Source organism: Rhinatrema bivittatum, unplaced genomic scaffold (assembly GCF_901001135.1).
Source record: "Rhinatrema bivittatum unplaced genomic scaffold, aRhiBiv1.1, whole genome shotgun sequence".
NCBI lineage: Eukaryota > Metazoa > Chordata > Amphibia > Gymnophiona > Rhinatrematidae > Rhinatrema > Rhinatrema bivittatum.
Genome location: NW_021820754.1, coordinates 10,095 through 148,595, shown reverse-complemented (window position 1 = coordinate 148,595; position 138,501 = coordinate 10,095). Strand labels below are relative to the sequence as shown.

General features: G+C 44.3%; 1 protein-coding gene across 1 annotated transcript; it reads right to left on the bottom strand.

Annotated features, from left to right (window-relative positions):
• Positions 1-18,755: 18,755 nt before the first annotated feature.
• LOC115082082 (WASH complex subunit 1-like) lies at positions 18,756-126,101 on the bottom strand. Its single transcript, XM_029586348.1, has 10 exons — positions 125,960-126,101; positions 81,751-81,862; positions 80,988-81,134; positions 65,578-65,711; positions 63,391-63,526; positions 37,264-37,468; positions 22,813-22,965; positions 20,350-20,502; positions 19,585-19,650; positions 18,756-19,265 (listed from the first exon to the last, which is right to left on the bottom strand). Exons 1-10 carry the CDS (start codon positions 126,097-126,099, stop codon positions 19,111-19,113), a joined length of 1,401 nt encoding a protein of 466 aa, XP_029442208.1. The 5' UTR covers positions 126,100-126,101; the 3' UTR covers positions 18,756-19,110.
• Between the last annotated feature and the right edge of the window lie 12,400 nt (positions 126,102-138,501).

Below are 138,501 nucleotides of genomic sequence, written 5' to 3'. Positions count from 1 at the left end.
CTTAGACTGCTGACAGGACACACAATGTGAACAACAGTTTTCTTGCTGCTAGTAGAGTACACTCGGGATACATTCTGTCCTCTAACAACAACCGAGCTGAATTATTACAGTGATGTGACATGCTTGTTACACAGCAATTACATTATCCATGCTCTTTTTTGAACTTTAACAAAATTCTTGAGGCACTAGATGGTGTTATACCGAATGGAAAGCAACCATTTATCCCCATTCACCTCCAGCATTAGGTGTAATCAGACCTGTCTTTAGAAGTCCCAGACCTTCTCTTTTTACTATTTAAACATTCTTAACTTTGTGTTTTTATTTTTATTTATTTATTTATTTAAAGTTTTTCTATACCGGCATTCATGATTAGAAACCACATCATGCCGGTTTACATGTAACAAGGGGTGTGAACAAAAAACGGAACATACAAGTGCAAAGAGATCAAAAATACATTACAACAAGGGTCTTAAACTGGGAAGAGAATTAGAATAAGAAAGTTACATTACAACAAGATAAAGCTTTATCCCAGGACAAGCAGGATGCTAGTCCTCACATATGGGTGACGTCAGTAACGGAGCCCTAGTGTGGGAAAACTTCTGTCAAAGTTTCTAGAAACTTTTGACTGGCCCTGTGAGGCCACTGAGCATGCCCAGCATGCCATGATATTCTCTGCCACAGGGGTCTCACTCTAGTCTTCGTTTTTCCGCGCTGCTATCAGCATCACGGTCACCGGAGCCCTCTGAGATTCCTCTCAGTGTTTTGACTAAAAATTCAGTTTTCTCATAAAAATCTCCCTCACGGGTCTCACTCATTCTCATACTTCATCGGCTGGTGAAGTAATCTAGCGTGAAATTTTTTCTAAAAACGCTTTTGAATTCTCTTCAGCCATCGACGCCGTCGGTGACACTATGGTGTCGGGATTCAAAAAATGCCCGACTTGTAATCGTACAATGTCGATTACTGATCCGCATTTAGAATGTGTACGCTGCTTGGGTGAACAGCATGATATCTCCTCTTGTGAAAAATGCCAGGAGATGGCACCCAAGGGAAGAAAACTGCGTCAAGAAAAAATACAACAACTTTTCAGTCTGCAGTTGATTCCTTCACCATCGACTTCATCGAAGTCATCACCGGTAGGAGCTCCTAAGAAATATTTACTCAAAAACCGCCGACCGGACGGCTCGGGCGACAGACCTCACCTACACCATAGACGGCATCGATATGTTCCGCTATCCAGGTAAGGCCTAAACACAAACACCATCACCGACATGCCTCGGCCTCTCCGTTCACATCTACCCACGGGGAACCGAGCGAAAAACTGCCTAAACACAAAGACACTCCGATGCCCACAAGGCCTATTGCGGCAGAGCCACTTACACCGCAAACTCTCGTCTCCGTATCCACCGGAGCCGATTACTTCCCCGATACCGCAGGACATCGCATCGCTTATAAAGGAAGCGGTATTGCAGGCTATGAAAGATCACCTACCGGTGCCTCCACCGATGCCGGAGATATCGCCGATGCCGGTGACGTCTTCTTTGTCTATGACATCACCGATGCAGGCAGAACTAGTGCCGATATCTGATGTACAGCCGATGGTGGCAACAATGCCGGGCACCGGCCCGATGACGACAACCTTCCTGAAACCAGGATCCTTCACGATGTTGCAAGAAACATCAACTATTTCTCAGATACCAACATCAATGCCTCCCCCTTCCTCGCAGATAACATCGATGCTAACTACAGCTTCAGATCATTTTTCAATGCCTATCACTACCACTGCTCCATCATTTGGAAAGACTACAATATCGACGCTACCATCGATGCCAATACTAAAATCCTCGATGCCATCGATATCTCACACAATACCAACGATGCCACTTCCTTCTGGTCACCCAGTGTCATCAGAAGCAGCATTGTATTCAGTGATCCAAAAGAAATACCAAGACTTAATAGATTCCTTACCTTCGAATCCACAGCAAGAGGACTCTTCTTCTCAGGAACCCATACCAGGACCATCTGGGTTGGCTCCTCCACTAACAACAGGGAAGACAGTACTAGACACTCCAGACTATGACACATGGAGTGATACTCAGTCAGACACTTCTGAAACCTTCATGTCTGACCCTTCCCCACCACACCCTAGGAAGCAATCTCCACCAGAGGATCTTACTTTCTCTACTTTTACTCAAGACATGGCTGACTCTATACCTTTTAAATTAGAGTCAGAACAAGATCTCCGTCACCAGACACTTGAGGTGCTACAATTTGTCAACCCTCCTAAACAAATTATAGCAATTCCCATACATGATGTACTCCTCCAACTGCAGCAACAATTGTGGGAACATCCCTGTTCTGTTCCCCCAATCAACAAAAGGATGGACTCTGCATACTTGGTTCAAGCTGCACCTGGTTTTCAGAAATCACAGCTACCACATAATTCAGTAGTTGTGGATTCTGCCCAGAAAAAACTAAGAGGACAAGAGTTCACTCTTCCAATCCTCCTGGGAAGGACAACAGGTTTCTGGATTCTCTAGGCCGCAAGGTATTCCAGGGTGCAATGCTAAATTCAAGGATAGCCTCCTATCAATTATACATCACCCAATACCAGAGAAACCTCTGAAACCAAATGGAGGGCTTCATCCCATCTCTTCCACAGGAATGTAGAGAATCTGCTCAAAACCTCATAAACAAAGCTTTTGAAGCTGGGAAAACATGAGAAGAGCTGCATATGATTCATTTGAAACATCATCAAGAGTTGCAGCTTCGGGTATTAGTGCCAGAAGGTGGGCCTGGCTTAAGGCCTCCGACCTACGAACTGAAGTCCAAGACAAATTGGTGGACCCTCCCCTGCATAGGAGAAAATTTATTTGGTACAAAAGTACAAGAAGCAGTGTCTCAATTAAAAGAATACAATGAGACATTACGACAGCTCTCCTCACTTCCTCAGGACCCCACTGCACATACTACCTGGAGAACTCAAAGGAGGGACGTGAGAAGACCATATTATCGTCAGAAACGATTTTATCCTCCTTCAAGTAGACCTAGACAATCCAGAACTCAGCACAGAACACAAACTCGTCAGCAGAGAGCACCTAGGCCTCAGCCTATTACACAACCAGGTCCTGCTGCGGGCTTTTGAAAAGATCTCCAGAGAGCTAAGCCTTTCCATGAACCCTCGACCAGAACTCCCAGTAGGAGGCAGATTATCCAAATTTTACAACAATTGGATAACAATAACCACAGACCAATGGGTTCTCGAGGATACCAACTCAATTTCCTCTCAATTCCCCCAGAGTTTCCACCATCTCAGATTCATCTCAACTCGCATCACATGCCTTAACTCCAACTAGAATTATCCACCCTTCTGAAATCCAGGGCTGTAGAACCGGTGCCCTGGTCTCAGCAGGGCAGAGGATTCTACTCCCGTTATTTCCTCATCCCAAAGAAAACCGGAGGCCTACGTCCCATCCTAGACCTCAGAAATCTCAACAAATTTCTAAAAAAAAGAAAAGTTCAGGATGGTTTCTCTAGGGCACCATGCTTCCACTTCTTCAGAAAGGGGATTGGCTTTGTTCTCTGGATCTCCAGGATGCTTATGCTCACATTCCAATATTCCTTCCTCATCGCAAGTACCTACGCTTCATGGTAGGCCACCAACACTTCCAATACAGAGTTCTGCCATTCAGACTAGCCTCTGCTCCAAGAGTATTCACTAAATGCATGGCAGTAATAGCAGGACACTTACACAAACAAGGTGTTCATGTCTTCTCATTTCTCGACGACTGGCTCATCAGAAGTCAATCTCATCAAGGAGCAATAGCTTCCCTCAACCAGACAATTGCTCTACTTTACTCCATGGGTTTTCTCATCAATTATCAAAAGTCCCATCTCACACCGTCACATCTGCTTCAATTCATAGGAGCAGAATTGAACACCATCCTCTCAAAAGCCTTTCTACCCGAAGATCGAGCAGAAACGCTTTCCTTCCTGGCAAACTCAATTCACTCACAAACACAAGCAACGGCTCATCAATTTCTAACCTTACTAGGCCATATGGCTTCCACAGTTCATGTCACTCCTATGGCAAGGCTTGCCATGAGGGTAACTCAATGGACTTTAAGATCACAATGGATCCAAGTCATTCAACCACTGCATTCTACAATTCAAGTAACCCACCAGCTGCGTTCCTCTCTACTTTGGTGGGCGAACACGGGCATTTTGTGCAAGGGCCTACCCTTCCAACAACCAGTCCCACAAATAACTTTAACTACAGATGCATCCACCTTGGGTTGGGGAGCTCACATAGACAATCTCCAAACTCAAGGGACTTGGACAAAGCTAGAAGCAACATTTCAAATCAATTTCCTAGAGTTTCGAGCTATATGTTATGCGCTACATGCATTCAAGGATTGTCTTTCACACAAGACTGTTCTAATACAAACGGACAACACAGTTGCCATGTGGTACATCAACAAACAAGGAGGTACAGGCTCGTATCTCCTTTGTTAAGAAGCTGCACAGATTTGGGGCTGGGCACTGAACCACTCAATGTTTCTCCGGGCCACTTATCTGGCAGGCATTCACAGTGTAGTGGCGGATCGACTCAATTGTCAATTCCAACCACATGAGTGGTCCCTGAATCCTTCAGTAGCAACCAGGATTTTTCAACGTTGGGGACAACCAACGATAGACCTCTTTGCGTCACATCTGAATCACAAATTGGACAATTTCTGTTCTCTACACAAACAGAAGAACCAGCCAGCCAAGGACGCCTTTGCTCGCCCTTGGAACTCAGGCCTACTATACGCGTATCCTCCGATACTGCTCATAACCATGTCCTGTTGTAGCTTCTAGTGAAGCTACAACAAGGCAAGGGGTCCATGATACTCATAGCCCCATATTGGCCTCGACAAGTATGGTTTCCCACACTTCTAGACCTCTCAGTCTAGGAGCTGCTTCCAGGCGAATTGGATCCCTATCTCATAACTCAGGATCAGGGTCGGTTGCGCCATCCCAACCTCCAATCCCTAGCCCTAACAGCTTGGATGTTGAAAGCTTAATCTTACAACCCATATCTCTCAAGTGCTTATAGCTTCATGTAAACCTTCCACACAAAAGAACTACTCTTCCAAATGGAAAAGATTCACTTTGTGGTGCAGGCAAAAGAATATCGATCCATTCACCTGCTTCACCATATCTCTGCTAAATTACTTATACCATCTTTCAGAATCTGGTCTCCAGACTTCATCTGTAAGGGTACACATAAGTGCAATTTCTGCCTACCGTAACAAGATAACAGATGCACCGATCTCCACACAACCTCTTGTCAGCAGGTTTATGAGAGGCTTAACTCATCTCAAACCGCCAATTCAGCCCCCTGTCACTCAATGGGATCTCAATTTGGTATTGACAAGGCTCATGCGTTCTCCCTTTGAACCCATTGATACCTGTGATCTTAAATTTCTCACAAGGAAGACTATCTTCTTCATAGCCATTACATCAGCTAGAAGGGTTAGTGAGTTACAAGCACTTGTCATGTACTCACCCTATACAAAATTCCTACATGACAGAGTGGTTCTCCGTACACATCCAAAATTCCTTCCTAAGGTAGTTACGGAATTCCACTTGAACCAATCCATAGTTTTACCCACGTTCTTCCCAAGGCCTCATTCTCACCAAGGAGAAACAGCCTTACACACCTTGGACCTTAAACCGAACTGCATCCCACAGGAAATCCAATCAACTTTTTGTTTCCTATGATCCAAATAAACCGGGTAAAGCAGTGGGTAAACATACTCTCTCCAATTGGCTAGCAGATTGCATACAGTTTTGCTATGAAAAAGCAGGCCTTCCTCTCCAAGGGCGAGTAAAGGCACATTCAGTAAGAGCTATGTCAACATCAGGAGCACACATCGCTCAGTGCCAATTCTTGACATTTGTAAAGCAGCAACATGGAGTTCTCTTCACACCTTTGCAGCTCATTACTGTTTGGACAAAGAAGGACGACAAGATTCAGCCTATGGACAATCTATCTTAAAGAACTTGTTTCCAGTTTAATCCCAACTCCTTCCACATCCATCCTGCTGTGATCTTCGGCTGATTCATTTTCAACAACAATGCTTCAGTGTTACTTCACTACAAAATGACTCAGCCTCTAGCTTGCTAATCACCCATATGTGAGGACTAGCATCCTGCTTGTCCTGGGATAAAGCAAAATTGCTTACCTTGTAATAGGTGTTATCCCAGGACAGCAGGATGTAGTCCTCACAGAACCCACCCGCCTCCCCGCAGAGTTAGGTATGTTACCTTTTATTATTTTATTTTGCTAAAGCTTATTGCTACATACGAGACTAAAGTGAGACCCCTGTGTTAGAGAATATCATGGCATGCTGGGCATGCTCAGTGGCCTCACAGGGCCAGTCAAAAGTTTCTAGAAACAGACGTTTTCCCGCACTAGGGCTCTGTTACTGATGTCACCCATATGTGAGGACTACATCCTGCTGTCCTGGGATAACACCTATTACAAGGTAAGCAATTTTGCTTTATATCTAGCACTCCTGCATGCACCTGCTAATGAGAACCACCCTTGATATAGTGGGGAAAAAGCAAATATGATGAGCACTGATTGCAAAAGTTTGTCACACTGCCCATCTATAGAATAATGTACTAATTTGTAACAATTGTAAAGGGGATTTTAGTAAGATCGAAATCTAATAAATGGAAACGGAACCAGGACCATTTCATTTTAAGTTACCTGAATAACTTTCAAACAGTTAACAAAAATCACTACAAGCACGAGCCACACCTTAAGAAAGCATACAAACAAGTGAAGGCGTCCAATGTGCCCTTGCCTAAGGACCCACCAAAGGGCCTGCCCCTTAGTGGGCCCTTGGATCTTGGCTTGGGCAAGTTAATGGGTATGATAAAGTTTTATGTGGTTATAGTAGTTTGTCTATTATCACCATGTTTGAAAGTTGGATATTTTCCTTCTTTTTATTTGTATGTGTGTTTTTAATGGAGAAAATGTGGGGGAAGGCAGATTGGATACCTTCATTCTAACAATAAGAGGGTCTTGATATAACCTAACAGAGACGTTTTAGGTTATTGTAGTAGAGTTAAGGGTAAAGAATTTAGTATTAGGGTGGGTTATATTAATGCCAGGTGGGTACGTCAGGAGGAGGATATTGTTCAAAATGAATTAATGCAGAATGGTGTTGATTTTTTATTTCTGAATCCTGGCAATATGTCTTTTATATTGTTCTCTTAAAGGCATATGCCTGGATGGTTTTGCTTAGTTTCATCAATCACATATACATAAGAGGGGGAAGTTGTTCTCATTTACAGATTATCATTAGAGATACAGAAAGTGGAATTTCCCATCTTACATAGAAGTCCTATTAGGATGGATAACCAGTATATTAGTAATATTTACTGTCCTCGTGACCTGCTTATGCTGGATTTTCAGGAAGTTATTGAGATTTTAACAACTTTTTCAGTTAGTTATGATAAATGTATTTTTTTTAGGTGATTAATGCATATGCTGCCAGATCAGCTGATGGCGGGATTAGAACAATTGAGGAAATGTTAATTGCCATAGGTTATGTTCAATTGATTTCCACTTAGACACAAAGTGGATCATATTTTTGATTTGGTAATGTGCCCACAGGGGGATTTTCAGACTATTAATGGGCTGAAGATAAGTGAACAATTGTGGGCTGACCATTTTTTTAATCACTTTTATGTTTAAAGATATTTTAAAATCAAAAAAAGTTATGTTATAAAACTGTTGAGTCCAACGGTAAATGTCCCTGATTTTATGGAGAAATGGGGTGAGAAGATTCAGGATTTTGATTGGAATGTGGCTGTGTTGATGACTCAGTTTTGTTATGGAACGATAGTCTTAGACAAGTTTATGATAGTGTAGCACCAGCAGAAAAAGAAGTGGAAAAAAATCAGCACCTTGGTTTACTAGTGTTTTGATTGAGCAAAGAAGAGAACTGTGTGTAGGGTTAAAACACTGGAGGCAATGTAGGGATGAGTTAACTAGGCAGGAATATAGTGTGGTGCTTAGGGAATAACGCAAAGCTTGTCAGACTGCCAAATGAAGTTTTTATTCTAATTCAGTACTGAAGGCTTTGAATCACCCAATGGAATTGTTTTCCACAATTAGGAAATTGATTGTACATTAATCTTGGAACTTAAATCTGCCAGATTGTGATCTCTTAACAACCAACAACCATTCAAGGGAACCTCTTGTTGCGTGGTTTTTTTTGTGCGGTGGCTAGCGTAGCGTCAGCCTCTGTCTTGGCTCGACCCTGTGGGCTAGCTTCCGCGTTTTTATTCTTTAATATTTGCTTGAAAACCACTTTTTTCTATTTTTCTTTTTTCTATAATTATTTAAGAATAGTGCTTTATGGTGCTCCCGTTCTGCAGGCAGACCCGATTTCTATGATAAATTCTTATTTTAAAGTGGCACTTAACTTAATATGTGCTTGTTTATTGCCGCTGTTGATCGGGGTCCGCTTCTGCTTGCCCGACATGGGCCATGTTTCTGCAGATTTGCTGCCTGCTTCAGGGGCCACGGGAAACCCTTTTGCTGTCTCGGTTCACAGGTTTGACATTCAGAAAAGCACTTAACTCCTACCAAAACATTTAAATAATCGATCAGTTCCATCTTACATTACATGTAACTAGTCCTAAAACCACTATTCAAGTATACGGTACTTACTAATGCTGCGTCCGGAACCTTTACGTGAGCGGCGCCTTCACTTTGAAATCCGGCGTCTCTCTCTATTCCCGCTTAAATGTGGCTTCTCTGAGCCAACCCCTTGGCCAATCATTATATCCTCCTCGGATCCTAGGTGCTAGCACCCTAGGGTGCTTTGCTGATTACCATAACTGATGACGTCACCTATAAGTTTGTGTGTTTAAACTTTTCTTTTGTACTAATTTCGGCTGCCTAAATTGGCTGCCTGAATGTGTGTTTTTTAATGTATTTTATGTATTTGTGTGATCTATGTTTTATTCTGAATATTCTTTATCTTGTGAGCGGATGCGTTCACTTTTTACGGACTTTGAAGAGACCCGATTGGTTCTTGCCCTCTATTTAGACGGGTTTTTTTCTTTTCTATTGCGGACTTGACAGAGAACCCCCTATGTTTCTATTCTGCTATAAAAAAAAATTTCGATATCCTATTGTCACTTTAATATTCATTCTTTGCTTCTGCGATTGTTAGCTTTGGTCGTGATCTCCCTATATAATTTGTGTAAGACTCTTCCTTTAGCGAATAGCTGTCCTATTAACTGCTTGTATTTAATGAGAGCTGCAATCTCCCTATATAGCTTATGTAAAACACTTAGCGAAACGCTTAGCGAATCTCTCTGTATAGCTTGGCGAATTTCCTTGTATAGCTTATGTAAAACACCTAGCAAAACACTGTCCTGTGTACATAATGAAATATGATCCTGCTCACATACCAATACTACCCTTATTGATCAAACATGAAACAAGACTGGGGGACTGAACCCTTTAGCCATTTGCTTGTTTATAACGATGCTATTGTGTACTGTAACCAATTACTGCCTCTCTTCGTTATTGCTTCTCAATACCTTTGAACTACCCCCAGTCTTCTCAATGCCTTTGAACTACCCCCAGTCTTTTATAGGTGAGTCTTGATGTTTACCCTACATTTGTTGTGTAATCTAATAATCAAGCATTATATTACTGTAATTCCTCTGCATTTAATTGGCTTCATTATTGAACCTTATGGAGCCCATCAGACGAGATGTTTCTCAGTGTACACTGTTACTATCTGAGTTTAACCAAAAATTGACCAATCTATCTCTCGATTTAAACCCCTTGGGGCTACTGTCCCCCATGTGTAAATGAACCGTTGTTCCATTTGCATCAGCTTGAGGTTAAGATCTCCTCCCCTCGAATGCTGCTTCATCTGGAAAATAACAGCTACCTTGAATTCTTGAATTTGATGTCCCATCTCTTGCCAGTGATCCACCAACGGCGCCCCTTCTGTGTGATTACGTAACCGGCTCAGATGTTCCTGAATCCTTGTCTTGATCTTTCGTGTGGTTTATCCAATGTATATCAGATTGCATGGGCACCACAAGGCGTATACCACATTGTTGGAATCGCTTCTCAAGCGTATCTTCAAAGTGTCAGCTTTGGGGGTTCGAGCAGCCGTTTGCAGTAGTTTAATGCAGCGTGCAAGTCTCCGGTGGGTACAACAATTCCTGAGTGCCAGATATTTTGCCCCGGAGGAGTCTGAGCAGGCTGATTATTTGGAGGCAGTGGTAGGGTGTGGGGCGGATGCCTTGTACTATCTCCTTTGTATGTCTTCATGTACTATGGCTTCTGCGGTATCAGCCCACAGGCTTTTATGGCTCTGTAATTGGTCGGCTGATGTTTCCTCCAAGTTGCAGCTGGGTGCTTTTCCATTTCGGGGGAAATTACTTTTTGGAGATGATTTGGAGCAGCTCATTAAGTCCTTGGGGACAATAAAGGGTACAAGCTCCCGGAGGATATTCCAGAAGCTTCCAGAGGTTTTGGCCCTTCCCGGTCGCGTTTTCGGGGGCAGCGCTGTTTTCGCCAGTCTAAGCCGGCTCCATTTTGTCAAAGATAGTCGTCTGGCAGGTCGCAGACCTGGTCTCATTCCTTTCGTGGCTGTAGACCCGCCTGAGATGGCAGTGCCACAGCAGCGACGGGAGTCAAGTCCTCCCAATGAAATAGCACCGGCCCACTCCCCTGTTCCGGTTGTTGGGGGCGGCTGTCCCTGTTTTACGAGGAGTGGGTCAAAATAACGGACCATTGGGTTCTAAACATTATAGAACACAGCTACACCTTAGATTTTGCTTGTCCCCTCTGCAATCTATTTCTGGTATCACCCTGCGGGTCTCGAGAAAAGGCGCCAGGTGTCTGTTGTTGGACCTTGGGGAGGTCATTCCGGTTCCTCTGAATGAACTTTGAACCGGCAGGTATTCGATTTATTTTCTGGTTCCAAAGAAGGAAGGGGCCTTCCGTCTAATTTTAGATCTGAAGAAGGTCAACAGAGCTCTCAGAGTGCCCTGTTTTTGTATGGAGGCGCTACGTTCCGTAATTGCCTCTGTCAGAGCAGGGGAGTTTTTAGCGTCCCTCGATTTGACAGAAGCGTACCTACACATTGCAATTTGGAAGGGCCATCAGCGATATCTCCGGTTTATGGTCCTCGGCAAACATTACCAGTTTCAGGCACTTCCTCTTCAGGCTGGCGACCGCTCCGCGCACATTTACCAAGGTGATGGTGGTCGTAGCGGTGGCTCTCCATCACCAGGGGATCCTGGTCCATCCCTACTTGGAAGACTGGCTCATTCGAGCGAAGTCAAAGGAACTATGCGAGGTGGCGGTCACCAGGGTCGTGCAGACACTTCACACTCTGGGTTGGATCATCAATGCGGACAAGAGCCAGTTGCCCCCTGCACAGGTCCTGGATTTTTGGGGGGCGAGGTTCGATACTCGGACCGGGAAACTCTTCCTGATGCAGGATCGGATAGACAAACTCATGTTGCAAGTTCAGCATCTCTTGTCCCTGCCAGTTCCCAGGGCGTTGGACTATTTACGGTTCTTGGTTCTATGGTGTCTACTCTGGAGTTTGTCCCATGGGCTTTCACTCATATGAGGCCGTTGCAAAGGGCTTTGCTCATGTTGGGACCCCAAGGCAGAAGCTTTTCAAGTTCCTTTACCCCTCCAGGAACCGGCCAGGTCCAGCCTAGCTTGGTGGTTGACCCACAAACCCTTGTCCCAGGGGATGGATCTGGAGGTCCCTCAGTGGACTATTGTGACAACGGATGCCAGTCTTTCTGGCTGGGGGGCAGTTTGCCAATCTCAGGCAGCCCAAGGCCAATGGACGCAGCAGGAAGCGGAATGGTCCATCAATCATCTCCAGACCAGGGCAGTCCACTTGGCCCTGCAGAAGTTCTTGCCTCTGGGTCATCATTGGTCGGTGAGTGCTCTCCAACCACGCAACGACTGTAGCATATATCAACCGGCAAGGAGGCACAAAGTGCTGCCCCGTAGCGGCAGAGGGAGACAAGCTCATGGCCTGGGCAGAAACTCATCTGCTCAGGATAGCGGCTTCACACGTTGCTGGGGTAGACAACATAAGGGCGGATTTTCTGAGGCATCAGAGATTGGATTCTGGAGAATGGGAGCTGTCCGACAAGGTGTTCACGTTGATATTGCTGGGGGATTCCCCGTTTGGATCTACTAGCGACTGGAGGGAATGCCAAGGCGCCGCGCTTCTTCAGTCGCAGAAGAGAGCACGAAGCGGAAGGGATGGGCGCTCTTGTCCTCCAATGGCCTTGCGACATTCCCTCCTTGGCCTCTGGTAGGCAAGGTCTTGAGAAGGATAGAAGCTCATTCGGGAGCGGTGGTGCTGGTGGCTCTGGAATGGCCATGAAGGCTGTGGTTTGCGGATCTCCTCAACCTTGCAGTGGACGGGCCACTCCGTCTGGGTCATCTTCAGAATCTCCTGCAGCAGGGTCCAGTATTTTTCGACCAGGTGGATCGCTTTTGTCTAGTGGCTTGGCTTATGAGAAGCGGCAGTTGAGAAAGAAGGGGTATCCAGTTTCGGTGATTTCCACTCTTTTACGGGCTAGCAAAACTTCCACCTCTCTTATGTATGTCCGAGTCTGGAAGGTTTTTGACTCTTGGTGGAGTAGGTCGAATGTTTACCCTAGGCGGGCCTCGTTAGTCCACATTCTAGCCTTCTTGCAAGAGGGTTTGCCAAAAGGGCTAGTTTTCAGTTCGCTCCGGGTTCAAGTGGCAGCGTTAGGATGTTTATGTGGAAAGGTGGACGGTGCATCCATAGCAGCTCAACCGGATGTGGATCGTTTCCTTCGGGGTGCTAAGTATTTGCATCCATCACGTCGAGCTGTTTGTCCATCCTAGAGTTTGAATTTGGTCCATAGGATGTTGTGTGAACCTCCTTTTGAACCGCTCAGGTGCGTCACTCTGAAGGACCTTGCGCTCAAAACGGTGTTTTTAGTAGCTATCTGCTCAGCTCGGAGAATTTCGGAAATTCAGACCCTATCTAGTTACGAACCTTTTTTTAGGTTTTCCGATTTTGGCGTTTCTCTTAGAACTATGCCATCCTTTCTGCTAAGGTTGTATCGGCTTTTCACGTGAACCAGTCCATTGAGTTGCCTGCGTTCCCAAATCTGGATCAGAATTCTCCACATGCTCATGAATTGAAGTGTTTGGATGTCAGGCGGACACTGATGCGTTACTTGGAGGTCACTAAAGATTTTCACCTGTCTGATCACCTTTTTGTATTGTGGAGCGGTCCCAGGAAAGGGCATAAAGCTTCCAAGGCTACTATTGCCCACTGGTTGAAGGATGCTATTGCTTCAGCATACATATGTCACGGGCGAGCAGTTCCAGAGGGTCTTAAGGCTCATTCGCTCCGTTCTCAGGCGGCGTCCTGGGCAGAAAGTCAAATTGATTTCCCCTCAGGAGATCTGTAGGGCGGCAACCTGGAAATCTTTGCATATATTTGCATGGCATTATCGTTTGGATGTTTGGGCTCCCGATTGAGAGAGTTCTGGCAGCGGTGTGCTTCGAGCGAGGATTACTATGTCCCACCCCATGTAAGGCAGCTTGGGTACATCTCAGCAGTCTGGGCTGATCCGGATACGTACAGGGAAAGGAAAATTTGTTCTTATCTGCTAATTTTCGTTCCTGTAGTACCACAGATCAACCCAGACGCCCGCCCAGTTTTTTGATTCCGCTCGACAGATTATCAGGTTTTTTCCTCTCATACTATAACAGGATGAAAATTTCCCATTTTGTACATAGTTGAGTCTCCTAAATTTGGTTTAACCATTTAAATTTTTGGATTCCTGTTACCACTTTAATTCTGCTTTGATATTGTTTATACTGAAGGGGCTGCAGGTGGCATATCCTACTTACAGGGGTGTCCTGCAAGTTTTTCTCATCTCCATCTGCAGGAAGGGAGGCATAACCTAACAGCTGGGCTGATCCATAGTACTACAGGAACAAAAATTAGCAGGTAAGAACCACTTTTCATTTATCTTTGCTGATGATATACATGGAAAAGAAAAGCATGAATGTGTTGGGGGAAACAAATTCAATGGCATATCCAAGACATATTAGTCTCTGGTAATGTGGCTCCACTTTTTGTAAAAACATTTGTTCTAGGTTTTCCGGCACCCTCTGTAAATTCTAATATTTAACCTATCCTCAGGAAGTCTCTGTGGTTTTGATTCATCTTAACTCAAGACTAGTCTTTCACGTATCTTACCAAATTATCTCTTTGGGGTCGATGCAATACAGTACCTGCTCAGGCGAGCGCACTGTTTAACTCACAGTTGGACGCGGATCATGTAGGCGCAACCAAATCCCCTTATGCAATAAGAGGATTAGTGCCTCCACAATGCGTGTCTAATGCAGTAGGAAATTAATAGCGCTCGTCGCATGTGAATGAGGCTATTAGTTATTCACTCCCAATGCAAAAAAAAAAAAAAAAATGGGCGTCCAATATGCACACTTTTGCGCTCAGTGCCCCAAAAAAATTGTACAGAAAATACTGCTTTTCTGTACTTCCTCCGACTTAAGATCATTTTCCTATCTTCTCCCTGCTTGACAGCGTGAGCAGTGTCTGACCTGCCCTAAGCTCCCTCCCCCTGAGGGAGCTTAAGGCAGATCAGGAGTGAATAAATCAATATTAGAGCGTCTGGTCCTTAATATTAATTTATTCACTCCTTTTCACTGACATTTGTCAGTGAACGGACCAATCGGCAATAAGTGAAGGAGTGAAAAAAATTAATATTAAGTGCCTGACCCTTTAATATTGATTTATTGACTCCTTCTGACCTGCCCTAAGCTCCCTCAGGGGGAGGGAACTTAGGGCAGGTCAGACCCTGTTCATGCTGTCAAGCAAGGAGAAAATGTTTTTCCTAACTCTCGGGCCGATACAGTAAGGAGCGGTAGGAAGAGCTGCGTTAGTGCCGGGCGCACCCACGTTTGCCATACGCACAGTCCGGCTCACCTACCGCTCGATACTGTATTTAAATAGCTTGCAAATGCAAGCCGTGTCCAAGAAGCGTCCGTGAAACGTTAGGCCCGCGCAACCCATTTTACTGTATAGGCGCTTTATACAGTGCCTATACAGTATCCTGGGTGCGCTGGTATCTGTCATTTCAAATGACAGGTACCAGGAAGTGGATGGTCCTCTCTCCCTCCCTCCCTCCAGAAGCAAGGCGCAGGGCAAAAGTTAAAACAAAAGTGAATAAAGAGTAATAAAAGTAAACTTACTGGCGGGAGCCGGCGGGCGCGCGTTCGAGCCGGAGGGAGCCGGCGGCGAAAGCGGCCTCCAACAGCCCCTGCCGGCGGCGAATGAATGCACGCCTGTATACGCCTGTGCATTTTGGGCGCTCAAGGCGTGAAGTCACATGTGATGCCAAACGTCGCCCAAATTGCACAGGCGTATACAGGCGTGCATTCATTCGCCGCCGGCAGGGGCTGTTGGAGGCTGCTTTTGCCTCCGGCTCCCGCCTCCCTCGATGAACGCGCGCCCGCCGGCTCCCACCAGTAAGTTTACTTTTATTACTCTTTATTCAATTTTGTTTTAACTTTTGCCCTGTGCGTTGCCTCCTTTTTCGCTTTCGTTAATTCGGAAGGAGGGTAGAGAGGACTGGGGCTGCCCCGGAGACCGGCACCCATGGACGCGGCCAGGGCTGGGGGAAAGTTTGCTGCCTACCCTTACCCCTGCCTCTAACGCAGGGGTAAGGGTAGGCGGTTAAACGCAAGGCTAAACTGCAGGTTAAAAAGGCGATAGTCGGGCGTGCGTTACTGAATGGGGGGGGAATAGCTAATCCGATCGTTTACATCTCATATACATGCCGCGGGCGGAAAGGGTTACTTGTTGATTTAAAGAGGCGGTAAGAATGGGTTAAAGGGGATAGTGGATCGCGGGTTGGGCTAACGCAGCCAAATTGTGAGTAAAAGGCGGGTTAGAAACAGGGTAACCGCGGCCGCACTTTACTGTATTGACCTGTTTGTTATGTTCCCCTGACTTAATATCGCCACGATAGAAGCTTAGGATAGGTCAGGCACAGGTGCCGGCAATCAGCGTTGGTTTTCCTAACCTGTGGATGTGTGCCCGTTAGGAAAATGGACGCTGATAAATTCAGTGTCCGTTTTCTTAACCGGCGGACAACTGCTGACAGCAGAGCTTTCTCGAGTACATGCTATCAAGGAGGCGCTAGGAGCACACAATCGCTCCTAGCTCCTCCTTGACAGTGTGAGCCCTAATTTAAATATTACATTGCTCTCCCAGGAGAGGTGCCTGGGGGCACGTTAGGAAAGCGGGCGCTGAATACTCAGCGCCTGCTTTCAGCGCACTTTTTTTTTGCATCGGCCCCTTTACAAGGCATTTGCAGAGATGCAATTTGAAGCAAGAACCAGCAGTCTAATGCCCGAGTCATAGAAGTCTTCTAGCTGCTAATGCGCTAGTGATCTTTAAGAACTTACAAATTCATTAACCTTGATAAAATGCTAGGCAGTTGCGGATTCAAGCTGTGCAGTCTGTCCTCCATTAAAAAGCTGCAGATTTCTGCTTAATAGAGCTCTTTCCACCCTACTCATGCAAATGCTATCCACACAGATAGTAGATGGGGAAAAAGGTGAAGCATAATTCCTTACATGCAGTGCCTCCATCGTCAAGGATAGATGATTTCCTGCTTAGTGGTGAGAATCTGTCAGTAGCCTGTGTCTTAAACCAGATGTTACTTTACCTGTGGGGAAGGACCATTCTGAAAGTAGTTTAATCTCCAGTTCTGCATAGAGTGGAATGGCTATGGATGCCTTCTGTGTCCCTCTCAGACCTGAAGGTCATGTGGGAGAATTTTTCATACTTAAATTTCAACTTAGTGAAACAGACGGATTATTGAGACTTCCTATTGGTCAGAATTTTTTTTTTTCTTTAAAGGCCGAAAGGCTTTGTTTAACTAGCCTAAGGATCGGGAGGGAGAAAACCCTCCAGAGGCAAGACTGCTGACAATCACTTTGTCCCAGCAATTGGAGAGTTAAACAGCAGAGAGTCCTTGTTTTTACACATATGCAGCTGTGCAGAACCTGTAACTGCTTAAGAGCACTCAAGATGGCAGCATTCCAGACAATGGGAGAAACCGCTGTTAGCTGCTCTCTGGAAATATCTCAGAGCTTGGAGAGTTAATTCTATGCGACTGTGCAGAGCCTGTAACTGCTCGAGAGCTCTCACGATGGCAGCATTCCAACCACTACGGAAGAAACAGCTGTTAGCTGCTCTCTCTGCAAGTTTAAAATATACTTATGCACTAGGTTCAGGCTAGTAAGACCCCCAGATTGTAAGCTTGTTCTGTTTCATGCACTTTGACATTTTGCAGACTGGTGCTGAGAGAAGCCTGACACTCTGATAGAGGTATTCTATTTAGGAATAAAAATATTTGGAGTACCTGAGTGTTTGCTTCTCCAAGATAAGACTTCCATTCTTCATAGAAAGGGTGGTGGATGCCTGGAATGCCCTTCTGGCGGAGGTGGTGAGAATGAAAATAGTAATTGTATTAAAAAATGCATAGGATAAACACTGTGCATGCCTAAAGACTAGGAGTTAGAAATGAAGAAAAGGGTGCATGGGGGTAACCTGCATCGAGTAGCAATTACTACCTTTAATCAATTAGCCTTGATGCTTGTGATGCAATGTCACGCTCTCCTTTGATGGTGGGGGGAAAAAAGGGAATTGGATTCAGAAGACTGCCAATGCTGGGCCCCAGCTTTTACGGTCTGAGGTACTGTTACACAGATATTAGGTATAAAGCACAGGACTGCTTCTCGGCCAAATCACATTCAAGCAGCATTGTCTGAATTATCAAGAAGGCTGCTAACCCCATAAAAATGTTGCTAGCGGTATGTTTGTTACAGGTTTGACAGTTGCTTGGTTTGATTGTAAATATTGCTACACTTAAAATAAGGCTTGGGGATAATCTGCATGGAAGGGCAGTTGCTACCATAAGAAATTTGCTGGGCGGACTGAATGGACCATTTGTTCTTTTTTTCTGCCATCACTGCTGTTACTAACTATTCTGCTGGAAGAAATATTGTATGCTAAAAGATTAGAAATCAGACCTGTATACTCTAGGAATGTGTGTAATTAACTAGGATGATCTGCATAATTATGCATTAGATAATTGTGTGCAATGTAAAAGCTGGTGCTCTGGTTGCACGCCATCTTTTATCTGTTTCTCTATTAGATTTGGGGTTCTCCATCTACAGTTCTCAACCTGTAAATAAAGTCAGCTCCAATCTCTTAATAGCAAGGTGCTTGTCTTTTGTTCTTACTAGTAGACACACAATTCCACAGTGAAGTGAACCTGACGAGAATAGACTGTATGTATCATGTTGAGTTAAGAGAATTTTGGGGGCCTATAAACTAGGCTATACAAACAGCAATGAGAAGGGAAGACACACATCAAGCACTCTAGATGCCATGAGAATAAAGATTAGTAATTCAACCTCAAAAGAACTTGGCATGAGAGAGACCAATCTAAGGGTCCGTTACAGTGGGCAGTAATACCCTAGCTCAGTAGTTAGAAATTTGTCAGTTTCTGTCTTAGAAATGCACTACCTCTGTTAACAAGCAGAGACAGTACTATGTAAAAACATTATTTCACTATTTCAGCCATTAAAAACCACGACTACCTTTCCAGCCATGGCGAGATTTATTAACAGACTGTTAACATTACATAACATAACATGAAGTCTTAGGAAGCAAACAGTAGCAAAGAGACAAGACAGAGCAGAAGTGTGACTGCAAGACATTTATTTAGCTGTGGTGTTTCAGATAAAGTGTGACTGAAAGATGGAGGGGGGGGGGAGAGAGATATCTGCCAATCTGAAAGCATGACCTTGAGATCTACTTCAGCAATTGGTACCTCTGTTTCCTTTTGATGTTTGTATGCTTACAATATGACAAAGGGCTGACATCAGAGATTGGCAGTCTGGTTAAATAATTGAGCTCTGAAAAGATTAGTTCAGTTTTGCAGAGCTTTAGACCTTTATGATTCCCAGTCCTCTTCATCCTCATCCCCAGCTGGCTGCTGTGGAGGTGGTAACGGTGGTATTGTGTCTGACATACGGGCAAAAGCTCCACCAGGTGTGCTGGGCGCATCACCACTTCCGTCTCCCACAGCAGGTCCTTTCCCAGAGATTCCTACAAAGGGGATAAAAGACTGAGAACAAGGGCCTACAAAGAAAGCGACCCTAAAGCAGGCATTATCTAGGATGGAAGTTGTTGAGTTTGATGCAGTTTTCAGGCCAGGAAAGGCCTAGCTGATCAGGAACTGCATGCCTCAAATACACCCTATCCCACATGCCAGCAGCTCTTCTAGAAAACATTCATTCTTCTGAGATGGGTGCTGCTGCCAAACTCGCTGCACTTGCCCTAAATGGCTAGTAAAATGCTACTTGGTGGACAAAGCATGGGATGTCTACTTGATAAATGATAAAAATAATTTTCCTGCATATTATACCTTTTCTTCTCATGGCCAGCTTATTAAAAAGATCTGACATTAGGTCTCCTCCTCCTGTGGCTCTCACTGAAACAAAAACAAGGATCAGGCTAGAGAAACAGCATAGTAATACAGCTATAGAAACTCACATTCATGTTACTATTTTGAAGTTTTGTTTTACAGAATCACTGCCTTCAAAGAAAGTTACCTTATCTACCAAGGCACAAATAAGCATCTTTTATTCCTAATTTTTTCAGGGCCAGACCATATGCCTGAATGACACAAGTACATTTTGCAGGTTCAGCAGTCTCCTATGAGACTTCCCTTTAACATCACTTTATGGCCAGCCAGGGTCAATGTAGGAGCAGCTGCCATCTTCCCTCCCTCGGCTTCAGCATATCACATCTGTAACATGCCCAAGCATTGCTGACCCCAGAGGACAGGAGACTCAAACATGATGGGATACTGTTATTCAACAGGTGATGATGGTACATTTGTACTAATTATCCAGCAGGCAGGAGCCACACAACTTTTGACCAAAGGACTTTGATGCTTCAAAGCATAAAACTAACTGGAAATGCTGCCCTTTGTATTTGCAAGTATATCAATGTACTAAATATAATAGAAGGAATTAAATTAGGGGAGCCATGAAAACATTTTTACTTATTTTGCTTCAGTCTTGGGACTCAAGACTTCAGGGCCAGGACTTTGATTCGGAGTTAAGAGGGAAAGAAGATAAGTGAACAAAAAAAAACTTCATTATAGAAATGTGAAAGTATCGACAACCTTGTTCCTGTTCCTTCAGCTTCTTCTTTTCCAGCTTCTTTTCCTTCACGCTGCGGAGCTTGGCTTTCCCGATTCCACCAGCTTGACGGATGGACTCCAGGAGGGAGGCCCGGCTGTTAGAGGGGTTTACCACTTCTGTTGGAGCCCCTTGCACTGCAGTTGGACATAAAGAATTCTAAGCTCAAACATCAAAATCCAGGGACAGAACTTTAAATGACTGAATGCATCATATCAGAGCACATAAAACTGCCAAGACCATGTCAACAAGTCATTGAGGGGACATTACTCAGTCTTCCTGTGCAGCTTGCTTGTTTGCAGGTAGACCTACCAAGCTCATTTGCAAAGGGAAACGCTCCATGGATTCACCTTTTGAAAATCCACCAATGCGCACACAGAGTACTTGTGGATTTTCCCTTCCCTGACCTAAACCCACTGGGCCCTGGGCCCTGTGCCCTGTGCAACAGCACCCATACTTTTATCTGCACTTAAAGGAGGGGGAGGGGCAATTTTCCCCACACCAAATCCTTGGAAAGTTTCTTCTAAAAGCCACAAGCTGTGGAAAATGGAGACTCTTAAATGCAATAGAAATGCCTGCACCTTTTTTTCTATATTATTAAAATGGTAAATGTGATGGAAAGAAATGCCAGTGTTCACCGAAAGCAGGGACCTTTTTGTAAAGACTTCGGGAAGCTAAATGCATCTACATACTGTGCAACTGAGCTCTACAAAAGAAAAAAAAAATCTTCCCAGCAAGTGACTGAAGCAAATGGAATTATTTGCTGTGTCCTGTTAAAGGAATTATTTGTGCATTTTAAATTAAAATAAATTTTAAAAATACACCTTCACACTGTGCTAGAAAGCATGTCTTTGTGTATGTATTTTGTCATTGGGTGTGGACAAAACTCAGCACTGTGTCATACCTTGTGAAGCATTATAAAAAGCATTTATAAAATATTTTTTGTAAGGGAACAAAAGAAGCACAATAAGTACATTACAAGTTAACTATATTTCACTACTGTTCCGTGGGCAAAGTTTAAACTTTGGGTTAGGAAGAATAATTTTTGAACGTTCTTCTGCAGGTAAAAAAGCGCTTTACTCACAAAAATGGCCCTTTAGAAAACTGCCTGACTAAACCGGTTGTAAAATGACACACATCCTTGCTATATGCCCATACTTATGTGCAAAGGGAAGAGGCATTCCAGGTGGAGTCGGAGGGGTTAAAACTTTTGGGCATGCATTTTTATTTTATAATGGATGCATGTAAATTCTCTTAGCAAAATTATGTGCACCAAATAGGTGTAATTCTATGTGTGCAGTTTGACCAGGATAATTTTCAAAGCCGACTTTGGCCCGCAGGACCACTTTTAAAATTGGTGTAACTTCTGCACTTGTTTGCCAACTTGTGCACAATGTTACAAAAATTACTCCCAAAGTGCACAAGAAAATATACAGCAGGGGGAGGCAATTCCAGTCCTGCAAGCCGGTCAGGTTTTCAGGATATTCATACTGAATATTTATGAGGTGCACTTGCCTGCACAGCATGCATATTCATTTTGTATATCCTGAAAACCTATCTGGCTTCTGGCACTCAAGGACCAGAGTTGCCTAATCCTGATAGAGAGCATGGATAATTACTCAGATTCTGCCCTTTGGGCATGGCAAAGTCCAAAGCTGATAGTGACCTCAAGGTCTACAGGTAAAGAGTCTGGGAGTATGAGTCTGCTCTACATTACAAGGAAAACTCAGATAGTGGGCTTGGCTTGCCCAGTAACACACAGGCCGATACAGTACAGTGCGCTCCGTTGGACGCGTGTTTTCCCTTACCCCTTATTCAGTAAGGGGCGGAAAACACGCGTCCAACCCGCAGCACCTAATAGCGCCCTCAACATGCAAATGCATGTTGAGGGCGCTATTATGTATGCCCGCGCGATACAGAAAGTAAAATGTGCAGCCAGGCCGCACATTTTACTTTAAGAAATTAGCACCTACCCAAAGGTAGGCGCTAGTTTCTGCCGGCACCGGGAAAGTGCACAGAAAAGCAGTAAAAACTGCTTTTCTGTGCACCCTCCGACTTAATATCATGGCGACGCCGGCAAAATTGAGCGTCGGCTGTCAAACCCGCTGACAGCCGCTGCTCCGGGTCAAAAGGAGGCGCTAGGGATGCGCTAGTGTCCCTAGCGCCTTCTTTTGCCCGTTTCTACCGCACCACCTAATTTAAATACAGAATCGCGCACGCCGGGAGAGTGGGCGTTCGCCTGCTCTCCCGCGGACTTTACTGTATCGGCCTGTTAATGAGCAATTATTAACATGAAAGCAATGAATGGCACTACATGCCAATTATCAAGACCCTGAACTCATGAAATAATGCAAATGCTGCACTTTGAGAACATCCATTGCTGTTGAATAGATAAAAAGAAAGGAAAAGACAGCTCAGAGTTTAGTCATTTGCAGAAATTTGCCTACCTGCAACTGAATCTTCCCCACTGCTCCTTTGTAACGGTGTAGAAGCAGGCAGGGGTGGAGGTGGTGGAGGAGCATGTGAGGTAACAATTACTGGAGGAGGAGGGGGAGGTGGTGGTGGTGGAGGTGGCAATGCCATTCCTTCATCTTGAAGATCTTAAAATAAAAATAGAAATTTTGAGAAATCTCTAGAGTCCCATTATCTCTTCCATAGCCATTAAAATGCACATTTTCTACTGCATCCCACAGCAAATGTGGTGGTACTACATACCCCTTTGTACACCGACTATACCTCCTATTATACAATCATGTAGCAGTTGCTTACCTGTAACAGGTGTTCTCAGGATAGTAAGATAACCAGTCACATGACATCATCCAACTGTGCCAATGAGCATCTCCCAGAGCACTCTGGCAAAACCTTTCTGGGCTTGTGTGTGAATTCCTGTGCAGCAGTCAACTTGTAGCCCCTCCCCCGCCTTCTCTGTTGACAAGCAGGCATGAATTAGTCATAATGTATGAGTGATGTCATTTGATAGTACCAACATACAGTGCTTCAGCCCAGAAACCCATGAGTCCTGCTGTGGCATGGAAGGAAATGCTGCTGACGCTGTCCATAAACCAACATGGTGTTCATAAGAACATAAGAAATTGCCATGCTGGGTCAGACCAAGGGTCCATCAAGCCGAGCATCCTGTTTCCAACAGAGGCCAAAACCAGGCCACAAGAACCTGTCAAGTACCCAAACACCAAGAAGATCCCATGCTACTGATGCCAGTAATATCAGAGGCCATTCCCTAAGTAAACTTGATTAATAGCAGTTAATGGACTTCTCCTCCAAGAACTTATCCAAACCATTTTTAAACCCAGCTACACTAACTGCATCCTCTGGCAACAAACAGAGTTGTCAATGCATCTGCTGCAGAGTACCTCAGAACTGGCCACTGCCACCCTATATGCAGCTGCTGCGGCACAGAGTTCCTCCTCAACTCTGCAGGCAGCCCTTAGTGAAGATGAGCCAGTCTGAGTTTCTGAAGAGGATGCAGTCCTCCAACTCCAGTGCAGAGAGTTCCCCAGCCAGTGGGAGCCTAGCTATCAGAGCTAGTGAGGAACTTCTTTCCCTACCAGAGAGGGAGGTTAGAGCCTCTACTGTCAAAGATGAAAGGAATTTTCCTGCTTAGTAGCGCTGCCCAAAGCTCTGCACTGTGGTACCTCTTCTCAAAAGCATACAGCATTGGAAATAAGTTCTCATGATGAGGTGGTGGATTCTTCTCTAGGACAGTCCCTTCAGAAAACAGGAAGGAGAAGAAGTGGGATCAGTTCACTCTAGTGCCTACTGGATATGTCCCCCTCAGACCAGTAGAAATCTGTTGCCCTCATCATTGTTGGGGTCATAGCTCAGTGTTCCACTGTGATCGGGAGAGGAAGGAGGAAGATTCCACAGGGATTTCTTCAGATCTCCTGTTGGACTTGCTTCCACATACCTTTCCTCCAGAGAATTTCTGCTACTTTAAGAAGCCAGTGAAGCTTTTTCACAGTGTTCAATAAAAGTTGACTCTATAGCTTCAAAATTGGAATCTTTATTGGCTGGCCATGATAAATTCCATCAGGATACTGCTGGGAAAATAATTGCTCCATAGGATGAAGTTAAATCAGTTAAAACAGTTCAAGCTTCAGGATCAGAGCAATATGTCCGGAAGAGTGGAATTGATTGAAAATAGACGTAGACATTTGAGTCTCCATTTAATTAACTTTCCTCAGGTAATAAGTGAAATGCCTCGTCTCACCCTTCGAAGATATTTCCAGGAGATTTTGAATGTGTCCTCAGATTTGGTTTCATCTATAACAAAAGTCTATTTTCTATCTAGTAAAGCCAATATTCAGATTGGGGCGGATTTTCAAAGGGTTACACGTGTAACCCCGAAAACCCGCTCCTGTGCGCGCCGAGCCTATTTTGCATAGGCTCAGCGACACGTGCAAGCCCCGGGGCGCGCGTATGTCCTGGGGCTTGAAAAGGGGTGGGGCCGGAGCCTCCAGGCACAGCGGCGCGCACAACCTACGCCTGCCCAGAGGCAGGTGTAACTTAGAAGTTAAAGGTAAGGGGGGGTTTACGTAGGGCTGGGGGGCGGGTTAGGTAGGGGAAGGTGGTGCTATTTCCCGCACTACTGCTGGCGATAATGTCCAAAAGATTATCGCCAGCAGCGGTGCTGCCACCCAATTTCTCTAAACCCCTCCCTAACTCCACCTCTTCCCCCAGTTTTAATTTTACCGCCACGATAAGCCCATTATCGCATGCAACAATGGGCTATCGCACCTTGGAAAATGAGCCTATAAATCTGTACCTGAGGCAATGAAGGGTGAAAGTGATTTGCCCAAGATCACAAGCAGCATGAGTAGAATTTGAACCCTGGATTCCCTAATTTTCAGCTTGCTACTAGGTTCACGATAAACCCCCTTCCTGTCATTCAGTATGTAGTATTTATGTTGAGACTGCTAATGATATGAATGTTTAAATGAATAAGTTAAAATTTGATTTTAAATTGTAATATTTGTTTAATTTTAAGAAAGTAAGTTACGTTTTTTGATCATACTGTTTGTTATTTGTTTGATAATGTCAAATATTGTAAACCATTATGATGGTTATAGCCAAATAGTATTTAAAAGCTTTTTAAATCAATAAATAAATTCAGCTGAGGGATTGGTTTTGTGCTCTGGCTCTGAAAGATGCTTATGCACACATTCCCATTCACCCGCCCACTGAAACTGGTGAGGGATACATACTACCAACACAAGGTGTTCCCTCAGCAGCCCCAAAGGTGTTCACAAAATGCCGTGTGGAAGGGGTGGTACAGCTGCTTTGGCACAGAGTTCGTGTGCTCGCTTTTATTTATTTATTTATTTATTTATTAACTTTTATTTACCGACATTCGTGCAGCACATCATGCCGGTTTACAATGAACTCATAACTGGATGATTGTTTGGTGATGGGCCCATCTCCATCAGGAGTTCCTTGAGAAGACTGTACGGCTCCTCCAGTCCCTGGGTTTTCTAGTTAACTTATCAAGTCAAAGCTGGTTCGGTCTCAAATAATTCAGTTTATAGGAGCTTGGATAGACTCACTTCAGGAAAAAGCATTTCTTCCTGTTGAAACAGCACATGGATTTTGCTGAAGGATCTAAAAAGGTCTCTCCTTCAAAAATAGAGTGCATCAGCAAGATCGGTCCTAGTACTTCTCCGGACACATGGTTGTTGTGGTGCATGCACATGTGGGGCCTTCAATGGAGGGGGTTCAGCCCTATCAGTCATTATCCCATTTAATCTCCAAAATCCCAGGGATGAAAGTATCCTTTCAATGGTGGATGAAACCAGAAGTTCTAAAAGATGGGTCTCTTGCTGAGCAGTCCATCAAGTGATAGTCTACCACTGCCTCCACCAAGGGGTGGGGGGCAAATACTTGTATGATGTGGACCCAAGGATTATAATTCATAATAGGGAGCCATTTACAAATCAACCACCTGGAGCTGCGAACCATCTGCTATGCTCTAAGGCCTTTCTATCACATTCTTTCAGGAAAGAAAACCAAGTTGCCATGTTCTACATAAGCAAACAGGGAGGCATGGATGTTTATGTCCTCACCTCCAAATGAAGCCACTTGGGAGAGTATACAGCAAGCATCATAATTTGCCTGCTTTCGGACTTGAGTGCTGAAGGAGAACGGTATTGAAGTTTCGGTGCCTTTCCCTGATGTAGGATGCTCTCTCTGAATCCAAGCTTGACCCTGAGGAATCCTCGTTTGCTGAGCAGGAGGGTGGCCTGCTAATGGGCTTATGTTTCAATTTTAGCTCTAAGGATGAGTGGCACACACTGAACATTAGCGGACAGTGCCACTTCTGGGTCCTTTGGAACCATTGCCTTTGGTGTGGAGTACCAGTCTTTTTGTTTGCAGAGAAAATATTAAGCTCCATAGATGCAAGTTGCTTTAACAGCCTTGAATGACATATTTGATGCCAAAACTAGGGATGATCTGCTCTAGTCCCAAGCAGTGCGAATAAACCTCATGCTGGTCTGTGATGGCCATTTTTCAACTGCAGTATGGAACATATTTGAAGTCATTAAATTTCTTCACCACTGTCAGAAAAATAGACAAAGCAAAATCAAAAGATGTAATTTTTACATGAAGAGGGCATCCAAGGTTGCTGAACGTGGCCAGAGGAAAGGGAAAAAAAATAACTTGGGATTAAGTAGCCATATATAAAAAAATAGAGAAAATATAAAAGTGCTAGAAAAACTAAGGGATAGGAGTTGAAAAAGATTTACTGAGGTGGCTTGATCAGATAAAAATAGAAATTTGTGGTGAGAGATCTGTAATGCGATATGTCTGAACAATACTACGGGGAAAAAAAAATAGACAGATGGGGCTCTATGAGGAAATAGCTGCATATGAATTCCCATGCATGCTGAGAAACACTTTTTCGAGCTTTTCCATAAGGCTATGGGAGATGTTCCACATTGGGGCCAGATGACATCCTCCATATGTGTTGCTGGTCATCCTACTTATCCTTGGAAAATCTCAAGTTCCTTAAGCATGTTAGTATAAATATAATTTTTAAACTATGTCAATTATCAACTAGAGTTGTAGTTTAAAACAATGTTCTCATTCACTTGTCTGTATATAATACACTTCTACAACTACGACTTGCACATGCCTACACACTCACAGGTAGATTTTAAAAGCGTTGCTTGCACAAAAATGGCCTCGTGTGAGCAATGCAAATTTAAGAAGCTGGGCAGTATGCACGTAGATACCTGTGCGCACGTCAAGAATAAGGCGGCAGAAAAGGGGCGTGGCATGGACGTTTAGGGGTGGGGTCATGTTACTTGCGTAACTTTACTACTGATCTTGATGAGGCGCATGGAGAGCGTTAGAGAGTCAATATGAGATTATACATCTCCCACTGAAAGAGGGGCACTTTCAACTCAGGGTGGGGTTGGTTTTTTTTGGGGGGGGGGGGTGTTAACATTGGTCTGCCTAGGACACAAGTGTCTGTAGACCCTTGTAACACTACCCTCTCCAAAACCCACCCTGAGTTGAAAGTACCCCTCTTACAGTGAGAGAGATATAGAGTATCAGATTGTCTCTCTCTCCCCCGCCCCCAATTATGTTCTCTTGTGCGAGTACGCACATAAAGGTTGCACACATATGCCCGGCAGGGATATTTTAAATGATACGTGTGTACTTGCATGTACAATAAAAAATTAAGTGTATCTCTGCTCGTATGCCCAATATGCGCGTTTATGGGCACACACATGCTCCTTTTAAAATTAGCCAATCAGTGCCTCTGAAATGAATATATTCATTTTTTCAGAATTTTTATAGGGATCTTTTCAATTTATTTTCAGTGTCCAAAAGACAAATAGCTATAATTGTTAAAATTCTTTTGCATGAAGTTTTTTTTTTTTAATTTTAACTTGGTAATGTTGCAGTGAGAAACTGCTGTAATTTTTGCAACATGACACTTACATGATGCTATGATATCCCTGACAGAGGGAGCTTCCTCTTCTACTATGCCAATCTGGTTGCACCAGCAAGGATAATTCTCCCAGGACAAGCAGGATGGTAGTCCTCACATATGGGTGACCATCAGATGGAGCCCTGTCACAGAATACTTTTGTCATTTTCTAGAACTTTGACTGGAACCCCTGGCACCCATGTCCAGCATGCCACTAACCTTGCAGCCACCAGGGGTCCACCTTCAGTCTCTTTTATTCCACGCAGCAGTTGCCTCACGGTTAGGAGCTCTGTGAGACATTCTCACAACTTTCCTCATGGAAATATTTGAAGTTTATCTTCTTAAAATCACCCTCACCGGGGTCCCCATTCGCTCTCCGTTCCCTCCGCCCGCACCCACCCTCTTTTTCGATGGTGACCGGGTTTAGAAAATGCCCCGAGTGTCCGAGGACCATATCCATCACGGACCAGCACAGTGTTTGTGTTTTGTGCTTAGGTCCCTCGTAGGACGTCAGTCGATGCCCTAGTTGTGCATAAAGGATCCCCAAAGGCTGGCGTGCTCGTCTGGACAAGATGGCAAATTTGTTTAAGTCTAAACATTCTGCTCCATCGACTCCAGTTCAAATGCCACCGACTGGAGAGGGTCCATTGACCTCGGAGATGCCCCGCCAGGAACATCGTGGAGCAGGTGAACGTCCATCACTGACAGCATCGAAGGCATCAATGTCATTGTCCTCAGTGGCGGAGGACTGGAGTGAGGGAAACATAGTCACCGGCACCAACGTGTGTCCCCGCCCAGTGCAAGCACCAATACTGCAGCGGCAGACTTCCATCGAGCCACCTGCAAAGAGGGCCCGGGACCCCAAGGCGTTCCCCCCCCAATATTGGTGCCAGGCACAGAGCCTCCACGAACTCCCATGGAAGCTCCGGTGATGCCTAGCCTGCCTCCTACCCCAGCTGCCGTGCCATCCATGCTGGATTTTCGGGAGGAACTGGACCGCATGGTCCAAGAGGCAGTGCTGAATGCCCTTCGGGGCTTCCATTCTCCACCGGTGCTGGCCCCCATACCGGAACCGGCGTCCTCGATGTTCGCACCGCTCCTCGAGAGCCTGGATACCCTCATCGGTGCCCTACCGACTCAGCCCGTGCCATCGGATGCACCGGCACTGAGTCGACCATCGAGGCCTCCGCAGGTCCCGATTTCCATACCAGGTTCCTCGGAGAAAGAAGGACGTCCAGCCCGATCCCACCATGGAATCCACAGATGCCGGAGCCTGTTCCAGGGCCATCTGGACTGTCTGTGCCTAAGCGCACTGCATCTGCCTCGGTGCCGACACTGCCTCTGTCGATGCTGATGCCGCATACATTGATGCCACTTCGACATCCACTGATGCCTTTTCGCCCTCCAGGTTCTGGCATCCTTCCTCCCTCAGGAATCCGGTGGGAGAGGAAGACACTCTCTATGATCCATGGGAGGAGGCATCCTCAGATCATTCCTCACAAGATTCCGAGGAATTGCTTTCAGAGCCTTCACCTCCTGAAGAGAGGCGTCTTTCTCCCCCGGAGTACCTCTCTTTTGCCAGCTTTGTCAAGGAAATGTCTGAGACTATACCATTTCCATTGATAACGGAGGAGGACGCTCAACACAAACTGTTGGAGGTCTTACAATTTGAAGATGATCCAAAAGAGGTGATGGCGATACCAGTACATGAAGTTCTCCTTGATCTCTTGCACCATCCAGGTACTGTTCCTCCAGTAAACCGGAAGACAAATGCTACTTACCTGGTCCAGCAAGCCCCAGGTTTTCAGAAAAGCCAATTGCCCCACCACTCTGTGGTTGTAGAATCAGCCCAGAAGGTGGCTAAAAAATCCCGTCCAAACTCCTCTGCTCCTCCAGGAAAGGATCAAAAATCATTGGATGCAATGGGATGTAGGCTCTTTCAAGGGTCCATGTTGCTAGCATGAATAGCAGCATATCAAGTATACATGACCCAATATAACAGAAATCTCTGGAAACAAATCCAAGAATTTGCAGAGACTTTACCACATCAACAACAAGAGACCTTGTCCTCCATCCTACACAAAGGATTGGAAGCAGGTAAACACAAGGTCAGAGCTGCTTACGACTCTTTTGAAACAGCATCCAGAGTCTCGGCAGCGGGCATCAGTGCTAGACACTGGGCCTAGCTCAAGGCCTCAGACTTATGCCCAGAGGTGCAGAATAAGCTTGCTGATCTCCCCTGTACAGGAGAAAACCTGTTCGGGGACAAGATCCAAGACACAGTGGCCTAGGTAAAAAGACCATCATGAGACCCTGCATCAACTATCAACTGCCACCTCAGATGCCATCCTCTGTAGTCCGCAGAGGCATATGCAGGGATGTCAGGGAGCAATTCTATAGACCATGCAGGTATTATCCTCCCACATCCCATGCTCAACCAGCTCGGCTCCTCAGAGAGGACATGCACGCCCGATGAGGACACCTAGAGAGCAGCCAGCTCACAAGCTGGTCCTGCGACTGAATTTTGACTCCTTTCCAGAGAGCAACAACCAACCATCCTTGATCCCAAGTCCACCAGTGGGAGGTCGTCTTTATCACTTTGTAACCAATTGGCAACCAATTACCACGGACCAGTGGGTACTGTCCATCATAACCCATGGCTACCGTCTAAATTTTTCAGCTGTACCCCCGGACTCCTCACCCAGTCTAGAGTGGAGCCGGGACGATCACACAACACTTCTCGAGTCAGAACTCTCAAGCCTTCTGTATGCCAGGGCCATAGAACCAGATCCCCTAACCCAGCAGGGGAGAGGATTCTATTCCAGTTATTTCCTAATTCCAAAAAAGACCGTCGGCCTCTGGCCAAATCTGGACCTCAGTGCCTTAAACACATTTCTTTACAAGGAACGGTTCAGGATGGTGTCCCTGGGCACCATCCTACCTCTCCTACATCAAGGGGATTGGCTCTGTTCTCTGGACCTTCAAGACTCATATGCCCATATTGCAAACTTCGCTACTCATGGCAAGTACTTAATATTCGTGGTGGGTCACAGGCATTATCATTGTCTCGACTGGCTCATAAAAAGCCAGTCGAGACAAGGGGCCCTCGACTCTCGGTCTCACTATAAGGCTCCTGCTCTCACTGGGTTTTCTAGTCAACTACCTGAAATCCCACTTGACACAGTCTCTTCTTTATAGGAGCAGACCTAAACACCACAGTAGCCAAAGCGTTCTTACCCGACGACCGAGCAACCACGCTGTCCAACCTCGCCAGCTCTATCCGCAGTTGAAAAACATCCTTGGCTCGCCAACTACTCAAGTTGGTTGGCCACATGGCATCAACAGTCAACGTCACCCCAATGGCACGCTTGGCCATGAGACTGACACAATGGATTTTAAAGTCTCAGTGGCATCAAGCCACTCAGCCGTTTGTGTCCCTTGACCACATAACCAGTCAACTTCATTTGTCTCTTACTTGGTGGACACACAAGGCCAACTTACAAACAGGTCTAACCTTCCAGCAACCAGCTCCTCAGGTAACCTTAACCATGGACACCTCCAACCTAGGTTGGGGAGCCCATGTCGAAGGCCTTCAAACCCAAGGGACTTGGACAAAAACCAAAGCAATCTGTCAGATCAACTTCCTGGAGCTTCGGGTGATGGTAGTCTTGATTCAAACAGACAACCAGGTAGCAATGTGGTACCTGAACAAGCAGAGAGGCACAGGCTCTTATCTGCTCAGGAGGCAGCACAGATTTGGGCCTGGGACCTGTCGCATTCCATACTACTGCGAGCCACTTACCTGGCAGGCACAGAGAATGCACTAGTGGACTGCCTCAGCCGAAGCTTCCAGCCCCACGAGTGGCCTCTGGATCCCTCTGTTGCAGGCAGAATCTTCCACCGGTGGGGTCAGCCGGATATCGACCTCTTTGCGTCCAGCCAGAACTGCAAAGTGGATAGATTCTGCTCTCTACACAGGGACCGAAGAGCACCAACCATGGATGCCTTTGCCCGTCCCTGGAACACAGGCCTGCTATATGCTTACCCTCTGATTCCGCTAATAAGCAAGACTCTCATGAAGCTACAACAGGACCAAAGCTTAATGATACTCATATCCTGTATTGGCCACACCAAGTCTAGTTTCCCATACTTCTCGACCTCTCTGTCCAGGAACCCATTCGCCTGGGCACAGCGCCCAATCTCAAAACAGAATCACGGCAAGTTACGCCACCCGAACCTCCAGACCCTATCCCAGACAGCCTGGATGTTGAAAGGTTGATACTACAACCCCTCAACTTTTCTACTAGTGTATCTCAAGTCCTTATAGCTTCACGTAAGCCTTCCATGCAGAAGTCTTACTGCTCTAAATGGAAAAGGTTTACAGGGTGGTGCACACAAAAATACCTTAACCCCTTTTGGTGTCCCATACCAGCACTCTTGGATTATCTCTGGCACCTCTCGGAATCTGGCCTACAGACTTCCTCCATACGAGTACATCTCAGTGCCATCTCTGCTTACCATCAAGGAGTAGGGGGATGCACCGATAACGGCTCAACCCTGGTCAGTCGATTTATGAGAGGCTTAATACAGCTTATGCCACCTCTATGACTACCGGTTGTGGCAGGGGACCTCAACGTGGTACTTGCACGGCTAATGCGTTCTCCCTTTTGAGCCACTGTGAACTCCGATTGCTACTAGGAAAATTACTTTCCATGTAAGATATCACATCTGCTCGCAGGGTAAGTGAGTTACAGGCCCTTGTGACCTACTCACCTTACACAAGGTTCCTCCATGACTGGGTGGTTCTCCGGACTCACCCTAAATTCCTTCCTAAGGTGGTAACAGATTTTCACTTAAATCAGTCCACTTTCTTTCCAAGGCCCCACGCTCATCCAGGTGAGCGAGCTCTATACACCTTGGACTGTAAGCGTGCACTAGCATTTTATTTAAACCACACTACTGCCCACAAAAAAAAAATCCACCCAACTCTTTGTTTCTTTTGACAAAAACAAGCTTGGAGTTGCAGTGGGCAAGCAAACTCTCTCCAACTGTTTGGCAGACTGCATTGAATTCTGCTACCAACAAGCAGGCCTTCCACTTCAGGGACGAGTGAAAGCGCACTCAGTCAGGGCCATGGCAACTTCAGTAGCACACTACAGTTTCAGTATCGATGGCTGACATCTGCAGGGCTGCGACATTGAGCTCTCTCCACACCTTGGCAGCTCACTACTGTCTAGACAAGGCTGGACAAGACTCTGTCTTTGGCCAGTCTGTCCTAAGGAATTTATTTCCAGTGTAGAAACCCAACTCGTCCTACCTCAACCTGCTGTGATTTTCAGGCTGCCTCATCACTGCCAACAGCACCCCAGTTGTTGTGCCTGCTGCACATGTGTGCTGGTTGGCCTGATTCGTTCGACTCAGCCTGTAGCTTGCTAGTCACCCATATGTGAGGACTCCCATCCTGCTTGTCCTGTGAGAAAGCAGAGTTGCTTACCTGTAACAGGTGTTCTCCCAGAACAGCAGGATGTTAGTCCTCACGAAACCCACCCGCAACCCCGCGGATTGGGTTTGATAACATTTTCTTATTTCATTTTTTGCTCATACGTTTGCTACAAACAAGATTGAAGGGGGACCCTGGTGGCCGCAGGGTTAATGGCATGCCGGGCATGCTCAGTGTGCTAGTCAAAGTTCTAGAAACTTTGGCAAAAGTATTCCATGACAGGGCTCCATCTGATGATGTCACCCATATGTCACCCATATGTCACCGAAACTATAGCTAACAAGCTATGCCCTTCAATTACAAAAAAACCACACCAGAATTCCTCCAAAAGACAGCCCTGGTTCTCCTCAGAACTAAGAAAGCTCAAACTCCAACTAAGACAAAATGAGGCTAAATGGCGCAAAAACCCAGGAACCAACACCCTTTCAATCTACAAATCATCTCTGCACCAATACAAATCAAGCACCCTAAGATCCAAGAGGGACTATTACGCCTCGAAGATACACGACCTGGTATTCGATGCCAAAGCCCTCTTCAGCTATGTAGCCAACCTCACACAATTAAACCAACCAGAGATTCCACATGACCAAGCTCAATCGAAAGCGGAAGAATTAGCTCTATTCTTCAGCAACAAAATCAACACTCTTCTATCTCAGCTCCCCACTAACCATACTGTTCCACTAACCACTCGTCAACCCTCAATCAACTACACTCAGTTAGAAGAACTTGACACAACTTCATCCATGGAGATCCAAGGAATTCTAAGGAAAATGAAACCTTCCTCCCACCCTTCAGATCACATCCCAGCTAAACTACTACTATCAATTCCAGATTCTATCGCCAAAACACTGGCAGATATCATAAACTGCTCCCTCACTCAAGGACTCTACCCGGACAACCTCAAACTAGCCTCACTCAAACCCCTTCTCAAAAAACCAAATCTGGACCCAAACGATCCTAACAACTTTAGACCTATAGCCAACCTCCCCTTCATAGCCAAGATAATGGAAAAATTGGTAAACTCCCGACTCTCAAACTACCTTGAAGACAATAACCTACTTTTCCCATCACAATACGGATTCCGTAAAACCTTAAGCACGGAAGCCCTTCTCATCTCTATTACCGACCACATCATCCTAGGCTTAGACAAAGGACAATCCTTCCTTCTGATCCTACTCGACCTTTCGTCTGCATTTGACACGGTCAATCACTCTCTTCTCATCAACCAACTAACAGCCATAGGTATCTCGGGCACCGCCCTATCTTGGTTTAGAACCTTCCTCAGCAACAGAGGATATAAGGTTAAGATTCATAATAAAGAATCCTCTCTTCACCCTGCGTCAGTAGGAGTCCCTCAGGGCTCATCCCTGTCTCCTACCTTGTTTAACATTTATCTGTTACCTTTATGTAAACTTCTCACTGACCTCAATCTCAAACACTTCCTCTACGCTGACGATATTCAGGTCCTGATCCCCATCAAGGAGTCACTCGCAAAAACACTGTCTCACTGGGAAACCTGCCTCCAAAATATCAAACAGCTTCTCACAAGTCTCAACCTTATACTAAATTCTTCAAAAACGGAACTTCTACTCATCACACCAGAAAACAGCTCCCTCACACCCACTCATCCAGCCTTACCAAATACTACACAAGTGAGAGACCTAGGAGTTCTAATTGACAATCACCTAAACCTGAAAGCGAACATCAACAAAACCACCAGAGACTGCTTTTATAAGCTCCAAGTGCTGAAAAGAATACGGCCTCTCTTCCACACACATGACTTCAGAACGATTCTACAATCAATCATTTTCGCAAAGCTGGACTATTGTAACTCCATCATGCTTGGTCTCCCTTCTTCACACACCAAACCATTGCAAATGGTCCAAAATGCCTCCGCCCGTATACTCACTAACACCAGGAGAAGAGAACACATAACCCCTATCCTGATGGGCCTCCACTGGCTGCCTATCCACTTCAGAATAATCTACAAGACCATTCTCACCATTTTCAAAAACATCCATCAATTAGCCCCAATCGATCTCCATATCCCCCTCCGATTACACTACTCAACAAGACCGACAAGAGATGCTTACAAAGGATCTCTTCAAGTACCTCCAGCCAAAACTACCAGACACATCACGCTTAGAGATCGGGCCTTCTCCACAGCTGGTCCAACTTTATGGAACGCCATTCCCCTGGATCTTAGAATGGAACCCAGCATCTCAACATTCAAGAAAAGACTCAAGACGTGGCTGTTCACGCAGGCCTTTCCTAACTCCAACATTACTTAACCTCCTCCAATCAACATTCTTCGCTAGTAATAGCATTAATAGCCAATCAACATTCTTCGCTAGTAATAGCATTAATTACTTAACCTCCTCCAATCAACATTCTTCGCTAGTAATAGCATTAATAGCCAATCAACATTCTTCGCTAGTAATAGCATTAATAGCCACCTCTTATAATGTTATTATATATATATATATATATATATATAATTATTTGATCTTCATTTTCCTTCTTACTCCTAGTTATTGATTCCCTGTTACATGTAACTGCTTTTCTGCACCATTGTTCAAATTGTAAAGTTTATTGCACCCCTGTTTCTTGTGAACCAGCATGATGGGACTACTGTCTTGAATGTTGGTATATAAAAAAACTTAAATAAATAAATAAATAAATATGTGAGGACTAACATCCTGCTGTCCTGGGAGAACACCTGTTACAGGTAAGTAACTCTGCTTTCTCCATGCTTTTAGTGTTTTTCATATGTTTGAGTGGTGTGCTGACAGAGAGGCATCCCTTTCAGCACAATGTGCAAAACCAGAAGGATAATGCAATTTCATAGAATATTTTTTTATATTAAAGAATTAAATCATCAAATACCCATTACAGCAAGTGCATTTTTATTTTGCACAAGTTCACATATGCAGTTTATTGCTGAATAAACCTAATTAGACATGGATACTAAGATGTCCGTATTAAAAGGGGTTTGATCAAGTAACTTTTCAGTTACCCAGACAAAAACCTGTAATTAAACATTTCCCCTCTCTAAACAACTCTCTTCCTCATAGGTAAAATTTAGTTTGGTAAAAAGGAGGATGGAGGGCTTAATTTAGCCAGGTAGCACCGACATTGAATACTACCTGGATAATCTTACCCAGGTGAGCCTGGTCATAAAAAAGTCCTAGTTAACTGGGTAACTTTAGGCAAGGAGCTGCAATGGTACACTTACCTGGGTAAGTCCCACCGAATTTCTTACTTAAACTTACTCAGATAAATTCCCACTCCCCACAGCATATTATCATCAATTTTGGCATGGAAATATTTGGTAATCCAAAGAAAATTAAATTACTTTTTATCTATACACTGTTCTTCTGTCACTCTTCAAACTATTGATTCTTGCTCGCCCTCTGATCTACCAAGCTCACGCATAGACTAGCTTACCTGGCTTGAACGTCTCCAAGGACTCTGTGTTGAACATGGGCAGCTCTGGAATTGTGCTGCCTGGTGCAGAGGGTGCAATACCAGGGCCTAGGTCTGCACTGTACATGAGGTCATCAGCAATGCCAGGCAAATCAGGGAGATAGGTTGGAACATCAATCTCTGGAACCTGACCAAGATCTGGCACATAGAAGTAATTTTCTGCAGTCTAAAGGAGAAAACCAACAGGACAATGCTCTAGAAGTTGGATTTCAAAAGAACGCTGGAATGGAAAAAGGCTATAATGAAGGATACAATATCTTTATAGCAACTCCCTTCTAGTTAGACTTCCTAATAAATTGGCATTTTTTGTTGAGGACTGGATTCTATTTTTCTGTAAAGAATGCCAAAGATACATGAAAGGGAACGAGAGTAGAAAAGAATTTCTGCCTTTAACATATATAGCAAAGTTGTTGGAACTCATCTGGGCAAAAAATTAAGTTTTCGCAGTGAAAAAACGTCACTATGCAGTTATGTGTCAGTGAATGATCCTTTTAAATCTGAGTAGTAGATGAAAAAAGAAAAAAAAAGATCACCATCTTTATGCCTGCAGGATATAAAACAAAGGTGATCCTTTTATAATGAAGGAATGAATGAGCAGAGCTAAGCCTCGGAAGAATGGGGGGAGAGAATATGAATGAAAAGTACAAATTTTAAGTCCTAGGGGAGCTAAAAGATGAAGCATGACCCATTGATATTGTATATATATGGTTGCAGTACAAGCATTCAGATGCCTGAATGTATCTATATGGGATCATAATTTAACTGTATTGTTTCTGGTATGCATATACTGTATACAGTTGTGCTCATAAGTTTACATACCCCTGGCAGAATTTGTAAAATGGAGTATTTTTAAGAAAACATGAGTGATCAGACAAAACACGACTCATTGGTAATGTGTTTCAAATTAAACTATTAAACATCACAGAATTGCACAATCATTAAACAAACCATAGTAGTAAGAGAAATAATAAAATGGTCCTGTTCAAAAGTTTACATACCCAACTTTGATCCAAGATGGCCGCACTGGCAGCGCACGATTGAGCTTGCTTTCATCTGGCTTTGGTTTCATTTTGTATAATAGCTCATTCCGGCCGTAAGCGATGGGCTAGAGAGCAAAATACTCCAGCTGCGTCTTTTTCAAGTCCTGTCGTAGGGCCGATGGACACTCATCTTGTGCGGGAGAAATTCAATCCGGGTGAAGGCTTGATGGAGTCATGCCAGGAAGAAGAAGGACTCAGCCCTCTCCCTCAGCCATTTACATTTTTCTCTCTGGAAAAGTGGCTCCCTCCTAATCCTGCAAGGTCGCATGAAACGCAACAAGATGCCGACTGATGATGACGGGTGTGGTGGCTCCTGTCCTGAGGCAGCTGCACACGCGGGGATCACCTCAGTACCAGCTGACATTCTCGGTACAACAGAGAGAAACGATGTAACAGGCTTAACGGCAGATTGGAGAAACTGTTAAGCCACTAGAAGAAATGTCCTTTTCTGAGCTGGTAAGACCAGTTCATATTTGTTTTGAATCTATTTGGGAAGCTATCCAGACTTTAAATAATATCATCTCAGGGAAATTTAATCCAGAGGTCAATTGGGTTAATGCTTTAGAGACTCGTGTGCAGACACTAAAAAAGTGAAATTACTGACCATAAAAAAATCTTTGGAGAATGCAACTGTGGAATTCCAAAGTGGTACTGTATTGTAACAGGCTCTTATTAAAAGGAATCAAGCGCGTATCTCCAGATTGGAACAAATGGAGAATCAATTTCGAGGAAGAAATTTACGTTCCATTAATTTTCCCAAGGATCCACTTATTTATCCTAAAGACATGTGGAAAAAATATTTGCTGGAAGTTTTAAAAATTCCTGAGCAAGCGCTACCATTGGCTACTAGGGTCTATCTTCCACCCTTTAAAAAAAAGATACTTCAAATAATGGGAATATGCAAGTTCTTTCCCCGACTGAGACAGCTGGAATCTCACCGCAATTATTGAATCCTCAGACACTGACATGGTTACTCCTGCCACCCTTATAGTAACTTTTCTTAAGGCGTCAGATTTGAGACTGGATTCTAAGAATGTTCTTTCGACAGGGTCAGGAAACTTTCCTAAATTTAAAAGTTCATGTATATCCTGATAGTGCTAGATCTACTCAAAAGAAGAGGAGGCAACTTTTGTTATTAAGGCCCAAGGTGTTAGACTTGGGTGCTTTTTTCTTGTTAAAATTTCCCTGCAAATATCTTATTAAATATCAAAATGATACATACATTTTCTTTTCCCCCTGTGCAATTAACAGCTTTTTGGAGTGATAAATTGCCTTTTATATTAACATCTTCTCCTATTGTAGGCAGTTAAGCCTTTACTTGTTCGGTGATTAGACCGCTCTATATAATATTAGGTCTCCCTTATATGCCGGCATTTACCTTTTGAAATTTGATTCTGATTTTCTTTTTCCTGAGGTTGTGATCCTTGGATTTCTTTAGCTTGAGGACTAGGATTAAATCAGACTAATATATTCTCTCTCTTTGGTTAAATTTTATTTCCTTTTTTCTGTAACAAGGAATTGTTTAAGTTCCTTTTTGTCTCAAAGTTTTCTAATTCAAGTATATTCTTGGAATATATACTGAAATTCAATAAATAAATAATAAAACAGTGTACATACCCTTAGTTCTTAATATGTATTGTCCTTTTTTGCATCAGTGATGGTTTGCAATCTTTTGTGAGAGTTGGGAATGAGGCCCTTTATTTTCTCATGTGGTAAAGCTGCCCATTCCTCTTGGCAAAAAGCCTCCAGATCCTGTAAATTCTTTGGTTGTCTAGCATGATCTGCATGTTTGAATTCTCCCCAAAGCGGCTCAATGATGTCGAGGTCAGGAGACTGTGATTGCCACACCAGAACCTTCACTTTCTTCTGCTGCAGCCACTGAAGGGTCGACTTGGCCTTATGCTTTGGATCATTGTCATGCTGGAAAGTCCAAGTGCGCCCCATGCTCAGCTTCCTGGCTGATGAATGCAAACTGTCCTCCAATATTTTCTGATAAGATGCTGCATTCATCCTGCCATTATTTTTGACTAAATGTTCTGTGTTGCTGTATTTCACATGCCCCCAAAACAGCAGAGATCCACCTCCATGCTTCACATTACGAATAGTGTACTCTTCTTCATAGCGTTTATGGGTGTGACCATAAAGCTCAGTTTTGGTCTCATCACTGAAAATTATTTTGTTCCTGAGGTTTTGAGGCTTCTCTAGGTGCTGTTTGGCATATTTTAAGTGGGCTGTTTTGTGATGTTGGTGCAGTAATGGCTTTTTTCTGGCAACTCTACCATGTAGCCCATTTTTGCTCAACCATCCCCTCATCATGCACACTGAAACACCCACACCACTTTATTTCAGAGGAGCCTGTATTTCAGTAGAAGTTGCTTGTGGGTTTTTCTTTGCATCCTGACAAATTTTCCTTGCAGTTGTCTGAAATCTTTCTTGGTCTACCTTGGTATTAACATAACCCATAATTTTCCATTTCTTGATCAGAGTTTGAACAGTACTGATTGGCATTTTCAGATCTTTGGGTATGTTTTTATATCCTTTTCCTGATTTATAACGTTGAACTAGTTTTGCTCGCAGATCCTTTGACAGTTCATTTGCTTTCCCCATGCTTCAGTAACCACCAAAGTCAGTTCAGCCCTGGATGAAATGCACAAGGGTTTCTCAAGAATTAAGAAACTCAGACTATTTATACACACATTAATTACAATCAAACAAGACACATGTGTGGATACCTACCCTTCATTGTCATCTCAACCTGAGTGTTTTACTTCATTGTATATTATCAGCCCAAACATTCAAGGGTATATAAACTTTTGAACAGGACCATTTTATTATTTCCCTTATTGCTATGGTTTGTTTAATGATTGTGCTATTCTGTGATGCATAATAGTTTTAATTTGAAACACATTACAAACAACAGACATGTTTTGTCTGATCACTCATGCTTTCTTAAAATGCTACACAAAATTATGAGACCCAATATCATATAACATGTAACTAAATACATTGAACAAAGACCTGTTATATTTGGATGAAAATTGAGTGTACCTTCATACGATGCGAACGGCTGGTTCTGCTATCGTGTCTGTGAGCCTATCTTAGGCTTCTAAATCATTAGGTACCTCAATACTTAGTTGTTAAATTATGTTAGTGTCCACTGGATAGTGCTCTTCAAAGTAAATTTGTAACACTGAATGTTATAACGCTGGCCTTAGCCACCACTTATCTTGTGCTTGCTTTAGTAGTCAGTCTTGTATAGCCTGACTACTAAAGCAAGCACAAGATAAGTGGTGGCTAAGGCCAGCGTTATAACATTCAGTGTTACAAATTTACTTTGAAGAGCACTATCCAGTGGACACTAACATAATTTAACAACTAAGTATTGAGGTACCTAATGATTTAGAAGCCTAAGATAGGCTCACAGACACGATAGCAGAACCAGCCGTTCGTATTGTATGAAGGTACACTCAATTTTCATCCAAATATAACAGATCTTTGTTCAATGTTCTTAAAATGCTAGGCATTTTACAAATTCTGCCAGGGTATGTAAACTTATGAGCACAACTGTATAAGAACATAAGACTTGCCATACTGGGATAGACCAAAGGTCCATCAATTCCAACAATGGTTAATTCAGGTCATAAGTACTTGGCAGGATCCCAAGGGATAGATAGATTCTATGCTCCTTATCCTAGGGACAAGGGAGAAATGACTACTTACCTGATAATTTCCTTTTCTTTAATGAAGATAGGTGGATCCACAACCAGTGGGTTATGCACTTCTACTAGCAGATGGAGACGGAGCAAAGCTGACATCACGGTATATATAGCCCTGCACTGACAACAGCCCACCAGTATTCTCTGCAGAAGCCAACTGTGGACAAACAAAAACGTGATTATTAACAGATAACTACGCCAGCACTCAGCTATCAGGAAACCACTGAGCTCAGACAAGGAGTATAGGGACTGGACTGACACTTACCACTAACCCCTGGAACACACAGCCACACAGGACAATAGCATAAGCATCCTGCAGCCAAGGGCAGGAAGGTGGATCCACTTATCTTTATTAAAGAAAAGGAAATTATCAAGTAAGTAGTAATTTCTCCTCTCTTTATTATTCAGATAGGTGGATCCACGACCAGGGGGATGGCATTAGAGCTACTCCCGAATAGGGCTGGAGGCTGCCCACAGTCCAATCAATACCACACGTGCAAAGGCAGCTTCCTTCCAGGCCTGCACATCCAGGCAGTAATGCCTAGAAAAGGTATGTAAGGAGGACCACATTGCAGCTTGGCAAATCTCGATGGGAGACAGCAATCTAATCTCTGCCCATGACACTGCCTGATCCCTAGTGGAATGACCCCGAACCTGACTAGGCAACGGCAGCTCAGCATTCACATACATGGCCGTGACTACCTCCTTAATCCAGCAGGCTATTTAGTCCGCGACGCCGGCTCACCTGGTTTACTCCTACCATGGCGTATAAACAGCTGGTCTGTCTTCCTGAGAGGTTCAGAAACCTCTAAATACCTCAAGATATGCCTCTTGACATCCAAGGACAGTAACAGGAGATATTTATCCAGAGTCAGCAGGGAAATTGATTGACCATCTTTGGCAAAAAGGACGGAACAATACGCAACTGTATCGCCCCCATAGTCACTTGCAGAAACAGTTCTTGGCAAGACAAGGCTTGCAGTTCAGAGACTCTAGGCACAGTACAAATTTCCACAAGAAACACCGTTTTCAAGGTAACTAACCTCAAGGATAGGCTACACAGCAGTCAAAAGGTAGGACCTGCCAGAAAATCCAAAACCACATTAAGACTCTACAAGGGAACGACGAAGTTGCTTCACCCCTTTTCAAAATTTCAAAATGAGAGGGATCTTTACCAAACAAGGATGAACTCTTCGATCCCTACACCAAGCTTCAAACACTCACCAAACCTGCACATAGGATAAGGAATTAGAGAACTTTCTCGCTTGTAGCAAGGTGGCAATCATCACAATGGAATATCCATGGTTCAGCATCTGAGCCCTCTCAAAGACCATCCCGTAAGACAAAATTGAGTCGGACCTTTGTGAAGAACAGGCCCCTGCCATAGCAGATCCCTGTGAACCTGTAAAGGGACAGGAGGGTCCACCAGGAGCCTTCATAAATCTGCATATCAAGGCCTTCTTGGCCAATCTGGTGCCACCAGAAGCACTATTCCCCATGTGACTCTTGATCCTCTGAATCATTCTACCCAACATATGCCTCAGGAGGGGGAAGGCATATATGAGCTTGTCCTCCAGCCACTCTTGCATAGATACCCAAGAACATTTGATCTCTCCTGCAACTGAAGAAGCTAGGAACCTTCGCATTGCAAGATATTGCCAGCAAGTCTGGAAACGGGAGGCCCCAGCGATCCATTATGAGCTGGAATGCCTCATTTGACAATTCCCATTCTCCTGGGTCCAGACTCTGTCTGCTGAGAAAGTTGGCTCTTACATTGTCTTTTCCTGCAATGTGGGAGATTGAGACCTCCTGAAGATGCACTTCCACCTATTCCATGAGTTGGGCTATTTCCTGCGACCCTTGCTGGCTCTTGGTTCCTCCCTGGCAACTGATATAAGCCACTGTTGTTGCATTTACTGACACCATCAGGACCGCTCGACAAATCATACGATTGCTAACCAGATGGCCCAAACTTCCAGCCGATTGATGCTCCAGAGAGACTGTTCTGTACTCCAGTGCCCTTGCACTGTCAATTCCTGACAGTGGGCCCCTCAAGCCCTGGAGGCTCGCATCCATCGTTTTAATACTAGCCAGTTTGGTGATCATAGGGAAACCCCCTTCCTTAGATGATCCACTTGCAACCATCACTGCAGCTATATGCTGATCTCCACGGGCAGGTGACGCTGTATTGAATAGTCTTGAGACTGTGCACTCCAATGAGCCTGCTGAGTGAGCTGAAGACCTCGCCCACAGAACCATCTCTAGGGTGGCTGCCATCAACCCGAGCACTTGTAGATAAGACCGCACTGTCGGGCATATTGTTTGTCAATAGTCACACCTGTGCCATCAGCTTCTGAATGCGGCCCTCCAGCAGGAAGACCCTGCCTTGCTTCATGTCGAACCAAACACCGAGATACTCCAGTGTCTGGGATGGCTGCAGATTGCTCTTGGCCAAGTTCACCACCCAACCTGGTTTCTGTAGCAAGGAGATCACCTTGTGAGAGACCCAAAGGCTCTCTTCCACACTCTTGACCCGAATCAGCCAAACATCTAAGTACAGGTGAACCAGAATGCCATATTATTCTCAACACTGCCACAACCACCACCATAACCTTGGAAACAGGCGTCTGAGAACTGTGTATCCAGCTGTGCTTGCAATAGGTGCTTGTAAAAAAAAAAAAAAAAAACCAAACACACATTCAAAACATAGGCACTTAAAAATTAGGTGGCTAATACACTATTGAGGTAGGTGCAACTTGAGCACCCACCTAGGCACCCTTAAACGACCCACTTTGCTTCCATCTAGGTGCCCTTATGCGCACAAGTAGATGCACAGCCAGGATTGTAAGCATGAATCGATATACCCGAAGAGGGCAGTGTTTTGCACAGAAAAAAAGCATGCAAACGCCACCGTGGCCTACCACACAGCAAACGATCTAAGCCTGACAGCAGGGCCTAGCCCAGAAGGCTGCTCAAGCTGCCCAAGTCCCCAAGCTCCCCTGGAATTGGGAACGGATGTCGGATCGGTGCGCCAAGCATGGAGACCAGAGGGGAGAGGAATCCCTAAATCAACTCCCCCTTACCTTTTTTTTTTTTAAATTACTCTTTACCTGAGCTTAGCCCATCCTGGCCGAGTACAGAGTCGGTCTCTGGCTATGGAGGAAGAGGGCACAGATCTTTACTGCCATGATTGGCTTCCTCCACCCGCTTGCCTTTCAGCTTTTTTTTTTTAAACAGCTAAGTCCACACCAGCAGAAACCAGCTACTGGACCAAGGCACTCATCTGAGGGAGGGATCCGAAGAAATCACCTTAGGAAACTCAACTGAGGGAGGGAAATTAAGGTATCACACAGGAGAGCGGGGCAATAAACTTTTCTTCTTTGCACCTTCCTCAAAAAACTTTTAACACAGCCTCCAGTAGGGAAATGCACGTCCCCATCTATGGAGACAAAGAATACTGGTGGGCTGATGTCATTGCAAGAGTATATATACCGTGATGTCAGCTTTGCTCTGTCTCCATCTGCTGGTAGAGATGCATAACCCACTGGTCGTGGATCCACCTATCTGAATGCTAAAAAACTGAATTTCTGCAACTCCACCTTAATAATGGTTTATGGACTTTCCGCCAGGAATTTGTCCAAACCTTTTTTAAACACAGCTACACTAACAGTTTTCATGACATTCTCTAGCAATTAATTCCAGAGTTTAATTATACGTTGAGTAAAAAATATTTTCTCTTATTAGTTTTAGTAACTTCATTGTGTGTCCCCTAGTCTTTGTATTTTTTGAAAGAGTAAATAACCAATTAATGTTTGTTCGTTCCACTCATTATTTTATAGACCTCTATCATATCTCCCCTCAGCCATCTCTTCTCCAGGATGAAGAGTCCTAATCTCTTTAGCCTTTCCTCATAGGGGAATCGTTCCATTCCCTTTATCATTTTGGTTGCCCTTCTCTGTACCTTTTCTAATTCTGCTATATATGTTTTTTGAAATGTGGTGTCTAGAATTGCACATAATGCTCAAGATGCGAGTGAAATAATTTTTCTCACCATAAGACTGTTTCACCACAAAGTCAGGACCACAATTTTCAAACTATCCACACTGAGATAACGTCCATGGGTATTTTTTATTTTTTTTTTTAACTGTGGACTTTGCACTATTTCAAAGGAAAAAAAAATGTGCATGTACTTTTGTTTTGAGGCTTGCTGCTAGTCAAAAGTGCCTGCTTTTTTGTGCATGTACTTTTTTCTATGGCAAGTAACCATGTGCAGATTTGAAAATGTAATCTATGTATGTCATTTCCCTCCCCCAACCTAAACACAACCTTGGAAACGCCTCCTCTAAATGCAGCTAAAATATAACACGCATGCTTTTAGCCATAGTGAGGGAATGAACTTTCAGATGGTCCATTTATGTACAGAAATGGCGCTGCGAACGGTTCTTGAGAATTAGATGCAGGCTGGACTTTATTCAGCTCATGGATTTCTGGTCTTAGTTTTTATATTGTTCTTCAAAGTATGCTAAAATGAGGTACTGATGTAAGAAATAAAAGATAGGCACCTAATTTGGTTCATGTAGAGATTCTTCTGAAAAGTTAATTTTTTTATGTGTCTTTTTTTTTTTTTTTTTTTTTGCATTTTGTGTTTTAGGGTTTCTCACAGGACAAGCAGGATGTTAGTCCTCACATATGGGTGACATCACAGGATGGAGCCCAATCACAGAACACTTTTGTCAAAGTTTCCAGAACTTTGACTGGCCCCTACTGGGCATGCCCAGCATGGCACTAACCCTGCAGCCAGCAGGGGTCCCCCTTCAGTCTTCTTTTTTCCGTGCAGCAGTAGCCTCGCGGTTAAGGAGCTCTGCAGAGATTCCTGACAGGAATTTTCCTCACGGAATTACTAAAAGTTAATTTGCCCCACAGGGGTCCCTCCTTTAACTTTTTCAAGCCGCAGTACTCCGGTAAGTTTTTACCCGTTTTTCGTCGATTACCGTCGAGTTTGGCCCTCATGGCCTACTGGCCATCGACCGTACCGCGGCTCAATTTTTTTCCATGGCGTCGGGGTTCCGTCGGTGCCCGGGCTGTAATCGCACCATGTCCATCACAGACCCCTATAAAGTCTGTGTAATGTGTCTTGGATGAGAGCACAATGTCTTGACCTGCACCAAATATGCCCTCATGACATCAAAAGGTCGCAAGGCCAGAATGGAGAAGATGGAACTTCTCTTTCGTGCTCAAACCCAGACTCCGTCCATTGCGTCGACGTCGTCAGAACTGGCTCCGTCAACTTCACACCAGCATCGACCACTGCCCGGTGACCATCCGGCATAGACATCTTGGCCTTCGACACCCTCTATTCCCCCCCAGGGCCGAGGGGATCGTAGAGACAAACATTGCCATTGAAAGTCTCAAACCATTGAGGGAGCGAAATCATTGACCTCGCCATCGTCTGAGCCGCCGAAGAAGCCCTGTCCAGAAAAGGCACCGTCCTTTTCAGCGACCAGGTCACCGAGGCAATCCTCACCTGACAGGGTATGGGGAGCCGCGACTCCGCCTTTAACGGTGGTCCCTCCAGCTATGCCTCTGCCTCCTTCTTCTGTTCCGGAGCCGGGGCTGCTTGCTCCAGGTCTCAGAGAAGAACTGGACCGGATAGTTCAGGAGGCCATCAACAAGGCGATGCAACGACTCCAGGTTCCTCCGGCACAGACACCTGTAGCGATTGTGGAACCGACCACCGACCCGATTCCGGCAGCATTGGCACCGCTGCTTTCCAGGATGGAAGCGCTCATTGCCGCTTTTCCACCGATGGACCCCGGGTCACCGATGGCTCCGGTACCCTCCCCACTTACTTTGTCATCGGGAGGAGAAACACCGTTCCGCATCCCTCCATTGGGAGTTCTGCCTCAGCCATCCATGCCGATACATCCCTCGCCACCGATCCAACAAACGGTGCCGATATGCCCGTCGGCGCCACAGAGCCTTCCATCGATGCCCTCGATGCCGGTGCTTTCAATGCCTTCATCGGTGCCTCCAATTATTCCTTCGATTCCTTCAGAACCTAGACCAGGACCCTCGGGTATCCCACCACCCCGTCCCCCTCTAGCTCCTAGAGGGACAGGTGCTGATCCCTATGATACCTGGACTGATGATTCCTCCCCAGACACAGATGATTTGCCTTCACCACCTTCACCCACTGAAAGTAGAAAGCGTTCTCCTCCAGAGGACCTTTCCTTTATAAATTTTGTGAAGGAAATGTCTGAATTGGTTCCCTTCCAATTACAGACTGAACAGGATGATAGACATCAGATGATGGAGTTGCTTCAATTCCTGGATGCTCCCAAGGAAATAACCTCCATCCCTATCCACCAGGTTCTTCTGGATCTCCTCAAGAAGAACTGGGAATATCCTGGCTCCATTGTTCCAGTCCACAGAAAAGCTGACACTACCTATTTGGTACAGTCAGCTCCAGGTTTTCAAAAACCTCATTTGGATCACCAATCTGTAGTGGTAGAATCCGCACAGAAAAGAGCAAAAAGATCAAAACCTCACACTTCTTTTCCTCCTGGCAAGGAACAGAAGTTTCTAGATGCCATTGTTCACAGTGTCTTCCAAGGATCAATGCTTATCTCCCAAATTGCCGCTTATCAGCTCTATATGACCCAATATAATGGGGTCATTTTTAAGCAGATACAAGATTTAACAGACTCATTGCCTCAGCAATTTCAACAGCAACTCCAAACCCTAGTAAACAAAGGGTTTGAGGCAGGCAAGCATGAGATAAGATCATCCTATGATATCTTTGATACTGCTACTAGAGTATCTGCAGCAGCTATTTCGGCAAGGAGATGGGCCTGGCTCAAGTCTTCCGACCTTCGCCCTGAGGTACAAGACAGGTTATCTGACCTACCCTGTGTAGGAGATAATCTGTTTGGAAAATAGATTCAATGGACGGTGGTGGAACTTAAGGACCATCATGAGACCCTAAGACAGCTCTCTCTGATGCCTTCTGACTACTCTTCAAAACAGCCCTTCCGAAAGGACTCAAAGAAGTCATTCTTCCGCCCGAAGAAGTCCTACCCGTCACCAACCAGATCCCGTTCCACGAGACCTTTTCAAAAAGCCCAGTCTCGTTAGACACGGAAACAAAAACCGCAAGCAGCTCCTAAACCAGGTCCTGCTTCAGGTTTTTGACTTCTACCAAGAGAGCAGCAGCCAGCTTCCATTGACTCACATACCAGTGGGAGGTCGACTGTGCCACTTCAACAACATATGGCACTCAATCACCTCAGCCCAATGGGTACTGGCGATAATTGCTCAGGGTTACCATCTGAACTTTCTCTCCGTACCACCTGACTCCCCACCTCTGCCGACGTGGAGAACATCCGATCACTCCATCCTTCTGGATCAGGTGGTCTCCCTTCTTCTCCAGTCCAAGGCAATAGAACCCGTACCCTACCCTCAGCACGGCCTAGGATTCTATTCCCGGTACTTTCTAATCCCCAAAAAAATCGGGAGGCGCTCTTCCTATTCTGGACCTACGGGCCCTCAACAAGTACCTCCAGCGAGAGAAATTCAAAATGGTAACCTTAGGCTCACTTCTTCCTCTTCTACAAAGAGGAGACTGGCTCTGCTCTCTGGACCTCCAGGACGCATACACTCATATTGCGATAACTCCATCTCATCGCAAATACCTGAGGTTTCTAGTAGGCCCCAAGCACTATCAGTACCGAGTGCTTCCATTCGGCCTAGCGTCTGCGCCATGAGTCTTCACAAAATGCCTCGTAGTAGTTGCAGCCTTCCTCAGGACTCAAGGTGTTCATGTCTACCCCTATCTAGACGATTGGTTAATCAGGGCTCTCACTCAGCAAGCTGCTCTGTCATCCCTCAATCTAACCTTACACACTCTAATTTCATTAGGATTTCTCATCAACTACGACAAATCCTACTTAGTCCCATCTCAAACCTTGTCGTTCATTGGGGCAGACTTGGACACCTTGCAGGCAAAGGCTTTTCTGCCTCGACAGCAAGCTCTCACCCTCGTGTCTCTTGCGCACCAGCTGCAGTCTCAGCATTCCGCGACTGCACGCCACTTTCTCATCCTCCTGGGACACATGGCATCCTCAGTGCAAGTCACACCAATGGCCTGTTTGGCCATGAGAGTCATGCAGTGGACTCTACGGTCACAATGGACTCAAAAGCATTCAGCCCCTGTCGACCATTGTCCACGTAACCGATTCACTCCGTCAGTCTCTTGCTTGGTGGAGAAATCAGAACAATCTCCTCCAAGGCTTGCCCTTTCAAGCTCCAGACCCTCAATTAACTCTCACCACCGATGCTTCCAAACTCGGCTGCGGAACCCTGGAGCTTCGAGCAATCAGATATGCTCTCAGGGCATTTCAGGATCGCCTCTCAAATCAAGTTATCCTGATCCAGACAGACAACCAGGTGGCCATGTGGTTCATCAACAAACAGGGAAGCACCGGCTCCTTCCTTCTGTGTCAGGAAGCTGCACAGATATGGGCCGAAGCTCTCTCCCATTCGATGTACCTCAGGGCCACCTGGTTGCCGGGAGTGGACAATGTGTTGACAGACAAGCAGAGTCGCATCTTTCAACCGCATAGGTGGTCTCTCAACCCCTCAGTAGCGAACTCCATCCTCCAACAATGGGGATATCCTCAAATAGACCTCTTTGCGTCTCCTCAAAACCGCAAAGTAGAGAACTTCTGCCCTCTCATTCGCAGCAAACACTCTCAACCCAGAGATGCATTCTCCCTCTCATGGGCAACCGGTCTACTTTATGCATTCCCTCCACTTCCTCTTCTCTTGAAGACTCTCGTGAAGTTACGTCAGGACAAGGGAACCATGATCCTGATAGCACCTCACTGGCCACGCCAAGTGTGGTTTCCAATACTTCAGGATCTCTCCATTCGCAGGAACATTCCCCTTGGGAAAAGACCCGCTTCTGATCACTCAAAACGATGGGTGCCTACACCACCCCAATCTTCAAGCCTTGTCCCTGATGGCATGGATGTTGAAAGGTTAATCCTTCAACCACTTAACCTTTCTGAACCAGTTTCCCGTGTCTTGATTGCTTCACGGAAGCCTTCCACGAGAAAATCTTACTCTTACAAATGGAACAGGTTTACGTCTTGGTGCTCTTCTTAGTCCCTTGACCCCTTTACCTGTCCAATCACAAAGTTTTTGGACTATCTGTGGCACTTGTCAGTCAGATCTAAAACTTTCTTCCATCAGAATGCATGTCAGTGCAGTAGCCACCTTCCATAAAGGTGTCAGGGACGTACCTATTTCAGTACAACCCCTTGTAACACGTTTTCTGAAAAGCTTGCTTCACCTCAAGCTTCCACTCTGTCCTCAGGCCCCTTCTTGGGACCTTAACCTGGTTTTGGGTCGGCTCATGAAACCACCATTCGAGCCACTCTTCACTCAGAGTTAGTGAATTACAGGCCTTGGTTACCTATCCGCCTTACACTAAACTTCTGCAGGACCGGGCAGCACTCCGCACTCACCCTAAATTCTTACCCAAGGTAGTTTCAGATTTTCATCTAAATCATACTACCTACTTTTTTTTTTCCCCAGGCCCCATTCCAATCCAGGAGAACAGGCTCTGCATACCCTTGACTGTAAACAGGCTCTAGCGTTCTACCTAGACCGTACAGCTGCCCACAGGGAAAGCACTCAATTGTTTGTCTCTTTCCATCCTAACAAGTTAGAGAAGCCTGTGGGTAAGCAGACTCTCTCCTCCTGGTTGGCGGACTGCATATCCTTTTGCTATCAGCAAGCAGGCATTCCATTTCAAGACTGTGTTAAAGCACACTCTGTGAGGGCCATGGCGACTTCAGTAGCACACCTACGATCGGTGTCGCTTCCTGACATTTGTAGGGCTGCCACACCTTTGTAGCCCACTATTGCTTGGACAAAGCCGGAAGACAAGATTTCATCTTCAGCCAGTCTGTCCTTCGTAACCTGTTACAACGTGACGTACCAACACCCTTCTGCCTGCCCATTAGGGTTCAGGATGCCCTAGACCAAATTTTATCCCAGTCCTAGTGCTTCGCACACCTGGGTACATTTGGTGCATTTCTCGGACATCCTCAGTTCAGTACTCACCCATATGTGAGGACTACCATCCTGCTTATCCTGTGAGAAAGCAAATGTTGCTTACCTGTAACAGGTGTTCTCATGAAACCCGCCCGCCGCCCCATGGTGTTGGGTTCGTAACGTTTTCTTATGTTATTTTTTGGCACTGACTGTAGCTTTTAAACAAGACTGAAGGGGGACCCCTGCTGGCTGCAGGGTTAGTGCCATGCTGGGCATGCCGGGTAGGGGCCAGTCAAAGTTCTGGAAACTTTGACAAAAGTGTTCCATGATGGGGCTCCATCCTGTGATGTCATCCATATGTGAGGACTAACATCCTGCTGTCCTGTGAGAACACCTGTTACAGGTATGCAACATTTGCTTTATCTTCTATAGCCTTCCCATTTTGCTCTTGTACAAAAATGTTATGACAGTATGGCTTAGTTACAGTTACATTTCTCTTTTGTTCCTGGCAGTTTCCTCCAGCAGCTTTGAGCTTCCAGCTCAACTGGAACTGGTCTCTGTTAAGACTATGGTGTCATCAGCCTTCATTTGCAACTACTTGGGGTTTTTCTTCACCCCTATTTTATAACTTTCCACATAGTCCAGTCATTGCAATGACAGCCCTTTGGACAGGGACCATGGATCCTGGCTCCCCCTATGGAACTCGGCATGCGTGCATCATAATTCTGGCCATCAGTGAGCAATGGCTGAGACATCCTCTGACCCCAGAGACTGTAAACACTGCCTCCTCAATATCCCCATCTCCAGCCAGTGTGGGAGGAGAAAAAGAATCTGCTGCTTAGCCACCAAGCTGGCCGGTTACAGCTAATACATGTCTTTAGGTATTAGTAATACTTTAAATTCATTTGCACTGGCTTTACTTTCATTTGCACATTCATTGGCTGAAATTTGTATTGTGAAATGCTTTACCAGGCAATGAAATGATGCTATTTTATCTGCTCTATATATTAGATTATTCTCCACTATCTCCTCTGCCTGAAATGGTAGCAAGGTCTTTACATACTTTAAACAGACATTTTCTCGTTTCTTTGCCAATGACACTTTATGTAGCAAGATAATGACCAGATCAGGCCTATCAGCTAAGCAAGCATGATTGTAAAAACAGAAAAAGAGAGTACTTTTAGCTTTATGCATTGTCAATTTTTAATTAGATTTTTTTTTTTTTTTTTATCAAGCTCCCAGGCAGTTAACACATATACAGTTTGAGGAACAGGGAAAGTCTGCCAGTATTATCCTCCTACCTCATGAACTCCTTAAAAGACTTTAAAAAATATTTAATCTCTCTTACTCCACACAAGAAACCCCATGTTGCGTAAAATTTCTTTCGACAGATCAAACATGTACTAAGGTAGAGGGTGAGATGCAAGGGAAAGGAAGAAAATGGGAAATGGGGAGAGTGAAAAAAGCAAAAGAAACAATGCAGCAAGAGAAATAACAGTGCTAAGGTAGCAGAAAACATTGTAAAGGGAAAGAAATGAGGCAGAAAAAGAAAATGCAGAAGGGCAGCAAATCATGTCAGTCTCAGACAAAAGCCCCAATATTCAAACTAAATCACTCATTTTACAGTTCCCGTTGAAAAATGCACCAAAAGTCAGCGTGCAAGCTCCTGAAAAATAAGAAGCTCGGGGAATGTTCCTTTACTACACCTCCAAGACTGATTGCATCAATTATGCATAACAGTGGCAGGAAGCCTTTTAAATGAAACAGTGCTTTAAAAATAGGATTTTAAACATCAAAATCAAAACTTTACCTAAAAAGTTATCATATGTTCCGGTAGTGGTGATGTCAGCAGAAAGTTTATTTGCAGACATTTCTCTTCTATCAGGTTTTGACTAGTTACAAATGTTAATATTATGTATATGATGCAGTACTGGGCAACAGTAGAGAGCCCTACTAGTCATATCAGTCCTGGAGAAAACTAGATTTTTTTTGTACATTGTGATATCTTTTATTGAGCACAGAAACAGAGGATGCTGGCAGAAAAGGACCAGTTGGTCCATCCGGTCTGCCCATTTGTGAATGCCTGTTGTACAATCATGAGTCATGCTTGATCTGTGGTCTTCTCCCTCCCTCTGCAAGGTCCTCTTTGAGGTCAACATTCAAAGTCTTTGTCCAAGTAACTTTTCAAATTGGAGATTTAAATATCCTCCCTGTCTCACTTCCTACTATGTGGCTAAATTTTTATCTAGCTAACTCATTACCGCAAAAAATGTAATCAGATAGAGAGGCAGTGATAGAGAAATTCCAAAGGCCTAGTTAAATTTTAGCTGGCGAGTGCTGATATTTAGTGCTACCCAGCTTAAGTTTGCCAGGTAAGTCTGGTCAGAGAAATACCTGACAAAGTTACCCAGAAAACTTTATCGAGGTATATTCACAGCAGAACACTTATCTGGCTATGTATAACTTTACTGTTCACCGGTTTACTTAATATTGACCTCTTTGTGTCTATCCTATGCATGCTTGAATTCTGTTACTGTTTTGGCTCCTATAAACCTCCACTTGAAGTCTGTCCAAGGTGTCCACCACCCTCTCAATGAAGCAGTATTTTCTCATTACTTTTGACCTCCTCTGCCTTCAGCTCATCATGCACAGATTTCATCAAACAGGCAAATGCTATCTCAGTTTTTAGCAAGAGGTTATGCCTCTTGAATCATTAAATGTGCTTTCAAACAAGTTCTGTTTGTTATCTGAGATCTCCTGTTTCTTCCACAATCTAGGGATACCCCAGACCATCTCACCTGTGTACTTCCCTACTCAGCAAGAATTCATCACTTCTGTAGCATCATTAAGAAGTATTAGGGTACTAAACACCCATACCCTTTTTCAGGTACCTCCTCGTTTTGCCTTTCATCGCAGTGGGAATCTACGAAACTTTTTGGTCTCATTGAATTAGACTCTCATACACCATCAGAAATGTTATACACTGGCCACGCAACATATGGTCAATGCATAGCCTACACATTCACTTTGTCTGAGAACTTTCACCCATCCTATCACTGGGAAACAGTATGCGTTAAAACACTCCTTTTCATGCCTTCCCAAAGGGTGGTCTACATTATTTTAGGCCCTTGCCCACTTTTTTATGTCGGTAAGACTACCAGACTCTTGAAGACAAGGATTTTTGAACACCTATCTTGTATCCACTCCTCTCGCCCAGAGGTACCTTTGGTTTCCCATTGGTCAGAAATTTCATATATCCTTGATGATTTCCGTTTCTTTGCACTAGAGGTGGTTCCTCCATTGAGCAGAGGTGGTGATTTTTCCTCTTTACTGGTTCGCCATAAACAAAATTTACATCCTACAATCTTTATCCCCCCATGGTCTGAACCGGGAGATAGAAAGGGCCTCGTTCCTTTAACAACTCCATTAAATGTACCCCACCCCCACACTTTTGAAGTTTTGGTTTGGCCCCTCCATGTGGTCTCCTATGCTTTGTCTGTGAAATATATTTTTGCCTTTTTCCTTAGAGGGTGCTGATTGGCTATTGATTAAATACATCACTATCTTGCCTCCTCCCTCTCTTGGAGTTCCCTCAGAGGTTTCTCTGATGTTTTACCTGCTGATTGGCCACTGTATGCAGAACATAACTCCTCCCTCCTTGGAGGTTCCCTTGGAGGTTCCCTCTCTGACACTTTTGCTTCTGATTTGTCCCTATACTATTTGCCCACCCCTTTCAGATATATGAGCTTTGATTGGCAATTGAATGCTTCTCTGATTGGCCAACTTTTTGGCATGTTTATTTTCCCAGGGTTTGTTCTTGCATAGCTTATTTAAATACCTCATGATTTTCCATTTTGGTAGACTTCTCATATATGGACACTGTTGAAAATCATATTTCCCTGTACGTACCAGGATCAGTCCAGGACACCTGGGTTGTGACTCCGCACCAGTAGATGGAGACAGACTAAAACTTGTGGGCGGAGCATATATGCCCCTGTGCCAGTCACAGCCCCTCAGTCTTACTCTGTCTCCAGTAGGTGGTGCAGGTCCGGTCACAGCCCTGTCGGGCCTGATTCTGGTTGTTAGTCAGGTTCGCTTTTTGGGTTTTATTTTCTATTAGGCCTATTTGGTTTTTTTCTGTAAATTGGGTTTTTTGTTTAACTTGGTTAATTTTAGTCCCGGTTGCCCTGCCTCCCTGGGGAGTTGAGAGGTCCTGAGGGGACTACCCTCCCCAGGTGGAGGCCGCTGCTAGGGTTGAGGACCCGGCTGGACTAGTAGCAGCGTCAGGGGTGACACCGGGGAGCCCGGTTCACTCACCCCTGCAGGACAGAGGGCTTTTTCAGTACCAGGGACAGCGTTTTCTGTAAAAAAAAAAAAAAAAAAAGTGTTTGACTTTTGTTTCTGTCGGCTCTCCGTTGCCTGGCGTTGCGCTCCGTCCCGTCCCGCTCGGGGGGGGGGGGGGGGGGGGGCGTCGTCGGCAGGGGGGAGGTCGCCGATTTTGCCGCGGTGATTTTTTTCTTTTTCTTCAGCGCCCCTCAGTGTTTTTCGGCGCGTCCTTTGTTTTCCCGCGATTTTCTCGATGCCGCGCGGCTCGCAGTGCAGGGCCTGCGGCTCGGCGCGCGCGCGTCTCTCCCGGGACGGCCTTTGCTTGGCCTGTGTCCCGGGAGACGAGGGATCATCGGGGGCACCTCGGGGGACCCGTTCCCGGGTGGCACGATCGCCGTCGCAGGGGGGAGGGGCCCCTGACAGGCCTCCTGGTTCTTTCCCGGTTTCCGCGGGAGTGGCGGCCATTTTGTCCACCGGCCGGGTAGTCTCACGCGAAACGGTGGAGGCCTCGGTTTTGCCCCCTGAGCTCTCCCCGCAGTGGGGTGCGGCGGGGGAGGCCCCCTCGGAGGGGCCCCGGTCCCAGGGGACTTCGGAAATCGATTCTTCGGATTCGGGCGAGCTCTCAGAGGATTTAGCGCTTTGCTGCGCAAGGTGCTCCGATATAGGCGAAGCAAGCGCAGTCGGGGGGACGCCTCGCGCGCTCGGGTCCACCGGTCCCCGCCAAAGAAAAAGCCGGCCAGGAGGACGGCGAAGGTCGCCCAGGCCGCGGGCCGGAGCAAGCGGATTCCGCGAGGGGTGCCGCAGGGCTCGGAGTCCGAAGAATCCGCCGAGGCGGACACGGAGGCCTCTGAGGAACCCCTGCCGGGAGCCGGGAAGGCAGTGTCAGATGGCTCCGCGCAGCTCGCTACGGGGAAAAGAGCACAGGCCGTCGATGGGGATGACCCCAAGGTGGTGCGTTTGTTCCTTAGGGAGGAGCTGTCGCCGCTTATCCCGGCCATTCTCCAGGAGCTGCGGATTGATGCCCCTCCGGTGGTGGTCCGCCAGGAGGCAAATATGGATCCTGTCCTGCTCGGGCTCACAGGGCCGGCGGTTGCTTTTCCTTTTCATTTTTTCGTCCACGGATATCCTCTTCAAGGAATGGGATACTCCGGAGTTGGATTTGAAGGTCAGCAAGGCCATGGACAAGCCTTACCCTTTGCCGGAGGACGCGCTGGAGCTCCTCCGGCTCCCAAAAGTGGATTTGGCAGTGTCCGCTGTCACGAAGAGGTCTAACATCCCGGTCACGGGAGCGACAGCCCTCCGGGATATTCAAGACCGGAAGTTGGAGGTTCAACTCAAAAAGATTTTCGAGGTCTCTGTCCTAGGAGTGCGGGCCGCCATGTGCACGAATTTTGCTATGCGGGCTAGTCTGCGCTGGGCTCAAGTCCTTCAGGCGAATGCAGGTCTCTCTGCAGAGGAAGCTTCTCAAGCAGACAGGTTGGAGGCAGCCATTGCCTATGGGGCCGATGCGCTCCATGATCTGTAGCGCACCTCAGCTCACTCCATGGTGGCAGCGGTGTCGGCGCGTCGTCTTCTTTGGCTGCGCAACTGGGCAGCGGATGGCTCTTCCAAGGCTCACCTCGGGGCATTGCCATTTAAAGGGAAATTGCTATTTGGCAAGGAGTTAGATGATTTGTTGGTTTCCCTGGGTGAGAATCGAGCGTTTAAGCTGCCGGAGGATAGGGCCCGTCCGCGATCTTCCTTCTCAGGCAGAGCCCGGTTCCGGGGGCCCAGGAAGTCCAGACCGCAAAGATCCTCTGGATCCTCATATAGGTCGTCCTCCTCGCGGAACGCTCAGTGGCAGCAGTCCTTTCGGGGCAAGCGTTTTGGCCGGCAAGGAGGGGCTCCGTCGGGTGCGGGGGCCAAGCCTTCACAATGAAGTCCGGCCGGCCCATCCCTCCTCGTGGCCTCGGCACGTTGTCCCAAACGTGGGGGCGCGTCTCTCCTTCTTTCTCGAGGAATGGGCCAGCATGACGTCGGATCAGTGGGTCCTCGACGTGATAAGACACGGCTACGAGTTAGACCAAGAAAGACGGCTCTTTCCGCCCCATTCTGGATCTGAAGGGAGTCATCAGATGCCTTCGGGTTCCTCATTTCAAGATGGAAACCATTCGTTCCGTGATCGTGTCAGTGCGCCCCGGCGAATTCCTGGCGTCCCTAGACCTCACAGAAGCATACCTTCATGTAGGCATCCATCTAGCTTTTCAGCGGTTCCTGCGGTTTTGCATTCTGCGCAGGCACTTCCAGTTCCGGGCGCTCCCGTTCGGCCTAGCGACAGCGCCTCGGACATTCACGAAAGTGATGGTGGTCGTGGCGGCGCAGTTGCGGCGGGAAGGCCTGCTGGTTCACCCTTACCTCGACGATTGGCTAATCCGAGCGAAGTCTCAGAGTCTGTGTCGGCAGGCGGTGACCAGGGGGTTACAGCTCTTGCAGTCCCTGGGCTGGGTGGTCAACTACAACAGAGTCATCTTGAACCTTCTCAGTCCTTGGAGTATCTTGGAGCCCTTTTCGACACGAAGCGAGGCAAGGTGATTCTCTCTCAGGAACGGATATGCAATCTGCAGTCTCAGGTGCTACGTCTTCTGTCGCTACACCAGCCACGAGTCTGCGATTACCTGACGGTTCTGGGGTCTATGGCATCCACTCTGGCGTTAGCCCCTTGGGCGTTCGCTCATCTACGACCGCTGCAGTCCTCATTGCTTTCCTGCTGGAAACCGGTTTCCAAGGATTTTTATCTACCTCTCCCTCTCGAGGGTCAGGCGCGAGCCAGCCTGAGCTGGTGGCGGGATTCCAAGCATCTCTCCTGTGGAGTGTCCATTCTGCTGCCCGACTGGACGGTGGTGACCACGGATGCCAGTCTTTCCGGCTGGGGGGCAGTGTGCCAAGGGAAGTCGGTTCAGGGTCTGTGGTCAGAGTCGCAGACCCGGTGGTCTATCAACCGGCTGGAGACCAGAACGGTCCGTCTGGCGCTGCATGCTTTTCTACCCCTAGTATGCGGACAGGCGGTCCGGGTATTGTCGGACAACGCTACCACCGTGGCTTACATCAATCGCCAGGGCGGGGCAAGAAGTCCTCTAGTGGCGGAGGACGCGTGGCTCTTGATGCTCTGGGCAGAGCGGCATCTCAGCCATCTCGCTGCGTCCCACATTGCAGGAGTCGACAACGTCCAGGCGGATTTTCTCAGCCGTCACCGTCTGGATCCCGGAGAGTGGGAGCTGGCGGAAGAGGCGTTTCTCTTCATCTGCAAGACTTGGGGAACGCCCCACATGGATCTGATGGCCACGTGGCACAGCGCAAAGGCTCCGAGATTTTACAGTCGACGTCGCGAAAGGGGCGCAGAGGGAGTCGACGCGTTGGTGCTTCCCTGGCCGGCGGATGTGCTTCTGTATGTGTTCCCACCGTGGCCCATGATCGGCAAGATTCTGCGGCGCATAGACTTGCACCCGTCCAACGTGATCATGGTGGCGCCGGAGTGGCCGCGCCGTCCCTGGTTTGCGGACTTAGTCCAGTTGTCGGTGGCCGCCCCCCCTTCGCCTTCAGGGGTTCGCGGGGCTTTCTTCGGCAGGGCCCCGTCTGTTTGGAGGATGCGGATCACTTCTGTCTCGCGGCATGGCTTTGAGAGGTACCGGTTGAAAAGAAAAGGCTACTCGGATGCGGTCGTTACTACGTTGCTGAGATCCCGAAAACAGTCTACTTCCCTGGCTTATGTTCGGGTCTGGGTAGTGTTTGAGGAATGGTGCGTGGAGCGGGGTCTGAATCCCACTTCCGCTTCTATTTCTGATATTTTGGCGTTTCTCCAGGCGGGGCTCGCCAAAGGTTTAGCGTGCAATTCCCTTCGGGTCCAAGTGGCGGCGCTTGGGTGCTTGCGAGGTGAGGTCCGGGGAGTCTCTCTGGCTCTCCACCCAGATATCTCCCGCTTTCTTAGGGGGGCTAAGCACCTCCGTCCTCCGTTGCGGCCCCTTGCCCGTCTTGGAACCTCAACTGGGTACTCTCAGCCTTATGCTCAGCGCCGTTTGAGCCCCTGAAACGTTATACGCTCAAGGATCTCACGTTGAAGACCGTATTCCTGGTGGCGATTGCATCAGCCAGTCGTGTTTCAGAATTACAGGCGTTGTTCTGTAGGGAGCCCTTCTTGCGCATCTCCGATTCGGGGGTTTCCTTGCGGACGGTTCCCTCCTTCCTTCCTAAGGTCGTGTCGTCGTTCCATTTGAATCAGTCGATTGAACTTCCCGCTTTCATGTTTGGGGAGTCTTCGGACCCGAAAACGAAAGACTTGGGAAAACTAGATGTGCGGAGGTCCCTTCTTCGCTATCTAGAGGTTACTAATCCGTATCGGGTGACGGATCATCTGTTTGTGTTGACTTCGGGTCCAAAGAAAGGTGCTGCGGTGTCCCGCACGACAATTGCCCGTTGGCTCAAGGAAGCCATTGGTTCTGCGTATCTTCTGCATGGAAAATCGCCGCCAGTGGGTCTTCGGGCTCATTCGACGCGGTCTCACGCTGCGTCTTGGGCGGAATCTTCTCAGGTGTCGCCTCAAGAGATTTGCAGGGCGGCTACCTGGAAGTCGTTGCATACCTTCTTTAAACATTACCGGTTGGATGTTCAGGCTACTGAAGCTGGGGGTTTTGGAGAGAGGGTACTCCGAGCGGGACTCTCTGCTTCCCACCCTCGGTAAGTTGGCTCTGGTACATCCCAGGTGTCCTGGACTGATCCTGGTACGTACAGGGAAAGGAAAATTAGTTTCTTACCTGATAATTTTCGTTCCTGTAGTACCAAGGATCAGTCCAGGATCCCGCCCACAGTGCTGCGCTATAGTAATGGAGAGTCCGCTCTTTATTGTTTCTTTCACTACGCTGACCCTTCTTGAGTTGCTCTCCCGGTTTGGGAGTCTACGCTGACCCTTCTTGAGTTGCTCTCCCGGTTTGGGAGTCTGGTTTCGGTAGGGGTGTTGGATTTCTTTCGTTTCCCTACCAAGTTTGTATGGTTAGTTATGGTTGCCTTTTTGGCTTTTGTCTACTTTGACATTACGTATGACTGAGGGGCTGTGACTGGCACAGGGGCATATATGCTCCGCCCACAAGTTTTAGTCTGTCTCCATCTACTGGTGCGGAGTCACAACCCAGGTGTCCTGGACTGATCCTTGGTACTACAGGAACGAAAATTATCAGGTAAGAAACTAATTTTCCTGTATGTTGAAACATTTTACTTTGTTCTCGCTTTTACAATATCTACTGTATTACTGTCCTGATATATGTTTTTACTAATAGATGTAAGGTGGTTTCCGCCTCTATCGTCCCTCCTGACGCAGTCCCTCCCATGAAACATGGAAATCTTTGAACTTTTGAAACCCTGTAGAATTTTTGGACAGTACTAGTGGTTATTAGCATACAATTTAGACTTTGTCATACAAGAATTTTTAACATCATACAGCAAGGCTGAACGAAGGAAGCATTTATAACTAAAAATTATTGTGGAGCATGAATTCCTACAGCAAAGCTGTAGCATATAATGGATTGCAGGTGATGTCAAACAAATGAAGTTAGTATCAGCTAGGCAAAAACTTAGTTATTGGACACCTAAAAATACTGTGAACAGGCAGTTAAGGTAGCATCTTGTTGAGATTCTGAGCAGAAGGTGTTAAAGGTTACCATACAGCGTCATTAATCCAATGTCTTGGTTCATTCCATTAATTCTAGATTTCAATAGATTACTCATATTAAGTTCTCATGTCTTTCTTTCCTGTATATTTTTTTAAATTGCAGGTTGGAAGCTATGTTTTGGCTGGGAAAAGCACTGCCCCGTAGGTGTGTGGATGTTCGGGTCAGAGTGTATCAGTAGTGGTTCATCCTGGTTAGGAGGGCCTATCTGGGTGTCTTCATGTAACGCTTGGTGGGGCACGTCTTATACTGGATGAGGTACATTACAATGCTGGATCTCTAGTGAACATTCCATTTACTTCTATGGATTTGTACTACGGTGTGAAGCTGACTGTGTGCATGTGCCAGAATGTCTTCATTTCTTTTTATTGCAGAGTGGAGTATTTCTTGATTCTGTTGCCTGGTTAAATGTTGGTTTGTTCCTGATATAAGTAAGTTGGAGATGGTTGTAGATCATGGTGGGTTGTTCAGCGATTATGTTTTTCATACATAATAAGCATAAACTGAAGATCCATGAATTCATCTTTGAGATTTTCTTTGTATTAAAACAAATATTCTCTGGGTATTTTTATGGCATGTGCAGTTTCTCTGTCTGAGTCTGCTGGAATAGCCCTGTTGGATGACGGAGTTGCAAAGAGAGGTGAGCTATCTTTTAGTATCTTCTTCCAAACAGATTTGATAGTATTGGACAGCCTTACTGTAAAATTGCAGATTTTTGTGTGTGGCTGGGTGAAAGCTGGAGTTGTGTAGATATCTGTGGACTTTTTGTACGTGTGTGTGTGAGCATTTTCTTTTGTAAGTTTTATTGTCCACCACTAAATGTAATGGGCAGTAGAAATGTTGTTTTGATGTTAGTCTATTCACAGTGGATGTGGGTAAAGTAGGAAGGATTTGTGGTGGTGGTAGTTTATCTCATCCAACAGCATGAGTGGTAATATTGAAAGTATGGACTTCCATAGCCATCTAACAAATTAGGTCATTGGGAAGGATCTCATTTCACCTCTCTTGAGAAAGTGGGATACTAGCTTTGCTTTTCTCCCTCACCACAAATTTTCCAACTTTCAATAACACTGCAAAAGCCTTGCTGCTACATGTAAACAAACCACAAATTTCAAGCATCTAGGACAAAGGAGAACCTCTCCTTCATTAAACTAGGCGCCTTGCACATGACATGACAGAAGGCCTGCTACTATCATTGGAGACATTCCACCAAGTGCTGCTTTCTCAACAGTTCACTTTCCTGTGTCTTACCTGTCGCTCTGACTGCTCTCGCTTGCTGATAGACAGCGGTGCATCAAATAGTTTCTCTTCAGTCTCAGTTTCCAAGGTCATGTGGGTTTTTGTTACTGCTCCTGCCAGTGGATCCAAGAAAACATACTTCTTGTATCTGGAGGCAGAAAACCAATGGCTCCTGAGTCATGGAGGAAAGACTATATGGGAGAGGAAAAGGTCAATTGACCTAGATAGCATTCCTGCATATTGTGCTTTCAAAATGTTTCTGCATTTCTACTGACCTATTATCTGACCAACTTGAAACTTGGAGTAGGTCGGATAATGGGAAAGTTTGTTATCTAGACTCAATCAGTATATAATAAATGAAGCTAGTGGAGTAAGAAAGAAGGAAAAACAAGGCAGAATGAAGGTTAGAATATTTTTCAAAATGAACTGTTTAACCATCCATAAGGAGGCAGTGGTAGGCTCAAGGTGCTGAGTGGCATAAGTATGGCATGCAGGTATGGGGATATATGAGAAAGAGGGTGCAAGTGGGAGAGGTCACTGAGGTCCAAATAAAGCAATTGACGCTAACTGAACTTGTCTCACTTCAGAACATCATATACTGAAAAAGTTATAGTTGGTGGTCGAATAATGTGCAGTGCCATTCTATCATTTCTCTCTCTATAAATAAATCTAGGGCTACCTATCATCTTGTCTAGTTCTGTCCTTACTGCAACCTTCTTTGATACCAGTCTCCAAGTAACCTTTCAAATTTTCTCTTTTCCAAAATCTTTAAATAAACCCTAATCTCTATATACAAGCATAAAGGTTGATTTTAAAAGCCCTGTGTGTGCCAAAGCCGGGAGACACGCAAATATCTTGGGTCGGCGCACACTGCGCGGATTTTAGGAAGCATGCGAGCAAGTATGTATCTTCCAGTATGCACACACATCAAAAAGTTTTTAAAAGGGGTGGGGATCTGGGCGGGGCATGGGAATTCTGGGAAATTGCCTTGAAATGTGCACATCAGCATGCGCACGGGTCCTCTACTGTGTAACTTTACTTCTGCGATGGATGGTGTGTAAGTATTAAAAAAAAACAAAAAACTAGGCGAGTCAGCAGGGTTTTAAGGGTCAAGGGTAAAAGGGAGGCTACATAATGGAGGAGGTTAGGAAGTCCGATCCATTAACTGGGCGAACTAGAACAAACTGGGAAAAAGAGCTATTGCTTCGGCGTGCATAGTTTTAAAATCCCCCCACTTACACAATAGAGCCAGCATTTGCGTGCACATCCTTATAAAATTGTGCACACTTACTCGCGTACAGCTGATTTTGTACCATGCACGCATATATGTCCATATCTATAGAATGGCCGCGGTCATTCGTGCGAGCCAGCATACACATGTACATATACGCCCACGCGGCTGTTTAAAAGCTACCGGCCCCTACAGCAAGTTTATATGGGACCGTGATGCCTGTACTCTGTCAATTTGGAAATATGGGCTAAGCATGTTTGAACCATGGGTCATCACAGAGAAGAAGAGCAGCACAGAAGAGGAAGCTTCGGTAGGACCAACCAGAAGAACAGCCAAGGGGAAGACTATCTGACAAGTCTTCTCCCCCAATTTCTATCAACCCCCAGTCCATGTCTTACTGCCATCTAATTCCCAGTCCTCACTCCCCATTCCATCCCCACTGCATCCGTACTCCTTTTTGGGGGTCAGCAGGAGAAGAGCGGCACTTTATGACCATATGTAACCATCTCTAGCAGGCAGTTCCAGTTTCTCATAGGCCCTGCTGGAACCTCATGAGAGAGCACCATTCTCCTCCTGCCAGCTGTGGGGAAGGAGAGAGCAGCAGAACCAGAAAAGCGATGGTAACCAACAAAAGTTGTACAAAATGCCTATGCATAGAAACATTCTAGTAATGAGATTTACACCAAGTGCAATAAATGAATCTGTAATAGCGCAAGTGGGTTTTTCCCCTAACTGCTGGCTCCAGAATAGGTATAAGGCACTCTTTTTCATTCATGATTCCATCCTACATAGGTCTAGAATGAAAATGGAGAATCCTTCAACCTCAAATTATCTGCTTAATGATGGATAAGTGAATCCAAGACTTTATATCCGAGCTTCTCCAGTTCAGGCAAATAGGTCTGTATTACAAAAGACTACTGTGCCTTCAGTAAAATTTTAATCAATTTTTCTTCTCTTCAGTTACTTACAAGTTTTCTGTCGTATTAAACAATAACAAGGAGCTGACAGAGTTGATATTCCTAGGAAGACTGCCCAGGCCTCCTTCCTCATCGTCCTCATGGATCCGTGTGTTCATGTAAACAGGAAAGTACTTGAGCTTCTCCTGGAAAAAAATGAAGCTAGATCACGTACTGGTGCCACATTACACAAAGAATCCTAGGTCCTGGATGTAGCAACAGCCACTTCAGCAAGGCAGGGTCAAGGATGAACTGCATTATGCTAATAGTGATATCTTTGTGCCTCAGGCCAGATGTGACTAAACAAATAGATCTGACAACTGCTTGCAACTACTATTTATTTCTATATTGCTAATCCGTATGCGCAGCACTGTATAAAAACATGAGACAGTCCCTTCTCAGCACAGCTTACAAGACACAGGGTAAAAGAGAGTTTGGGTATTTCACTTATTACGCAAATGGTTAAAATTAATAAGAATATAAGTGCAATAATCAGAGATTAAAATTTGAAAGTAGCTTCAAAAAGGTGGGTTTTTAAACTGGATTTAAATAAGGCACTACTCTTGAAAACCCACTGTGCTGCTGTGAGATGCTGATGATCTTCTTGACCATTTATTTTATTTTATTTTATTTATTTATTTGGAGATTTTTATATACCGCGGTACCATTAAGATTTGTTTTGGTGAGAATGCAATCATGGAGGAGGTAACTGAGCAAAAATGGAATAGTGATGATGAAAAAACCATTTGCCTGGACTTAGCCTACGTAGGACCTGCATATACTTACTTTACCCAATTAATACTCAAGCTAAAAAATGGTGTGCACTGCCATGTTTGTGAAGTTTGAAGACTGGCTAAGGATTTCAACTGTTTAAATTAATGTACTAAACAGAACAAAAAAAAAAACAACTATATATAATCAAAGGGGAGCAAGCCAAACTACATGAGTACGTTTCTAGGCGCTCCACATACAGTGGTGGTGGTAAGTACCTTATTTTTTCTTCCACGGTGATCATGACCCACCACATGACCATGGCATTCTTGCGGGATACTGCAGTGATTTGCCATTGTATTCTGCAGCCAGGAGCACTAAGTCTTCCCAGGTGGTTTCCAAACCAAGTACTAGCCAGGCTCAACCTATATTAGTTTCCAAGCTCTGACGGGGGGGGGGGGGGGGGGTGTCAGACTCACTCAGATTGGCATTGCCCAGGCCACAACCTACAAAAATATTGAATAATATCTAGACTACTATAGCATCTGGTGACCTTGAATACCAACAAACTACATTTACTTTAGTCACAGTGTCCTCAGCTATTGTTATTTTTATAGCTTAAGGCTACACAAACAGATTTTTCATCTTAAGGTCAATAGCAACAGTCATTTATATGTACATATCAAGTTTTTGGCTCTTTTCCACTTTTGTTACCTAGTAAAAATATTTGAAATGGTGTTATGGTGCCTTTTTTTTTTTCCCCAACCAACCCTGACACTGCATAAAGCTTCTTAAATTGATTTTGTAATATCTAACGTCCCCCCCTTCCCAACTTCCTGCACTCCCCCACACACATGCATAGGACTTCTATGTTGCTATCAGTCCTATGACAGGTGGCTGGGGTTGGAACCACTGCATGGTCAACCTTAGCAACCATCCATCCAGCACCACTATGACAAGCTATATTTCACATACCTTCTTTTCTTCTTCTACTGAGAAAATCTATTTTAGAAAAATTAGACAGAAAACAGGGTTTCTTTACTTTAAATATTTCCCTTGTCTAGCAGTTTGAACCAGTACAGCTAATACTTTGAGCTAGAAGTCTGGCTACAGCAAATTACTTTCTTTGTGGACAATCAAACATATGTATTAAAAGATGAGCAGAGAACCAACCATGGACTTTGATGTACTTGACAGTCATCTCAGATTCAAGCAAAATAGTAAAAAAAAAAAATTAAAAGAACAAAATTTGGAAATAGAGGTATCACTCGCTAGGCTGTACAGAACCAATTTTTATTCACTCGGAAAATAATTTTGATTATTGTACATGGGATTTTATGAAGAATGAATGTCTCTCACATCAGCAAGTGGCCTAAAACCTTTGAGCCTATTTCAACTGAACTACTGCACTCCCCTGCTTTCATTCACAAAACAAATCCATGAAATAGATGCAGTAATAAAAGGGAAGGAACACAGCAGTAAGTAAAAAAAAAAAAAAAAAATTATATAGCCTGGGAACTAACTCCAATGAACCTCAACTTATCTCAGCACCCTAGCAAATAAAGGCTTCATTTAACCTAATCATAGACATCTATTATCAAGACAAATTACAGCAAGTGCAAGCTACAAGATTACTAGGAACGCATGCACAAGTGTTCAAAATACCTCAATAATAAAAATGACCCATGTCTACCCTGCATTTTCCTGTGTAGTTCTTTGTGGTGCCGGAAATCCAACACTTGTTCTTGTCCATCAGGCTTATAAAGACTAGTCCTGTAACAAAGATTATCTTGTTTGATTTCCAGGGAGTGGGCAAAATAGTACACGCAACTATAATCTTTGATTGACCAGGAAAAAAAAAATAAAAATATGATCAGCCATGGAGGAGGCCATGCCTCAAATCTTCTCAACTACAATTCGGTCCTCCTTGCAGACTTTAGAAGATGAGTTACAAAAATGAATTATACTTCTGTTTCTAAACACATCAACAGTTTTGAGTGACTTAGCCTCTCTACCCCCTTTACAATAAAAGGGAGCCTTTGGACTTCATCAACCCCCTAATTTACCATTCTATTAAATGCATTTTGCTCCCCAAAACTACGAGTACAATTTCACCTTAGTATATTTGTTTCAGTTGCACTTTCTGGTATAAATGTAGGTTTTAAACCATATACGGTCTCTTATTGACAAAGTGGATTGTTAGACAGGGCTCCTGTAGAGTTTCCTATATAAAAATACTTCTAATCTGTGCTAGGTTCCAACTATAGTCTATGATTACCTGCATTAAAAAAAGGTTAAACCTCCAAAAAATAGAGAGAAATAAAATAATTGTTTTCTAAATAACAGATTGCCTACGTAATGTTTAATACCAAAATCCTATATAATCCCATAATTATTATACTATTAATCACTCTTATTCAGCAACTAAATCCCATCCATGCTCCGACAGATCTCTGTTGTCTCATTCACTGTTGGTAGCTTTTATAGGATATATTCAATTATTATGTGATTCTCATAACACTGGTAGCCGTGATAACCGTGTCCACTTGCAATCACCCAGCAAGACACTCACAATAAACTTACACCACACATTGATTGGATCAATAAGGCCGCAGCTTTATTCTTATTGTTAATACCAAATTACTACCTCCTGTATCTGAGCCACAAAAATCAACATACTAAACCAGATCACCTCTTTTCTGCCGTCTGCCTTTTATCCAACCAAGACAGCCATCTTTGCCCCTCTAGCCTCTGCTGTGTTTCCAAACAAGGAGGCCCTGCTGCCCAGGTTTCACTGTGCCCAAATTATTACCTGGTGTCCTGGTTGCCCGCTTGTCCACCATCTACTGACATATCTGAGGTAATGTCCTGCCACCCAATTCAAAACTGCCTGTTGGCTTGGGTACTCACCACAGGCACGAGGTAGTGTAGCACTTGCTTCATGTCCCCCCAAACTGAATAAGCTGCAGCCTCTGAGCACCAATTAATAAAATATGCTCTCCAAAGGCTCCTGTAGTGTATAATTAAAAATTCCAAGCTAATATCGGAGAGATGTATTCTTCTTGGTCTGTAAAAATCTTCACATTGCTTGTCTGCCCATTCGTGCATAATCTGCCTGCCTCCCAGCCTTTGTACGCAAACAACAATCTGCTGATTACATTTTTTATGCCCCCCTGTGCCATAACTTTATGTTGCTCCATTTGATACACAAGATCTTGTCTAATCATATGGCCGGTCAATGAAGCTAATGCAACCATATCTCTCTTGATTACCTGTATCAACTGTTTGCACAATAGATTCCCCAAGTCATTGCCTCCAAGATAGATTATGAGAGCATCCGGCACAGCGGGTATCTGCATTCTGTGCCTCATGACAGGCAACAGTTCTTGCCATCACATGCCACATCTTCCCAACTAGGAAAAATGGATCCCATGTAGCACCAAGTCAAAGCGTGGCCCATAAGTTTGTTCTTGTGTGCGCCTGGCTGCCCAATGGACGAAGGAATGTCGCACAATCCAGACCATCCTTTGCCCCTGGGCAGCTCTGCAATGACAAGTTTAACTAAATCTGACACCGCATCTCACATACAAAAACTTCCATCGTCCTATTCTTTGTATAGTATTGGAGTTTAGGCCATCTGCGTGGCACAGGTCGCTGCACCTTTCCTAAAGGCGTAGGTACCGAATTTGTTGGCATCCAATCCCAATTTGTTTAAGGCTAACAAATATTGCAGAGAACTAATATCTGATGAGAGGTACTGAATCATCATGTATTAGCAAATGCTTACTACCTGTGTGCCTACCTGCCTGATAAGCTTGCAAGTTCGTAATAGGACACATAACCTTTGATTTCACTTGTTTCAAACATAGCATAGTGCCCCTACCAGTCTGATCGGTTTTGGATCTCTGTATAACTATGAAAACGAATTGCCCTTTCACCTCATTGTTGTGCAGGATCATACCATTGTAGCCTAAATCCTGCTTTGACACAGCTCCAAGCTTGCTCATCCGCAAGACACCGCAAAAGAAAAGGCTAGCCGAAACAAATTAGTTTTGAATTCCAATCCACATATTCTGGTAAAATGTGCCTCTAATTCCCTGGCAGGAGCCGGGTTCTTCTTCATAAAGAAGAAGGGTGGAAGCTTGAGACCCTGAATAGACTCGCAGTGACTCTTAAGGACCGTTATCCACTGCCACTTATTAGCGAACTATTTGATCGCCTGCAGGGCGCACAAATCTTTACAAAATTGGATCTCCAAGGGGCGAACAACCTTGTACGAATCCAACCAGAAGACATATGGAAGACCGCCTTCAACACAAGAGACAGCCACGACGAGTATGAAGCAATGCCATTCGGGCTTTGCAGCACCCCCACAGTATTTCAGAACTTAATGAACAAGATCTTTTATATTCATTTGTCGTGATATATCTGGATGACATACTAATATTCTCCATAGATCTAAAGTCCCATCGTTCTCACGTCCAAACCGTCCTCCAACGTCTTAGAGACCATCATCTCTATGCGAAATTAGAGAAGTGTATTTTTGAACAACCCAGTCTTCCATTTTTAGGCTACATCATTTCCAACCGTGGCTTCACCATGGACTTTGAAACTCTAGGTTATTCGAGATTGGCCGCAACCAGTGGACCTCCGCGCCCTACAAAGATGCCTTGGGTTTGCAAACTACTATCGAAACTTTATCGCTAACTACTCCTCTCTAGCCGCTCTGCTTACCACCATGACTAGGAAGGGTTGTGACCTCCAAGTATGGAGTCCCAAAGCCCAGTCAGCATTCCATGCCTTGAAGGAAGCCTTCTATTCCGGTCCATGTCTACGTAAGCTGGATCCTAACCACCCCTTCATAGTCGAAGTCGACGCATCCACCATCGGAGCAGGAGGCGTGAAAGGATAAATGTGATGTTAGTTTCATCAGGAAACAGCGAGGGTTGCAGTGAGAGCTGCATATCGACAAAGGCGTGGATCCCCATTAAAACGGGGTGGAGCTGGGAGGGCCAGCAGTGCCCATAAGGGTGAGTTTTGGGCCAGACACCTTGAGTTGACCAAGATAGACTCCTCCAATTGAGAACGTAGTCCTTCCACGGAGGAGGCCAATGTTTCTAGGACCTGTTGTTCTCGGACATGATTAGCCAGACCCGGAATGGCTGGCAAGGCAGGAGACTCCGCAGAGTCCATGGCCTTGGCAACCTGTTGTGCTGGAGGTGGACCCTTGGCCTGGTGCAGGATTGGTACGGCTTTCTGGTCGGACCCAGAGAGCACCTGCCACCAGGAGACGGAGCACACAAGGAGACAGAGGCTAGCTGGAGCTTCATCAATAACAGTCCGGGGTTTCTGCAGGTTGAGCCCTTGGGTACCCGGACCTCCTGGACTTAGATGGGCCTCCGGTGGTCTCCTGGAGAGGTAGCGGAGAGGTGTGCCCACGACAAGCAAGGGCGTATGGCTGATGCAGAGTGAATGAGCTAGACTTGAACCGGAAGCTCCAGAGACCTCAGGGAGGCAACAGTTCAGGGAGGTCCTCCGGGCGAGACAGGCAGCGCCTGTAGATCTAGCCAAGTGGAAGCCATGGTTGGTTTCCAAGCAGGTTGGCCTAATGGTAACAGGAGGCCAGAAGAGAGTGTTCGAGTGAAGCGCAAGGGTCAAAACCAGAATCAGTCAGAGTGTAGTCAAGGCGAGGGTCAGTTCCAGGCGGCAGACAGTAGAATGGTCAGGCAGGCAGGGTTAGGTTCCAGGCGGCAGGCAAGAGAATGGTCAGGCAGGCAGTGGTCAGTTCCAGGTGGCAGGCAGTGGTCAGTACCAAAAAGTCAGTCCGGAGAGGTACTACCTGGAAAGGTTACAGGAACACACGGAGCCACTGGGAACGGAGGACACAGGAACACGGAGACACTGGAACACGAAGGCAAACTCACTGCACCAACGGTGTCGACCAGATTTGCCAAGGCGAGGTCCTGGGGAAAGGGCCTTGCCTTAAATAGTGCATCTATGTGACATCATTGGGAGGCACCCCCGCGGGTTTTCCCACCCTGGGCCCTTTAAAGGGCTGTAACATCGGGCGCGCGCGCCTAGGGGCGTGGCCGAGGACACCGACGCCAGGAAGCCCCAATGGTAGCTCCGCTGTGAGGAGGATGGCGAACTGGAAGCCCGAGTATGCCGTGAACTGGCTGCGGTCGCAAGGGAAGGGTGCCCGGAGCTGGTTGACGGAAGCACGAGGTGAGCAGGGCCGGTAGCGGTGCCAACGCGACCGGGACGTGCAACAGGTTGCTCATTTTGAAAATGTTTTTTCCTAATAACACTCAAAGGTTGCTGGAGAACTGAAGCTATTACTGGAATAAGTTTTTAAGAACTATTTGCCTGAAGGCATTGTCTGTTTGAGAGTCCAAGATCTTAGCAGTAGCATTTAACAAAAGTGTGAACAGTGGACCAGGTAGTGTTACGTGGCACAGGTTTTTTCGTGTGCCCTTGGGCCTCGGCCTGACCCCAGACGAATCTAGGACCGAACCGAGGGTTGGTGACATGTCCCAGCATGGCAGAGACATGGTCTTACCCTCTGCCAGGTCTGCAAGCTCCCAAGGCCAACAAGATGATTTTGGGAGGTGAACAGTCCTCCGACCGTTCCAAGCCCTTTCGGACCTGCAGCTTAGGATCAGCATGGAGCAGCAGGCTGGCCTGAGGATGAGGGCAGATGGAGGCCTTGACACGAAGACATGAGACTATGACTAGGGCGAAGACATGACAGACTAAGGCTGATGCGAAGACATGACACCAAGGCTGATGCGAAGACATGACACCAAGGCTGATGCAAAGACATGACACCAAGGCTGATGCGAAGACATGACACCAAGGCTGATGCGAAGACATGACACTAAGGCTGATGCGAAGACATCACAGATAAAACAAGGAACTTGACGAAGTCCAGACGAGACGAGAAGTTGGGAAGGTAGACATTGGCACTGTCTCTCAGGGCACCCTACTCAGCCCACCTTCATGGGCGGACCCAATGGGCTGGTAGCGGACCACCCTGTCCCACTGCGCGCCCTACACAGCCCAAGGAGGCTGGTCATGGACCACGCGGAGAGCGGGACAAGCGCAGGAAGGAATCCAGCCAAGACGGAACTTCGACAACGGAGCTGATGTCATCCGGAGCACCACAAAGGCTGGCAGGACAGGACGGCTCAGGAGCACAGGACAAGAGTCCACTGCTGGCATCTCCACAGACAGAAACGTGTCACCCGGAGATCCACAGCCGGCAGAACGGGAGGCTCAAGAGCACAAGAACAAACACCAAGGAGGGCTGGAACACCAGGAAGCGAGACATCAGGAAACCTGGACGAGGACCTCAGGAGACGAAGACATGACAAGAAGCAGACGAGACGAGGAGCTCCATGAAGAACACCAAGGACCTGTTGGAGCACTGGAAGGCAGAATCCTCCAGGAGCGAAGAAACTCCGATACAAGGCCAAGACGGAATGCAGGAACAGTCTCAAGGTGGGGCCCAGGGCATATCCGGCCGTGGGCCCTTTAAATCTTGTATAGAGGCGCGGCCGCACGCCTAGGAGGAAGCAGGAAGCTGTGCAGGACATGGACAGCGGTCCTGCACCGACGTCAACGTCGCAGAGCAGCAGGGCTGGGCCTAGAGGCAGGCCCCCGATGATGGCAGCGGCTCCTGCCGCTGCAGGAGGCCCCGAAGGTGGATCCAGCTGCCAATTCAGCTCGGGGCTTGCGGCCTCCAGCCGCGAAGATAAACGGGATGTCGGCAGCGGCCTCCTGCCGCGAAGAAGCACGGTGGCAGGCCCGCCGTGCCAGGAAGGCAGGACAAAGTTCGCGGCTCCTGCCGCGGTGAAGAAGCAGGACTGACTGCGGCACCGGCCGTGAAGAACGTCAGCGGCTCTGCACCACAATGGAGAAGTCAGCAGCAGAAGCACGATGAGGAGCCTGCTCGCGGGGAAGCCCGCGGGCAGAGTTCATAACAGGTAACTTCTTTACAAATATCTTGTATCAAAGCAGAAAGCTATTTTAGTGACAGCTGTCCATATTTGATGTGTTGTCACTCTGCATGGGAGATGTTTTCTTGTATTTTTAAAGCAGAAAGTAATGCAGTCTGACAGCTATGCTGACACATCCGGTTTGGTTACAGGATGACATTGCTTGACTGGATTAAATGAGACTAGTAGCTGAGAAGTTTTTCTGTAGAAAGCTCTCCTACAGTCCAAGGGATTAAACTTTTATTCTACATGCAAGGTATGAGGCTTTGGGGGAAATACCGGGAGGTTTATTTTCCAATTAATGTGGACTTGCGTAACAACTTTCAGCAGGAATTTAGAATGAGTTCCAAGTATTACCCTATATTTGCATAAATGGAGAATGTATTACTAGTGCTTGCAGTTCACTTATTTTTCAAGCTGAAGTGACAGCTATGAGAAAAATAACCTTCCAGATTAGGAATTTCACGTGATTATTTGCCATTAGTTCAAAGGGAGGCTTCATTAAACTTGACAAAGCCACATTCAGATCCCACTGATGATCCTTTATAGGAGAGTATAGGTGGAAAAGACCTTTTATGAACCTCGTTATCATAAGAATTCTGGAAACTGGGAGGTCTTCAGAATGATAGCGATAATCAGCTATTGCACTTAAGCGAACTCTCACAAAATTGGACTTTAATCCTGATTTAGATAAATGAAGAAGGTATCTGAACAACATGGAGGTTTTATACTGGAAACAGTTTTGGTTGCTTGATTTACAGCAGAGAGAAAACCTTTTCCATTTGAAACTGTAGGAACATCCAGTGGATGGTTTCCTTGCAGCTAACACCACTTTTTTACCTCAAATGGGAGAGATATGCCATTAAGGACCAGAGCTCAACAGCTATGCTAGAGAGTGAAGTTTGGGGTGAAACAAGGACCCACTGAATTGGGTTAGTAGAAATAGGAACATTGTGAGATTAAATAATCAAACTATTGATAGCCTTTGAAGCCAAGGAAATCAAGCGTGGTACAGCCAGAAAGGAACTATTAGGATCATCTCAATCCTGTTCTGATGTAACTTCAGAATTGTCTTTGCAATTAGTGGATGTGAGGGAAACGTATAAGAGACCTTGTGACCAAGAGACTGCAACGGCGTCTGATACTATGGCATCCAAATCCGGTCTCCTGAAACAATATCTTAGAAGTCTGTGGATGAACAGAAGAACAAATATCTATTTGTGATGTTCCCCAATGTTTGAAAATGTTTCATAGGATGTACTGGTATAGAGACCATTCGAGAGGTTGGAGGTGACTTAGGGAGTCTGCTATGGTATTTAAACTTCCTAGTAGATGAATACTTGTTTATTGTGCTTCTTGACAGACTGAAGGATTCTGTTCTTCCTTGATTGTTTATATAATAAATTGTTACTCTATTGTCTTATTTTGAACAATCATTCCCCTCATGAATGCTTCAAAAGCTGTCAGAGTTCTGAAAACAGCTTTTAATTACATAAGATTTATATGAAGCTTTCGCTTCTGTTTGGTCCATATTCCTCCAGTACAGGCATTGTCTAGCCTGTACTGGAGGAATATGTGCAGCCCAGGACTGACTGAACACATCTGTCATCACAGTCTTTTAAATCAGAGGTTGATGAAATAACTGTCCCTTTAGCAAATGTGGTGGATGAAACCATTTGAGAGCATGTATTACAGGGCGGGTTAGAAGAATCTTGTAAGACAAGAGGTTGAGAATGCTGATTCCAGTGACATTTTAGATGCCATGGATTGTTGCTGTTACATGCCCCAGAATCTTCATAAACTTCCTTGCTGAGACACATTTATGGTTGAACAGTGAAGGTATCATTTGCAATATTTTTTCTATTTTGTTTTTTAAATTGGTAGAAAAGCATTTCCATTTTCCTTTTTATCATCGCACCTATGAACTCCAAGTTAGTGAGATAGGGTCAGGTTTGATTTCTCATAATTCAGTACAAATTATAGAGTGTGACAGGTTTGAGTGCTAAAATCTAGGGAAGTTCTGGCTTTTTGTAAGTATTTGCTCAACAGTAGCCCGTCATCTGAGTATGGGAAGACTAATAAATTATTTCATGCATGTGCTGCGAGACACTTTGTGAAGACCCTTGGGGCTGCTGAAATACCAAATGAAAGGACCCTTCTATTGATAGTGGTTGTTCTTTATTGCAAACCTGAGATACTTCCCTTGGTTTGGATGAATTGGAATATGAATATACAGATCTTTGAGATATAGAGATGTCAGCCAATTACTTATTTCTAGAAAATGGTTGATAGGGAGTTCATCTTGAATTTATTTGAAATATTTATTTAATTCTCTTAGATCTAAAATAGGGCAAAAACCACCTAACTTTTTTGGGATAAGAAAATATTTCAAGTAAAACCTTTTGTTTCTCTCTGAGACTGGAACTGGCTCTTTTCCTTGCCTCAATAGTAGAGAGCTTATTCCTTGTTGTAAAATTGACAACTGATCCTTGAGAATTCAATACGGAATATGGGGAAACGTCAGCAGAAGTTTAACAAAATTTAACCAGAAGCCTTTGAGAATAATGTTAAAAAAAATCAATTGTCAGACTTCTGGGCATGCTCTGAACCAGTCAGCAGCTGCTTGACTGAGCTCCTGCCAATTCTTTCATATTTTTTGCCTGGTTTTGCTATTTTTCATGACTCTTCGGTATATAATGTCACAATCTAAAGAAATAAACAATCAATCCCCTCGAGGTGGGCTGACCAAGAAAACAAATCCAAAACTAAGAAGCCAAGCAGTAAAGCCCATGAGGAATCTATGAGGCCTGTAGAAGACCTGCTTACTGAGGACAAGATGTCAACAGATATGTGAGATGTGGGGGTAAGCAAGAAGTACTTGCATGATTTAATGGATAGTTTTGCTGAAAAATTATCTAGCAAATTAGACAGTCACCTCTGCATAATTGCTGAAAAAGTGGCTAACCTAGTCCAGACTGTTCAAGATCAGTCGGAAAGAATCGATGACCATGACATGAAAGTTACCGATCTGAAAATGTCTGTCACGTCCACCACGGCAAAATTGAATAAGTTGGATAAGAATTATACCGGCCTATTGGAGCAAATTGATGATCTTGAGAAACATTCGCGCCACTGCAATATTCAAATACTTGGCTAAAGGAAATGATGCAGTTAGCTTCTTTTCAATCTGGCTGCCTGAGATCCTGCAACTCGAAAATGGCGGAGGCTACATTAAGCTTGATTGGGCACATCTTGTGCTGGCTCCAGCTCCAGCACCCACTGATAGGTTGAGAGCTTTGATTATAAAATTACATAATTATAATGCAAACTTCAGGACATACGTTATCAGGGGAGTCAGATCTTGATATTTCAGGATCTTTCTCCTGTTCTCCAAAGAAAGACGCAAGCTTCTGCTGTGGTTAAAGATCTACTAAAATGTAATCTTCACTATGCTTTATTATACCCTGCCAAATTGAAAATATTTCATGGTGATACTTCTATAACAGTTGACACGGTTAAGACCTGCAGAAAAATGGATAAGGGATCGCTGGAGAGACCTCGTGGATGAGGCCTAAATGTGGCTTGTGTATATTTTTCTTGTGTCTGATTCCAGTTTCATTGGCAGGAGAAACAGCAGAGTTGATTTGGACTGATTTAACTGCTTTCGAGAAGTCCATCTAGCCAATGCTTAACACAAGTTATTTTTCTTTTTATATTTTTCAATTTAGCGTCTCTGGACTGCACTTTAAATTTGCATGGTCTCTTTATTCTGATTAGCACTTTCCAGACTTCTGTTCACCAGCAACGGATTATAGCCTGATCTATATTTTGCCTGGTGTAGCCCACACTATTATCCTACTTTGGTGGTTTAAGTTTTCTTTTTCGTTTGACTTGCTGTATGATTTCAGCCATGGCTGATAGAAACCTTCATGAGCTCAATCTGAGGAGTCACGATACTGCCATATGTGGTCTTCCATTTAATGTCCTGCCACACTTTGTTTGCATCAACATAGAGACCTGCTGTTGAAGAAGGGAGGTTTTTTTTGTTCCTTTCCTTTATATCTTTCTGTTACTGTTCAGCAGAGACTGCAACAAAGGACTTTTCAATTCAATGTGTGTCTCAGATACAGATATTTTTCCATGGTTTTTCTGTGTGGCTGTATTTTTTCCATTTATTATTTTTTTCTTCTTGCTGCAGCAATGAATTGAAATGCAGCAAACTGGAACCAGAATTGGTGATGCATGTGACTTCCTTTATCTGTGACTCAATGATGTTGGTGTCATAGAAACATAGAAAGGACAGCAGAAAAGGACCAAATGGTCCATCCAGTCTGCCCAATAAGTTTATGGTAGTATCTGCTGCACAGTGTAGGTTATCCCATGTTTATCAGTTTCCCAGACCATAAAAATCAGGGCCCTCCATTGGTTGCTGTTTGAATCCAATTCCCCATTACCCCCATGCTTATCAGTTTCCCACACCATAAAAGTCAGGGCCCTCGATTGCTGTTGAATCCAATTCCCTGTTATGCCTTGCTGAAGTAGAGAGCAATGTTTGAGCTGCATCAAATTATCAGTCTTATTGGTTAAGGGTAGTAACCGCCGCATCAGCAAGTTACTCCCATAATTCTTTCCCCAGACCGTAAGCGTTGGAGCCCTCGTTGGTTGCTGTATGAATCCAATTCTCCTTTCCCCCTGCTGTTGAACCAGAGAGCAATGATGGAGTTGCATCAACAGTATCAAGACTTATTGATTAAAAGGGTAGTAACCGCCGCACCATCAAGTTACTCCATGCACTCTTTTCTTCATTTCCATTCTTTAGCCTTTAGGGATCCACAGACTGTTGGCACCAAGGATCTTGATATGGATGGGGTGAAGTGTTTCATGACTCATTATGTTTTTGTACCATTTAATGGTCTTGATGCCATAATTGATAAGTGGATGGGAACTTTTCCTTACCTCCATGAAAAAAATGCAGTGCTTCAGCAACTGAGGATTTTTCCTTAAGTGCTAGCTCACCAGAAAAACAGACTTGCTTTTTTGTAGTGGTGAGGTCGTGTAGGTCAGCTTATTCTGTCTACATCTAATGGCCCATGGGGACATTTTTCTACAGGCCTCACAGTCAGTTTGTTGAGGGATAGACCCAGGCATCTTAAGCAAAGATTGTGTGTGACATTTTGTGGCTCACAGGACTGCCCCACAAGCTGACGCACTCACCTCAGCTGCTGTCCGATGCTGCTGGAGGCCTCCTGTTGTGGCAGGATGCCACCATTGGTGCATGCCACTGACCACCGCTGATGCTGCTATCCCAGCCAGGCTGTCGCCTCCCCTTAGGCAAGTGTGCGTGTGCGCATATAATATACACCCTGCGGCAAGAAAGTTGGAACAGTGCCTCCAGATGACATCAGCCCTATCGAGCTATTTAAGCAAATGTCCTGCAGCACTGCTTCATTTTAGCAACAGATCTACCTAGAACAGTGTGTGTTGCTCCTGCGTAGCCTTGCCTAGTCCAGTCTGTCTCATCCAGCCTTGACCTGCTCTGCCTGTCTGTCTTGTCAAGTGCTTGTTTGTCTTCGTCCATCATTGGCCTGACTTCCTGATTCTGAATTCTTGCTTTGGACCTGACCACAACTGCCTGCAGCTGGCCCTGACCTGCCTCCCTACAGGTTGATTCCTTGGGTTCTGGCATCTAAGTGCCACCTAAGTGCCAGAACCCAAGGAATCAACCTGTGGGGGAGGCAGCTAGTATAAGCGAAGCTCCAAGCCTGTCCCGCATCAGGGTGCGCTCGCCAGCTGTCGGCATAGGCCTAGTAGGCTTGCCTACGAGGCTGCGTAAACTACGCCACACCATAAAGGGCTCACACCTTCGCAAGTCATTACATCAGAGATCTACTGCTGCCATTTTGTGGCCACATTTTGCACACAACTGAAATGGTTGTTTACTTGAAATTATGAAGTAAATTAATTCAAATTAAATCCTTTTATTTTTATTTTATAATACAAATAGGAATGAAAAATTAGAAAGAAAACACTACAAGAAAATGAAAAAAAAAAAATCAAGAAACAAATCTGAGAAAATCACGTGACTGGTGAGAGAGCAGTTTTTCATCTTTAGTTAGCGGAAAAAAATCTACTGAAGAGACAATTGACTACCATGTAAGCTCAAAAAGGTTTACCTTCTGAGCTTACAGACAGCAGGTCTGTGCCAGTACAGTCTGATGACATCACTCACTTGAGTGGCTAATTTTTGTCCTGCTTATTCACCTAGAATGGGGCTTTCCTTATAGTCCATTTTCCCGTTTGGTATCCAGATGTCGCACTCTGCTGAGACCAATTGAAAACTGGACAGGAAAGACCACTGCAACAGCAGTAGGAGGAAAAGGCAGCAGAAAAATAAGTCTCATGATAACATCTCATGAAAGCTGCTGATCTCATTACACTTCCAAGCAGCGGTAAGCCATAGATCATGACTGCAGTCGGCTGTAATAGAAATGCTATTGTCTATCATTACTATTTAATTTACTGATATTTGCATAAAATTAATTAGTCCTCCATTTCAATTTTTTGACTTGTGTAAACAAATTGCTTTTAGTTATCTTGCTATCACTCTGCTTCAGCTATATACGTTTTTCATGCCTTTTTCTATACTTTGTTAAATCCCCTAATAAAGACGTAAATCTCATAGAAATAAATGCCATCTTTCTGTCCTTTATTTACCTGTAACGTTTTCTCTTCCAGTTGCCGATGTTTACTCTGAATCTTGTGCCGTGGTCGCTTCTGAGAAGTTTGATCCTCAACACCTGCAAAAATCGAACTGTATTCCAGCAACTTATCTTGTGCTGGATACTTGGCACTAGAAAATACCTGTGAAGAAGTAAAAACAATTCAAACACATGAACAAAAGAAGGACAGTGACAAACTTCAAAAGTGCATGGGATAAACACAGAGGATCCCTAGTGGCAAGAGAATGGTAATGAACTCATTGGACAAGTTACAGCCCAAGGCAGCAATTATATAGCTGAATTGTACTTCCTGGATGGGATGGGGAAACCTGCACAGAGCGACAGTTGCAAGAGATATGATGGGAGTGGGAATTGGGTTCTATAGGGGAATTTGACCTACTTTAGGTAAATGCACATAAACTCATTGCTGGGCAGACTAAATGGGCTTTTTTGGTCTTCTTCTACCACCATTTACCATGTTATTATTACCATGTGTAGACAAGACACTATGTAAACACAAATGAAGCTTGATGACTTGGTGGACAGACATGAATGAAAAGTAGTTGAGGAAAGAAGTGTTTCCGCAGGATGAGAAGTCACCTGGGGACCACACACATGATCCCATTAGGTTATGGTGGAATGATGGTGATAACCGTACAGAATAAAGGCAAGAAAGAAAAACAGAAGTAGAACACAGAGGTAGAGAGAAGGAAAGAGAGGTTCACTCAAATCTCCACAGTCTCTTATAAAAGTTCTACCTTGATGGCCTTCTTGCTTCCTTTTATTTTCTTGATTTTGGCCTGAACAAGTGCGACTCTCTCATTTATTGACTGTAATTGGGTCCTATTGGTCTCCACACGCTGAGAGATCCTTAGAAATAAAACAAATTTTCCAAAAGTCAAAGCTCTCGTCTTAGAAAGCCATGGTTAATTATAAAATAACAAATTAAGCACTTGATCAAGTATGAAAAGCTGATGGTGGGGGATTGAGGAGAAAGGGTAGGGTGAAATAAATTTATAACAAAGTCAAGTTGGGCTGGAGATGGTGCCTTTGGAAGACTATTTATACTAGCCCAGTTTTTTCATCTTCTAACATAACTTAACATTTTTGACTGGTGTAATTAGATACTGTGATGAATTGCATGATTTTATTGTTATTCTTCAGTGGATCCTGAATTAAAAATGTTGGGATTCACTGTATCAGAGAACACAAGTGTCTCTGAAATTCCTCAAAAGTTAGAGTTAATTTTTTGTTTTTAGTGAATAAAAAGAGAAATTAGTCCTTTGCTGGCCCTCATCCAATATAAAGCTCACTTCTTCACACAAATTTGTTAAGGGTTCCTGGGGTTTCTCTTTCATATATGTTAGACATATTATCTTTTACAAATTAAGGCGCTAATTTTGGAGCATAATCTTGATGCACAATTTATTAGCAAGTCTTGGCACACTGAGGATAGGGTGCTGCTTAATCATATGTGTACCCCCCACCCCTGAAGCTTTACCTGAGAAGCACAAGCATAAGATGGGAAGAGATGGGGGGGCCCATATATTGAACATCTTTTAACTTCATTAGATTATTATTAAATTTAAGCCAGGGGCGAAGTATATATTATTGCAAAGTTTTCATTGGCTATTTTGTTTAGTTTATTGCCCCTCCCCCTCTCCAAGTCTTACTGCCTCTGCCATATCGGAGTTAGCAGACATGTTGGATCTTCATTTCAAGTCCAATAATCTGATTATTTTAGGAGATTTTTACTTGCATATTCATAAAAGTTTCTGTAGCTGCCAGTGAGTTTCTTATTGTTATGACAGTCAGTGGATTGTTCCACTTGGTTCAATCACTCACACATGTGGCAAGGCACATTTTAGACTTGTTATTTTCTCCAGAAGAATTAGTTAAGGCTGGTGTATGTATTCTTCCAATTCCATGGCCAGATCATGCTGCTTTGTTCTTTGAATTAAGAGCTGCGTGTACTAGAAATAAATATATTAGGGTTAAGAAAGTGTGAGGTTGAAAGAGTCTGAAAAGTGTCAAGATTTTTGGGCTAAGTCTTTTAATGTGATTGATTTAGATAATATAACTAGCCTTGTAGATAACTGGAATAATGCACTATCCAATACATATAGTAATGTAGCCCTGGAGAAAATAAAGTGGATAAGATCTCAAATTAAAACCACACTTTGGAATACAATGAGACTGAGAAATAAAAGGAGGAAACTAAGAAGTAAATGTCATTGACATAAGTCTAAGTCACATGGGAATAAAGATGGTTATTTATCAAATCTAAAAGATTACAGAGCTAAAAGAGCATAGTATTCTAAACAGATAAAGAACTCTATAAATCAACCAAAGGAAATATTCTATGTCCTTAGTAATTTGATGAAAACAAGAAAAAAATCAGGGTGATCCAATTACTGATTGTGTGATTATGGATGATTACTTTGTTGATAAGATGAAAAATATATCTCATTTGCTGCCTTTAATATTAATCCCACTAATTTATCCTCTGCCTGTGGAGTCTTGTACAGTGGACACAGTTTGAACAGTTAATGATATCTGAAATTACTAAAATAATTTCTCAGTTGAAAGTAACCAGCTGTCCATTGGATCCCTGTCTATTCTGGGTAATTTGAAGTATACCTGTTTCATACACTCATCTTGTAAATATTTTTAACTCTTCATTGAATGAAAGATGTTTGCCTAATTGTTTGAAAAAGGTAGTAGTCTACCCAATAAAAAAGTATCCCAAACTACCATATAGGGAGATTTCAAATTATCGACCAATTTCTAATCTTCCTTCATTGATTAAAGTAATTAAAAATGGGTATTACTGCAGGAATAATTAGTCAGATTATTTATTTAGAATATTTTATACTACGGTCTTCAAAGTTGCATGATACGATTTACAAAGAATATCATTTTATGGATGTAGACCAATATGTTTTTAGAAAAGAATGGGAGACAGACTCAGCTTCTTTCATTTCTTGATTTCTTCCATATTTCTAGAGATAAATGGGGGGGGGGGGTGGCATTACTATTAATCTCATTAGACGTATCCACTGGGTACGCCACCGTATCATAATATCCTGTCGTTATGTTTGAAATCATTTGGAATATGTGGCACCATTTTAGAATGGTTTTCTTCATTTCTACTGAACCAAAAGTAGCAGATTAGTGTTAGATTCAAAAGTTCATTTTTGAGGATGTTTGAGTCAGGTTAACATACGGTGTGGCATATCACCGTACTATTTAATTTATATATACAACCATTTGGGAAGGTATTGTCTGACCTGGGGGAACACTATTATATATATGCTGATGATATTTCGTTTTGTGTACCATATAATTCTGATGGAACTCTCCTCCCTATAGATCTGCTAGATCACTGTTTTAGAGCAGTAACTAGCTGAATGGCTGCCAATAGCCTCTGTTTAAACTTGCAGAAACAGAAATTCTGAGGATTTGCACAACACCAGTGTTAGAGAGTGAATGTTCTGTGAATGTCAAAGATGTCAAATATTGATGCGAAATGAAACTAGAGATTTGGGAGTCAACTGGCCTCTCGTTTATGTCTAAGACTCAGATTAAAAAGGTAGCCAAAATAGCATTTTTTTTTAACTGTATATTATGGCCCTTGAGATATTTTATTTCCAGAGAAGATTATAGGCCTGGCTTCATTAAGCTGCTATATTTTATCATGCAAGGGACCCAATAACATTGGAGGGGGGGGGGGGGGGACGACGACACCTTCCTGCAATATTTTGACACTCCAACAACTTATTGCAGCAGAATTGCTGCATTGTTTTGTCTTACAGTAAAAGTCTGGGAGAAAACAATATGGCAGAGGCCTATAAAAATCGTGATGGCGACCCCTAATGCATGACGCCACTATCACCTTAAAGGGCCATGTGGCCCAAACCGATATTGCCCTGATAAGTAAAAAAAAAAGTCACTGGGGGACATGTGACTGTTGTCCAGTCCTTGAACCTTGCCCCTGTCATGTCACGGGGCAAGGCCTGGTTGGCGCCATTTTGGAAAATAGCGCCAATCAGGCCCAGGGTACCCTGGGCCCTTACCTTTATTAAATTTATCCTGTCAGCTGTATGAACACCATTCTGCATTTAAAGTTTCATAAATTTATCCTGTCCCTCCCGACGCAGCCTTCGGGCGAAACACGGGGTCCGTGTCGGGGGACCCTAAAAAGAACTATTTCAGCTTGGCATTTGAGCAATGGAGTTGCCGTATTGAAAATAAAACAAAATAATTTTTTCACATGAATTCAAAGTTTGGACCTTTAAATTCTTTGCATTCCTTTGGCGTTGGACAATAAATGAAAAGATGAAATGAAATTAACCATTAGCCCACTGGTCTGAAGCCATCACATTCTAAGCTAGGCCAGTTGCACCATGAGAGCAGAACAGAGGCTGGGAAGAGGGACTAAATACCAAGATCATCAAAATACGGAGTGAGCCCCAATCAGGATTAATGACCAGCAATTACAGATAAAGCTGGGAAAAGGCTGAAATGATTCAGAGAAGAACAAAAAAAAAAGTCACAAGTAAGAGGTGCGTTAATTGCATGTCAGAGTAAGTAGGAAACAGTAAAGTGCTATGCAAGACTGCTAATTTTTACATTTTGTTTTAGGCATGCTACCCACTTCTTCTGTGAGTCAGTAAGTCTGGGCAGTTTACTGGTACAGAAAAAAAAAGTACCCAGACTCAACTCCTGTCTTGTAGAGCTGTTTCCCAATCTTTTCAAACCCAAGGCATACCTACGTTAAAAAAAAAAAGTGTATGGCACACCAGTCTCCATAGGGCAGACAATACGGACAGGGAGATGAGCTGTATGGTGAAAAGAAGAGCTAGGGAAACACTAAAAACCTCACCAGGCTCGCTTCCAAATGTTAAAACAGAGGAGGCAGAGACAGATAACTCACCACATTGAGCCATTTCCCTCCATATACAAGTGCAAAGGAAGGGAGAAGTCAGTGTGGTGTGGGCAGCCAGCTTGATTAATTACCTCGGCTGCTGCACGTGACTGCCAGAACTCCTCCGCTGCTGCAGCTTCCAGCTCTCAGAACAGTCACATCCAGAGCTGAGGACATATACACCCGGTCTCACTCAGCCTGGGATAAGGCAGGCGCTGGAAGCATTCAAGGGAGGAAGACTATGAGGAAGTAGTGTGTGCCACAAAAAGTGGGGCCTGGTTATTCATGTCCTGCATGCTGCCCAGTGATTATCACACTCCAAGGTTCATGCTAGGAAGAGGAGGCATTCATGATTTCACATCTCAGAAAAGTGCTCCTGCATGTTTAAAAGCCGCCCCTGGTGACTCTTGCTGCTGTGAGGTTCTGTCAGCAGAGAACAGAAGCTGGTCTGGATCTGAGCATCTAGAGACCTTTTCATGGCACACTTGATCAAGTCTGAAGGTACATCATTGTGCCTTGGGCACACTGGTTGGGAAACACTGTTGCAAGAGTGAATTTTCACAGATAATTATGGAAAAACAACTTTTAAGCTAATAACACATGGGCCGATTCAGTAAAATGTGCAGGCGAGCTCCCGACACGCGTCCAGACCACTCTCCTGAGCACGCGATTCTGTATGCAAATGAGGGCCCGCGCTAATAAGGAGGCGCTAGGGACACTAGAGCGTCCCTAGCACCTCCTTATTGGCAGAAGCGGTGGCTGTCAGCGGGTTTGACAGCTGACACTCAATTTTACCGGCGTCGGTTGTCGAACCTGCTGACATTCATGGGTTTGGAAAACGGACTCCGGCAAAACTGAGCGTCTGTTTTCCAACCCACGGGCAGTTTTTTGTTATTTTTTTAAGATTTTTTATTTTTTTTTTATTTTTGGGGCCTCTGACTTAATATCCCTATAAAATCCATAAATAAATAAATAAATAAATAAATAAATATTAAGTCGGAGGGTGTACAGAAAAGCAATTTTTTTCTGCTTTTCTGTACACTTTACCAGTGCTGGCCGAAATTAATGCCAGCCTTTGGGCAGGCGTTAATTTCCGAGAGTAAATTGTGCGGCTTGGCTGCACATTTTATTTTCTGTATCACGCAGGACTAACTAATAGGCTCATCAACATGCATTTGCATGTTGAGGGTGCTATTAGTTTCGGGGGAGGGATTGGACACGCGTTTTCCACGCGCTATTACCCCTTACTGCAGCGGTTCTCAACCAGTGTGTCGCCAAGCACTGGCAGGTGTGTCACGGCTCCCGGTGTTCCACCGCCTCGCATGTGCTTCCCTTCTCCCTAGGGCGGGGCTGAAGAATTCAGAGACGCTGTGTGCCACCGCTGGAGGCCATGCCGGCAGGGCCAAAGAGTAGAGAGACCTGTGCGCCGCCGCCAGTGGGTCTGAAGAATGGTGAGACGCTGCGCACCAATGCTGGAGGCCAGGCTGGCAGGGCCGAAGAGTAGAGAGATGCTGTGCGCTGCCGCTGACGGCTGAAGAGTGGAGTGATCTGTGCGCCGCTGCCAGAGGCCAGGCCTGCGGGGCCGAAGAGCAGAGAGACCCTGCGCACCACGGGAGGCGGCTGGAGAGACGTTGCACATGGCCAGAGGCGGCTGAGAAGCAGAGGCCAGGCTTATTGGGCCAAACATTGAGAAGAGGCTCCATGTGAGCTTGTGTGTGGTAGAATGGGTGCTTGGGTCCATGAGTGAGCGCTGTGTGTGTGTGTGGTAGAATGGGTGCCTGGATCCGTGTGTGTGTGTGTGTGTGTGTGTGTGTGTGTGTGTATGATAGAATGGGTGCCTGGATCCATGAGTGAGCGCTTGTGTGTGTGTGTGTGTGGTAGAATGGGTGGCTGGATCCATGAGTGGAAGCTTTGTGTGTGTGTGGTAGAATGGGTGCCTGTGTGCAAGCTTGTGTGTGTGTGGTACAATGGGTGCATGAGTAGCAGTGTGTGTGTGTGTGTGTGTGTGTGGTACAATGGGTGCCTGGGTGGCAGTGTGTGTGTGTGGTTGTAAGTGACAGAGTATGTGTGTGATTGAGAGAGACTGGTCAGGGAGGTGACTGGTGTGTATGTGTGCTTGAGAGAGACAGAAACTGGTCAGGGAGGTAACGGGTGTGCGTGTGGGAGAGACAGACTGGTCAGGGAGGTGACTGGTGTGTGTGTGTGTGAGGAAGAGATACTAGTTAGGGAAGTTACTGGTCTGTGTAAGACAGAGAATGGTTGTGGGCCCTAAGGCAGCTTTATAAGTTTATATTTCTTGATTGACTGCCATTTTAATTATTGGGTATTATGTGATGTGTCTGCTGTTTTGAAATATTTTATTGATATTTGGACAATTTTTAATCATTTTTAATCATTTTTAATTGTTGGATGTTATTCTGTTCATCGGCTGTTTTGTAACATTTATTAGTATAGTTTTACAATTATTTCTAAGTGGGTATCTATCTATAGCAGCTTGGCTTGTTCTGTTTTCCTAATAGGAAATGTATTAGTGTTTAGGGCCTGGTTAAATATTTGTAGTGGTAAATTACTGCCTTTTCATAAGGAGGGGCATTGTGCTTGCCAGTAAAGAGTTTGTTTTGCTTTTACTGAGATGTCATCAGATCCAGAATATCTTTTTTTGTATGGTGAGCTGTACGGGTAATGCCCTAGTTCTGCTCTGCACCCATTTTTGGGGGTCGAGGGGATTCCTGAGGATGCAGAATGTATATTTACATTTTACCTGTGACGGTCACATGTTCAGTGTGTCACGCATGTGAGAACCATCTGTCAGGTGTGTCCCGGCCAAAAAAAGGTTGAGAACCACTGCCTTACCTTATAAGGGGTAATAATAGCGTGTCGAAAACGTGCGTCCAAACAGGGGCTAACGGTGTGCTCAGCCTGAGCGCACCGTACTGAATCAGCCTGACAGAGAGAAGGATTCAGCACCTAAATAATGGTCAACTTTTTCATTCATTCTCATTTGTTCAACTCCTGTGTAAATCTGTATAAAAGTTTGTCCATGTAACATTCTGAGCTTTGCCAATGCTAGTCCAACAGAAAACAGAAAATAACTAGTAACCTGAAATTTGCAAGATGCTAGGTGGTAGCAGGATCAAACAGGTACTTAATTAAAAACGGGTAACAAGCTAGTCTTTCAGACTCCACATCCAGTCCCACTCTTCACTATATTAGCAGGAGCAAAACAAAAAAAAAAAGCTTGTAACAAAAAGAAACTGGTTATTTAAGTGCGTAACAGGAAAGCACTTAATGTTCATTAAAGAATGCCAACGTCAACTGCTGTTCTGACAAGGGGGCAAGTTAGATTGCAGGTTTTCACTAGAAATCTGAAAAGAACTTGCATGGTTCTGTGAAAGAAATAGAAAAATAGTTTTCCTTCTCTTTTCACTCTAATTTCAGCTCCAAATAAACATAATCAAACTTTGCAGTGTGGCTGAGTATCAACTCCTACAGTGAGAATTGCGGAGAGGAAAAGCGTAATTCATTATTCTTTCCTCAATTTCAAGGTGAATCAATCAAATCAAATGTAATCAACCTTACTTTCTCAATTAATGACTAATTATTATCCTAATCAATGTTTATTACAGTTGATTACTACTTGATCCTGGCTCACAGCAGCAGGTGCTATCATTTATCTCCTGGTCAGACACTAAGCTTCCCAATTCTGAGAGCTTGTCCCCAGTCTTTGTACAACACAGTATCAAGGTTCTACCATACAAGTCTATCTCCAATTTGTATTTTTTAGAAGAAACATTCATCCAATCAGTAATATAAAAGTTTTTGGGGTTTTTTTTGGTTAAAAAAACTCATTGTTAGGTGCAAACTTAACAAAATACATGGAACTTGCAAGTCCCTATAGCTTCATGCAACAGATTCATTGACAGGGCTGCAGAGAAGCTATATATTTCAGATATATGCAGGAAATGTTCAGTCTAATTGACTAATCTGATTGTTTTCAGTAAACATGCTAGCAGGTACCACAGAGGACCAAAGAGCATGAATTCATTTTATCTGAATGCACACTGCACAAAGACCAGAACTCCCCTCACAAAATCAATCTTAGTTCTTCCATATTTCACAAGGCACAAGTGGCTAACTTCTCACAAAATAAACTGTTTTAACATGTTAATATTCTGTAGAGGAGGGAACCCAAACGTGGTCCTTGAGCAGACCTGGTGCCACCAGGTGGGCAAACCATAAAACTACACAGAGCGGCAAACTCAGGAAAGCGGCATCAGGAGAAGGAGGACTGAGTGGCCACCGGTGGACCCAATCCCACCAACGGCAGAAGAAGCAAGAGGCCCGCACTCTATGATTCAGAAGACGAAGCCCGTCCTGCAGCTCCTATTCATGTGTTGGCCCCATGGGATTCAATACTCATGGTGCTAGCACTTACTGTATACCCATCTCAAAATACACAAGATGAGCATACAGGAAGTTCTAGCACCGCAAGTGTTGAATACCACGGGACTGGCATGGAAGAGGAGCCAAAGAACTGGTTTCAGCTCAATAACTCCTGCTCAACCCAATGAAGAAGGCACATGATGGCAGCAATGGAGGAGCAATAAGCCCTGTGGACCCTTTCTGCCTGGATTGCATATGTGGGGGTGTAAATGGGAGACTGCCTGGGATGTGTGTATGTGCGTGTATATGTGCATGTGCACATATGTGTATGTGTGCATGTGCGCATGTGTATGTGCGCATATGTGTATGTGCATGCGCGCATATGTGCATGCGCGCATATGTGTATGTGCATGTGCGCATATGTGCATGCGCGTATATGTGCATGTGTATGTGCATATATGTGCATATATGTGCATGTGTGTATATGTGCATGTGCATATATGTGTATGTGTATGTGTATATGTATGTGCATGTATATGTATGTATGTGTATATGTATATGTGTGTGTAAATGGGAGCCTGCCTGGGATGGGTGTGTTGAATTTATTTTATTTATTTATACACATTTTTATACCGGTATTCATAAACCTTCATATCGGTTTACATCTTAAAAAACATTCAAACCAAAATATAAAACATTATTTAAAATAAAAACTTTCTAAAATACATTTACATTCTTTAAGAAATACAATCATTAAAATTCAACAAGGTTCTAACAATACAATAAAATTGGGTGGGGGGGGGGGAGGAGAATGATTTTAATGTAAAAAAGCCTATTCAAAGAGCCATGTTTTCAGTTTATTTCTAAAAGTAAATGGATGACCTTCCAGCCCCAAGTCAACTGGCAGTGTATTCCATATTCTTGGGCCAACGAGTGACAGTGCCCTAAGTGTGCCAGTTTGTGAGATGGAATAGATAGTAGGGCCTTGCTTGAGGATTGTAGGTTGCTTTGCAGAGTATGGATGTGCAAGGCTGCTTTCAGCTATTCTATTCTTTCGCCACACACGGGCCAATACAGTAAAAATTGCGGGAGAGTGGGCAAGCACCCGCTCTCCCAGCGCGCGCACAGGACTCTCTCCTGTGCGCGCGATACAGTAATTTTATTTATTTAAATGAGAGCCACAGTAAAAAGAGGCGCTAGGGTCACTAGCACGTCCCTAGCACCTCTTTTTGGACAGGAGCGGCGGCTGTCAGCGGGTTTGACAGCCGATGCTCAATTTTGCCGGCTTCGGTTCTCAAGCCCGCTGACAGCCACAGGTTCGGAAACCGGACGCCCGCAAAACTGAGCGTCCGGTTTTCAACCCGTGAGCCGCAGGCCTATTTCAATTTTTTTTTTTTTTTTTTTTTTAAACTTTCGGGACCTCTGACTTAATATCGCCATGATATTAAGTCAGAGGGTGCACAGAAAAGCAGTTTTTACTTCCCCGGTGCAGAGAGAAATTAACGCCTACCTTTGGGTAGGCGCTAATTTCTTGAAGTAAAATGTGTAGCCTGGCTGCACATTTTACTTACTGAATCGCGCGGGAATACCTAATAGGGCCATCAACATGCATTTGCATGTTGAGGGCGCTATTAGGTTCGGGGGGGGGGGGGGGGGGGGGGTTTGGACGCGTGTTTGACGCGCTATTACCCCTTACTGAATAAAGGGTAAAGCTAGCACGTCGAAAACGCGCGTCCAATCGTGGGTTAACAGTGCGCTCCGCTGGAGCGCACTGTACTGTATCGGCCTGTTAGTGATTTGTGAATTAATGTTAAACATTTAAACTGAGTTCTATAAAATATGGGGAGCCAATGAAGTTCTTTCAGGATAGGGGTGATATGGTTGTGTTTTTTACTTCCTCTTAAAAGCCGTGCTGCTGCATTTTGCAGGAGCTGTAGCGAGCAGATCATTGCCACCGGAAGGCCCAATAATAGGGCATTGCAATAATCTAGCTTGGAAAATAATAGGGCCTGAAGGACCGTTCTAAAATCATTCATATGTAATAACGGTTTTAATCTTTTTAAAATTTGTTATTTATAAAAACCTTCTTTTACCATTTTTCTTATGGACGTCTTAAAAGTAAATTCAGTATCTAACAAAGCCCAGATCTCTTACCTCGTTAGTGATGATTTGGGAATTATTTAGTGATTTGGTTTCTCTTATAACCCTCTCGTTTATCTTATTACAGATCAATAAAAATTTAGTTTTAGAGTGATTTAATGATAAAAACATCTGATTAAGTAAACGCTGAATAGACTTAAAATACATATTCCACAGTTTTAATGTTGCATCAAAAGAGCCTTCTATCGGAAGTAAAATCTGTACGTCACCTGCGTAAATAAAATGTACTAAACCCATACATAAGAACATGAGAACATGCCATACTGGGTCAGACCAAGGGTCCATCAAGTACTGCATCCCATTTCCAACCGTGGCCAATCCATGCAATAAGAACTGGCAAGTACCCAAAAACTAAGTCTAATCCATGTTACTGTTGCTAGTAATAGTAGTGGCTATTTTCTAAGTCAACTTAATTAATAGCAGGTAATGGACTTCTCCAAGAACTTATCCAATCCTTTTTTTAAACACAGCTACACTAACTACACTAACCACATTACCTGGCAACAAATTCCAGAGTTTAATTGTGCGTTGAGTAAAAAAGAACTTTCTCCGATTAGTTTTAAATGTACCACATGCTAACTTCATGGAGTGCCCCTAGTCTTTCTATTATCTGAAAGAGTAAATAACCAATTCACATCTACCTGTTCTAGACCTCTCATGATTTTAAACTCTATCATATCCCCCCTCAGCCATCTCTTCTCCAAGCTGAGAAGTCCTAACCTCTTTAGTCTTTCCTCATAGGGGAGCTGTTCCATTCCCCTTATTTTGGTCGCCCTTCTCTGTACCTTCTACATCGCAACTATATCTTTTTTGAGATGCGGCGACTAGAATTGTACACAGTATTCAAGGTGCAGTCTCATCATGGAGCGATACAGAGGCATTATGACATTTTCCATTTTATTCACCATTCCCTTTCTAATAATTCTCAACATTCTGTTTGCTTTTTTGTCTGCCGCAGCACACTGAACCGATGATTTTAATGTGTTATCCACTATGACGTCTAGATCTCTTTCTTGGGTAGTAGCACCTAATATGGAGCCTAACATTGTGTAACTATAGCATGGGTTATTTTTCCCAATATGCATTACCTTGCACTTATCCACATTAAATTTCATCTGCCATTTTGATGCCCAATTTTCCAGTCTCACAAGGTCTTCCTGCAATTTATCACAATCTGCTTGTGATTTAAATACTCTGAACAATTTTGTATCTGCAAATTTGATTACATCAATCATCGATTTCTTTCCAGATCATTTATAAATATTTTGAAAAGTAAGGGTCCCAATACAGATCCCTGAGGCACTCCACTGCCCACTCTCTTCCTCTGAGAAAATTGTCCATTTAATCCTACTCTGTTTCCTGTCTTTTAGCCAGTTAGTAATCCACGAAAGGACATCTCCACCTATCCCATGACTTTTTACTTTTCCTAGAAGCCTCTCATGAGAAACTTTGTCAAACACCTTCTGAAAATCCAAGTACACTACATCAACCGGTTCACCTTTATCCACATGTTTATTAACTCCTTCAAAAAAAGTGAAGCAGATTTGTGAGGCAAGACTTGCCTTGGATAAAGCCATGCTGACTTTGTTCCATTAAACCATGTCTTTCTATATGTTCTGTGATTTTGATATTTAGAACACTTTCCACTATTTTTCCTGGCACTGAAGTCAGGCTAACCGGTCTGTAGTTTCTCGGATTGCCCCTGGAGCCCTTTTTAAATATTGGGGATATATTAGCTATCCTCCAGTCTTCAGGTACAATGGATGATTTTAATGATAGGTTACAAATTTTTACTAATAGGTCTGAAATTTCATTTTTCAGTTCCTTCAGAACTCTGGGGTGTATACCATCCGGTCCAGGTGATTTACTACTCTTCAGTTTGTCAATCAGGTCTACCACATCTTCTAGGTTCATCGTGATTTGGTTCAATCCTTCTGAATCATTACCCATGAAAACAGTCTCCGGTACGAGTACCTCCCCAACATCCTCTTCAGTAAACACCGAAGCAAAAAATAATTTAATCTTTCCGCGATGGCCTTATCTTCTCTAAGTGCCTCTTTAACCCCTCGATCATCTAACGGTCCAACTGACTCCCTCACAGGCTTTCTGCTTCGGATATATTTAAAAAAGTTTTTACTGTGAGTTTTTGCCTCTAAGGCCAACTTCTTTTCAAATTCTCTCTGAGCCTGTGTCTTATCAATGTCTTACATTTAACTTGCCAACACTTATGCATTATCCTATTTTCTTCTGTTGGATCCTTCTTCCAATTTTTGGATGAAGATCTTTTAGCTAAAATATTTTTTCACCTCCCCTTTTAACCATGCCGGTGATCGTTTTGCCTTCTTTCCACCTTTCTTAATGTGCGGAATACATCTTGACTGTGCTTCTAGGATGGTATTTTTTTTTTTTTTAACAATGACCACACCTCTTGCACACTTTTTACCTTTGTAGCTGCTCCTTTCAGTTTTTTTCTAACTATTTTTCTCATTTTATCAAAGTTTCCCTTTTGAAAGTTTAGCACGAGAACCGTGGATTTGTTTACTGTTCCCCTTCCAGTCATTAATTCAAATTTGATCATATTATGATCACTATTGCCAAGCGGCCCCACCACCGTTACCTCTCTCACCAAATTCTGTGCTCCACTAAGAATCAGATCTAAAATTGCTCCCTCTCTTGTCGGTTCCTGAACCAATTGCTCCATAAAAATGTCATTTATTCCATCCAGAAACTTTATATCGCTAGCATGTATCGATGATTCATTTACCCAGTCAATATTGGCGTAATTGAAATCTCCCATTACTACACTACCAATTTGGTTAGCTTCCCTAATTTCTCTTAGCATTTCACTGTCCGTCTCACCATCTTGAGCAGGTGGACAGTAGCTTACTCCTATCACTATAGTCTTCCCCGACATACAAGGGATTTCTACCCATAAAGACTCAATTGTGCATTTTGTCTCATGCAGGATGTTTATCCTGTTGGACTCTATGCCATCTCGGACATAAAGTGCCACACCGCCTCCCGGGTACTCCTGTCTGTCATTGCGATATAATTTGTACCCCGATATAGCACTGACCCATTGGTTGTCCTCCTTCCACCATGTCTCTGAGATGCCAATTAAGTCTATGTCATCATTCACTGCTATACATTCTAATTCTCCCATTTTACGTCTTAGACTTCTGGCATTGGCATACAAACATTTCAAAGTTTGTTTTTTGTTTGTATTTTCATGCTGCTTTTTAATCGATAGGGATAAGTTAGAATTTTTTAGCTCAGGTGAGTTTTTAGTTATAGGCACTTGGACTACTTTTCTTATTATTGGAACCTCACTGTTGGGATGCCCTAATTCATCATTAGTATCCTTTGAAGATACCTCTCTCTGAACCATGCGCTGCTGAGTGACTGTCGGCTTTCCCCTTTGTTCTAGTTTAAAAGCTGCTCTCTCTCCTTTTTAAAGGTTAGCGCCAGCAGTCGGGTTCCACCCTGGTTAAGGTGGAGCCCATCCCTTCGGAAGAAATGCCCCCTTCCCCAAAAGGTTCCCCAGTTCCTTACAAAACTGAATCCCTCTTCCTTGCACCATCATCTCATCCACGCATTGAGACTCTGGAGCTCTACCTGCCTCTGGGGACCTGCGCGTGGAACAGGGAGCATTTCAGAGAATGTTACCCTGGAAGTTCTGGATTTAAGCTTTCTAAGTAAGAGCCTACCTGCTAAAAATTTACAAAGGAACGCCATTTAGATATTAAAAAGAGTAGGAGATAGGGATGAGCCTTGGGGAACTCCAGAACTGAGTTGTATTGTGTCTGTTTCGGTACAACCTAATCTAACTTTATAGGCTCTATTGGCAAGAAAGTATCTAAACCATGCCAAAACGGTGTCCGCTATACCTATTTCTTCTAATCTCTTTATCAGGGTTTCATGATTGACAATGCCGAATGCTGAAGAAATGTCTAATAAAATCAAAAAATAAGATTTTCCGCTATCTAGACCCCTTAATACTATGTCAGAGAGGGAGGTTAGTAATGTTTCCGTATTAAAAGACTTACCGAAACCAAATTGGGTAGGATAGAGAAGGTGGTTACTTTCCAAATGGTCCATCAACTGTTGATAGACCACTTTCTCGATCAACTTCGCTAAAAATGGGAGAGTGGAAATTGGTCGATAATTAGATAACATATCTGTATCTAATTGTGCATTTTTTGGGATTGGTTGAACCACCGCACATTTAAGTGAATCTGGAAATTTACCTTCGTCCAACGAGGAATTAACGACATCTGCCAGAGAGCTGGGTAGAATATCCGGAACAGTTTGAAGGGATTTTATAGGGAAAGGGTCAAAAGGATGGGTAGTGGGATTTATTATTTTTAATAAATTTGCGATTTCTAGTGAAGAGACTGGGTCAAAAACCGACCAATTAGAATGAGGATTCATGGGCAAGACGATTACCTGATGGCTAGGACTAGCTAAATTGCTAATTAATTTGAGAGCTTTTTCATTGAAATAGTTAGCAAATTCATTTGCTTTATTATTTGTATTACCTACTATGATATTCTGTCTATGGGCGTTTGTCAGTTCCGAAATATATGAAAAGAGCATCCTAGGATTAAATTGAAATTTATGAATTTTTGTGGCATAAAAGTCACGTTTGGATGAATTTATTTTTGATCTGTATTTAGTAAGCATGCTTCTATAATGGGCTAGAGAAGAAGGATTGGGATGTTTACGCCATTTTCTTTCCAGGCGACGCACTTTCTTTTCATGGTTTTAACTCAGAATTAAACCTTGGTGCTTTGTGTTTAGAAAATGGAGAGATGCATTAAGTGTAGGGCATAGGGATACAGCCAGGTCTGACATGATCTTATTCCAAGAGTGAACTGCACTTTCTGCAGTGGAGGTGTCTAAATTTTCTAGAGCATTTGGGAAGCTGGTAATTAAATCGTCTTGAATACATGATTTTTTAAAATTCTATTTCTATTTTAGAAGGGGAAGTGTGTAATTCAGCAAAATTTAACGATAAGGAGGTTTGGATCAGATGATGGTCTGACCATGGAACTGGGACATTACTAATGGGATTATCACAGTTAAAGAAGGTGTTAACAAAAATAAGGTCTAAGGTGTGGCCAGCATTGTGGGTTGAATCTTTTACAATTTGTTTAAAACCTAAGGCCTCCATTGCAATTAACAGAGACTCACAACTGGATGATAATGGAACTGTGTCTATATGTAGACTGAAATCCCCTAATATCAAAGTTGGAATGCTAGGGTTTATTATGTCGGTAACCAATTCAATTAATGGTGATATATTAGTTCTAACAGGCCAGGGGGTGTATATACTATGCAGACTTGAAGTGAACTAGATTTAAAAAATCCTATTTCATAATGGGGAGAGATCTTAACATCCTGAAGAGATAAACTTATGTGCTAAAAGCAACAGACCGCCTCATTTTTTTATTAGCCCTGGGGATGGAAAATATATCATAAATGGAATGCGATTGTTGATTAATTAACACAGAATCCGAGGATTTATGCCATGTTTCCGTAATTCCATATATGTCCGGGTTATGATCACTAATGTGATCTAATATGATGGGGACCTTTTTTGTCAAAGATTAGGCATTGAAAAGAGATAATGTTAACATTGTTAAGGCCAAAAGTTTAGCATTGGGAACCTTTCGTATTGATGTCAAAGTACGTACTTGATCAGACGAAATCCTTTCGTTTCTAGAAGCTTTATGACAACAGTTGTTGATGATGGTTTGTATTGATTGAACCGCCATGGCAGGAATTCAAGATCTGATATCCACTACTGAGAATGAAGAAGAGTAATCCAATTAATATTAGTTTTCAGGCACCACCAGTGAAGGCACAAAGGGGAGGGGCACTAAGGGTAAACTCCCCTTAGGTGTGCCCCTTCGATGTGCGCCACTGGCGCACGGCGCCAAGCAGATGTCGGCGCCTTTGATACCGTACCCACAGATGACGTCAGTGGGGGAGAGGGACTAGCCCTCGCTCACGGCCCGGTCTTCAGGGGAAGGTCTCCAGTTGACAGCAGCAGGCAGGCAGCGATGGTAGGCAAAGCCTCAGGATGGAAAAGAGGCAAAGTCAATCCCCTCAGAGGATGGTAGCTGGGGTTGGATGTCGGTGCTTTTGATGCCGCACCTGCGGATGACATCAGCGGGAGGTAGGGACTGGCTCTCGCTCACGGCCCGGTCTTCAGGGGAAGGTTTCCTGTTGACAGAAGCAGGCAGGCAGTGATGGTAGGCAGAGCCTCAGAATGGAAACAGAGGCAAAGTCAATCCCCTAAGAGGATGGTAGCTGGGGCCGGCGCTTTTGACGCTGTGCCCGCGGATGACGTCGGGGGGGGGGGGGGAGGGACTGGCCCTCGCTCACGGCCTGGTCTTCGGGCTCCAGTTGCCAGTGGCAGGCAGCGATGGTAGGATGAGCCTCAGGATGGAAACAGAAGCAAAGTCAATCCCCTAAGAGGATGGTGGGAGCCTGCCTGGGATGGGTGTGTGTGTGTGAATGGTTGCCTGCCTGGGATGGGTGTGTGTTATGGTTTCGAGTTGTTTGAGTGGATTCTTGGGTACTGTGGAAAATGACCACACCCACGGGGAGGAGCCCCGTGGGGAGCCACAGTACTGGGCAAGACTCAGGACACACAAACACGGAGTTTTGTCTTTTATTGTACAGCTGATGTATACCACCAGAGGTGGCAGTAATGAGGTGATCTAGAGGTAGTAGTCCAGGGACCCTTGGCAGAGGGAACCCATCTCACCAAGTTGGTATAGGGATATCCAGGTGTAGGTTTCCCAGCACGGCAGAGCTGTAGATAAAACAGACTGAGAATTAGATTACTCACTAGATGTTAGCTGTAAGGTTGATGATTTCACCAGGCAGAAGTCGATGGTAAAAGGCACCGAGGCAGGGAGAGCAGGCCCTCGAGGAGCGAGTACCTGATCCCAGTAAGGCACCTGAAATAAAGCAAAGGGCCCCCGAGGTGCAGGTACTCAGGTTAGAGATTACCCCGAAGGGCAGAGATCTTCCAGCGGCAGCAAGGAAGTGGCAGAGTAGCTTAGACCGGACGAATCCAATCCATATCACGATCCCAATTTCGATCCTTGCTAACTCAATGAGCTAGCAAACAAGTGTAGGCTAAATACCCGGATGGCGTAACGTCACTCGAGAGGGACGCCCCCGAGGTTCCCACCATGACGTGGATTAAGACGTGGGTGGCATGCGCATGCGCACCCTAGGTGGCCCTTAGGAAAAACATGACTTGAGGCTTTGCCATAGCTGTTCCGGGGACGCCGGAGAGCGCGGCTTGCAGATGCGGCGGTAGCCATCTTCCCAAGGCTAGCGGGGTGAGCAGAGAAAAAGGTGAGGCACAAGGGTCGAAGCCGTCTGAGACCGACGGACGCAACAGTGTGTGAACGAGAGCCTGCCAGGTATGGGTGTGCAGGAATAGGAGCCTGTCCGAGATGAGTATGTGTGTTTGTGTGTGTATGTGTGTATGTGAATGGGAGCCTGCCTGAGATGAGTGTGTGTGTGTGTATGTGAATGGGAGCCTCACCGAGATGAGTATATGTGTGTGTGTGTGTGTATGTGAATGGGAGCCTCACAGAGATGTGTGTGTGTGTGTGTGTGAGTGAATGGGAGCCTCCCCGAGGTGTGTGTGTGTGTGTGTGTGAGTGAATGGGAGCCTCCCCGAGGTGTGTGTGTGTGTGTGTGTGTGTGTGTGTGTGTGTGTGTATGTGTATGTGAATGGGAGCCTGCCCAAGATGTCTGTATGTGTGTGCATGTGTGTATGTGAATGGGAGCCTGCCCGAGATGAGTATGTGTGTGTGTGTTTGTGTGTATGGAAACTGCCCAGATGGGGGTGTGTGTGAATGAGAGCCTGCCTGGGATGGGTGTGCAGGAATGGGAGCCTGCCCGGGATATGGGTGTGCATGTGTGAATGTGAATGGGAGCCTGCCCGAGATGAGTATATGTGTGTGTATGTGTTTGTGTGTATGGTACCTGCCCAGATGGGGGTGTGTGTGTGTGTGTGTGAGTGTGAACGAGAGCCTGCCTGGAATGGGTATGTATATGAATGTGTGAACGAGAGCCTGCCTGGAATGGGTATGTATATGAATGTGTGAACAAGAGCCTGTCTCGATTGGGTATGTATATGAATGTGTGAACGAGAGCCTGCCTGGGATGGGTGTGTGTATGTGTGTGTGTGTGTGTGAACGAGAGCCTGCCTGGGATGGGTGTGTGTATGTGTGTGTGTGTGTGAACGACAGCCTGCCTGGGATGGGTGTGTGTATGTGTGTGTGTGTGAACGACAGCCTGCCTGAGATGGGTGTGTGTGAATGACAGCCTGCCTGAGATGGGTGTGTGTATGTGTGTGTGAATGAGAGCCTACCTGGGGGTGTGGGTGGGTGTGTGTGTGTGTGTGTGTGTGTGTGTGTGTGTGTGTGTGTGTGTGTGTGCGCGCGAATGAGAGCTTGCCAGGAATGGGTGTATGTATGTGTGCGCGAATGGGGGCCTGCCTGGAATATGTGTGTGTGCGAATGGGGGCCTGCCTGGAATATGTGTGTGTGTGCGAATGGGGGCCTGCCTGGAATATGTGTGTGTGTGAATGGAAGCCTGCCTGGAATATGTGTGTGTGTGTGTGTGTGAATGAGAGCCTGCCTGGGATGGGTGTGTGCGCACAAATGACAGCTTGCCAGGAATGGGTGTATGTATGTGTGTGCGAATGGGGGCCTGCCTGGAACGGATGTGTGTGTGAATGAGAGCCTGCCTGGAATGGATGTGTGTGTGTGTGAATAAGAGCCTGCCTGGAATGGATGTGTGTGTGTGAATGAGAGCCTGCCTGGGATGGGTGTGTATATATGTCTGTGTGAATGAGAGCCTGCCTGGAATATGTGTGTGTGTGAATGAGAGCCTGCCTGGAATGGATGTGTGTGTGTGTGTGAATGAGAGCCTGCCTGGGATGGGTGTGTGTGTGTGTGTGTGTGTGTGAATGAGAGCCTGCCTGGGATGGGTTTGTGTGTGTGTGTGAATGAGAGCCTGCCTGGAATGGATATGTGTGTGTGAATGAGAGCCTGCCTGGGATGGATGTGTGTGTGTGTGAATGAGAGCCTGCCTGGGATGGATGTGTGTGTGTGTGTGAATGAGAGCCTGCCTGGGATGAATGTGTGTGTGTGTGTGTGAATGAAAGCCTGCCTGGGATGGATGCGTGTGTGTGTGTGTGAATGAAAGCCTGCCTGGGATGGATGCGTGTGTGTGTGTGAATGAGAGCCTGCCTGGGATGGATGCGTGTGTGAACATGAGCCTGCCTGGGATGGATGCGTGTGTGAACGTGAGCCTGCCTGGGCTGGGTGTGTGTATGAGTGGGTGAATGGGAGCCTGCCTGGGATGGGTGTGTGTATGAGTGGGTGAATGAGAGCCTGCCTGGGATGGGTGTGAATGTGTGTGTGTGTGAATGAAAGCCTGCCTGGGATGGGTGTGAATGTGTGTGTGTGAATGAGAGCCTGCCTGGGATGAGTGTGTATATGTGTGTGTGAATGAGAGCCTTCCTGGGATGGGTGTGTATATGTGTGTGAGAACGGGAGCCTTCCTGGGATGGCTGTGTGTGTGTGAATGAGAGCTTGCCTGGAATGTGTGTATGTATGAGAGTGTGAATGAGAGCTTGCCAGGAATGGGTGTATGTATGTGTGTGAGAATAAGAGCCTGCTTGGGATGGATGTGTTTGTGTGTGTTCGAATGGGGACCTGCCTGGGATGGGTGTGTGTGTGAATGTAAGTCTGCCTGGGATGTGTATGTCTGAATGGGAGCCTGTCTGGGATGTGTATGTCTGAATGGGAGCCTGGTGTGTGTGTGTGTGTGTGTGTGTGTGTGTGAATGGGAGCCTACAAGGGATGGGTGTGTGTGTGAATGGATCTTGCCTGTGATGGGTGTGTGCATGTGTTTGAATGGAACCTGCCTGGGGTGGGTGTTTGTGTGTGTGAATGTGATCCTCCTTGGAATGGGTATGTGAATGGAAGCCTCCTTGGGATGGGTGGCTAGGTATGTGAAGCCTGAGATGGATGGATGTGTGTATGCAGGCATGAAAGCCTGCCTGGAGGGTGTGAGTGAGAATGGTAGCCTGGTTGGGTTCTGTGTATGTATGTGAAATAATGAGGTTGCAGGTGGATCCCAACCTGCTAGCAGCCAAAATGAAGAGAAGGATCAAGGGCTACTGGCAGATCCCAATCAAAGAAGAGCTGTAGATGCCTGTGTAAAAGTAAGAGAGTGAGCATGTGTGTGTGTATATATGTACAGGGGAGGAGAAAGTTTGTGTACCCCACTCCCACTAATCCTTGAGAATCTCAGGGTGACTAGAAATCAAAAGTTCCCAAGTATGAAGAGCGTGAATTATTAAAAAACCTTTTTAGTTTTATTTTTTGGGTGTTATTTGATATGTCTGCTGTTTTGAAATATTTTATTGGTATTTGGGACATTAAAAAAATTATACATACATTTTTAAATATTCAATCTTTTATCAGCAGTTTTGAATTGTTAGTATGGTTTTCTTGTTTTGTTGTTTGATGTTTGAGGAATGGTGATGGTTCTTGGTGGATAACAACAATATGCACACAATTTTAAACAAAATTCTTCTAGGGCACCTAATACCCTTGCACTAGCCATGGATTCTGGGGCAGGGGGTGAAGACCAAGAGATCTGGGAAGTGTCAGAAAGTTTGTATTGCTGGAGAGAGCTGGGTTGTTTTTTTTTGGGTTAGCCCAGGACAGAGACTGAATAAACAGAGCAGGGGCAGCACAGTAATTGTTCGCACTGGGCAGCAAAAATGCTTGCACCAACCCTGTTCTTGGGGGACAAGACCCTGTCAGGTTTTATGGATTTCCACAATGAATATACATGACATTTATTTGCATACAATGGAGTGCATATCATGCATATTTGGGGAGCACGGAGAGCAATCACATCCTATGAAGCAGGCCCATGCTAAGGCTTTTCATGCCACAGGACATCACATATTGCCGTCTCCTTCCCTCCTATTCTCCATTCCATAAGAGAGCTTGAATTTTATTTAAACAGTGAAATACTCACATTCTAGGACAATCTTAAAATTAAATAGGAGGCATGTAGTCCAAATATAAAATTTTCACTCCTCTTGTTCCTCAGGGCATGCTAGCCACTTGAGAAATCAGGTTTCTTGCCTCCTTTTGGAATGCGTTCTGAAAAATAGTTCCCAGTCTCAAATGGCACAGGATGTGCTCACCTTCTTAAAAATTTTCTTCTCAGAGAACCCGCATTAAAAAAAACAAAACACACAGCCATTTACAAAAATGGATTTTCTTCAAACTCCTAGGATCTTTTGTCTGTCACTAAATTGATTTTTTTCAGACATCCTTTCATAGGGCATGTTCAAGTTTGCCACAGAAAAAGGTTTCCTCTGTTCCCTCCATTCCTCTTGTTCTCAAAAACCAGGTGTTAGGTCCATAGGGCCTTCTCTTCACCACAAAATACATTTTTCTTACATTCTGTAGTCTCTTCTTTGCAAAAGGACTTGCTTCAGCATGCTGGATATTACACAAAGCATATTCTTCTGAAATAGAGATGCACTATGTGCTTTGAAATTTTTAGCACAGGTTTTCAGGCAAAGCTTTCACACAAAAAAACAGAAAAATTAAAAGTGTGTATACAGATTCTTAAATGCATGTGAAAACCAACACATTCTCTCACCTTCCTATTTAGAGAAGCACTTCCATAATGCACATTTAATCCATTCCTAATTTCCAGTTTCTTCCACTCTTGACTGCATGCCTGTTTAAGCAAATGATACTCTTCAAAGTCAATCCTACTTGCATGAATTTGTTGGAAGGAGATTCATTTTGGTTCGATGTGCAAGTTGCCCAGGCACTATTTTTTCCCCTATTATTAGTTCAAGTATGTTTCCATTCATGTCAATCATATTCATGCTTTTATTTGTATCAGCTGATTAAAATCAGAAATCTGTTAAATAGTAATGTTTGCTATTCTGCACAAATTCCATTCCTGATCTACTCTGAATGTACTGTGAAATAAAGCTTAAATAGATGAAAATAGTTTGTGAATCATTTCAGCAGATATGTATTTTTTTTATAACTATTTTACACACTGGAACAAATACAATTTATATATATATATATATATATATATATATATATATATATATATATATATATATATACACACACACACATACACACACACACACACACACATAAGCCATCAGGAGGAAGAAGATTGTCCATATAAAGAAGAAAAAAAAAAAAACAAGCATCCGAAACTCGAGCAAAATAAGGTGACAAATGCTGACCCGTTTCCAAACCCAATATGGACCCTACCCCAGCCTCTCTCCTTCCATCCGGTTCTTCAGCAAATAGGTGATCCATTCCATGGTCGCAACCTCTGCCACTACATTTCTCTAATAAATTTTGGTCGGTGTCAATTTCCAATAAAAAGCTATGGTGATACGAGCTGCATGGAGAAAGTGGGAAACCAGTTGTCTAGAAGAGCCAGTCAGGGTTCACAGGGCTCCCTCCCCCCCATTGCCCCAGTAGACATAATGGCAGGAAAAGTGATAGAGAGCAGCCAACTATCACCTGCATATCATTATATATGTCCAACCAGAACCCTCTAACCAAGGAACACTCCCACAACATATGAATGTAAGAGGCAATGATAGCGCAACCTCGCCAACAAAAGGGCTTCAGTTACTAAATTTAGAAAAATATAATGGAAAGCTACAAGACCTATGCAATAACTTAAACATCAGTTCTGTTTGTTTGTTACATATAGAAATTGTATGAATTGTCCCCATATATTATGCCAGGCATTTGCATCCAGTTTCAAAGAAAGATCAAAATTCCACTTCCTAATTAACTGACCATTGGTCTCTACATCATGCAACTGAGTGTGCAGATAGCCATAGATTTGAGAGCAAGGTTTAGCTGGAGGTCTTTTTCAAAAAAACATTGCTTCTAACCCATTTTTTTCCCGTAACACGTACATCTCCCCTAGTGCAGAAAACATCTCAATGCAGCTGGAAATACAAAAAACAAGTGTGTGGAGAAATATGAAATGCCCCCTATGCTCCTCAAAAGAATTGAAAGCATCCCTCTTCCAGATCTATACTAATAACCGTAACCCACATTTCTCCTAGAATCCAGAGAGTAAGAAACTGGGGATAACACAGTTATTGGAGAGGAAAGAGTATTAATTTAATCATATTCTGTCTGAACTCACTTTAGAATTACAAAAAAAATAAAACAAACATAACAAAACCCAACTCCGTGAGGTGGCGGGCAGGTTTCATGAGGACTAACATCCTGCCGTCCTAGGAGAACACCTGTTACAGGTAAGCAACTCTGCTTTCTCCTAGGACAAGCAGGATGGTAGTCCTCACACATGAGTGAATCCCTAGTACAGGCTGTTCCCAAATAAGAGCAAGAACAACCAGCATCTAACCAGGAGCACAACAACACTGATGCAGCTGGTAACAGAGGGAGACAGCATGAACCCAAACAATGGGCCATAGGTAGGAAGAGTTGGGTTCTACAGCTGAAAGAGATTCCGGAGGACAGACTGGCCGAAGCTGCTATCGTGTCAGCCATCCCTATCCAAACAGTAGTGAGCGGCAAAAGTGTGTAGAGAACACCACATTGCAGCCTTGAAGCATCTTATGCCTGACATCCTCTTCCATCAGAAGCTGAAAAGGAATTGTTTCTGCCAAGGCCCAGACAAACCCCACAAAAGCCAGGTTCTCAGGCGGGGACCAGTGTCATTTCTCTGGAGGAGACAGGTCCGAGGGAAGATCCCCCAAGTCGTCAGACAAAGACTCAGAGGTGTCATCCTCCCACAGGTCATACGGGATGTCTTCCTCACTAAGATCGCCCAGAGACACTAGTGGAGGGCCCCTTCCCTGGTCCCTCGGCTTGGACACGGAGGGCCCCGAAGGAACCAGCACTGGATCAGGGAATGCCGGCCAGGGGACTGAGGGTCTTGGTGGCGCCGAGGCCCATGAAGGCCCTTCCTCCTCAGAGGAACCGAACACAGGGATAGCACCAGGAGGAGGAAGCAATGGTGGCCACAGGGGCATCGAAGGCACACCGGGCACCGGAAGCAGCCGCGTGGGGAGAAAATCGAGGAGGACATCCAGATACTCAAGCAGCGGTGCCAACATCAAGTGCACGGACTCCAGAACTGGTGGAGGCACTGGTAGGGCTGGCGGCTTGATGCCCTGTAGGGCTCAGTCCACCACCAGTTACACCCTGCACTCCAGCTCTTCCTGGAACACCAAAGACAGGACGGATGGAGGAGGGGAAGGCATAACCGGACCTCCCTCGAAGTCCTGAGGGAGATCGGTTCCCATCACCGGAATTGGTGGGGAAAGCCTAGGACTCCTCGTGTGACGCCCCCAGGAAAAGGATACACACGTCGTGTGGATCCTTGAGGGACTTAGTCCAAGGGCACTGACGAAAACCCGAAGCCATGGAAAAACAACCCGGTGAGCGGTCAATGACCGGCGGACCCCAAAGGAAAACAAGCTGGGAATAGACCGCACACAATGAAGAAACTTACTGTGCCGCCTCACTAAGCCGGTGGAAGGAAGAGGAACCCAGTGCAGGAAACCTGTCGCAGAAGCGACCAGGAAAGGTTTCCACAAAAAAAAATGAGCATGAGCTCCACGACCGTGAGACAACAGCTCTATGGAGGAGACTGAAAAGGGACCCTGCATGGACACATGCTGGGCATGCTCAGTGTGCCAGTCAAAGTTTTCCGTGCCAGGCTCCATCCGATGATGTCACTCATGTGTGAGGACTACCATCCTGCTTATCCTAGGCGAACATAGTGAACTGCTGGGCCTGGGGCTGTGTCTCCAGTTCCTCCCCTCCAGACAGCAGCCTAGAGAGGAGCTCTCTCTTCCAGGCAGCAGGTGGCATGAGAGTTTAGACTGGATAGTGGGGGCTAGAGCAGGTTGCTGACTGAATCTTTGCTGTCCTGTTAGCTCCAGCTTCACCCCTTCTTTCCCCTCCTGTCCTCCACTGCTGCTGACTGCAGAAGGGAGGAGGACAGGAATAGAGTTGGGATGAGTAGAGAAACCCCCCCTGGCTCCAGCCCCTCTCTTCTGTCTCTGCAACAACCAGCATCTCTGTTTTAATTTTTGTGTGTGTGTGTGCTCCAGTCCCTCCCCCTCCTGTCCTCTGCAGTACTGCTCATTTCTTATGTGGCCAGGAGGACAAGAGTCACATTTTGCTCATGAAAGAGCCAAAGGTTGGCCACCCCTGTACTAAGCGGTCGATATTCAATGGCTTAAGCAGGACAAACAAGGTTTCTGCCCCTCTCAGCAAATATGTTTTAGCCAGTTAAGTTATTACCTGGCTAAAATTTATCCACATTTTTTAAAGAAGGAGGTGGCATAAAGGTGGTCCGGGGTGGGGCTTCAAAATAGCCAGGGTAGTGGTGATATTCAGCACTACCCAGCTAAGCTTTGCTGGGTAAGTCTGGTTATAGTGGAGAGCAGGTCAAATTATCCAGGTAAACCTACCCAGATAACTTTAAATCTAACCAAGAATATTCAGTGGAACTTGTTTCTCACTGAATACCATGGCTAAAGTTATCCATATGTTTACTTGAATAGCTTGCTGCTTGCCATGCCACTGAACACGGAACTCTAGGAGTATATAAAGGAAACACAAGAAATGTCATACTGGGTCAAACCAAAGAATCATCAAACCCAGCATCCAGTCTCCGACAGTGGCCAGTTCAGGTCATGAATACCCAAAAGAATACCGACAATCTTCCTTACTCATAACCAGGGATATGCAGTAGCTTTCCCAAGTCTACACGGCTTATAGACTCTTCCACCAAGAGCTTGTCTATAGCCTTTTTAAACCCAGCTATGCCAACTGCTTTCACCACATCCTCTGACAACAAATTCTACAGTGTAATCAAGTACTAAATGAAAAAATAATTTCTCCGATTAGTTTTAATTGTACTACCTATTAGCTTCATGGCGTGTCCTCTAGTCCTAGTACTATTTGAAACCATGCCTTATTTTCCCATTCCACCCCACCCAAGATATTATAGACCTCTATTTATTTATTTCTCAATACTGCACATATAGATAGATCTCCTCTCAACCATTGTAGGAGTGGTGTGAGCATAAGCCCTTGGAGTGGTGTGAGCATAAGCCCTTGGAGTGGTGTGAGCATAAGCCCTTGGAGTGGTGTGAGCATAAGCCCTTGGTGCTGCAATGCAATGGACGCTGCCTCGTGGGCAACCCCAAGGCAAGGCCAAGCTGGAGCAAGCAGGAACAGGCAACAGAAACAACACACAGTGAACTAAGCATAATGACTGTCGCTGAGGCTGGGTAGGAAGAGCGGCTGGGGTTTAAATACACCAGCCGCGTGACATCATCAGTAAGTGTCCAGAGATTCCCACCACAGGGCCTAGATAACTGCAGTGAGCGCGCGCGCACCTAAGTAGTCAGCAAGGGGAGCGGCATCGGTATCTGACAACAGGCTGGGGTGAATGCAGCCAGCTGCGGTAAGCCACTGCGACTGGCAAACGTAACAGCCATCTCTTCTCCAGGCTGAAGAGCCCTAACCTACTTAGCCTTTCCTCATAGGGATGCAGTTCTATCCCCTTTAAGATTTTGGTCATCTTTCTCTGTAGCTTTTCTACTTCCTCTATATCTTTTTTAAGATGGGGCAACCAGAACTCCACACAAGGTGCAGTTGCACCATGAATGATACAGAAGCATTATCGCATCCTTTGTTTTATTTTCGACTCCTTTCCTAAGAATACCTAACATTCTATTTGCATTTTAGACTGCCACTACACGCTGGGCCAAGGATTTCAAAATACTGTCCACAATGACTCCAAAGGCCTTTTCCTGGGTGGTATTACTTAATACGGAACCCAGCATCATGTACCTATCATTTGAATTATTCTTTTTTATATGCATCCCTTTGCATTTGCACTCGTTAAATTTCATCTGTCATTTAAATACCCAATCCAAGTCTTTTAAGGTCCACTTGCAATTTCTCACAATCTGCAAATTTGATCACCTCACTTTTCACTCCATTTTCCTGTTCATTTTTAAATATATTAAAAAAGCACCGGCCTAGGAATAGATCTCTGCAGCACTGCACTAGTTGCCTTTCTCCATTGAGACTCAAAAACAAAAACTGTATTACAGTGGTGTATACTCAAATACTTGTAACACAAAAACACCCACGTGAAAACTTTTTCACGTGGGTGTTTTTGTGTTACAAGTTTCTCCGTTGAGAGACATGACCATTCAGATCTACTCTCTGTTTCCTAACTTTTAGCCAGTTACCAAATCCACAAAAGGACACTGACTCCTAACCCATGCCTTTTTAATTTCCTGATGAGTCTTTCATGAGAGCATTGTCAAACACCTTCTGAAAATCCAAATAAACAATATAGTTGATTCACCCTTGTAAATATATTTGTTAATCCCTTCAAAAAATCTAAAATATTTAAGGCAAGATTTCCCTTTGATAAATTAATGTTGGCTTTGCCCCATTATTTTATATCTAATCCAGATGGCTAGTAATTTTGTTCTTTAGAATAGCTCCTACCATTTTGCCAGCACTAACCAGAGGCTCACAGATCTGTATTTTCCCAAATCACTCCGGAGTCCCTTTTAAAAAATGGGTATTAAAATTGGCTACTCTCTAATTTTCGGGTACCGTAACAGATCTGAATGAGAATTTAGAGATTACTGTCTAATCCCAGTGATTTGTTACTCTTATGTTTATCGATTTTCTCTATTACAATTCACAACGGTTTGATTCAGTTCCTCTGAATCATTATTCTCAAAGATTTTTTCTGATGTAGTCATCTCCCCAACACCCTCCCCTCAAAGTCTAAAGCAAATAATGTATTTACTTTTTCTGCTATGCCCTTGTGTTCCCTCAGCAGTCCTTTTGTCCATTGGTCATTTTACAGCCTTCTTGCTTTGAATATACTTGAAAACATGGTTATTCTGGCAAGTTTCTTTCAAACTCTCTTTTAGCTTGTCTTATTAATGGTTTACACTTAACCTGCTAGTGCTTATGCACTTTCCTATTTTCTTCGTTTGGATCCAGATTGTGAAAGATGTTACTTTGGCTTTAATAGCCTCTTTTACCTCACCATTTAACCATACTGGCAGTCCTTTTGTCTTCTTTCTACCCTTTTCAATGCATTTAGTATGGACTTCCAAGATTGTGTTTTTAAACAGCACCCATGCCACATTCAAACTTTTAACCTTTGCAACTGCTCCTTTTAGATTTTTTGTAAGTGAATTTTCCCTTTTTAAAGTTAAATGCTACTACAGTAGTTTTCCTTACTTTCCTCTCAATAGTGATTTTGTTAAATTTGATTATATTATGATCATTATTGCCTACTGTTATATTTGGGACTGCTAGGAGAGCGATCCCATCTTGAGGGGAATTGTGCCCTTGGGCCTCAGCACGATCCCAGACGAATCCAAAACAGCACCGAGGGTTGGCGAAGCGTGTCCCAGCATGGGTGAAGACTAAGTCTGACCCTCTGCTGGACCTGCATGCTTCTGGAAGACCAACAACACAATGTTGGTTAGTGAACAATCCTCCGACCGCTCCCAGCCCTTTCGGACCTGCCGCTAGGTATCGGCAAGAAGCCAGACTGAGGATGAGGGCAGACGGAGGCCTTGTGACACAGAAGACTCAAGACATGAATGAGAAGACTCTGAAAGTGGATAATGATCTTGGAAGACTCTAGACGAGACGAAGAACTTGGAAGGTTTGGACATTGGCACTGTCTCTCAGGGCACCCAAACACAGCCTACCGACACGGGCGGACCCAATGGGCTGGTCGCGGACCACCCTGTCCCACTTTCCCTTGTAGGCCAATAGCACATATCAGAAGCAGCAAGGGCTGCTGAAGCTCTGTCCTCACGCTCTTCTTCCTTAGGGCCCATGACTAGACTATCACACACACACACACATTCCAGTCACCTGCCTGACCAATCTCTCTCTCTCTCACACACACACACACACACACCAGTCACCTGCCTGACTAATCTCTCTCACACACACAGTCACCTGCCTGACCAATCTCTCTCACACACACACACACACCAGTCACTTGCCTGACCAATCTCTCTCTCTCACACACACACACCAGTCACCTGCCTGACCAATCTCTCTCTCTCACACACACACACACACCAGTCACCTGCCTGACCAATCTCTCTCTCTCTCACACACACACACACCAGTCACCTGCCTGACCAATATCTCACACACACACAGTCACGTCCCTGACCAATCTCTCTCACACACACAGTCACGTCCCTGACCAATCTCTCTCACACACACAGTCACGTCCCTGACCAATATCTCACACACACACAGTCACGTCCCTGACCAATCTCTTTCTCTCACACACACTTGTGACTTTCCTGAGCAGTCTCTTTCTTGCTCTCACACATTTCTCTTAATTACACACACATTCTCTCATATACTTACACACACATGCTGACTCACTCTCTGTCTCACTCACCCCCACCCACAGCACACATAGCAGCTAAGATGGCTAGTATGCTGCTATTAAAAGCTGTGTCCTGACAGGCTGGAAACCAGCAGGAGTGACCTCCCCAGCCCCACGCGCTGAGAAGGCAGCACTCAGCTGTTTGCTTGTGCTGCGATCGATCGCAGCACAGAGCAATCAGCTGAGAATGTAATTTTATGCTTTTCTCCCCACCCCAACATTCTTTTTTTTTTTTTTGCAGTTTGATTATTATTAATTTTATATTTTCTTGCAGGTGTCGCGCTGGCAAGAGAAGAGGAGGTCAGAGACTGGGGGGGGGGGGGGGGGTAGCGGCGCCGTGCTCCTTCTGCAGCAGCAGCATACAGGCATGGCCTTTTCTTCTTTCCGCATGCCCGGTAAACATCACTTCCTCTTCCGGGCCACAGGGGCGGGAAGAAGAAAAGGTCATGTTCCTGTTGCCGGCTTCCACAAAACACTGCTGCTGTTCCCCTCGCGGCTTGAATATGCTGATAGCCCGGGCAGAAACGGCAGCAGTGCTCGTCTCGCTGAGGTGAAGGGGGGAAAAGCAGCGGCTGCGTGACACACCTGCTGGTGCTTCGTGACACACTAGTGTGCCGCGACACACCGGTTGAGAACCGCTGCTCTAGATTGCAGAGAGCCAGGAACTCTTTGCACTGGGTGCACACATACAGCCTCTCACCAACTGGTAGATAACCATAAATGTGGAACTTAAACCAAAACACTGGATACCCCCCCCTCCCCCCCCCCCCATCTTACTGCTGGAATACTGTCTGCATCTTAATATTATTGAGTTGTTGGTCATTTAAGGTTATTAAGGGAGTAGAGATGCTTAATTTAATGAACAGTCCCTCAAATTTATTTGGTGTATTTTGTGTTGTCAATTACCAGCAAGAAGACAGCAGTTAATCTATAAGGACAGGCTTTCCCTTGTTTTCTCTAAATCCCTAATGTGCTCTTGTTGTGAAAATTTCTCTCTTGTCCTTTTAATTGGGATAACAGTCTATAAATCAGAGAATGTGCTTAGGGTGGGTGGAAGTTGGAGGGGTGGTACAAAAAGACTTAGGAATAAGTTAGTATTTAAATTCTAAAAGATGAAGGACACAATAAAAGCTTATTTAAATTTTAAAGGCCAAACAAGAATAAATTAGAACAGGAGTAGGCAACTCTGGTCTTTGGATGCCACAAAATAAGTCTGGTTTGTAGGATATCCAGAATAAATATATGTGAAATATATTTGCATACAATGGAGGCAATACATGCAAATATATCTCATTCATATTCATTGTGGATATCCTGAAAATCAGACTTGTTTGTAGCACTGAAAGACTGGAGTTGCCTATCCTTGAGCTAGTATTTTAAATTCTAAAGGCCAAAGGACACGGGAATAACCAATCTGTCCCACAATCTCTCTTCTCTTCCAAGCCTTAAGTCAAAAAATCCCCAGCAAAGCAATATCCACAAATTCTTGTTCAACCACTTCTGTTCTTGATACTTCCTCAGGATTCATGAATGTATACAGTACAGCAGTTGGTTATTTTGTGTGTTACACTGTGCTGTACTGATGTATTTTATATAATGTAAACCACTTTAGGTCTCCTTGTGGAGGAATAAGGCGGAATATAATAAGCCTCAGAATAGAATAAATTGAGGCTAGTTTTCATTGTGGAAAACTAGCCCGGTTGAAAACAAGTGAATGCAAGCCCTTGGGCTCTTTCTGAGGGAATTTTCAAGTTCAGGCAACTCCATTTATTTATTTATTTATCGAGTTTTATATACCGTCATTCGGTTTCGCCATCATAACGGTTAATACGATTAATTTCTATATACTATTCCTATGTTCTCTCTGTGTCCAATTCTTTGACTTTTTCTTCTCTATTGCTGTCATATGTATTCTCTTTCCATTGATCCTGACTCTCTTTCCTCCATTTTCTTGGTCTACCTAATCCTAAATAGATCCTCCGTGTTTTTCAATATCTGTCCCTCACAGCTTTAAGTCTGTGACAATGTCTTTCTTCACCCATTTTCTGCATTTCATCTGATGATGCTTTCATTTTTATATTTTAGAACTCATTTCTTTTCCTAATTACTCTTGTCAAGATCACAAACTGCCAGGCTTTTTTCCATTGTTTCAGCGGCATCCCTAAATCTTTATCCTTGCTATTTAAAACTACAGACTCTTGTTCTACAATGCAAAAGAGGCCTCCAAATCAGAAAAGTGGAGTCATGCAATAGTGCCCATACTTTAAGAGAATCTCAAAATATTAATTCTTTCAAGAATTTTTTTTTTTTTTTTTTACTACTTTTGAAAAAGATGAGTGTAAAAGAATAGGGTAGATCAAACATCATTATATGCCTCATTCAAATTTGACCAAAACTAAAACATGTGATCCCGCTGCTTCAATTTTTCAAAGCATTTATGTGAATTTTAAAAGCAAATTATATATAACAACCTCATGCTCAATAACATCTCTCTGGTCCCAATAGCTAGTTTCACCCTGTTGTGCAAAATGGATGCTTGTGCAATGAGGCACTGAATAAGAGGAACCACACAGCACAAGAAAAACCGTCTGAATGAGTCTCCAGCGCTCTTCCTCCTACACAGTAATCTAGTTCTCACAATCCTGACAGCTCTGCAAAACTAAGAAGCCAAGGAAACTGAGGGGGCATATTTCTATGCATAGCATCAACTTGACCCACTCTTCTGCCACCTGATAAGAGAAAGAACTTCATAAACAAATATTACAAAGCAGACAACTCTAATGGGAATCTCAGTGGAGTCATACACTCCTCTTGGCAACCTTTAGAATAAGACTAAGTTAATATTGAAATACTTCATAGAGAATTAACTATTTGATAGCTTTAATAACGTTTCCTTCAACATATACATAAAATAGCTTTTGTCTTTAACAGTTCAAGCTCTTCCACTCTGGATATTTTCCTCAATTGGATTTATATCCCTAACCCAATACACTGGAAATACTCATTTATCCAGTATATTACTGCCCTCTTTACAGTGCAGACAGCACAAAAGACATCATAATATATTTCCCCCCTTTTAACAACGCACTCACAGCCCCTCTCAATGTTGTTTCATCTTTTAAAACTCATGTGGTCCCTTATAGTGTTGCAGTCTCGTTATACAGCACATGTGGTCCCCTCAGTTGTGACCTGGTTTGAGTCTTCTCTCTAATAGGGTTCAGGCATGTTGTCGAGGTGATACAAACATGATCTGGGTGTGAGGAAAGGCGGCTGCCACTACAATGGAGAATGTTACTAGCCAAACAGCAGCACTAGGTGATTAAGTCTCAGAAAGAAACCTCCCCCGTCCCTCAACCAAAATGGGAAGCTGAAGTTGCCTGGGCACAGGAATACTTACAAGACAGGAAAAAAATCTGGAATAAAACCCCCCATCTTGCTCTTCCTATTACTTTTTCTCTGGCCTCACAGTAGATCCTCTGGACCTCTCCTTTTTTATCAGAGCACATGGGCCATAATAAATTCTCTTCTTACCACAATTTACACAGACCCCTCACAGTACCAGTAACATGAGCTCTCATACACCTTCCTTTCTTCCTGTTGTGACACACAGACCCTCACAATATTTCCTGTTTTTAACTTTAGTTCACCAGAGTTCCAGAGTTTCTTCACTCTTGCTTTTACAGCACGTAGGTCCCTCAGCTTATCTCCTCTCTATTCCAATCCATGGGTTCTTACTGAAGATTCGAACCAACAGAACCTAGTTGCGATGAAGAAGGTACAGAGAAGGGCAACCAAAATGATAAAGGGGATGGAACAGCTTCCCTATGAGGAAAGGCTGAAGAGGTTAGGCCTGTTCAGCTTGGAGAAGAGACGGCTGAGGGGGGATATGATAGAGGTCTTTAAGATCATGGGAGGTCTTGAACGAGTAGATGTGACTCGGTTATTTTCACTTTCGAATAACAGAAGGACTAGGGGGCATTCCATGAAGTTAGCAAGTAGCACATTTAAGACTAATCGGAGAAAATTCTTTTTCACTCAACGCACAATAAAGCTCTGGAATTTGTTGCCAGAGGATGTGGTTAGTGCAGTTAGTGTAGCTGGGTTCAAAAAAGGTTTGGATAAGTTCTTGGATGAGAAGTCCATTAATGGCTATTAATCAATTTTACTTAGGGAATAGTCACTGCTATTAATTGCATCAGTAGCATGGGATCTTCTTAGTGTTTGGGTAATTGCCAGGTTCTTGTGGCCTGGTTTTGGCCTCTGTTGGAAACAGGATGCTGGGCTTGATGGACCCTTGGTCTGACCCAGCATGGCAATTTCTTATGTTCTTATGTTCCACTGCTGCCACTAGCTCAGATACTTAAAATCGGAAGTGTGAGTGGCAGCACGTCAGAGCAGAGTGGGCAGGAGGCATGCCGATGCAAGACTACAACCATTTGACTGCATTAGGCATTGCCGGTGTTAGCACGACTCCTGCAAGGGGAGTCACTTGAGTCAAAGACAGGAAGAGAGGCTGCATGAGGCCATGAGGAAATTTCAGCCACTGGGGAGGGTGGAGCAGTGGCTGTATCTAGCCATGGGTTCTGTGGGGCTGCTGGGGACAGGCAGGTAAGGATGGTATTTCCCAGAGCTCCTGATCATGCCCCCCCAATTCTTTAGAGTTGTAGGAAAGGAGATATGGGCATCTTTCCCCCCCTAAGGATGCAGGCTCTGGAGGCACTCATTCTTCCTAGTCCCACAGGAAACCTCCCTCTCTTTTGGTACTCACAGTATTGTAACTTTTCTCCTTTCATAGTATATGGGGCCTTGAAATTACCTTGCCTTTCCAATAATAGGATGAAAGGACTATATTTAAAAAAGATGCTGCTCAAAAACGACTTAGTGTGTAACTACCATGCCATCACCTAAGGCCAAAGCTTACGTCAAACACCTACAAAACAGTCAAGCACATCTATTGTGCTGCGAATATTCCAATCATAGCATCTATTAAAAGATAAAGAGGACACAATTTTGAAATGCAGTATACATGGTTCAGCTTTGTCTGCATCTAACAAAGAGCATTCACTGCACCTTTTCACATCCTAAAAGATTAAAAAGGGACTTTACTGTATTCTGGGGCCAGATTATCTTTCCTCTCTGGGTGACGAGCAGATTCTTTCTTCCAGACCAAAGGGATAACTGCTCACTGAATAAGTCAATCTCTCTCTTTGAAGGGCAAAAAATTTCCATAAACAAAGGACATCAGCTATTCAAGCAAGAAACCAGGTAGTTCTGGGATGAACATATTAAAATTCAAAGCACTTTTTCCTAGCACCACAGCATGCAGTGACACTGGGAGAGGGCAGAGGCTGTTCAAAGAAACAGCCACACTATCTCCTCACATATATGCTCCTCTCTCTATTCCAGGGAACAAATTCTTGACATATCTAGCCATAAGAAAACAATCATTACACTGAAAGCTCAAACCATAAGAGTACAGAGCTGGAATCATTAACCATGTATCAGATGATTTCCATCCATCAATGAAAGCCTTCACCTCCCTGAGGCCGCAATATATTAAGGTGCACTTGGTGGTGTGCACATTTTTTGTGCATACTTTACTTTCGATGTAACAAAGTTTAGCATCCAAAAAATGTATCCACAAATTTAAGTAAGGCTGTGCCCAAATTAGCGCTCCTCCATGCAAATCCCTTCTTAATCAAGGCATTAGTTATTAATCCTCAATGCAGAGGTATGTAGGCTTAACTCATGTTTTCCTAATGCTCAGGGCTGAACCTGGAGAATTTTCATGTTTTGTGCAGAATTTGGAGAGAAGCCCAGTTGGTCACAAGCGGAGCCAATGCCACTCACAGCCGAAGAAACAGAGGCCACAAATGGAGCCTACCCATTCATGGCCGAAGATTAGGCAAGACGGCCTGTGAGCCTACATAAGAGAGAAAGCAAGTTGTGTGTAAGGGTCTGTGTGTATGTGTTGTGAGAGAGGGAGCCTGTGTGAGGGAATATGTTTGAGGGAGCAACTTGGAGCCCATGTGTGTGAGTGAGGGTGTGTGTGAAAGTGGGATTGATTTTGTTTGTGTGTGTGTGGGGGGGGGGGGGGTGTTTTTTTGTATATGAGAAAGACAGCCTGTGTGAAGGGGTGTATATATGAGAGACAGAAAGAGGAAGCCTGTGTGAGGGTGTGTGCATTAGTGAGTGAGAAAGAATCTGTTGTGTGTGTGTGTGTATGTGCCAGAGAGAGGGACCCAGTGTGCAGGGGTGTGTGTATGTAGCTGTGAGAGAGAAAGAAGGGTAGCCTGTGTGAAGGTGACGGTGAGACTGTGTGTATGAGTTAGAGAGAGAGAGAGCCTGTATGATAGGGTGTATGAGAGAGGCATCAAACTCTGGGAGTGGAGGGCTGGGGGGTGGAGATAGAGAGGAAGGGTTTGAGCCTGGAGGAGAGGGTAGAGATAGTGAATAGCGAAGGAGTTGGGGCCTGAGAGGGCAGCGTGCAAGGGGTCTGGGTCAGGGAAGTAGGGAGAGAGGGTAGAAGGGACACTCTTACAGTGTACTTCTAGGGGAATTCTGCTCAAAATATTTAGAACTCTGCATCTTTGAGTAATTAATTTTAAACGTAATACAGAAAAGTTAATTACTCAAAGATTGTGATGTGTTATTTTGACCAATATAAAGTATGTAGAATTTTGTAGAATTTTAAATTTTTCTGTGCAGAATTCCCCAGAAGTACCTATTGTCTGGCCTTATGGGTCAGTGGGAGATGGCAGCCACTGCAACCAACATCTAGAAGCAGCAACATCCTAAATCCATCACTGCATAAATCATGTTTTATATGCACAAAAAACATGGGTTTCATGTCTAAGCATGCCTCGCTGTGTACACATTTTCAGATTTCCACATCATTAGCTTACTGCATTGATTGTTAGCCTTTTAGTACATGAGTAAAGGAATCGTGTGATTCTTTATTACAGGGCTGGCCAACTCCAGTCCTTGAGAGCCACAAACAGGCCAGGTTTTCAGGATATCCACAATGAATACGCATGACAGAGACTTTCATGCATTACCTACACTGTATGCAAATCTATCTCATGCATACTCATTGTGGATATCCTGAAAAACTGGCCTGTTTGTGTCTCTCAAGGACAGGAGTTGACGGCCCTTTATTAATCGGGGCCTCACTGAACACAGACTTTGCAATAAGCCCAGTTTCCTGCAAACAGAGAGAGAGCTGGTCTCCAACAAGTAACCCAGTCTCTGTTTTCCATCTTGAAAATCTCGTCTTACTCTGATGGAACACATCAAAAGGTTATGAACTTTCAATCAAGTGCTTACATAATTACAAAACTACCATTAATTATACCAGTAGAGAAAGCACCTGAAGAAACTCAGAGAATATTAAAAGATCAAGTGGAGCCTCTCATGTGAAGGCGAGTAGGAGTGGTAATTAAAAGGCTTGTGCACTGAGCATTAGGTGTTAGATACTATAAGGAATTGCAAAGTAATCTGAATGCAAAGAATCAGCAGGGATTTTAAAATTCCTCCATGATTTATCCAGACAGACAAAATGCACTCACCATGAGACCCCAATTATTTATCTTGAAGGAGGGAAGTGGCAGCAGCAGAAGAACATAAAGGCCGATGCAATATCATGTGCTCAGGCTAGCGCGCAGGTTAACCCACGTTTTGGACGCGCGAAATGAGCGCCCCATGCAATAAAGGTATTAGCGTGTCCATAAAGCGTGTGCAAACAAGCATGTCTCAAACAGCGCCGATCGTATTTCAATTCCACTTAAATTACTTCATTAGCTATTACCCCTCCATGTGGTAACGTGCATCCTTATCAAATGTTTTACGTTTCAAATTTTGCACTAGCCCTGTCCCTAGAGTTATTGTACAAGGGCTAGTGATAACTGATGGTTCATGAAAGCTTCTCTGCCATTTAAACCATGGAACCTGCACTTCTTTGTCTTGCTGACTTTTGTCTTGCATGTGCAAGCCCGATTAAGGACTGCCAGACAATGGAGGGTGATTGTTCATGGAAATAATAATGATGGAAGACAAGAGGGCTAGCCGACCACACGGCTGCACAGGCACAGGTAAGCAAAACAAAGCGGAGAAATATATATTTTTTTTCACTCAATGCATAATTAACCTCTGGAATTTATTCCCAGAGCATAAGACTTTAGTGTAACAGGGTTTACAAAAGGTTTGCATAAGTTCCTAGAGAAGAAGTCCATAAACTGCTATTAATCAAAATGGAATATTAGCTTGTAATCTATTCAGTGCTAGTGTACTTGCCATGTACTTGTGACTTGGATAGGTCCCAGTTTTAAGATGGCTTATTTAATTTTTCCACCAATTTTCTAATAGAGGAGGCAATTTCCAGTTTGCCCACAGGATTTGCAGGCCCACGGGTCCTTTATACTTTGGGTCTGCAAGCTAATTTGCTAAAGGCAGTTCCCCAGCGGGGATCACAGATCCTTAAGTGCCCATGGAATTTGCAGGCACAAATTCCCCATGCATGCTTTGCCGGGATGGCACTGGTGCTGCCCCCGTCCCATCCCTTTCCCCCAAGGGAACAACTATGGATGCCACAAGACAATGCATGTATTTCCCGCCCCCAACATTGGGGACGGAGGGAATTTTCAGAGGTATGTTTTGCACATAAATGCTCGTTTACCCATGGAAAAACCTTCTGAAATTTGTCCACTAACATAGCATTTTATTTTATATTAAAAAAAAACAACCACATTATACACAACACACCAATTTGTTTTTAAGATTATTCTCTCTTCTGCAATCAGAATCCTCCTGTGAGGCAGAGCACTGGAAAGCTCAGTGTTGGCATACCCAGGCACAGAAACACGCTTTGACACGAAAGAAAAAGAAAAAAAAAAAAACTTTTCCAGCTTTCTTTCACCCCTTGAGCTTCCAAGCCCATTTGTAGATGGCTATCTATTGCGCCTATTTATAACAGGAGACATTTGAAGCTGAGGCACCATGGACATCTATTCATGACTACCTCTGCATGTTTTGCCAGGTTTCCTAATTCCACTGTCTCTGATTTAGTCCAGTCATCCAAGCAGGCATCCTTCAGCCGAGGGCCACCCACAAATCATATTTCAAAACCTGGCACCAGTGCACCTTCAGCCAAGCAGTAGGTGTCACTTTTGAGCAATGCTTGTGGGGCTGTGAACATAGTCCTACTGTCCCTGCTGACCTCAGGAGCAGAAACCAATTCAAGTGCAGAGTACTAATGGCATGGGACACGTGATAGAGTGTGAGCAGTGGTAAAACTGCTTACATTTTCCCTTTTATTAACTTTAAAAAAAAAATAGAAGATTAAAATGTAGAGGCAAAGCAATGGCAGCTTGAATTAAAAGTTAGAGCTTGCTTGGATTTGCTAGCTTTTCTAGGGCTGAAGCAAGTTAGACTACATATATTAACTGGGCACTGTGTACAGCCAATTAGTTAGACAATATCCCTAACCCTTGGTCAAATGCTTTAAAAGAGGTTACTTATTTCTCTTAAGGAATAGGCTGTGTTAGATTACCGCTCACAGGAGTCTCGCAAGCGGCTTCACTTACCCATGATGGCCCCGACTCTGCTTCTGCCATCGTTGCAGCTAGATACGTCGCTGACCCCTGATACTGGTGTCCTGCTAGGCTGGTGCGTGCACCGCTGCTGTAGTTAAAGGGCCCACAGCAGGAAAAGCCTGCGGCGCCCTTGTGTGATGTTATTACAGGCTGCTGTATAAAAGGGCTCTTCAGACCTTTCATTGGGGCCTTGGCAAGGTTGCCTGTTTCCTGTGGTCTTCATCGCTTCAACGTTGACAGAGTTAGCTGTTGAATGTTGGACTACTGTGAGAGTTAGGCTGCAGGGGAAGGAAGCGGCTTAGGGGACTAGATACTATAACAAAGGTAGGCCACATTGGTGGCTCTTGCTTGTACTGAGGTCAGTTGAGGAGCAGGGAGGAGAGTGTGGGTGGGGGGGGGAGAGGTTTCCTGTGTCTGCAAGCATGACTGAGTGGTGGTATGTGTGACTGTGGGAAGAGTGAGTGTGTGACTGCATATGGTGTATGTGTGACTGCATATGGTGTATGAGTCACCCCCTCTCCCCTACCCTTCCCTTCTGGCTCATCTCACCCTCACCCCCTCCCTTTCTTTCTTTTTCCTATCCTCCTCTCACCCTTCTCCCTTCCCTCTCCTCACCTGGTGATTCTCTCTTGTGCCAGTGGAATAGTGGCATTCTAGCCATTCCTGCACCACTGAAGCTTGACTGCTGCTCACCCACCCTCCCCCAAATTCAATTAAAGGCCCGCATGACATTGGACCTTTGCTGGTGATGTCAGTATAGACAACCTTAGAACTGCAATGTTGACAGGCTAGACGGCATTAAAATGTAAGAAGGTGGCAGGTGCTGGATAAATGGGCCCTGAGGGCCTTTTCTGACCCACAAGGCCGTAGTTTGCCCACCTCTGTATTAGTCTATTAAAACCAAACTATCAAACGCTGGAGAGGCTACTACATCTCCATTAATAAATCCCTAACTTTCAAGGTCACAAGGTTTATCATTTCAAGGAACTTAAGTTTGTTAAGCATTCCCCTGTCCCTTTTTTAATATTTCTATAACAAATGCAGACAGCAGGCGCGGAGTGGGATGATGGCTATCCTGTCTTTTGTGCTGAGTGACACATGTACGATTATCTGCCTTTGGGAGAGAAGTCATAAGTGCCCAGAATAAAGATCTCCTAGTTCACAGAGAATGAATACAGCCTCTGGAGGCTACAGTGGCAGAATTAGAGCAGCTGAGGCAGGCAGAAGTATATAGGAGAGCAGTTCTACCTATGCTCAAGTGTTTCCTGTGCTGCTTGCTGGGACCCAGCATAAAAAAAAAAACAACTTCGGCTGTTATTGGTGATTTCATCATTAGAATTGTAAATAGTTGAATGGCTGATCTGCGTGAGGCCTGTTAGGCAACTTGCCACCCTGGCATGAAGACAGCAGATCTCGCACCTCATCTAGATAATGTTTTAGAGAGTGCTGGGGTACCGATGGTATAGGAAGGTGCAGGATGGAAACTCTGGATACAAAATGTAGGCTTCTAGTTAGGAGACATATACAAAACCTCTAGGGCAGTAATCTCAGAAATACTCTCAGTTCCATGTGCAGGACCCCTGAGGCAGGCTGAGCTCCAGTCTGGATGCATACATGAGATGATAGTGCAGGGGGGAGGGCTTTAGATTCATTTGGAAATAGAAAACTTTTTGAGGAAGGTGGGGGGAGTCAGTTTAGGCAGAATGGACTCCACCTTAATCTACCTGGCATTATGGCAGTGGGAGGAGAAGGCATTTTGCTGACTTATTCTGCCCTGTGTGTTCTGGACAGTCAGGATCTGGGGGTGTCTATCCATATAACCAAGTCCCTGCATGCTTGCTCTGGGGGCAACATTTCTGCAGTAGCCAACACATTTATGGTTTTGCTCTATTCCCTGCTCTCTGGTCCCTCTGCCTGTGTCACAGATGGACAAACCAAAACCATATGTGCTTTTTATTGCGTAAAACATGCTAAAAATTAGTAACAGAATAAAGTTTTAAGTAGAGCCAATAAAACACCGCAAAACAGGCCAGAATGTTGCTGACCAGATCACTAAAAATAATATAAAGCCAAACATGACAATGTGTGAACATTTCATGATGCCTGGTTTCCTTGTTTGACCAGATTCACTAGCCAATGGCAGACAGCTTTCACCATGTTTTATGATATCACAATGGGCTATGACCTGAACTGTCTCCTGATAGGAAGAATCCATTTTTCTTTAAGCATAGGGGATATTGAGGGCACATGAAAAGTATGGGCCAAGGGTCATGGACAATTGCACTATTGTAATTTTTATGTTTCTATGAGCTTGTTATACTAATGTTTGTCATTGGTTTGTATATTCAATAAACATTTTCAATTAAAAACTAAAAAAGGGGGTATGTGCACAGACAGCAAGAAATGGTGATTTTACAAGGTCAGTTATTCCCATAGAGTACTAGGCTAATAAATGTATTTATTATACATTTATTTGATTTATATTCCACCTTTCGGGCATTTCAAATTAAATTAAATTAAATTAAATTTAAAAAAAAGAACAAAACATCACAAGAGAAACAGGCAGCAGAAACAGAAAACAGATGTGGCAAGCCATTCTGGAACAAAACCCTGAAACATTTAGGTTCCTTTCAAGGGTTAAAAGCAGCAGCTACTGGAGAATTGATTTGTTCTTTTTTTTCCTGTTTTGTAATTGCTGAGTTTGCAATTTGTTCTGTTACCTTCCTAAATGATTTAAACTTGCATAACTAAAAATATATTTAAAAACTGTATAATTTGTATAATGTAGAAAATGAAATACAGCACTCTTGATTGTACCAGTACAATGTACATAGACATTATACAGCATAATTTAAGCTGACTGAAGTCAATTAAGAAAGCTTTACAATATAACCCCTTCCACCCACCAACATATTAGAAGAATGGAAAGAGTAGCTTGTCAATATCTCTCAATCTTAGGCATCAAGCAGATTAATAGCCACTTTTCTGTCACCAACTGTAACTTTTTTTTTTTCCTGGTCTTGCAGTTTCCTTCTGCTGTTTTGGGCCTTCCACTCAGTTGGAAGGCTCCAGCATCATGAAATACCTGTGAGATTGTTTTTCCATATTTTTAACCCCCTCCCACGTAGTGCAAGTCCAGCCAGTAGGATTCATAACTGAGATGAATGGGACCCTCTTCCCCCCTACCACGGGGAGGGGTGGACTGTGAACAGTGTTTCTGCAGTATCTACAGACTCAGCTGACCACAGAGCTCAGGAATCAAATCCAGCTCTCCCGCATGGCAATGCACAGTACTGCTGCTGAGCAGTCAGGCTGGCCCCACCAGCTCTATAACACAACTTTCAAAAAACGCGTGGGCAGGTGAAAAATATCCACAGGTGCTTTTCCCTGTGCATTTCACATCAGTTCTCAGAAGGGGAAAGTAATGACTCCAGGAAAATGCAAGAAAACGTACCCGCATTGTGGCACAATGTAAGTGCTTTTACCAGCATAACACAGAGATGGCAATTTTCAAAAAGCCTTTCCACGCATGTAAATGACTTTTGAAAATTGTCCTCCTTAAAGCTTTCATTTTCAGCTGCCGCTGCTTTTCCATCTTCTCACCTCTAACTTCTTTTCATAGGCTTGGTTTCTCAGTTTCAGCTTTCTGTAACCGTTTAACATACAATTTGCTTCTGTGCATAATATTCTGGGGCGGGGTGTCAAATTATATTCCTTGAATGTCACAACGTAGTCTAATTGTCAGGACAGATGCAGTGAATATGCATGAGATGTTATTTGTGTACAATGGAGGCAGAGCATGCAGAACTATCGCATGCATATTCATTGTGGATGTCCTGAAAACCAAACCAGTTTTCAGCCCTCAAGGAATGCCTTTGTGATATCCCTCGGAGATCATATTAAATTTACTTGCATCTATGATACTGTAGTTTTTAAATAAAACATCAGAAACCATTTCCCCACATAAATATTTTTTTCTGATTCTTCTTTTACATGCACGCAGTAATATATATATTACGTTCAGAAACCAAGACAAAAAAATGTACTATTTATTGTATTTGTAAAGGCCTACTCACACCAGGGCTATAGGCTTTATCCTCAAAAATCAGAAAAATTGCAGACATAATATCAGAATTAGATTATGAACCCTATAGCAAGCATCCACACGCCAAAGTGCTATTGAAGAAACCATACACAGAGACCAACTCCCTCTCAAAGCCAAGGTCCAGGATCATCTCCCCTTCCAAAAAAGTTTTACCACACAGCAGAGGGCTCAACAGCAGCTGAAAAGTTACACTTCAATCCACAGAGTGGTTCAAGCAGCACTCTTACCTGCTGAAGATATCAGAGGAGACTTTCTGCAGATACTGGAGGGCATCTGCGATCTGATGGATGGCCTCCTCCCTCCGGAGGTCTGGCTGGATGAGAGGAACAGAATATGCCTGCCCCGGGAGGATGTGCTTCTGGGGCATCGTGTCTGTGGGAAAACAAGACATATGAAGCTTAGCACAGTGTCCTCCAAACCAGTCTTAGCAAATGCATTCCTCCCCTGGTCCAGCAATCCTGAGTGGCATGATGTACCTATTTATAATAAATGTCAGCAGCTGTCAAGAGACGTTTGGCGTAGATGTCAAGTGTGTTTTTGAACCAAACATCCACAGTTTTTGGCAAATTCCAGAGTCCCAACTTACTTCCGGAAAGGTAGGATGAATTTTTGTGTTTTAGATGAGACACATTAAACAGTGACAAGATGTGAATTGAGAAGGGACGGAGGGGATTATGTAATATCTATATTTTGTTGGAATTTTCTAACAACAATGTTTGTTTCGAAAACAGCAACTTGGAATGCACGGGAAACATTTATTTGATAATTGTTGACATTTATTATAAATGGTACGTAATTAAATTCAATAAAATGTTTTACATAGCTAAGATATAATGACGACAATCATTTTGAACTTTTACTGTACTTGGGGAGTGGCTGTTTGCACTTAGAAAGCTTCCAGCACCAAGGGGCTAAGTGAGCAGTATATGTCAAATACAGAGGCCAATGTACAAAAGTGTGGCAAATGTTAATGACCTGCAAATAAACCACAACAGTAATGTATGTGCCTACTTTACCTGCAGATTTAATTGCAAACAACTTAATCACACTTCCTGAGGTGCAGTTAATTTTCTCATAGTAATGTGCTTGCCAGAACAGCTACAGAGATCTTTCATAGAAGCCCATCCCTTAATACTCTTCTTTCCCCATGTAATGTGTCTTATCTAAAACATCATTCATCAACACTCTCCAGGAGAGGTGGTACAGTGTTTGCTACGCTGGGACTTAATCCCTCCTCTTCCAAGGAGTTTTGGTAGATTTTTTTTTCTTCTCCTATTTCTGATCCTTTTTCAGCCGATTTTTATTGTCTCTCACCTTGGTTTCTACAACATGAAAAACACTTTCAAAGCTGTTTATTGCACGGCAGAAAATTGCCCTCCCTCCAAATGGCTAAAAGGAAAAAGGCAGAATATCAAATGTCTAGACATTAAATAAGTCTGCAAGGTCTTCCACAACACACATACTTTCTGCTACTTTCAGGGGAGGTGCTCCCAGGGGTGGGCTTAGGTCAGGGGAGGAAGACTGCATTTTCAGCTCTGCCTGTGCTCTTTTCCGTGCGGACAAAAAAAAGTCCGTGCAAGCGTCGTACCTGCAACAGGCTTCAGAGTAAAATTCCACAAGTGCTTTTTCTACTAAAATGGTCGCAAAGTCCGTGGCTTAAAAGGTTTCTGCGGACTTTGCCCTAATGCGGGTGGTATGAAAACTGCCTCTCCCGCGTCATCAATGTGTCTCCAATAAAGAGAAACCTGTAGTTTGTGGCATCCAGTGGTACTATAATCTGATTTCAAGACTCTGCTCTATCACTGACCCAAGGCCTCTCCTCCTCTCCTGTGCCTCCTGAACCTAACTGAAAACAAGACGTGTCTTAATTTGACTTTCCAACAAAGTTAAAAAATATATATGTTTATATATGATTTGGGAGTTGATAAGTGTGTGTATTTTCTGGGGTTCTTTTTCTAAAGATTTCAGAGGAATCATTATGAAATTTGCATAAGCTAAAAGGTGAGCAGAAAAATCAGCAATATTTGTTCAAATTCAATTAAAAAACGTTTTGCAGAAATAAGACGTAAGGACGAGGACAACCACTTTGGATTTTTATTATATTTACGGACTGGCTGTTTGCGTTTAGAAAGCATCGGGCACCAATGAGCTAAGTGAGCAGTACATGAAATACAGAGGCCAATGTACTGAGGTGTGACTAACAGTGCACGTGCTAACAGCTGACAATAATGGCATGCAAAGGAGCCAAGACGATAAGGCAGATGGAGGCTTTACCCAGACTATCACAAAATCCATAATTACTCCCTCCAAGGTGCAGTCAATGTCTTTCATGATAATGCATTTGAGAAACATTTAGTGTGCATATCTTATCACTGAGCTAATAGATAATGAGCTGCCTTGCATAATTTTGCATTCATTACCTTATTAGCAAGGTTTTTGCATGCTAAGGTATGTGTGCAGCACAGCTAGCACACAAACACCTAGCCCAGGGCTTCCCAAACCTATCCTGGGGACCCCACAGCCAATCATGTTTTCAGAATATCCAGAATGAATATGCATGAGATACATTTGCATACCATGGAGACTCAGTATATGCAAATTTATCTCATGCATATTCATTGTGGATATCCTGAAAATCTGACTGGCTGTGGGGTCCCCAGGACAGGTCTGGGAAGACCTGACCTAGCCTATGCATGTATTCACATTTGCATGCTTAACTGCACATTATTCCCATAGTACTTTGCTCTTCATACAAAACAATGACTTCATGGCTTTGGGAGAGAGAGCAAATAGGTGCACAGGTGGTGTTCTCAATCATCCCAGTTAAGGATAAAAGCACAGGCAGGGGAGCTTGCACTCTGGAGATAAAAGAATGGCTGCATAGGTGGTATCAACATGAGCGTTTTGGCTTCCTGGATCAAGAGATGATATTTCAAGGATAGCTGAGCAAAGATGGGATCCACTTGTCAAAGGAGCACAGTGTCTTTCAACACTGAAGAGGGCTTTAAACTAGAATCATCGTGGATGAGTGAACATTCCAGTGGGAACACAGAGGAGAGGATCACCTTGCTGGTGGCTGAAAGGAATCTGTAAGTTTTTGCTTGGGACATTGTCTTTTTTAAAAGTATTGGGGCAAAGTTAACTATCTGGGAATATTATTTAGTGTGTTTGTGCCTTTAATAGTCAGAAAGGCAGTGAATAAACAAGTTAGACTGTATTTTTAAATAGTCAGTCAATAAGGTAGCAAATAAGCAGTAGGTAGTGTGTTTATTTTTAAAAGTCTGCAGAACTGAGTGTTCTGTAGACTTTTAAAGAACTGAGTGTTTGTATTTAATACAAACTGAATGTTTGTATTGAAAAAAAAAACCCACAAAAAAAAACCCCCAAAAAGTAGCCAGAAGCTAGAAATAAGCTAGGAGTAGTATATACCTAAGTAAAAAAGTTGAATAGTTCAGCTCAGTTACTCACCTTGGAAAGGTGTTGAGATAGTGTGATTGGGTTTGAATAGGGACCAACATTTGTTAATCAAGAGAGCAGTGAGTCACTCAGGAAAACTAACTGAAGTTAGACTGTTTGTAATGTGGATAAGTGCAAGGTGATGCATATAGGGAAAAATAACCCATGCTATAATTACACAATGTTGGGTTCCATATTAGGTGCTACAACCCAAGAAAGAGATCTAGGCGTCATAGTGGATAACACATTGAAATCGTCGGTTCAGTGTGCTGCAGCAGTCAAAAAAGCAAACAGAATGTTGGGAATTATTAGAAAGGGAATGGTGAATAAAACGGAAAATGTCATAATGCCTCTGTATCACTCCATGGTGAGACCGCACCTTGAATACTGTGTACAATTCTGGTCGCCGCATCTCAAAAAAGATATAATTGCGATGGAGAAGGTACAGAGAAGGGCTACTAAAATGATAATGAGAATGGAACAGCTCCCCTATGAGGAAAGACTAAAGAGGTTAGGACTTTTCAGCTTGGAGAAGAGACGGCTGAGGGGGGATGTGATAGAGATGTTTAAAATTATGAGAGGTCTAGAACGGGTAGATGTGAATCGGTTATTTACTCTTTCGGATAGTAGAAAGACTAGGGGGTACTCCATGAAGTTAGCATTGGGCACATTTAAAACTAATCAGAGAAAGTTCTTTTTTACTCAACACAAAATTAAACTCTGGAATTTGTTGCCAGAGGATGTAGTTAGTGCAGTTAGTATAGCGGTGTTTAAAAAAGGATTGGATAAGTTCTTGGAGGAGAAATCCATTATCTGCTATTAAGTTCACTTAGAGAATAGCCACTGCCATTAGCAATGGTAACATGGAATAGACTTAGTTTTTGGGTACTTGCCAGGTTCTTATGGCATGGATTGGCCACTGTTATGGACCCTTGGTCTGACCCAGTATGGCATTTTCTTATGTTCTTTTCTTAAAACCCGAAGGTAAGTAAAACAAATACTTGTTTAGAAAAGGGACATATGGGAAAAAAGGGCAATATTTGGAAAGGTATGTACCCTAATGCTCATAGTATGGGGAATAAAATCCCAGATCTAATGGCAGTCATGGAAGAAGCTGATTTAGGTACAGTTGATGTCACAGAGACCTGGTACATGGAAAACCATGATTGGGATATAGTTATACCGGACTGCAATCTATTCAGGAAGGACCAGGTAGAAGGCGTGGCAATAGATCTATCTATCCTTGCCAGGCTTACGAGGTAAGGAGGAGGGTTAATCTGGAAAGAGGGAATGGAGCATTATTTATATTGGTATAATATGCAGACCTCCAACATAGACAGAGGAGATGGATAGAGATTTAATGGAGGATATCCAACGGGACAGTATTTTTTATGTTAAAGTGGATGATCATCTGGGATCCAGTGTGCAGAAATGGGACATATGGTACTCCTGGGGGAATACTGTGCAAAAAAATTTAAAATTCTGCGCACAAAAACTTAAAATTCTGCAAACTTTATAATTGGTCGAAATAACACAATTTACATGACAATTTAAAATGTAATTACTTAAAGACTAATACAGAAAAAAGTTATTATTTAGAGATGCAGAATTGTAAATATTTTGGGCAGAAATTCCCTAGAAATTCATTGTAAGAGTGTCCCTTCCACTCGCTCTCCCTACTCCCCTGGCCACTTTGCCCTCTCAGGCCCCAACTCCTCCACCTGCCAGTATCTCTCACCTCCACCTCTAAGCTCAATCTCTTCCACGCTATCACCAGTCCCAGAGTTTGACCCCGTTCTTAGTACTGCCCCTCACACAGGCTCCCTCTGTCCCTCCCTCTCTCTCACACATGCTCCCTCTCTCTAATACACATACACACACCCTCATAAAGGCTCTCATTCTCACACACACACATCCCCTCATACAGGGTCCCTCTCTCTTGCATACACACCCACACAAGCTCCCTTTCACTCTCACACATACATCCTCACACAGACTACCTATGTCTCTCTCTCTCATGTACCCCTTCACACAGGCTCTGTCTCATACATACACAATCCCTTCACACAGGCTGGCACCCTCACAAACACACGATCCCCTTTTCATACACACAAGCTCCCAGTCTCTCACACTCATACACACTCCTTCACAATCTCCTCAAATAGGCTTCCTCTCTGGCACCCACACTCAAGCATCCTCCCCCAGCTCTCTCACACTCTCCTGCTCATCCCTCTTGCTCTCTCTCTCACACCCGCCCCCTCTCACACCCCTTTCCCTGCTCTCTCATACTCACTCCCCTCACACCCCTCCCCTCTCACAAACACACACATTCACTCTCATCGGGGCCTTCATCTTCGCCACGAGCGGAGCACACTCCATTTGCAGCACATGGGGGTCTTCATCTTCACCGCAAACGGCACCCAAGGACCTTCATCTTTGCTGTGAGCGGAGCGCGTCCCACAGCACACGGGGGCCTTCATCTTCGCCGCGAACAGTGCATCAGGGCCTTCATCTTCACGCACTCCATTTGCGGCATACCGGGGACTCCTCTGCCATTTTCTGCACAGAAATTGGCAATTCTGCGCAAAAAATGGCAATTCTGCACAGGAGGGAATTCTACGCAAATTCTGCACTCCGCAGTAGCGCAGAATTCCCCCAGGACTAATATGGGAAAAAAGGGCAATATTTGGAAAGGTTAATGCAATTTTTGGAATCCAATGGATTGCAAAATCTGAGGCAGCATGGTTTTACCATAGGTAAATCTTGTCAGATGAATCTGATCAATTTCTTTGATTGGGTTTTTAGGAATATAAACCATAAGTTTCACCACTTTCCAAACAGGAAAATGAACTTTTTCTTCACATTTGGATCTTGGCCTGTATCTCAAATACACAGATGCTAAACTTCTGATAAAGCTACAATATGTGACTGACTCATCTCCTGTGCCAAGCCATTGTTTGTCTAAGCCTCTGTCAAAGAATTAAATCTTCTCATCAATTAGATAAGGCAAAAGACAATGCTGGCCTGCTGTGTGCATTCAGAGGTGACAGACTTGAAGCTTCAGCCAAGGCTGAGAAGTACCTGACAACCCAGCATCCAGTCCTGAGAGGAGAGATTATCAGATCCAAGGCAACTCCCAGGTCAGCTGCCATCAGGGCCGGTGCAAGGGGATTGGGCACCTTAGGCACCTTCAGCCTTGTCGCCCCCCCCTGTCATGCCGCCCCCAGTCCCGCCCCCGGTCGCAGCCCCGACTCCTCCCCCCCACCAAAAAAAACGTACAAAATACCTGTTGGTCCAGATTGGGCCTGGGAGCAATCTGCCGTTCCCGGGGCCTCGGCTGCCACTAACCAAAATGGCGCCGGTGGCCTTTAGCCCCTACCATGTGACAGGGGCTGCCGGTGCCATTGGTTGGCCCCTGTCACATGGTAGGGGGCTAAAGGCCATCAGCGCCATTTTGGTTAGTGGCAGCCGAGGCCCCGGGAACAGCAGATTGCTCCCAGGCCCTCCGCTGGACCACAAGAGGGGCATCGGGAGGGTGGCACGGTGAGGCAGGGGCTGACAGAATTTTGAAAGGGCACTTTTTGCCCTTTCAAAATTCTGCCGCCTGCCGCGGCGCCCCCTAAATCGTGGCACCCTAGGCACAGGCCTAGCTCACCTAGTGGATCCTCCGGCCCTGGCTGCCATGCAGCAGAAGTGGTGGGTGGTGGTGGAAGCCAAGCTGGGAGTCAAGTATTCAAAGTGAAAAGAAGAACCAATCAGAATGTGACACCTGCTTCTGTTTTCCATATGCAAGAATCTACTGAATATGCATATGCTAGCTCTTAAAAGCAGCTGGGAAAAGGGCTCAGACTCAGCTAAGAAGATTCCATGGACACCAGTAAGAAGTTGTCCGAGTCATCACTCCTCTCCCTGCCCTGCAACCAAGCTACTAAAGAGATTCAGTGAGCCGTAACATTGCTTGGAAGAGCATCTCAAGCTCTACGACTTTAGCCAGAGTTGAACTTGCCTGGTTCTCAAGGAACTAGGGAAGCCTTCTGCCCTCCATTCAGGTACAGAGACCCACAGCCAGCTTTTCACACAGCTCAAGAATCTTCAAAGTGGTGAAACTGTAGTTTAGTTCCTGGTTCATTTCTGGGATCTAGTCAGTTAGAACTGTTTATAAATTATAAGCAAGCTCCAGCTAAGAGGATGTGTTATGCTTCTACTAATTTATTCATACCTATTGAGCTATTCACCATAACTGCATTCTTTGTTAAAGATTCATTATAAGTTTCTAAGGCTGCTAAGTTGTTAGGGTTTGTTCTGGTAACCTAATGCCTTACAATAAATCTGAGACAAACAGGGGAGAAAGTCCGATACTTCACGCATATCCAGCAAAGCTCTCTGCTTCAACGGCAGGGGAGAAAGACCGATACTTCACACATATCCAGCATAGCTCTCTGCTTCAACGGCAGGGGAGAAAGACCGATACTTCACACATATCCAGCATAGCTCTCTGCTTCTACGGCAGGGGAGAAAGTCCGATACTTCACGCATATCCAGCATAGCTCTCTGCTTCAATGGCAGGGGAGAAAGTCCGATACTTCACACATATTCAGCAAAGCTCTCTGCTTCAACGGCAGGGGAGAAAGACTGATACCTTCACGCATATCCAGCATAGCTCTCTGCTTCAACGGCAGGGGAGAAAGACCGATACCTTCACGCATATCCAGCATAGCTCTCTGCTTCAACGGCAGGGGAGAAAGACTGATACCTTCACGCATATCCAGCATAGCTCTCTGCTTCAACAGCAGGGGAGAAAGTCTGCTACTTCACTTTTAATGCATATCCAGCATAACACTCAGCTTCAACGGCAGGGGGAATGAAGAAAAGTGGTTCTATATACAGACAACAACCAACAAGGACTGAATTACATAGCCTGAGTAAACAAATAAGCATGGGTGTAGCTTGCTTATTGCGGCAGTTACTAACCCTAACTAATTAAGCTAAATATTTCACTCAGATGCAGTTCCAACACTGCTCTCTACATTAATGGTGGTGTGGAAGGGAAATAGAACCAAAAGGTTACTAAGAGCCAAGAGAAACAGATAAGTATGAGAAGAAAAAAAAGTGCGAAGCTTACTAGGCAGACTGGATGGGCCGTTTGGTCTTCTTCTGCTATCATTTCTATGTTTCTATGTAAGTTTAAGTTCCACTGTTGATCAAATCTCATATATAAGGTAAAATAAGTGTTAATTTCTGTGTACTGCTAGTTCCCTTAGGGAGTCCAGACTGCAGCCTCTTTTTATTAAATTCTGGTGACTAAAGAGTTGGATCAAGGGAGAGCGCTAGATGTACTATACTTTGATTTCAGCAAGGCCTTTGACATGGTTCCGCACAAGACACTTATAGGGTGCCCTTGATATGGAACCTAGGATACAGAGAGTTTTGAAATTAAAAAATACGGACTTTGTCGAAATGGGAACATACCTGGAGGCAGAACTAGAAGACTGGGCCAAACTAAAAGGAGCAATTACAAAGGCAACAAATCTATATATTAGAAAAGTAAACAAGAAATAAGAAAATGATCTGGTTCTCAAAAGACATGGATGATAAAATAAAGGCAAAAACCCCCCCAGTGTTCAAGAAATATAAAGGATCCCAAAAAGAAGAACACAGGGAAGAATTCCTGGTAAAACTGAGGAAGACGAAGAAAAATTAAGAAAGCAAAAAGTCAGGTGGAAGAAAGGATTGCCAAAGAGGTAAAGCAAGGTGACAAAACATATTTCAGATATATCAGAGAAAGGAAAGCGGTCCAAAGTGGTATAGTGAAACAAAGATGACAAAGATCAATGTGTGGAGAGAGACGAAAAAATGGCCGAAATGTTAAACAAATACTTTGTTTGGTGTTCACTAAAGATGACCCTGGAGAAGGACCATCACTAGTTGACAAGACTGTGGATGGGGTGGAGTACATGATACTCAGTTTACAGAAGAGAATGTATGGGAAGAGCTAGGAAACAAAGTAGACAAGGCCATGGGGCCTGGCCACGCACACATAACCCGTTACGTGCACAAGAAACAGGCCTCGGCAGAGGGGCGGGACTAGAGGCGCCTGGTACAGCGGCCATTTGCCAGGGTGCAGCGAAAAGTTTAAAAAATGGGGGGGGGGGGCTAGGATAGGTATAGGGGGCAGGTAGGATAGGGGAAGGGGAAGGGAGGTTAGGGTAGGGAAGTTCTCTCCCAGTCTGTTCCTTAATTGGAGAAGACTGGGAGGGAACTGGGGAAGACCAGCGATGCATTGCTGCGCGAATTCGCGAAATTCTACCTCCCCCCTTGTGCACGCCAACTGAGATTTTATAACATGTGCGTGCCAGCTTGGCTGCATAGGGAGATGAAAGGTCAGTAGAAAAAGATAGGCGATATTGCCCTTGTATAGGTCCCTGGTGAGACCTCATTTGTAATACTGTGTACAGTTTTAGAAATTGCACCTTCAAAAGGCTATAGACAGGATGGAGTTGGTCCAGAGAGTGGTCAGTGATCTTTGTTCTAGAGCGTATGGGGATAGATTTAAAGATCTAAACATGTACAACCTAGATGAAAGGAGAGATAGGGGTTTCCACACAGGTCAGCCTCTTTCAACAGAAAGAAGGATCTAGAACAAGGGGGTCAAGCGATGAGGTTGAAAGGGAGTAGAGATTCAGGAGTAATCTTAGGAAATATTTCTTTACAGAGAGTGTGGTGGATGCATGGAACAGCCTCCCAGTGGCATTGAAAGAGACAAAAACAGTATCTGAATTCCAAGAAAGCTTGGGATAAATACAGGGGATCTCTATGAAAGTGATGGGAATTATAATACTAAATTAATTGGGCAGATTAAATGGGCCATAAGGTCTTTTTCTGCCGTCGTGCTTCTATGTTTCTGAAGCTTTACAATATGTTAAGCAAGTCAATGAGATTTTCAGCTAATGAACTCTCTTTTTCATTTTTTTTAGATAAGAAAAGTTTATTTTCTCTTATGACACGTATATGCAAATGCCTAACCAGCCTCCTGCTGTCATGCTATTTCTGGCAAGAGTGGGAACCCTGACATACATTTCTTTCAGTGTACCTAATAAGTATGTTTGCCTTCTGATTTTTTTTTTTTTATTATTGTTCAGTCAGTTTGCTTTAACAAAGGAAACTGTCTGAATAATGGGTCTTTGAAGAAACGATGCTGAATTTTATGCTGTGCCTAACTGTTATACACTAATTGTATAAGGAAAAAATATCCTTATTGTTTCATTTGGGAAGTTAATATGAAAAATTAATTTACTAGATTTAAGGTGACAGGGTTTTTTAGGAAACATTTTCAATTTGATTAATTAATAAATTTAATTAAATGTGCTACGTATATAAGATTTAACTGGGGTTTTTTTTCTATAAATCTTTCACAGAAAAAACATTTATGTAACTAAAAAAAAAATAGTACATGGTTCATTGTAGCATCAGAATTCATGCAGCATCAGTGTAAAGCACTAAATCTGTTTCATGCTTTCAGGGATTTTTCCCAACCATATAATACAGAATATAAGGTGAGCATTAACTTTGAAAATTGACCTTTCTGAGGACAGAAAGGGATCTAGCTGACTAGGTCAAAGGCCTTTGAAAATTGACCTGGCTGAGTGGATAAATGTTGCTACGTAAGTTTCACTAATAGGCTAAAGTTAGCCACAGTAATTCTGAGAAGATCCAGGAGTGGAGATAGGTCGGGAGGAGAAGGTTAGGTAGCTGCTGCTGATTTCTAGCGCTAGCTGCCTAACTTGGTTGTCAAATCTAGGTGCTGTCATAAGCAAGCTTAATCTGGCCGACCAGATACTCCTTCCTTAACCCTTTAGGTAACATCATGCAGGTCAAAGGGATGGCTGACAGCCCATAAGTGATCCTCCCTCCCTCCCTCCCTCCCCCCCAACAGCCCCTCGCAATCTTCCCAAGGTGTGTTGCCGGAGAGGGTGGTCTGGGCTCATTGCTCATTCTTACCATTAACTGACCACCACCTGACTTATTTTATGACGCACGAAAATGATTCTCTCACAGATAGTATCCAGCCTAGATAATATAAGCAGTTGCCTCCGGTGCCAAATTTTGAAGGTGCAATCTGATCTCCATACCTGGGAATTGGCTGTTTACTGCTCCAGCCTCTCCACTTCAGGCAGAAGCAGGGAACAAGAGGGGAGAGGCAGGAGAAGGGAACAGATCAATCATTTTCTGGTTTGCTCCAGCCTCATCTCATCTAAATTATTTTTCGCATTGTACTGTGTTTTACATGGATAGGGAAAAATTCTGTAGGGAAAGGAGGGGGAAGTATGAAGTCGGAGTCAGGCAGAATTTGAGGAGAAACTGAAGGGCAGGGGCTCAAAAGAGAAGCAGGTGAATAAGCAGCTATAGCAGCAAGATATGTTGTATCTGTACTGCACCAGGCCAGAAACCAAATCTGACCAGAGACAGTACAGACCAGCACCAGAAACTGAGACCTGTTCTTCCTGTACCCTGTAATTCTCATCTATTAGAAATATTTTGTAATTTTTCCCCTTTTAAATACTATATATATTGCTTTGACAAACATATGTAAAAATGTCCATGCTAATAAACATTATCTGAATTGGATGCATCCACTCCAGCTTCTTAGTCAATAGGAGGCAGGTAGGGAGAAACAGGCAGGAGAGGGGCTGGAGCAACACACCTCAGCCTACAGCTGTCTGTGATCCCAGGAGTTGAGGCACAGCTGAGGGCAGAGTGGAAGAGGAGAAAGACGACAACTGTGAGCACAAATAAGAAAATTATTTCTTACCCGCTAATTTTCGTTCCTGTAGTACCAAGGATCAGTCCAGACTGTGGGTTATGCTCCCAGTCCAGCAGGTGGAGTCAGAAGCAAAAATTCGAGGGGAGGTCCTATATGACCTCACTCCTTGTGCCTCAATCCTCAGTAACAAGACTTTCAAAGCCAAAGAGAAGAGACAGAGGGATCAAAAAAGATAACTGTTCAACAATTATGAACGAAGAATAAAAACTGGTAAACCCACAACGGAACTTGTAAACCAAAAAAAAAAACTGTGAGAAAACAGTAAGTCCTGGAGCCCCAGGATGAGATAGAATAAATAGATAATAAGTAGGAACAAAGAGCAGAGGCTTATCCCATTACAAACCCAAGAAATCCAGGGAGGGTGTCTGGACTGATCCTTGGTACTACAGGAACGAAAATTAGCGGGTAAGAAATAATTTTCTTTTCCCTGTACGTACCAGGATCAGTCCAGACTGTGGGATGTACCAAAGCTTCCCCTACTCCGGGTGGGCC

Bases quoted from the DNA above. Each gene is read 5' to 3' on its own strand.
- LOC115082082 (XM_029586348.1), bottom strand. From the start codon at position 126,099: ATGCCCCAGAAGCACATCCTCCCGGGGCAGGCATATTCTGTTCCTCTC. The intron at 20,503-22,812 runs GTAGGCAAATTT...GTCCAACTGCAG, and splicing joins TGGGGAAGATTCAGTTGCAG to TGCAAGGGGCTCCAACAGAA. The intron at 19,651-20,349 runs GTTGTCGATACT...TTTTTGTTTCAG, and splicing joins GCTGAAGGAACAGGAACAAG to TGAGAGCCACAGGAGGAGGA.